The sequence below is a fragment of the Homarus americanus genome, unplaced genomic scaffold, assembly GCF_018991925.1.
Source record: "Homarus americanus isolate GMGI-L3 unplaced genomic scaffold, GMGI_Hamer_2.0 scaffold11150, whole genome shotgun sequence".
NCBI lineage: Eukaryota > Metazoa > Arthropoda > Malacostraca > Decapoda > Nephropidae > Homarus > Homarus americanus.
In genome coordinates, this window is record NW_024720555.1 from 2,183,801 (window position 1) to 2,327,979 (window position 144,179).

At 40.5% G+C, this 144,179-nt stretch overlaps 1 protein-coding gene across 18 annotated transcripts; it reads right to left on the minus strand.

Moving 5' to 3' along the window:
• Positions 1-3,081: 3,081 nt before the first annotated feature.
• On the minus strand, positions 3,082-64,033 carry LOC121860612 (transcriptional repressor p66-alpha-like). 18 transcript variants are annotated; one of them, XM_042357835.1, is made up of 13 exons: positions 63,894-64,021; positions 58,231-58,422; positions 55,753-55,818; positions 39,813-40,012; positions 32,837-33,195; positions 31,673-31,807; positions 27,605-27,749; positions 24,796-25,088; positions 18,950-19,078; positions 18,466-18,682; positions 16,856-17,028; positions 9,316-9,477; positions 3,082-5,513 (listed from the first exon to the last, which is right to left on the minus strand). In XM_042357835.1, the coding sequence occupies exons 4-13, from the start codon at positions 39,859-39,861 to the stop codon at positions 4,608-4,610; spliced, it is 2,568 nt and encodes an 855-aa protein (XP_042213769.1). In that variant the 5' UTR covers positions 39,862-40,012; positions 55,753-55,818; positions 58,231-58,422; positions 63,894-64,021; the 3' UTR covers positions 3,082-4,607. The 18 variants fall into 18 exon arrangements, with proteins under 18 accessions (XP_042213769.1, XP_042213758.1, XP_042213753.1 ...); XM_042357824.1 differs by lacking the exon at positions 55,753-55,818 and having other exon boundaries at positions 63,949-64,033; XM_042357819.1 differs by lacking the exon at positions 55,753-55,818 and having other exon boundaries at positions 63,926-64,022.
• Positions 64,034-144,179: the final 80,146 nt, after the last annotated feature.

Sequence of the window (144,179 nt, forward strand, 5' to 3'; positions counted from 1 at the left end):
GACCTGGATACGGACGTCGAAGATCAAAGGGTGGCTTATCAATATCCACCAGTAGACCTGGGATTTACCAAGACCTGAAGGGACCAGTCACCAGGTGCACCCCAGCATGATGAATAGAATTCAGTGTTTTGAGTCGAGCCTCAGTGGCTGAGGAGTAGCATGTGGTAAAGGTGTAGCAGAGTACCTAGGTCAGCACCTCAAGACTCTCAGTAAACTTGAGAGCATACTGGCAAGACTCCTTGAGGTAACGAATATGTGGCTTCCACTTCAGCCGGTTGTCAAATATAGTGCCCTGGAAATGGGTCTCCGTGACAATGATTGGGAATGCAGGTTTTGTTGTTTGTTTTGTTTTCAGGACTACATGTCACTTCACACCTCCTTTATATCACCGAAACAAAAAAGAACAAAGGTGGAATGCAGTGTGTGTGGTAATATGTTTGACAGCAACATTCATCTGAAACAAAACCAGAAGCTTCACTCAGATTTAATTAAATCACAGAACCCCAGTTTCTGTTTCCAGTGATAAGGATGGTACTGATGCCTTCCTAGAAAAAGAACCAAATTCATCAGTGTCAACTAGGGTACCTCTACCAACTGTAAAAGATAAGGAAATGCATATCCTAATAAAATAACCTGATGCCAGTCGTACTGTCCTGAGACAAATTAAAAGTAAATTAATATACTAGTGTAAATTTAAATTTTTTTATGTTCTGGGTGACATTCTAGTTGGAAACTAATACAATACCGGTAACCCTTGCCCCTGTACAAAGACCATGCTATGCCATTGCTACCCCTGGGTCTCCTCCCCTCATTTAGATTCATGCATCTCTTGACCCAATGGATCTCATCCACACCCTGCATGCCCAAACTATGTCAGCCTACCTCTTCCCAAAACTTTGCCAATATTTTCAATTGAAGCTGCTCCCTCATCTCTGAACAGGGTTTCCTATCTTTTAGTGTTACATTGCACATCCAACTCGCCATTCTCATTTCAGCTTGCTCAATCCTGCATATATCGTTACCTTTAACCGCCTGTGTCATGCATCACACTTCTCACTCTAGTAGTATACACCTTTCCTTTTATGTGGAGGGAAGGTCCTCTTGCCATCAATAAAGAAAGCAATTTCCCTTAACTTCTTCCAGCCACCTCTGGCTTCAGCACCCTATCCAGCATTAACCATGTCACCCAGCCAGGTAACAGAATTCATTGACATAGTCTAGGGATTTATCCCTTGTTAAGGCCACATGATTACTTATGCATACATAACTCTTTTTAAAGTTAGCAACATCCTGCAGTCTGCCATCCACTCCAATGCACCTAGTGTGCCCACCTTCTACAATCACTACATATAATTGTGTTGCTGCCAACACCTTTTTTAGACAGAAAATGGCCATTTTCCACTGCAATTTCCTCATCCACACCACTAATCAATACTTTTTTCACCAGATTCACCCTCAGGCCCTTTGACTCTTATTCCATTAGACACACCTGTATCATCTGATATGTTCTGCAATTACACCAGCTACCTCTCCATTCTTCATTTTATCAACCGCTTCATTCACCCATTCCCTTTCAATCTTTGAGCATGGTCCCTGTACTGATTCTGTTACTGTACTCCTAAGCTGCCCCCATCCCATTTGTTCTCATTTTTGTGAATGCAGAAACTGTCAAGGACTGATTCCCACTGCACTAAATGTAATCTTTGCATTCCTTACCTTGGTGATTCATCTGAAAAAGCATGAGTAAGTAATATTAAGGTTAATCTAATGTAAGCAGCATTACGCTCAAATATTAAGTCACAACTAATTTACATTACAAGCTACAAAACGATGGACAAGCGAACACCTCATTGTGACTCAATACAGTATAGTAATAGTAATTAATGTGAGCTGAACCACTATTGATCTCCTCGGGGATGTGTTGCTTTGGATGAAGTCGACAGTGGAGTTTAGGTGCTGTTTGTTTCAGGAGGCAACTAGGCTCAGCAGGAAACCAAAATATAAAATGACTTGACTGTTCACTGAACAACAGACCAGAGTTTGTCAGCTATCAGCTCCCCTTACTAGCTCCTTAATGTCTAAGCCTGGACACAAAGAAGGATGAAATAAATTAAAGAAGGACCATACTGTACTGTATTGTCTGTATAATTCATCAACTCTCCCAATTGACATTTGCCATGAAATTTTCCTTAAGTTGTTTTGAATCACACCAGTACTGTGTATATCTAAAATGACCAAGGACAGTCACCCTTAGCTGGATTTAAATTGCCATAAGATAGGCCAAGTTGCTGCGTCTAAGTATGATGCTGGGGTGAAAAGCTCAACTACCAACTGTAAACTGAGCCATTAAGTAATGTAAACCTATGTACTGTACATGTTAAACCCAACTAAATAAAACTATGTAAAGACTAGTGCTTACCTTCCAAGAGCACTGGCATAAAACAGGATTGTCCAACTAGTCAAGTCAGCCCAGTTAACATGTGTAGTCAAGAATAAGATGAGTCCGTGTGATATTTGAGACTCCTAGCCCTCAGTCCGTAGTACTAAATTCTGCCTCTGACTTTATTCAAGGGTTGAGGTGAAAATGTTTTGAGGATGAAGGAAGGATACCATCAAATCCTGGGGCTTTGTTTGAGTATAGGTAGGAAAGAAAAGAAGACAATGATTGAACATAAAATCTAGGTGGCGAATTAAAGTGGGGTGAAAGTAGAGCAAGGACAGGGTGAAATCTAAGCAGTACTAACGTCATTTTGGTTTGTGGTGGCAGTTGCAAGATCAGGAGGTAATAGGTGGGTCTGGGAATTGTTTTATGGGGAGTGGAAAATTGATTAAAATGAGCCAAATTAAAAGGGGGATGGTAGATGGAAAGACAAGCGATGGAGGCATTGGGTGCAGGATACAATACAATGGATGATACAAGGATGGTCAACCAGGAAGCAGCAATGTATGAATGGGGATCATGACATCAAATAGTTTTTACTTTCTTATACTGTAGTTACAATGAACAAAATATACTGTCTCCAGTTTGGGATTTTTGTGGGTTCAAGAAACATATGTAAAATGGGAAATTATACTAATACATTAGATTTTTCAGATCTTCTTTATTGAAAAAGGCCCTATTATCTTACTTATGAAGTGAAAACACTAGCCTACATGAATCTGAAACTCAGCCATGGCTATGAAAACGGGAGTGATGACAATTATAATAGAATTGAACAGATAACTGGAATCCCCTGGGTAATGGCGAGGCCAGAAACCAGGGCCCTCATACATCAACCAAACACCCCTAATATCATTCAATAAAAAAAAATATATAATATATATATATATTTTAAAAAATCCCATGTGATAGTTTCTCATAACCTTGCTCAAATTTTATATTACAAAGTAAATAAAACTTTTAACTGAAGCCTTACTTGAATACCATATTATGAAACATTTAACAGAAAATAGTTAAGATGCCATTACTTTGCATTAAAGTGCATCCAATGAAGACTTTATACATAACTCATCTCATAAAATATAATTTAATAAATGCTTACAGCTTCTGGTAAACTGTCTGTGACCTACTGGCATTTATCAGGCAAGTAGTATGGATGTTTTCAAGCCCACTGACAACTGAAACTTACTCTGGGAGGGGAGCCCGGTTCCTGGATAAGCCTCGCCGAAGTCACAGCAGACAACTGCCTGAATGAGATTACTTGATCCCAATCACATGGATGTTGGCTGCTCAACAATATGGAGACTGGTTCAGAACAGCACACTGGTCAGTTTGTGCGAATCTGCCCACCCTTGTGCTGAACAAAGGTTGAAACAAACACAACATATCACATGAAGAACAAATGATCAGTGCAGGGAAAGTACCTTGGTTTGTTGCATTACCATTGTGTCACTATTACTCTAATGAAACTAGACCATGCGAGACCCATAGATGCAGCCAAGAGACATGCAGAGCAAGAATTGTGCTGGGCACTTTGCTCAGTGTCTCATGACACCCTACAACTATGTAACAATACAGATTATTGGTGAAGAAAAGATATTCCCTTGCACCGTAATGGACAACAAATGACAACAGAAATAAATTAGGGATGTGGTCATGTAATACCATAACTGTCATTCACTATAGTTCACTGCGGAAGGTTGCCTATTGTTGCCAGTAGTCCAGGAGTCAGGCTACCTTCTTGCTGTCTCAGGTTTCTGTGAATGATGCGCTTTCATCCAGTGTCTGAAACTCTCCATACAACTCCTCTGGTCTGAGCGGCCAACTGGCACTGCTGGACATTGCTACGGGGCGACCAACATGGCTGGTTACGCTAGGGTCGAGGGTTAGCCATCAGACCAACAGTACCCCTCACTCACTGGTCACATCACAGAGAGCTTCCTTATCCTAATGTGACTAGGAACCCCAGGTGCAGCATGGCCCAGCTGCGGCCGAGGCACAACACTATAGCAGGTGGGCAGGCCATAGCTAGGCTGAACACACTTGAGTCACTGTCACTGAGGGTCCTTTTGTCCCACTGTACACCAGCAGCAGCATTGTCCCATCAGCAGTGCTGGCAGAGGCTGGTGAGGGCTGATGACAGGGAGGCTGGCCAGGCGCCTGCCCATCAGCTCTTCCATTTAGAGTGGGACTGCTGGCTGTGCAGGCCACCTGATGGTATCATATCCAATAGGTACTGACGATGAACCTCTGCTGCTTGGCGCATTATCTCTTGCTGCTGTTGTTGAGCTAAACTTTTGCTACTGTTACTGCTGCTGCTATTACTACTGCTGGAAGTTGAGGGAGCTGAGGAAGTGGGGACTCCTAGCTGAGCTGTTGCAGCCATCAATTGTTGCAGTTGACCAAGACCAAATGGATTGTATGGTCCAAGTAAATAGGGAGCTAGCATGTGAGCAGGTATTTGTTGAGAAGCAGCAGCAGCTGCTGCTGCAGCAGCTGCTGCACTACTTAATCCCTGCATTCTTAGCATTTGTTGTTGAGCTGCCTGTAACTGTTGCAGTGCAGCAGGGTTGGACATTGCAGCAGCCATTGCAGCAGCTGCAGTCATGCTTTGCAAGTACTGTTCCTTTTGCTGTTTTGTTAGACCCGGTGGCAAAAACATTTCCTTTTCCCTTTGTTCCCTCTCACGTTGCTCCCTCTCCCGCTGTTCCTTCTCTCGCTGATGCCTCTCCTTCTCACGTTGCTCCCTTTCACGTTCACGCTCGCGCTCCCTTTCCCGCTCTCGTTCTCTCTCCCTTTCCTTTTCACGTTCTCTCTCACGCATCTCCCTTTCTCTTTCTCTTTCCTTCTCTCTTTCCCTTTCTTTTTGTCTCTCACGTTCACGCTGCAACTGGAGTTGTGCTGCCACGGAGGGTGATGAGCGATGGCTAGAGCTTCGACAGCCATGTCCATAATCTGACTTCACTGCAGTCACCGACACACTAGCAGGTAGTCGTGCAGATGGTGATGGTATTGATGCTGTGACGGGAGTCATAGATACTGACGCACTGGACATATCTGGTTGTGGTGATGCCTGGAGGGAGAAAAGATTTTTTTTTTAAATAAATTTCATGACAAGATGAAATAAAAATATGTGAAATGGCGAAAAAGATCAAATTACTGAACATATATAACATATAAATTGCTTAAGCCATTCTAAAAGCAAAATCAACAGTAATATTGGAAAATAAATAAATATACTGTACTGAAATCATAAATAATTTCCATCTAACATCTAAACTAAGAAGCAGAAAGCATATTAGTTTTTTAACCTTTCAATGTGATAAACAAAGAAAAAGAAGAGGGTGAGAGGCATACAAGAACAAGAGGAAGGAACAATTCAAGAGAGAGAAGAGATAAGGATTAGGATGGGGATTAAAGATGTGAAATAAGAAAAAATTGTGGTAAGAAAGATTTAAAATAAAAGCAACAAGTGGCTGGAAAAAGTAAAAACGGTGATGAAAAATGGAAGGTGGAAAGAATTGGAGGTAGAAAAGGAATAAGACTATCATTGTATGGTGGGGAGAGAGAGAGAATAAAATGGACCAGGTTATGACTGTAGAATGAAAGGGGAAATGAGAAAAACTATGGAGAATAAAAAGGTTGGTAGAGACAGTGGGACAAGGATAATAGAAGAATGGGTTTATATAATTAATATGAAGACGAGGTATATCGTTACGGAAGTAAAGAGAACAGTGGATAATGTTTAGGAGGATGGCAAGAAAAGAGGGAAGACTCTAAATACGTCCATTAACATTGATGCCTCTACTAAACACTAGTGTGCTTAAGATGCAAAACTCTGACAAAAACACAAATTTTGTGTTATGAACTTTGATCAGTGATTGTAAATATTATCACTTTCATCAAATTATCTATATGGGAAGTTATGCCCTGGACATGCTTTTGACCTTCAACAGTGATCTTAATCTCCGAGACTATTACAGGTACAGCATCTGCATATTGTTTAGCGATGATACATCTTCGTGAGTTGCAATAAAAAAATCTTTTGATACAAATTATTCTCTATTCAGTGTTTTGACCACAGACCTTACCGTGACATTGACCTGTCTCAGAATCTTTATTTAGTTGACGGCACAAACTCATGTTAAGTTTCATCAAACTGCTTACTTTGACACACAAGTTATTAACTGGATTTTTTTCCCTTTAACTATAAGCATCAAACTCAGGACAAGGTTTTAACCTTCCTGCATCCTTCACCTTTGTCACTTGAATTATGTAATAAGCATTTAGTCCAGGGCTTTAATTTATCCTTGTGAAGTCTTAAGATAACTGTACTGATGCAAGAGTTATGCTTTTAGACAGTTTTAGACTAACCTTCAGTTGTGATCTGGATGTTCATCACATCCTCAACACACAGAGGATCTGCTTTATTTGAATATCACGGTCAAACTGTCTTTTAACTTTTAAGTTGACCCATTTGAAACTAGAGGACTGGCTATATTAAAAAAATATTTGAGGACAGACAGACAGATGGACAACACTTACAGCCCCCTCTAGCAAGGCATACAAAAAGGAAAGTAAAGATGAAATAAAGCTTAGGGAAGTATCATATTATGTATTGGCTTTATCCAAGTGGTTTAAACTCCTTTGAGGATATGATCTTCACTGCATCATTCATACTTGCACTTTCATTTAATGTGTATCAGTTGTCTTGTACCTGCAAGAATGACTTGTCTACATAATGGGATAAAATGCAGGAGTAGGGGAGGAATGAGAAAGTATGAGATAAGGAAAGGGTAATGCAGAATTGAAGGTAGGTTATAATTAATAAATATATTTCATTAGTAAGTGGACATACGCCATCCACTACAAAAAGTATTAATACCATGAAAAATCCAGTTCTAAACAGATTCGTTCTGAGTTAGCAGCATATCAAGAAAAGGCCAGTCAAAGGCCAGGTGTGAGGTGAATCTTCCCCAAAATATGGGATGTCATGTGCGCAGCAAACTTCACAGTACAGATACTTGATAAGGGAGACTGGATGTGAGGCAAACCTTAAAATGACATACCGAGTGTTAGTAAATGTGAGGTAGTTACACTCTTCTCGGATGTGGCTCATTCCTTTCTTATAAAAGGAGGAGGAACACAGTGTATGTCCAGGTAATACAGTCACAGTACACAAAGATACACTCCCTGGATTTGCTCTTCTCATTGTCTTTGGTTTCCAATTAACCGTACTCCAATAATTGGTGTGAAGGAAAGCACTGCAGAAACCCATTACTCTAGGTCTTAAGCAGTCCTCGGCAGATGAAATACGTATGTCCGAGAGACAAAACCAATCCATCATAAGGCCAGCAGCTTTTCTTTTCCAGGCAAACCAGCACCTCTTCACACTTGGGTCAGAGGGATATGTGTGGTTACTTTCCATTACCAATTAAGGCATCACACTGGCTAGGGCTCAAACCCCTACAATTGATATATGAAAGTGGCCCCTGAAAACTTGTCCAAAGTATCCGCAGGTACAAATTTTCAGCAAATACTCTGTTAGGCTTTGTGCACCCAATCTTTTCCACTTGTCCTTCTCAGTGCACCAGTTTTCCCAGTTCCTTATATCTTTACTTCACTCTAAACTAGATCATACCCAAACACAGTTCAGTACAATTGACTGCACTGAATTACCATAAAGCAAACCAAGACACTTCTCACAAGTAACCTGATCCATTCAATAATCCTTTAAGCAAATTAAAATGTATATTTTTATGTTCTATACACCTTTGTAGTAATTTCAATGTGGGAAAACGAGTGAATTAATTAGAATGGTAAAAATCAATCCCACCCTCCCTTCATTCAAAGAAGGGAAGTAAGTTTAAACACTATATTTGTTAACAATTATAAAAAAATTTAAATCCTATCTTTTCATAATAGCATTATATGTTGCCAATCTTTTAGTCAATAAATTTCTTGGCAAATCATTGACACCGCTGTGGATCTGTGATTTTCTTTCGGCAGTGAAACTCAATTTTTTATTATGCAAGAGCAATCCGGTTCACCTCATATTTGAAGGACGGACATGATTTTTTCAAAGCTTCAATAACTACGTCATCTCAACACTGATAAAAAGGCTTCTGTAATAACAACAACTATTTCAATAATCTTCATTCCATCAAGTGAATTATAAGAAGAGCTGCATTTCAAAAAAGCTAAATTAGAGCTCATATCCTTTTTTGCAGTTTCCCCTTGGTGAGAAGAGTTAGCTTTATCCTGGGTTCTGACACTTGTGATAGTCAACTAAGCGCACCCGACCAACTGTACATGATCGAAGGATTTTATCCATTTCACGGGTTAGGAGTCCAGACTCATCTCATTTAAAATTCAAGATAATTTATTCTGGGCATCACAACAGTATCCTATGGAAGACACAGCATAAGGCATTATTTTTTCTAAGTTCATGCTGTGCATATAATTGTTAAGAGTGATGAAATATGTTCCCTAAAATACTGAAACACCAAGCAAAGGAGTCCAGCACATTTAGCCTTTTTAAGATATTAACATATAATCGAGAATGAGGTTTGCCCTGTTGCCGTTTGTTTGTGATTGTCAAATATTATGATGTAACCTTTGTAGGAGCATTTCTATGCAATGGTATACCTTATTTAAAGTGATATAATTTGCCTAAACCCGTTTTTTAATCCCAGGCGCACTCTTAATAACAGGCTGACTACTGCTTTCCAACGACTGTGGAGCGCGACTTATCCCATTCTCACGTGTAAACCACCACCCCTCACCACGACCACGTGCAAATCCCTCTTTTGTTTGTTAATATTCGCCTGACAGCATGATGCCCTTGCAATGACCACCGCCGCCCCGCAGCTGACCTGACGTTGTAAGATGACCACTGAAGATGATGACCCCCTCCCTCCTACAGTCAAGAAGTCACTTGTATCAGCCATGCCACCCGATCTGCGGCGTTCCTCTCGGTCGTATACATTTGGGACCGTAGAACTTTTGTGGGTCTCTCTCCGGTAATGTCTCTGGGCCTGATGAATAAAGGAAATGGTTGCTGAAAAAAAGGCATTGCAGAAAACATTGCAAATGTGGACGAATGGAACATAATTCCACCTTTCTTGACGTCATAGAAAAGACCAAAGAGGGCGCATCAAGACTCTTCACCTCCACCTCCTGAACTGGGATTCCTTGCTATGCTTCTTCCAGCCAAGACTTCTAATACATTTCTTATACCGCACAAAGTCTCTCCAATAATTTAAGGATTGAATTAGAAACATAAACTGAAGATAGAAACGTTCCCAAAACATGATGACTACAAGAAAGAGAATACTTCAAAGTGCACACGCTGGATATCGTGGCTCGTCACCTGATAACAAGATATTGTCACAGTAATAACTGTCATTACCAATTGTAGACTGCTTGTGTACTTCACTTTCAATGTTTGATAAGACAATATATCTGTTAAAGTACAGATGCTTATAAATCGATATACATATTGTCTGCTTTGATGTGGAGATTTTTGTCTTGTAGTGAGATATTGCTAAACATGGAAGAAAGAAAGGAGGAAGGATGGCAAAGAGTGAATATATGTGAGTGTTTGAGAGAGGGGCTAATTAAGTGTACTAATGGAACCCTAGCTTTAACAAGTAAAAAAATATATATATATCAAATAAATAAAATAAAAAGCAAAGACAAAGAGGCCTATTGGTAGGGGACAGAGTGAACGGCAAGCACATGAGGTATTTACGTAAAGGTCAGCTGGGGAGGAGAGGGACTGTAAAGCAAGCATATGCATAATCTGAGGAAAGGTCAGCTGGGGGAACACGAGGGAGGAGGGGGCAGGAAGCATACAACAGCTTCATTCAACTGCTCTAATTCTCTAGTGTATTATTAGACCACACAATATTAGCAAAAGACAGCTTAATATTGTACACTCTTAACAACTTGAGATCACATCCATGTAACAGCAAATCTTATTAATTTCCACCCAAAATTATGATCACTACATACCTGCAACCATCCCTGTACACCAACAGTTCTCTCAGAAATGGTGCTTTGTACAAAATACAAATCCTCTCAATTCTATGATTTTGTACACCTAACACGTCACATCCAATACCTAGCTTCACTCTTACCCTTATTCCTCATTTTCTTCACATTCTGAACTCCCTATCCAAAGTCTAAGATTTTCAATATATTTTATTTTGTAAGATAACAAATCCAGTACAGAAATGAAAAGTTTGCTTCTTACTGTCCAAATTTCTTTCACCCTTTTCATCTTCCTTTGCCTTCTTTTCAATTACCTTTCTTCCTCCTTAACCTCTATGCAGGTATCTAAATTTAGTTACCATCCAGATATCCACAACACACTTCATGTACCTAAAATTCTATCTGTTTAACTACATTTCCTTTTTGACTCTTCCAGATATAATATCCATGCTCTTATATGCAACATAAAATTATTTAAATCCACTTTTTTTCACTACAGACTATAATTTTTTCTAATACTGTACTGTACCTCCTTACAAGTAGAGTTGTTGTTGTTGTTGTTATCACGAGTACAACTTTATCATCCATCAAAAACATTAGTCCTGGTTATAATATATAGCAACATTCTACAATCCTATTTCCCCATACCTTTAATCACAACTTTCCACAACATTCACTACAAAGGCACATCATCAAACTAGGGATTCACTTTCAGTATAGGCAAAATCAAACTCCTATAACGGGGAGGATACACACCTGCAACATTAACAAAACAATGAACGCAATTCTATTAAGAGTAATGCCCCATCAATTAAGAATAAGCTTGGTCTGCATATTTCAAGAAGTTCCATTCATTACCATGGCAAAAATTAAATGGGATGACCTAACACTGATTGGCTGTTTTGTTTTTTTCAACCACACTTGCACTTAACCTAAACATTGCCCCTAGATTTACTATACATTTCTCACTGGCATTCATTGTTCGTGTTTTACTGTCTATTCTTATGCTTTCCGAACCCTTGTGTATATTTTCTTAGTAACCGAGGTGACATAACCTTTCTATGTTCGTGTTTCTCGTGCAAACAACACGGTGAACGCTAATGAAACTATGTAAAAAATCTCTATAATAAGTGTTTTTATTTTATCTCTATCTTAAATTTCATAGGTGAAAAAAATAAAAAATAAATAAATAAATATGTTCCTGAAAGGTATGGGAAGATTATATATGCAAGCCTGTCTTCACTTCCATGTCCCTTGGGGAACAAGACACCAGGAATATAACTCACATCAAAGAAAATAAGAATACATATAGCACAAAGGAAACTTTTCCTTATTCAAAACAAATCAATAATAATAAAAGGCAAGGAAAGACATCATACCCTAATATGCCTCTTTCAGCAACTGTAATAATTCTCTCCCTTTATCATCAAAACAAACAACACTGGACCCTCACTGTACGAGCATTCATCATATGCGAAATCGTTTTTATGCGGTGACCCTATTCCTATCCATAATTAATTTTAAGCGGAAAAGATTCCCTATTATGTATTCTGTAGAATACTGTATATGGCGCAAAAGTTTTATATTGTATTATGTTTATTTCAAAGCCTCATAAGAGTATTTTAATGATTTTTCTAAAACTTTTATTGCATTAATGCTCCAGAAATGGTTGTGAAATGTGGCACAGTGTGCGTGTGTGCTGCGCTGTCTGTAATGTCACAGGACACGGCTGGAGTGGCGCGTCAGCCACTCTACACACTTTCACTTTCCACACAAACACTCATGCTTTTCACATGTCTTAGTTTATTGTTTTATATTATATTTTAAAGTTTTTTATTATATTATCTTTTTCTAACCCACATTAGAGTATTGTAATGATTTTTCCACAACTTTTATTGCATTATTATTGACTCTTAGTAGTTGTGAAACATATCCCAATTTTTCCCATAAGATTAAGTACTATTCACTATATGCAGCTTCCCATTATGCCGTGTTGTCGCAGAATGCAACCATAGCATAAAGCGAGGGTCAGGTATATTGCTCCAATAATACATTACTTGCATTCACACATATTACAATTATGAAAAGAAAAAAGAAAGTCTAGTCCTTTTGAACATAACCCACACTTAAATATACTCTGCAATAAAGTCTATACTGTACCTAACTTCTCCTTTAACATCTAAACATTTCCTAATTATACTACACAAGCTTACTGAATTCACTCTCCAGTACAAAATGTCTGTACCTCTATGCCCTCATCTGTATAAGACAGAACATTTTTTTTTAAATATCCACTTCCCTGCATCACCTTAAATCGGCACTATGTTATATTGATATCGGTTGGGATTTCAATCGCATGCACATCCTCATTCTCTCTCATTTATAAGGGTCAACTTTGCTTTCAGTGCATTTCTGATTTTTCTACTTTAATTGTTACTATCTTTTTTCAGTCTACAAACTCATTATTCCTCCATATCATAACAAACCTCAGTGTCATCATTACTTTACATCTGGTTTAAATCTGTGAGCCAGCAGCAACACATCCTTCCCTAAGTGTCACTATTGCTACCTGGATGTTTTTCCAACATGATAATCATACATCCTGCATCTCATCCTGTCATCTCCTTGGTCTTTCCCTCCCCCTCCAAACATCCATAAGTACATGCAAATTATAAGTTGGTTGCAGAGGGGGAATATGTTTTCTTCTTCAATTGTGAACTTGGGGACACAGTTCTCTGAGCCTTCTCCTCTTTCATTCCACTAACCAACTTCCAAATAAAAAATGGGCGATTGATCCTGAACAATTCCATATAGCCAGCAAGGTTAAGATGTTAAATTTACACGCCTCAGGGTCCTAACTTATCACTGAAATCTAAAAAACAAATAAACTTAAAAATTAAGATTATCCTTCACTTTAAAATGAGTGAAAGTTGAAGAATGTTTGCTCCACCCTGTGTAACCATGTAAGTGGTGATCCTTGTGACATCATATTATGGCCTTTGTCACAAATAAAAGTGGATCAGAGTAGCAAAATTCTCCCAGCTTCTTCCAAAACTTGGATAACTTCATGTCTCAGGTTATCCTTTCTCAACCCAATATGAAGGTGAAACAGGACCATCTCAATTTATTTGAATTTTAGACCCTAGTGTCATAAGACAAGTTAAAGCCTTGAGGCTGAGGGATTCATCTCTCAGATTTGATTGCTACTCCGAGTTACTTGATTCTGACACATATAAATATACAGTAATTAAGATATAAAACAAGGAGATTATCATAGCATTAAAAATTAGGAAAAAACAAACACTTTCTAAAAACTAAGAACACTAAATAAAAATATTAAAATACAGTAACTTTTACAACATCTTTGTTACATATAGAATTTCAACACCTAAAAAAAAAAAAACTTTAAAGTAAATATATGATTCTAGTTAAATTATTTTAAACTCAAGAAAAAATAAGAAAAGTACTTAAAACTTATGATGCATCACAGACTTAGTACTACTAACAAAATACAACATTAGAGAATATGTTTGTCTACAATAATAGTAACTAAAGTTATGTCATTTACTGTACACTGTTACTCGGAAATACTGTACCCAAAATAATTTACGGTTGATTAAGTGATTTGTAAAAGGCACAATGCCATTTTTTTAATCCTTCTTTGTGGCACGGGCACAAACTCACCCTTGATTACAGTTGCTTCAGGGCTTGCATTTATGATAGGTTCCAGACAAACCACACTTTAGGAAAATGGAAAGCAGGAGATGAAAAAACCATAAATTCCAGCAAAATATAAATTAAATCTGTTCCTTTTCTTTAGTTACCAATTACTCGCCCTGAGAAGAGTCGTGTGAGTCTGTTCTCTATGTACAGCCAACAAAAGAAATTTCTGCACCTTTATGGCGTTATACAATATGACACACCGAAACTAGAATTCTGAACAACGCTCATTTATGCGGGTAATTCCCGTTAATTTCTCTGTATTAACTATATGTGTTAAAAAAATACACCATACTGGTTATACAATACATCACACAACCAGAAATACCAACCTTCCCAAATTCACACGGCCTCAGTCAGTGATCGTTGCCGAGGCCATCAGACCAAGGGGTGCAGAACATTTTTGGCTGACTGTACCTCACAACCAATGTCTATAGCATAACTTAAGAAAGGCAAGACTGGCATTACCTATTCCTGGTATATACATAAACTGAGACAACAAACAAAGATTCATAGCTTTAAAAATATATCAGTACGCTTAAGTTAGCATCGTGCTCATTTTGGGAAGACTAATTTGTTCCAATAATTTGAGAATGAGAAAGTATTGTTATGGATACAATAAAATGAATGCTTGTGAGCGGATGTAACGGTAAACTTAATTTTTATCCAATAGTAGCACAAGTCTTGTGATTTAGTTCTCCAGGTTATCTTTTTCTATAAGGTGACAAATTAAGCACAGTTATGAATAATGAATTCCTTACTTACAGTGATTATGAGCTCAACTATTCACTAATTTCCTCATATTTTGTATGTACTGCATATAAATTACTAATGCAAACCATTTATAATTTTGGTAAACCCACAAACACTGTGGTTGTACAAAGACCCATTTTCATCAACTTCTACGCACATGGGACAGTAAATCACTTTACAAATACTGTAACAATACATATTTCAACCCTTTAAGTCCTAGGCTTTGTGGTATGATACAGTAGTCTGGGCCAAGTCTTCCTGACATCTTGTACTGACAGGTTGTTTATACAGTACACTGTCTAAAACTCTTCACCATCATTTTTATACTTTAGCTAAACCTCTTCTTCATCATCATATTCCTGTCTATCATTCCATCAATCGTGTTGCTACTGCACCTATTCCTACGTTGACTCTTATGCATGTAATTGGCTGTACTTGCAACTTTCTTTTCACCTTGGTGTTTCTAGAGTAACTGACCAGCTGTGAAAAAATTTGAGGGTGAATTATTACTATTGGTGACATGTGGCATCAGATTCAGGTCGTGACTGCTCCGGGATATATGAAACAGGGCGGGATACACCAACCCACATCACGTACATGAGTAGGACTCTGGTCCCAAGTGAGAGAGATCAGTGGGGTAATAATGAAAGGGTTAAAGTGAGCAGTCACAATAAAATAACAATTTTATTTCTGATTCAGCACCGAGAGCCAGCCACAAAATAATTGTTTAAGAACATTCAGCACAGTACTGTAAAGATATACCTTGATTTACAATAACTATTTATATTTCAATAATGAATAATTCACAAATTTTTTCGTTACAATATATTTTTTTTAATTTTATTATGATTTTTTTAAATGTTATTCGTGAAATAAATATTACATATGTTCCAAGCGGTATGAATGACTGCAACATTTGTACGAACATGATTCTTAACGGATGTTACCGTATATCAGTTTCACTCAACACTCCCCAACCTCCCAAGGCTGTTCAAGTGAATCAAACTTATGACTTCAACACAAACATTATCATCATTAACAATTTGTAGGAATACTATTAAAACTGTTTAACGCAATATTTTGTTGCGGATATATTACTGGATGAATGATGGATTTAGCCAAAAGCCTTAAACTTATTTCCCTTTTTATGCTTCTTTACATGGTAACTATTTAAATTTTTTTTTTAAATCTCACCACTGCATAAATTGATAGTCCACTATTTAAGGTGAACTGCAGTGTCATTTCATTACATGTTGCATTTTTTTCAAATGTATCTCCCAATTTATAATGGTGATCAATGAAGAAATACAAATCAATCAACAATAAGGTTTACAGTAAGGCATCCCTCTCCTACATCGAGACCTGTACCCGAATATCAAACATGTCAAGAACAAGCTGAGTCATGTTTATACTTAACCACTGTACAGTACTGTATTTCACACTTCTCTTTTCCTTGTTTAATTTTTACACCTTCTGAGTGTCACATACTGTATACATACTGCTTATGTATGCATTCTTCTATAGATAAGCTTGGTAAGGCTAATCTATCTTTCATATATATATAATGAGGGGAGGGGGAGTATTACAACTGCCATTTTTATAAAGCAGATTGATTAGTTCTATTTGAAACAATTATAAATTTAATCCAAGTAGTCTGAATAATCACACTTGTATCTTGCTAAGGAATTTATCACCTCTTGATACATAACACTATGGAAGCCCTGGGATACCTTATCTTTCTGTTGTGCATTAACACATTATTCATAAATCCATTGAGTATCCAGTAACAGTGCACTTGTCAGACATTGGTTAGTGGAAAAAAACATGGACTGGTAACTAAAATTAATACTGCAAGGAAGGGAGGTGGTGTAATGTAGTTTTATCAGTCACCAGTCCACTGTAAAACTAGTATTAGTAAAAACACAAAACGTCAAACACTTCTGGTACCTTATGAGCCCATACCTGCGCCATACGGGCCTCAATCTCTTGTTCCTGCTGTAATGCTTTCACGAATGCGGCTTTCAGGCGGTTTGTGTGCTCCTGCTTGAGTGCTTGTTTGATGTTGGTTGTAACACACAACTCACACACCACCTTCACATCCCTACCATTCTCACCCTTGACTGCAAATGGAAAAATTTTACTTAAAAATTGTGTCTAACTTTAAGTGAATCAAGTGAGTGACAAAACAGTGACTTTATAAACCAACTTCAAAAAATATTTAGTCTAACACAAAGGTTTATAAAAGTTTACAATATGAGCATTGCAAAAGTTAATTACAAAACATATTGGACTAACAGAGTAAAGACATTCAACATGTTTCAAATGATTCTATGTATCACTTTCTTAAATTATAACAAGTTTAAAGCATTTTAAATTTCATGTGCCAAAATAAGGCAAATCTGAATTATGAAAAATTTTGCACGATGCCTCCAACAAAGTTGATGCATGATTTACTGTAGTTGTATTTTATTGTGTTTGTATACTGTACAGTATACAGTATTTGTTTTTACCAACAATGTAATTATTTAGGTCAGCTCTCAAAGTTTTCAGGTTGTCCTGCAGTCTTTTTTTTTTCTCCAGTACATTGGTGTTATCAACATTAACACAGTTCAGCCAATAAAGCAGGTAAGGTGAGGTAAGGTAATGGTTTACCTTCCTTGTATAGTAATTAGTGCTTTATGTAGCAATAAATGTTGTTTGTTACCTTCTTGATACAGTGATACAAGTACAGCATACGTAAATGTGATTATATGCAAGGACCCCACTTCTATCAGAAATACATTATATGAAAGAGAACTTCAGCTTTACACGGGTGATGCATGAAAATACGTTCAACGCCACTTCCTGACTCTCAGTACAGCAGTTCTTTGTCAAATGGATGCCCGTGTAATGTGAATCTGCCCGTATGCGACACTAATCTGCCCATCATGAAGACAAACCCACTTACACAAACTATCAAGTGGCCCCCATTTCAAATTTGGTGCACATGAAGCCTCACTTGGCCATCTACAAGTCCAGCCCCTTCCCATAGAGCAATAACCTGGCTGGCTAAATATTCAGAGTACTTGTACCAATATCTAAATATCTGGTGGGTTTCTATTGAAAATTTTAATTAAAAAATAATACATCTTTAAAATAATCTCCAATGCAGCTGTACAGTGTGTAAAATACTTCAGTTACCAACATTGTAAAATTAACATTCCAGTTACCAACAGCGTAAATCTATATTTAACTATCTTGATAACTTCTTCACTCTCTGGCTTCCATGTAAATTTATAGGTTTACTTCTGTTTAACTCATGTATTCCCCAACATCAATCCTCTCTCGGCATACACCAAGGCAATCTCAAAATTAATAATTACATTATAGTTACACATACAGGTGCTGTACTGAGAAAATAAAAAGAAACATGGTAGTGAGACAATATACAGTATGCACACACACACAGTATGCCAGGGTCTCAGAATTTTTTTAAATTCCAACTTTTTTTCCCAAGTTATCGATTCATTGTCAAGATTTAGCAATACAGTACACTAAAATTTGAACAAATTACTTACCCTTAGACTTAAGTGAAGCCTTATCCCATTTCCATGCTGGGGTAAAGTCAGTGCCACACTGCGTACAGATGAAGGGTGTTGGGTGGGGATCTGACATTTTGCCGTTCAAGAGAATGTGTTCCACACACTGCTCAAGGCCCAACAAGTATATAAATTCTGTGTTGTTTGGATTTGGGATGAAGTGCATCTCTGGCGGTGGTGGTTTGGGTGGTGGAATCTTAAAGGAAAAAAATACTTCTGAATATATTACACTAACAGATCTTAGAATTAAGGTTAATAACTGTTACCAATTTTTAAAGATCCTAGTATTTGGGTTAATAACTGTTATAACTTCCAACAGAATTTTATTAGGAAGCTCGGCTTCATAACTTCACTCGACAAGGATTTTTTTCTTTTGAATGGGAAAATCCAGATATTTGATTCACATTCCAGGTGCCAGCTTTCAACCCAATCTACTTGGATAATTAATAAGTCTTACTCTTACCCTGAGCAGCGTCTTCTCTAACTGTTTCCGGAGAGCCAGACGGGCCGCTGCTTGCCGTTGGGCAGGTGTGTGAGTGTCCTCCATTCTGCTGTTGTTGCTGCTACTACTGCTGCCACTGCTGCTCACAGGCTGTTTACCATGAACAAAACAACATAGCAATAACCAAAAGTTTTAAATTAAAGTTATTTCTTTGTGAATAACCCAAAGAACTAAAAATAAGAACTGTAAATATCCTTAACAAAATTAAAAAGGGAAAAATATTTTTAATAACACAATTGAGAAGAATTACCTTGAAAGAAGAGACAAAATAAAAGTGTCCATAATAATTATGTGAAACAAACTGTGTATCAATAAGATCTGGATAATAATGCACAAATATTTTCAGCCTTGAAAAACATTGTAAGTTATAGTTAACTTACCTAAAAAAAAATATTAGTAATCATAAAGAGATGAAATTCAATTAGACCAACATGTAAACATCATATGTAGGAGTCAAAATAATCCCCATGTTACCTTGTACCTACAGTCATAAATCCCCTCCTATGAGCTTGAGAATGATACAGCACAGTACAGCAATATTGTATCATCTGCCACACATCATCAAACTCTTTAATTTTACTATTACTTTTTGCTTAGTGAGCCCAACTATAAAAGTAATACTGTACAGCAAAAACTACTAATATAAATTAAAGTTGTTCTAAATTATACTGTGAAAACCTTTATGCTACATTACCAAAGGTCACTCTAGGAGGAGATTCACATTACTGCTATAGTACACTTTGTGATACAGTACTCCAATGAAGTCAGTCTACTATCTTGCTGAATCTAAGAACACTATGTTGTGGATGGTGGTGCCTGTTTGCCCTACAACTGAAGAGCTGCAGGTTATACAAAAAGGGAAAGACGTACGTATGCACTGGAGTAGTTCTAGTCATGACGTTCAAGAAATAATATACTTTTACAATAAAATGCAGCTATTAATCACATACATCACCTGGACTCACTGGGATGACCATTTCCATCCGACTATACATTTAGTTATTCAATTTACGTGGTGGGGGGAAGGGGGTACATATTGCTAGTAACACTCGGTTGAATGTCATAGTGCCTTAGCAGCTATCCTGTGATTATTATCAAGTGATTAAAAAAAATGCAAATATACTTGACTTCAAAGGTGTCTTAAGTAATGAACATGTAAAGTCTAGATTAGTGAGACAGAGAAGAGAGAAAAGGGAAAAATGTATGAAAGTTGTATTTATTTTAAATTCTAACCATTTCATTAAATGTCCAGCTAACTTTTTTTTCTATAAATTTGGTGATGGTAATGCAAGAACATTTTAATTTGTATGCATATGAAATAATTTATAGTGTACAGGTTATTGTGTATTTTCTGTGTGCTTCCATGTGCGAGTTGTGTCACTGTAAGAAATGTTAAAAGCATCTGTGCATTGTACTCTGTGACCTGTCAAAATATATGTTCATGATTTATTGCAGAGATGGACAAATATAAAGAAATGTTACTGTAAGCCATGAGCAGTGTGCTCTGTATAAAGTATTTGGAAATGTGTTCATAAATTATTGCGAAGACCATCACTATACAGCCACTATATAGTACAGTATACAAATATTACCAAGACATCATCATAATATTTATCAACTAAACCAGTACACAACAGCTCAAGTCCCATCTAAAACAATTGCTCTTACATTAGTTTCCTTTATCTTATGCAAAACATTGCAAGACAAGCTTCTTAGTTCCACTTTTTTTTTACCTATTCTAACACTCCCTTCACATCAAAGTAAAGACAGATGAAAATCCCTGCGAAAAGATTTAAACATTAGGCGACATTATTCAAGCAGTGTGCAATAAGAGGCACAACAGTTGAGGCGCACTACTGTATGTGTTTGCGCCTGGGAGTGAAGCCGAGCTCCAGCTCTGGGTGATCATGGGGGGGGAGGGGAGGGGATGAGTGACGGTGGTAATGTCAGATCATGAAGCCAGCCAAGCACAACTAATAATAATAATAATAATAATAATAATAATAATAAAAAATAAAAAATATATAAAATATAAAATAAAAATGCAAGTGGTCAGCAAACTACATTATGTCCCATCATTAGCACATTTTTCACTAAAAATAATTCAAGGAAAATTGGCCTGATTGAGAATCATGTGAGTGAAACCGCAGTGTGATAAAAGCAGGTTAAAAACAAAAATAATAATAATCCATGCCCTCATCTGTCATAACTGTTTCTAGAGACTGTAAAAATATCTAGATGTATAAAAATGATAGAGATAGAGAGACAGTCTAAGTCTTTCCACTGCATCTTAGCATGTCCTTGTTTCTATTGAATAGTTTTCAAAGTTCACAAATACTGAACAAAGTCCTTTTTTGAGCCCACTGTATGTATACTATTTTACTTATTTATATAGCTTCTATTTCTTGCTAATTATTCCCAATTTAGATTTGTATTTATATGTCTGTTTTGCTCACATTCTCCTCAAGTTGTTCCTGCTACCCAAGAGGGTTAATAAAATAATAAATTACAATCAGCCAAAGTTTTGATGAACAAATCAAATGCTGCTATGGATCGCTACATTTACTTTGCACTTGGGAAGTCTTCAGTCACAAGATGTGATATAACATTCCCTTGTAATTAGTCTACAACAGCCACAGTGGCTCAGTGCTGGTGCTGTATATAAATCTGATCCACCCTCTGTTATTTTAATTTTATTGGCTACATTTTCCCAGATTACATGTGTCTGACCTTCCCTTTAAACTTAAAAGATCAATCTTTTGGACCTTACTCCAACAGTTATTCCTTTTCCCTTTAACTTAACTTTAGTTACTTTACAACAATTTGTATTTTGCCATTTAGTTTTGAACTATTAAATCTCAGCAAGAGTGGCTCACAAAAGTATAAATATACAAATGATGTGTAATTCAAATAATTATACTACATGTACAGTGTAACTTGATACAACTGCTTTTACTTCACACAAAAGCTGAACTGATACAGTATTACAAACAACATACACTGTAAATACCAGAAAAACTCATGGTATGGATAAGATCTCTGATGAAAATGACAAATATCAATGGACTATAAGATACTGGTACAGTATACTGTATACAAGGCACAAGAGGATGAGCCTGATTGATGAGAACATCATTGAAGGAACAAGCTACGGTCAGCCATAGTAAGGCACTTTTCATATTGGGGAAAAAATTCTAACTTCTTTATAACTTTACGGTATACAAGTCATATGGTCTTTATACTTTATGGAGAAATATCATTCACAATTTTCAACAACGAGTGAGGGCAAATCATAGAATTCTGAAATTCCACAGAAAAAGGTTCATCCCTGTGGAGTTGAAGTATCAATTCTTTTAACCGTACAGTATTTAGCATTGAAACCCACAAGCAGCTAAATACAAATCTGATGATTTTTATGCTCGGAGACAAAAGTTTGAACCAATCTTTATCCTGAGCTCTTTCCAATTCTAACACTGAGATGATAGAATCAAGAGCCCCACACACACACTGAAATTCACTCATTATTGGTGTTGTAACAGTACAGTATGTATTCTGTAATTTTCAAAAGCAAATAAAGTAGATCCTGAAACTAATTAATACTGAATAGCAGGAAAAACTTCATTATATGAGCAATATAGAAAAATGGCCAACGTGAAAACGACAAAAGTATTACAGTATATTATGCTTTGAGTGTCTTTGTTTCCAGAGCATGACTTTATGACAAACTGCTGGATGTTTATTGGCAATTAGTGATGCAGCACATGGAGGAAAAAAAATTAATAAGTGTTAAATACAACCATGAATAAATTTGCAGCCGAGAATTATTAAATCACCCAATCAAAACCAAATTTCTAATGGAAATCAAGTAAGTAAAGAAATTTGGGAACACACAGAACAATGATAAAATGCAATCACACAAAATGGAAGAAAAGCAAAAAGAATTGCTGATTCTTTGGCAACAAAATGAAAATGGGACATAGAATGGGGTATTACTAAAATAAGGAAATGATAATACTAAAAAAGCACAGATGAAAGAAAAGAGGAATAATGATAATAAAAAAAAATGAAGCTGGGAAAGTGTAAAATAAGGGAAACTGAAAAAGAATGCAAGAAAATGAGAAATAACAAGTGCAATATAAATCAAGTTGGTGATATTATTATTTGTAAGAAGCAAAGGTAATAATAACTAATAGCTAAATAAGTATGTTATCTTTCTCTGAAAAAGTATCAGGTATGGAAAAAGGAAACAATAAATGTTCTAACCACAACATTGTGTATGAATGTGTGTGACTAGCCATATAAGTCTGTGTGTGTGAACACTGTGCATGAATGGATCTTTGTTTGCACACATGTGACGGCATATGAACCTGTGTATAGGATTAGGTATCAGTGAGTGAATGTCTGTGAATATGTGTAATTTTACTTTATACTGTATGTGACTAAAACCTTTGAGTCAGCTGCAGCATACTGTATATCTCTTAAAAAATAATGTCAATAAATTAATAAACACCTGATAACCCATCTCTTTGTCTTTGCCGATGACTTGCTAATGGTTAGTCATTAATTCAATCAAGAAAGCACCTGTGTGTTTCCCTCTGTGAATTATCAATATACAAGAATTTACTAGCAGCACCATGTCAATACAAAACTCACATTATGTACTATCAATAATGCATCTACTATAAATAATTTGAGAGAAGTATATTAACCACTGAACAAAGGCTGTATCAGGGCTGTCTGACCAAAGAACAATTCTATTGTCTTTGCATGGTGGCAATCTGGTCTGCATTTACAAAGATAACAAATAACTATTATTACTGACAAACAAACCACACACTAAATGCCTCCAACAAAGCAACAGCATTTTAAGTCCTGTGAGAGTGTTCTGGCTCTTAATAGACAGCAGGCAGGTGACTCATACACAACATCTTACAAACTTTACAAAAAACATCTCATGTTCTTTGACAAGTGTCCACCCAAAAACTATTGTATCCACTTGTTGAAATGATATGAACCGCTGGACTGTTAATTTGTCACATATATTTTCTAAGTCTAAGTAATACTTAACCCTTATCCGACATATTCCGCAACAGATGCAGTTAGAATGACTGGAATTTGCGCCCTATCAACAGAGGGCTAAAGATTTAATCTAACATTTTATTATTTATTCTCATGTTCTGAGTAAGTTTAGAGCATAAGCAACTATCATTTTATGTTTACTGTATTTATTCTGATGTTCCAAGCCAATTCACCATAAGCATCCAACATTTTAACTGTCCTTATAAACTATTCTTAAGCACTTATCATTTTAAGTTTTATTTTAGTATACTTTAACTACTATGGGATGGTGCAAGAAAATTACAATGTTTTCATTTCAATGAAACTTGTGTCTCAGATATGCTGCAGCTAACAGGTTACAACCAAAAGAAGAAAATATGCAAAAATATCTTATATTGTCTATGTAAAGCATAGTAATAAAAAAGCAAATTATTGCATAAAAAGCATCAGCTACTACAGCTGATTTCATACATTTAAAAATAAACTTTCAAAATAAATCAACTATAATTTTACACTTAACAGAATATTCAAAGTTAACTAAACACCAGAACTAGATGTTGCAATAAGCAGTCTGCACTTTGGGTTCAACTCGCCTCTCATTTGGGAAAATACTACAAAATTTAGTATTTTCACAAATAAAATATTTTCCCCCAAATCAGAAAGCAAATTGGCAAAACACAATTGAAACTAAAGAGAGGTATTGCAAGATCAAGCCTGGCTGAGTTGCAGCATGAGGATGATGTGCGAACCTTTATGAGGGCACGGTCGGCTGATGGATGTGTGGGGTGAGGGGTAGACGTCCGCACCTTGGAGATGGACACCTGGGAGGGAGAGTCCAAAGGCCCTGGGCCGGGGGATGACGACGATGCTGGAGAATCTTTGCGAATGATCTCCACTTCACGGGACAGGTTGAATGGAAGATTTAGATTGGGTGGTAGCCCCGTCAACAAATTGCTGGAACTGCCACTGCTACCTCCATTACTGGACTTGCTACTACTGTTGCTGGAACCATTACCTCCACCAGTACTGGTTAAGGTGGTGCCTGAGGGAGAAATACATCTTAATGGAAAGCTAATGGTTTGTTTGTCTGTCTGTCTGTCTGTCTCCTGGTCTGCTCATTCATTTCCACACTTACTTGTTTGACTCTCTCTATCTCTTAGCCTTACTCATATCTGTTCTACATGGGCAAATTTTTGCAAACCAAAAAAAGAAAGAAAGAATTAAAATATTGAGATACAACAGACCCTTGATAAGTAAAATAAGTTGATAGCCAATAAAAATTTTGATCCACAAACCACGTTCCAAACTCAAATAGCTGGATTTATCCAGATGTTTGAGACTAGAAATATTATTATAGTACTGTATTACAGTACAGGTATATCATAAAAATAGTACATAAATGTACACAGGCTAATTTACTTTCATCTCATGTTGAACAGTGCTCAATATATCCATTCTTATCTACAAGTAACATATTTGGACAGGAAAAATTACTTCCTTGAGTACTCTGCTTGGACAAGTACAAATTTACTGTGTTGAGTAAAATACAAATTCATAAAAGCATTTTTGGAAAAAAATTCTTCACAAACTGTATTTTCATTAGGAATCCAATCATAATAAAAGGTACATAAATGATAAGTTTTATCTATATCTAAACATTTTATACCAACATCCAAGGAAAGTCCACCATGAAATCTGAAATTTTTATTACTACATTCCCAGAAGGACATGCAAATTTTCAAAATAATTTTAGCCCCACTGAGGAGGACAAAGTGAATTAATGGAAATTTTAACCAATAAATTATCAGTATGTAATGACAACTTTACATACAAATGATTTCTCTGTATTTTAGGCATAACTCTTCTCCCTCATATGTTTGTTACTACCTCCTTTAGTCTACTAACTCTTCAAACCTATACTCCTACTTGACTCAAAACTCCTATGAACTAATGAATCATCAACCAGTTACTCCCCTAATCAACTTCCTCTCACAATTATTCCATCGGCCTTACCAGTTACGACACATAAACCCCCTTCCAACATCAAGAATAACTTGCAATTTATTTTTCATTCACCTCCTTCCTTAAATGTTACTATTCCTCTCTTTCATTCACATTGCTCACAGAAAGCTAATCTGATATTCCAAGCTTAAAGGTAAAAATATTCAGTATTTAGGATATGCACACACAGATGGAATGACAGACAAACAGACAGACACGGAAATTAAAAGACTGTCCCTAGGACGATACTTGGTAATAAAATAAAATACAAAATAAAATAGTTATTCATCCAGGAGGAGTCCAGTTGCAGGCAGGAATCTTAATCTGAAAGTTTAAAGGTAACAGCTTAATGCAAAACAAATGACTCTTGACCCTCTGACCTTGACCGATTACCAATGTTTCCTAAACATTAAAAGCTTCAACAAACATAAGTGTTTGTCAAGTTGAAGACCATCAAGTGCCCCAAATATACCAGTTTAAAACAAGCTGAATGACACATTACCCCATCACCTTGAATAATTCTGATTAAATAAAATATTGTAAGTGGCCACGGATATCTAAACCGAGTGTTGTAACAAAGCTCTGATGCTCACCTGCAGTGGTCAATTGTTTTATCTCAAATATAAAATGAACTGGATATAGGGATATCGATTATGTGACCGATTATAAAACTTAAAACAAAAAAGTTGCCTTTCTCAACATAAGGAAGAACAACAATGGGAGGCACAGATCAAGTTCTTTTGCACTTTACAAGTGACTTATAAATTCAATATACAGTTGATCTCAACATTTATGGTTTATGTAATTGTGTATTTCACAATAAAATCCTTTACCTATTTGTTCCTTTATGTCTTTATTAATGCTGTTAATCCTAGTTAAGCATAACTCAAGTTTACATATCAACAATCAAAATTAATTTTCAACAAATAAGCGATATACTGTATTAAATAAATTACTGTACTGTGAAGGTATGAAACGATTTTACAGGTTACCCCTCTTGCACTAGTGATGAGAACAGGTTAGCAAACATCATTTAAGACAACAGTTTCGGCCTGTGCTAACCTGTGTGAAATCTTTGCTAATAATGTATTAAAAACAACGTTGTGATATCAAAGGTCAACAGTCATTTCTTACATTACTTTAATTTTAACAAAAGCAAATACAACCACACAAACACATGTAAACACATGCTAGCACACACACATTTACACAGTTAACGCAAGTGCTTTTAAGATAGTTTACTTGCTAAAAAGAAACTATCTATGAAAAAACCATGATAGTACTCCAAATTCATATTCTTACTTTGAATTCTGAAAAATTAATATTAGTGTCATTAATAACATAGAAATTATCAACATTATATATGACCCTAATATTACCACTGCAACTGCACAAAGAATGGCCCTGTCTAATAAACCACTTCTCTTGCAAGTGCATCATTTTCCATTAGTGGTAATGTGACAAACAAAAGTAAATATTTTGCTTAAAAGCAAAATAAAGATAAGACACCAAGAGTACTAGCATGGTTTGATTATTACGAAACGTATTTGTCCTTACACTGACCTCTGGCCAGGAGATGCTTTTGGGCCTGTAGTGCACTTGGAGATAAAGCATCTGCAGAGGCCGCAGACGTCATATTCTTTATCTGCTGTTTATATTCGCGTGATGCCTTAATATGTGCGGGTATAGCCGATGATGATGCCTGAAGTAGAAACACATACAATGTATTGCAATTTAATTCCCTTTTCTCATTATTTTCTTTTATCTGGAAATATCAACAAAACACAATATGCAAAATGTTCCTGGAAAATGAGAAGTACAGGTATTAGTAAAATAAATAATCACATAATATACAAAATACTCTGAAAATTTTTTCTGATTTTGAGTCTTGGGCACAAACAGCTACAAGGAGAGGGATATTTGGGGAGGATACTTCATGTATCATTCAACCACTTTTATTAAACAGTCACAGCAGCTGGATGATGAAGATGATAAAAACTCAAATAAAGTACAGTGGTCCCTCGGTTAACGAATACAATTCGTGCTACAGAGTCGTTCGTTAACCGAATCTATTATTTCAATGGGATATTGGGTAATTGGTTCCAACTCACAGAAAAAGTATACATATAAAGTACTGTATACCGGTAATAGATTTAACAAAACATTAAATATAAACTAAATACAGTACTGTACTGTACAGTATACTGTATAATAAATAAAAAACAATAGAACACGGTATTTTAACTTACAGTACTTTGAGGTGTGTATGTCGTATTCCCGGCGGCTTTGTTTACATATCAAACAGCTGATTGTAGAGGCAGTCGATGATGACATGCCATATTCTTTACAGAGTGCATTGGTTCTAATGCCTTCTTCATGTTTCATAATAATTTCTGTACTGTATATTATCAATATGTTAACTAAATTTTAGAATGACCAATAATTTTAATGTAAAAATGCAAAAATATTCAAGAGACCAACAAACTGAATGTTCACTCCACTGTAAACAAAGTTAAACTGTGAAGCGTTGTTGGGCGATTCAATCAGCAGATTGGCGCACAAAATCTGTTCCCTGCACTGTATATACAGTATTATAATTATCAATATGTTAACTTAATTTCAGAATGACCAATAATTTTAATATAAAAAATGCAGAAATATTCAAGAGACCAACTTTCTTGATAATTACTCCACTGGAAACGAATGTAAACATAGAACTGATTACAGTACTGTATTGGCGGACTGGCCAATCAGCTGATGCGCACAACAAAACGTGTTTGTTGTAAGGATTTCGTTAATCGAACTGAAAATCCTTATGGGAGCTAATTCGTTAACCGAAATTTCGTTAATTGAACCGTTCGTTAACCGAGGGACCACTGCACTCTACTTTTCTTTGAGAATATCTCATATGACCAGAAATAAACAGACAGATCCATATACTGTATATGAGGGGTAACCAAAAAGTATTGATTATAACTGTGGGTGAATGAACAATAATCAATAGAAGCAATACCTACTCCTCTGCAATAGTTCTATCTCTCATAATTCTTTATTGTTAGGCTAGTGTATTACTGTACTAGCCTTGTTACGAACTTAAAGACCTTCGTTGTTGAAGTGCAGTAGTCACATTACAACAACCACCTCTGCCGGTTTAAGGCTGGCTAAACTTGAGAGGCTTGTGATATATGGTGCACATATGACATCCACAGTGCCAAGCTCAAAGTGGCAACAAGCTTGGAACATGGACTTATAAGGTACTTTGAAGTATAAAGTATTATTTGTTCACCTGAGTACTTATAACAAAAACTATCCAGGTAGGCAGCTCAAGGAGTTGTAACCCTGCCTTGCCAATTAGAAGACCTTCTCAATACTTATTCCTCAATGAACATTCAGTTTACTTTAGTCCAGTATGCTTGCCTTGTGAGTGAACTTTATAAAGTGTCCCTCATCAAAACATCTTTGTCATATAAACCTAACAAAACTACTCGGTAATCAACACACTAATATTTATAGTTACTTCATGACAATAAATACAGGCACTTTACTATGGTCTCATATATCATATTTATTTCCCAAGACTTCGTCAAGACAAATTAATGAATTGTATGACTTGAATTCGAACCAGTACAATGAGAGCAGCCTGAAGATACAGACCTGCACAGAGCCTATACTGTAATAATGATCAATGTGATGGGAAGGTAACTGTTTCATCAGCCCATTCTTCCCCTACAGCCATCCAAACCACAATTGGTTCATCACAAAGGCAAACTGACTACACATACGCATTAAGTATCCTATAAACATACTAAAAGATGTAGGACAGGTTTAAAAGTCAATGAGAGATTCCCAAGTATAACGATCAACAATCTGTATGTATACCCAATGTAGGTTTATGTTAACTGAACTGTTAAAAGGTAACCAGAAACTTGGTCACGGGTTGTGGCTGCTAGAATCCATCACAGTGTAGTTGTCAGTCAGGAAAACATTAATGAAACAAAACAGGCCACCACCTGCTGATAGTTATAAAGTGTAAACATGAATATAATCAAAGCCACAGGAATTTTCCAGTTTTGTGCACTTGGCAGTATTAAAAATCCCTTCTCTACAAAACACCTTCAAACCAGTTAAAATCACCAGTTTTTAATTACCGTACTGTTTCTTTGATCCACTAGAGCACAACCAAATGTACTGAAATGCTCAATAAAAGCACATGGTATGCATAATAGCTGGGCAGTTTTACTCCACATTTTTCATCTTGTCTCAGAGATCCTGGACTTTCTTAGAGTGCCACACAAAACATTTACAGAGTACAGTACTTGAGGATTACCAAAGGAAACAGGTCAAAAATATGTACAAACAGATCCTGATTTACAGATTGCAACAAACTGGAAGGCAGTCATAACCCTGATCCTCATAATCTGTCATATAGCAGCTTAAGATGAAAAAAAAAGAGAGTAGATTTAAAACTGAAGAAATGGAAGGAAGCAATAGTTGTTTCAAAATTAGTCAATGAATGAAACAATAACAAAAAGTTTTGTCAAATACAATACCAATAAAATGAATACCAAATTAAGAGTAAGAAAGAATAAGGCCACTTTCCAAAGGTTATAATGTTATGAGCCCAAGCAGTATTTATTTATCTCATGCACATAAACATGTGACCATTTCACACACAGTATATTAAAAGCCCATTCAGCATAATGTACAGTACTTCAATGAATATCTTGGCACTGATAGCTTAGGCAAACAATTTGGTTTTAAATATTAATTAATTTAATTTAGAAACATTTAATCATGTATATTTAATAATTAATAAATATCATGCAAGGAATTAAATTATAGAGCACTTTTTTAAAAGCATCAGATGAGCATTAGCTATATGTATCCCCACACTTGAGATACTAAAACATTCTCTTGCGGCGTAACTTAAAACAGGAAAAAATACACACATAAAAGGATATAAAAAGAGAAAGCCATCCAATTATTGAGATTTTCTTTGTGCATATATATGTGCCAGTAAATAGGGGAGTCACACATGCATGTGTGTGTGTGTGTGTGTGTGTGTGTGTGTGTGTGTGTGTGTGTGTGTGTGTGTGTGTGTGTGTGTGTGTGTGTGTACAGTGTGTGTGTGTGTACAGTGTGTGTGTGTGTGTGTGTGTACAGTGTGTGTGTGTGTGTGTGTGTACAGTGTGTGTGTGTGTGTGTGTACAGTGTGTGTGTGTGTGTGTGTGTACACAGTGTGTGTGTGTGTGTGTACAGTGTGTGTGTGTGTACAGTGTGTGTGTGTGTGTGTGTGTGTACAGTGTGTGTGTGTGTGTGTGTGTGTGTGTGTGTGTACAGTGTGTGTGTGTGTGTGTGTGTGTACAGTGTGTGTGTGTGTGTGTGTGTGTACAGTGTGTGTGTGTGTGTACAGTGTGAGTGTGTGTACAGTGTGTGTGTACAGTGTGTGTGTACAGTGTGTGTGTGTGTACAGTGTGTGTGTGTACAGTGTGTGTGTGTACAGTGTGTACAGTGTGTGTGTGTGTACAGTGTGTGTGTGTACAGTGTGTGTGTTTGTGAAGTAACATGGGGCCAGCATGTGAGTACTGCCTTAACCAGCAGCAACAATAAGAGCAGGAGCCCCACCTTGGCACCCAAGTCATGTTTAATGAGAGGTGGAGGTTGTGAGGGAGGCAGCTTAGTGGCCGTAGTATTAGACGGAAGCTTCGTCAATGCAGTCTTGGCATCATTGGCAGTTGCACTCACATTCTCCTTCATCACCTGCAACACCGACACGCATGTAACAAAAGACAGTTATCGAGTTAGCGTAGAAAATAATTGAATTTTATGACCATTTATTTTTGACACAGTTTATGACACACAAGCACACTGATCTTTCATGCAATTTACTGGATTAATCGTCAAGTACTAATTCTCCAGTGAAACTAAAGAGTCAAGTGGGAAGGGGTAATTATATTGATGCTAAATGTAACTACAATACAGTACAATATTCTAAACAGAAATGTTGAAAACAAAATGCTGTTCAATTACAATTAAACACAGAGATAAAGATACTAAAGAAGTTAATAAGAACTACAAACACCAAGAAAAGTTAGAAGACCCAAGTATTGAACGGAAGAATTTTTGGCAGACACCAGATGTATAGTGTACAGTACTAAACTTTGAAAAATGAAACATCTGAAGTTAGTATTGAGAAAGATGCATTCATATCAACCATGGGACCCCCATTCCACTCTCAACCTTTACACTTTGACTAACTGCAAAAGTTATCTGGCTACAAGAACCATAATCAAGTCTAGCAGCTTCCTATGTGACCTGCGCCTCAACAAAATGGGTGACTCCCTTAAATACCTAAATATTCTAGGCATCTTATCAAAAATTACATTGGCCATATTTTAGAACTCAATTCTGTTCTAGTCTAAGATTGGTCTCTTGCTCAACTTCAGTTAGTGAATTTAGTAAACAGTACATCAATTGATCCTCACTCCAACTGCCACTCAAAACATTTTGATTGAAGCAGCTGGGAGGAAAATTGACATATGATACATTTCAACTTCCTTACAATGACTGAATCAACAGTGCTCCTTCCACAATACTTCACTGTAGTTAATACTCCCTTTGAAAGGAAATAGCCTTTAATGAAGCATTATCAAAGTCTCGACAAGCTGAATCAGTCACTTAGAGAGCCTGGCACCAATCTCAGAGTAAACTTGGGATGACTTGTGTTCTAAAGTCTTTGAAGTTGATTCCCCCAAAATCAACCCTACTAGCTGTGGCTGCAGGCCTCACCTGGGACTGCCTGACCTTCTTGAGGAGTACCAGCTTCATCTCCTCATTGCGAAGCTCTACCTGGAGTCGATGAACCAGCTTCATCTTCTCTGCCAGCTCCTCTGGGCTCAGCTCCTTGATGGGTGGCACCGGTGGCATTTTGTCGTCATCGTCGTTGACATCATTGATGCCGTTGCTGTCACTCTCGTACCCGTTGCTGATGCCATTCACCTTTGGGGTGTCATCGGTCAAGTCCGAAGATGATTGGTGGGTGTCATTGACATGATTGGCAGTGTTACTGGCTTCAGGGGTGGCAGTCAGCCGGGGTCGAGAAGTAGGTGGAGCATCACACTCACCAGGTACCTCAGAGTCATCTTCACCTTTGAAGAAAAAGACTTTCACTACTTAGATTCTCTTATCACCTTTATAAAGTACAAATGTGAATTTTGTTTACCACAAGCGTTGTTCCTTTGTCAGGTAACTGTCACAGCTGTTAGATGAAGATAGCCCATTGCTGTATGCAAGACAAAAATCCCTCCCCCAGTGTTAAAAAGTGACATTTATCAGAATAAGCTTCCCAGCACAGGGTGATCCCCCTAGATGACCCTGACCTCTGTCTCATGTTTGCCAAAAGAAAACTTTTAGTCTATACAGCAGACATTTGTCATTCGCAGTTTCAACTATTCACGGTTCACCCCCAAAAAATTTATTAGCCTATTTTAGGCCTAAGCTAGCCAATTGCATTTTTTTTTACAAAATTCAGATGAAAAATAGTCAAGTGTTGGAGAGTAAACTTTGACACCTCTGACCTTTTTCTATTGTTGACCAAAACAAAACAGTGTCAAGGTCAACTAGATATGAAAATTAGGTAAAAATCAGGTAATATGTGTTGATGTTACAGTATTCAAAGTCCTCATGACCTACTACTGATCTCAGGTGGTCGGTGCAGTAAGTTTATCAGGAACAAAGTTACAAGAGATTGTGATTTCTTTTGTAGTGATTGGGTAATAACTGTGGTCATGTCCCAAGAGTGGGGTGACCTCCAATAATTATATGTCATTTTGACCTTTTCTGGTGTCGACAGACATTTTGACCTAAAATCTGCCTGTCACCTTCTCCTCAGAAGAAATATATAGGCGAAACTTATATGCAAGGCTATCAGGGTACAGTACCTTATATAAACAATAGCAGAGCAGAGTTTTCATAATGTAAACAATATATGGAATATTATGATAAGTATTGTAAAGCTTAAGTTATAATGCCAAAGATTTTCTTTTTATCAATGGGTTGTGGTAACCTTGATCCTTAACAACAATGGTAATAACACATCTCATCACAGATAATAAACTCTTAAAAAGGCCATACAGTATGGCCTTAAATGAGGAAGTCCTGCCACCTCACACAATTTGAGGAATGTGGTAAATTCTGGTTGCAGTTTATTTTTTTCTTGACTATAATTTTACAATCTATTTAAGGAAAACTTCCTCAGAGGCCTAAGTCAAGTTTAAACAATTTCCAAAGAAATGAAGATTAATGCTCTCTTACAGAATTAAAATTTAAGGCAACCACTGAGACAATAAATACTACTAAAAGTTTCAACAATTCACCAATGAAATTGTTCTTCTAAAAACTAATATCTAATCTGTTAGTTTAATGGATATAACTTAAGCTAGTCATATAACCTTTGACAGGTGACCTGGGCTTTAAAGGGAGTTAGAATAAAACATAATATATGTATAATATGGACACGAAGTAGTACCTTAAGCTGTGTATTCTTATATTACTCTATTAATTATGTATAGTAAAGTATTACAGAACATGTATTAATCCTATGTAATATTTCCATTTATTATGCACCATGTTAAGTATGTGAATTATCATATTTACATTTTATGTATTCAGCTTGTGAATGCTGGCATCTGTACATGCCAGTGCAGAGTGATACAGAGAGTGGAGATCGCCAGTCCTTAAGGTGAGGAAGTGCTCTGTCTATTAGTTCCTCTGTATATCTCCCGTACGAGAATAAGAACCTATTTTCAAGATAACAAGTGTTTGTGTATACCCTCAGTAGTGTAGAACATTTTGGTGGGTACCAAAGACAAACAGAATATATAACCTATATATGACCCCCCATGAAGCCAAGATGAGTCACAAGCCATGAGCCCAGTGTTGTAGGGTTTCACCTCTTAAAATGAGACAATACAACTTACTACTGAACACACCTGGTGACTCTTGTCATACCCCAGTAATAATCCCATACAATGATTATTTTGGTAACAGTTTAAGAGAGCAGCCTGGGTTAACCGGCTACCTAATGAAAAACCTCCAGAAGAAAACTTATTTCTAACCTCAATACTGTACAATAATAACACAAATCAGGCGGAGTAATTGAATTTTTCATATACTATTTTCCCCGAGGTTTTCCTGTAAATAAAAAAATTCTGTGCCACCTGACAATGCCATGTTTATGTTTCAACTATTTACATAGGCAGGAATGCTTCATAGACATAATGCTTTCACTTTCATACTCAACACAAAAAAATAGCCTCTTTTATATATTTTCATAATATCAGTTTGGCAATACAAACATTTCCCAGATTCCCTTCCAATTCCATACACAAATTTTTGTTTGCAAATGTTATATTATATAATTTACAGTAGATAAGATGTACCAACCAAACCTACCTATCCTAGGATAAAAGTACAATATAGAAAGGTTGCTGAGAAGTGTTCCATCAATTAGCATTTGGTTAACAGCTCGAGAATTGTCAACAAATGCAAACACAGCATGTTGGGTTGATGTCTTAATGTACAAGAAAAACTGGAAAAAAACAATATAAAAAGAACAATTCCTCTACCTAATTTGGGTTATTATTGAGGTAAGAAATAAGTTTTCTTCTATAGAAACTTTTAGTTAGGTAGCTGGTTAGCCCAGACTTGTTTCAATCACCACTCTCCCTCCATAAAGAGCTGTTTCAAAGATGTTCAAACCAAACCATCACTCTATACACCTCCCTCTCTCTCATTATGGCATGGGATGAACAGTGTCAAGAGCATCACAGACTCCCTCATTTGCATAGACCCCCTCTGTCTAGCTGGATCACTATAACGCTCCCCTTCCACAAGATAGCTTAATCATCTCCCTTTGGCTTGCCCATCAATAATATTTACATTTTTTTTTTACATGTCTCAACAATACTTCAAAACACTATCAACTATTACAACATTAAGGAAATATACATAACACATCCCCATAGTAAAAATAATCTCCCCAGCTTTAAATTTAACTCTTAAGTTATAGCTTAAGGGCCACGTCGCCTTGTAAATATATAGATGTTTTATAAATTTGACCCAAGTATTCATAGTGTTTAACTGATAGCTACCAACCAAGATAAAACTGTGTGAGATGACTGAAGTGAATGATACAGTGCATCTTTTAATACAGAGCACTGACCAATAGTTGTAAATACTTTTGCTCAATCTACATTATCATAATCTCATCTACATCTTATCACACTTAGCATCTTATTCATTACTTGGATATTACTGCTGGAGTCATGCTATAGTGCACAGCAGAATCATCTCACTTCCAATGCATTTTATCCTAGGTTTTGTGGGTGGTGTGATTTCAGACATAACTACGACTGAACTTGTGAGTAATCTTAAGAATAATTTGAACAACTTTCTCATTTAGAAATAAAGTTGAATACTAGAAGTAATGACCAAGAGGTTGGGGTGAAAGGCATACTGTACAAGCACTATGACTGCAGAGTTCATAGCATGTAATGTATAACTACTTTACCACATAAGTACTGCTCTTTTTTTTTCTAACAAACAAAAAATTACCCCCAAAGTAATAAGTAGACGACAATTTAGATGCCAGCTGCTTAAAGATGAGAAGGTTGTTTGAATATTCGAATACTCTGTTACATTAAGTTAGTTCCATTAGCCTTTGGCTACATTAAAGCTGACTTACTCCTTGGGACACTGGGTTACATCAGCAACTACCAAACAATACTCAAGATTCAAGTTTCTACAGTGAACAAAGGTGCTGCTGAAGATGAATTTATTGACCATATTTACAAAGGACTGATAAGGGTCAAGGAAAGTGGTACAGTATAAGAAAAGTGGAGAAAGTGTTGCCTGTGTAAATGAATTTAGTTCCCAATCAATCTATTTCATCAGATATTTCTGAGGCAATGAATAAATTTCTCCTACTTTTATGTTTGTGTGAGTCTAATTTTCATGCCAAATTCTATAACTACACAGACTTCATTCAAGAATTTTATTCATTCCATATAAACATTTGCATGTTTTTCATTACATTTCACTTTGCATACCTGAAACCTCACAGAATTGATTTCCTAATTTCATTTACTGTATTATCAATAACCTGTCCATATGCGTTCTTCCTATGTTCTACTACCTCTACAAACCATTTCCCACTCTGGTACAAGAGTATAGAGCCAAACACCTCTTGCTCACTGTCATTCACTCATTCTAGATGCAGTAACTGATGTCATCTCATTGAACATTCATCTTTCCTAATATGAACTCTGGCTTAGCCTCGTTGCTTCACATAATCCTGCCTAATGCACCAACATGTCCATCCCTCCAAGACACATCATAGTATCCTCTACATCATGCACACACAGCAGATTCCTAAGTGTCTCCCTCGCACCCACAATATAACATTTTCATCCTCTATAAAACTTTGACAGAAAGGGTGTTACAAGGACAGACCTTTCTGTAAAGAACTGAAGAAAGAAAAGAGAGCAAGGAAACAAATTTGAACAGCTGTTGATAACACATTAGAGGCAGACCCACCCTTTTTGGGATGTGTAAGTAGCATCACTACAGAAATGTCAAGATTGGAAGGTGGAAAAAATGATAGAAAGGATAACATACATAGTTATAAGGAGCATGAGAGAGGCAAGAGTACTGTAATGTACCAAGAATGGATAACATGTTTATAAGTAAAGCATGAAAGGAAGATACAATACTGTAGGTATAAATAATTCCTTAATGAGAGGAGTATATGGTATCTGGCTAAGGTTAGAAACAGGGATTTCTTCCCTGTTACCTTGGAAAGGTGATAAGAATGGAGGCAAACAACACGGAAGAACAAATCTTTTAAACTATAAAATGGGAAGTGTACGTAAAAATTATTATTGACAAAAATACTGAAAAAACCGAGAGTACAATATTAAGGATGATGCAGTAAGTTAAAAAATATTAGGATCCAATTTGCTTCAAGGAACATGTGAGTTAAGTTTAGGAGAAAGGAAAGAATATCTGTGGCATTTCTGTCTTTGGAAAAGATATGTATATGATAAAAGAACTAATGGATAAACAATGTGTTAAGATCTTTAAGTGTTTTGGATAAACAGGAAACTGTATAAATCTGTACAGTGTGTAAATCATGAGATGGTCTGTTAAAGGATGAGGGACACTGGTTCCTATTGGAAGTTGAACTACAGTACACATAAAAGATGCATAATGTTGTCATGGTTAAATATTTCCATGGATGGTGCAGTAAGAGGTGAGAGCAAGAGTGATGGAGATGGGAGTATAAGATGTTTGGTGAAATCAGGATAGTAGAGGCACTGTAAATAGGATGCAAGACAACCGCTGTTTATATATGGCTACATATTAACACAAACTCTCACTCCATACAGTATTTGGGCATTCATTTATTCCCACTGCTACAATAGATGTGTTCTGCTATGGTACTCCCTCACAAAACTAGGCCACAAATATCCTTCTGATTTATCCATTGCTACATGTCTACAGCATTTCCTTTCATGTCTTTTTTAAAATAAGTGTACTATTGGGAGCTTCTTATCGGCACAACAAGTGCTTTTCATGAGTTAATATCAGCAGATGAGTCTAAAATAGCTATGTATTTTGGGAAAATCCAAAATGTTACTTCAGATGCCAGCAACTAATGCACAGGATCTGGCTTTCCCCAGAATGTTTACGTACGGTAACTAATATGTAACACACCTTAAGATAACAAGCGAGAGCACCTGCTGCTCTGTCTACTAAAATACAGTACAACAATAAGAAACCAATAAGATTAACTTTCCAGGTGTATGGAATGTAGTTAACTTGGCTGCTTTATGACTATACAATACAAAATGATGCATTGTATCTACAGTGTACAAATAAAATGTCTCAATAAAAGACCAAACTCTGAGTAAAGACTACAATTATGTTATTATCTAGTAAATTACTAACACACGGGACAGACCACGAACAACAAGAGTTAACACCCTCACCTATTTGACAACATGGATAATAAATAATCTATTCTAATTAACCTGATCGTCAAAGCTCCTGCAGCATTGTAATTGCTTAAAAAAATGTCCATCATTTGAACCTAAAGAGAAGTGAATCTGCTCTTAGACCAAATTTACTGATGAACAAATGTTATGTAAACCATGAATAATAAGCTACCTGAAGTTAAACTGTTTGACTGATAAGGAAAACAAATACAAATTTCCTTGTATTCACAGCCAGAGGGTATTCCATTTTCTTCGTATTCAAAACGTAAAAGTCATTAATGTAGTTATGGTACCGTAGTTATAAAAAAAATCAAACTTAAAGCAACAAACTCAGCCATTAGTCAAATATGTTGACAGAATGGTCAGTGTTGCAGAAACTTTACCAGGAAATATGTTGTATTGTAATTAGAAACCCAGTGCATATTATACGTACAAAAATACTGTAATCTTAAGCAATGCAGAGGAGGACCAGTCAAATCCAGACAACTGATAGTCAAAATTACCGAAGAAAAATATAAATACACATCCTGACAACAGCACAGGTGATAAGATTTTTAAGAAGGTTTCTGTTTAAAGAGTTAAACTAACACAGATACACGTGACATCACAATGCACGGAAGAGTACGGTAAATATACTCTAGCAACATTAAATGTCTTGATTTTCCGTCGCACATTCCACACCAAGACAAAAATATGAGAGATCCACTCACCTTCTCTGAGTCTCTTATTAGATGCTGGGACACTGGACGAGAGATCCATAACAGCAGTGGAGTTTTCTCCTCCACTTTCTCCCTCTATAGTCTCCTGAGCTACTCTATCCTCCTGCTCCTCCACAGCCTCCTCAGAGGTCAATGAACCATTGTTCACTGCACTCTGCTCACTTCCCTCTTCTTCCTCTTCATCACCTCGCCTGAAATTAAATAAAAACATGTTAGATATTTTCCATTCATATATTACTGATAATATCTATGAAAGCAAAAACACAATACAGTACCTATACTGTACTTAAAATTCTGAGATATCTAATTTTGTACACATTACAGATAAAGGTTTTTTTTAAATCCCAAGGGCTACAGTTCATGCAAACACTAACATTCTTGCCCAAGAGTAATTGCTTTAACTGAATTATTCTTATATAAATATTTAAGAAATTCATACAGCGTACTGTACCAATAAATATACATTGAACCTCGAACAGAACTCTACATACTGTACAAATAGATTACAATTTTCTGGAACACTGGTCTGACACCTGTGACCAAAATAATCATAAACAATACAAGTTATATTAAAAAATATTAGCAAGGTCTCACGAGATAATGCCCAAATGATGACTATGGGCAGTGAACAGTGGAGTTATTTCATATGATAATGGTGACATGAACAAAATTATAGTGACAACAACTCTACTCAACAATCACAGTAAAATGAGAAGAAATGAGAAAAAAGTGGAAGCTAAGATTCACTATACTGTACTGTATGTATAATGCAAATATAAACTGAGGATATACTGTAAGAGCAACAACAGTACAATATGTGTGGATACAGAACCTATGTCTTACACTGCTCTCCCTGAACCTGGCCTACCCCATACAACAGAGGCAGAGGATTAAAGATAACAGATGTACAGACAGATAAAAACCATAAAGTCTGAGAAAAAATAAAAAAATAAAAAATCTTTAACACACCACAATTACTGTCCTTTTCATTAGGAAATCAAACACACGAGCACCAAGTTTCCCAATACTGTACCAGTAAATGTTCCTTAATCAAACCAATACAATACAGTACATACTATTAAATTTATCTACAACTTCCAGTTCTTCCCCCTTTTAAACAATATAAAACAAATTCCTATCTACCTCCCTTATATATATATATATATATATATATATATATATATATATATATATATATATATATATATATATATATATATATATATATATATATATATATATATATATATATATATATACATATATATATATATATATATATATATATATATATATATATATATATATATATATATATATATATATATATATATATATATATATAAAAGCGTGGGGTGATCTGGTGAAATAGAGTCCTCAAGAAAGAGAGGAAAGGGTACCAGTAGGGGAGATAAGATACAAGAAATATATAGAGTAAGAGCAGGGGATTGAAAATACAGTACGTACAGTACAGTAGCTACACGCACAAATGTTTCAAGCACTATTCCCTTTACCCTCTACAGTACTTGCACACAACATGAATGATTTGCCTCCACAAGGATTATAAAACTTTACAGGTACTCCTCCACTTAGGACCACCACAGTCGTATAAAATGTTTTTTCAAATTACGTATTTTCGAGTCACGATTGCGCTGTGTACTGACAAAAAAAATTTTGTAGCTCCCTTTAAAATGGTTGGCAAGCATAAAAGTGAGAGTTCTCGTGGTGCTGAGAAGAAAAAGAGACCTTTTTTTTTTCTATGTATTAGTTTGGCATTTTCGACCGATTCGACTTACGACCTGGTCGTCGGTCCCTAACCCCGTCGAGGAATGACTGTATATCAAAATATTCAGTGCCGTCACTATGGCATACAAAACAACTTAAGTGTAAACAATTCAAAATCTAGTTCAGTTTAGTACTATACTCAGATTACCTAAATGTAAGGGGGGCAGACACCCAATATTTTCTTGTATTCGAGGGACAATAGGATAGTACGGTGGTGATAATTTCTACCCCCATGAAAAAATAAATTAAAACTGGTGTGCACAGCTATAGGGATGATCATACAATCTTCACACGAACTACAAAAGAATAGCATCTTTATAGACCTATTTAACAACACTGAACCAAATTTAGAGGAGTTATATTATGATAGTCCATTATCTCTTTAACGAGAGTGTACAGTACTTTATAACATGGAAAAAAATTGTTGCACTTAACACCTTCACTAAGGGAAGTCAATATTAACATTTTATTTAGCCAACACCAGATGATTTTATTCAACACAAGAGACTCTCAGTACTGTACACAAGTAGCTAATAATATCTCCATTAATCCATTCACTACAGGATGCCACTTTTAATATTCCATTTGGTTGTCACCAGACGATTTCATTCAGCACAGAGTATAATTGATTGTGGATGATGATAACATCCCCTCCTATACAACTGTACCTGCTCAACTAACAGCTCGAGGACAAGAAGTGGCCAAACTACAGCAAACTGTACTGTACTGTACCCCTCTTTTATTTTATTACAATGCAAAAGTTCAAAATGATCTTCAAGCAAACCAAAATGATAAGGAGATATAAACAGAATTACTCCTTAAGGATATTCACACACACACAAAAAAACATCCAGGTTCCCAAATGACTGTGGCAGACCCTATCTCGACCTGAACTTTTTTTCTAAACACGGCCTCAACTGGCCTTCACTCATTACTTCTCACTTATGTTTTGGTAATTATCATGACTATACAAAGATGATTCTGAGGTCTGAATATGGGCAGTTGGCTGGGGTCATCCATAAGCTCTCCCAACAACACCTATTTTTTAATATATTTACACTCTCAATTTTCCACTTGCATTACATTACTTATATAACTCAAATGCCTAGCCAAATTGACTTTCCATTCAACATACTTCATCACCCAATGACAACCATTATGTAATACTGTACTGTACCTACAGCACTCAAAAACCCCAAGCTTAAATCCTGTAGCTACAGTACCACCACCATTTGACCACAAACCCATAGTGTTCCTTCCATGTAATAACTTGTCCCATCCACAAACAAGAAACACACGACATGATCTACAGTACTGGAGCACAATCTTGTGCACCCTTGCATCCATTCCAAGTCATTCACTCACAGCATACTTTTTTCATATTCACAAAAAAAAAATAAATAAATAAAAATCTAAATACAGCACAGTACTGTTGTGTACTTTCTCTGGTATCATAAATATTCAGAATTACAGTTAAAGTATCTTCTCATCACTGTAAAATATGCCTTTCATCAGTCCAAATACACAAACACTGCTTTTTTCAAACTATATCACCATCCTCCTCCCATAAGTTCTATTGCATCCAATTATCCCCTGTTCTGTAAACCAATTCAGTATTGTATATAATGTAGTATACAGTAGTGTGTATGTGTTAGTCCTTATCATACTATCTCCATTACATTACCTCTTCATCCTACTTCAACAGACCTTACACTTTATTAAGCCTCCTTAGCCCTTTAACTCTCAAGTATTAAGGGGGGGGGGGGTGTATCATCTACAGTACAGGGACTCACCACATACTTTACAAGTATCGTTATCACTTTACATACAGTATACTGCACTGTACTTCCCCTCCAAGCTGGGGGGGGGGGACACACGGAGCAGCCATCCAAGGGTTTATAAGGTTAAATCATATAAAACTTAAATCTGTGTGAATATTTGTCTCTGAAATTAAGATAACAGCAATCGGTTCCAAAATAAATAATGTGATGTGCAACTGTCGAATTGCCAAAATCATATGACCAGTCATTCAGAAATAATTTTTTTAGTGTTAACAGGTTAGGATTAGAGCTTAGATTCATCAGGAACTGCATTGTTTATTATAACTTATTTTAGTTTAATGATCATTTTGGCTTTGTTAATACATACATACGGTACAGTACTAATAAATTATCATTAGATCCCAAAATACTGATAAATTTTATGTCATTTCTAACTCTCCTTCCTACTGTGAAAATAAGATATCTAACTCTCCTTCCTACTGTGAAAATAAGATATTTAATAATGATAGTTTAAGACAAAAGCTTTCCAATTCTTGTCTGTTTATGTCATGCCATTAGTTCATCAATAGAGGTACAGTACTTTAAAAAGCATATGTGCTGCCACCTGCTGAGATACAAACTACACTTACAGGAGGAGAAAATGAAGCTGCCGTATGATGACAGTGAATTTCAAAATAACTTATTTTTTGCTTAAATTAATTCAGAAAATATATTCAACCTGTTCAGATATAAAGTAACACTGAAAATACCCCCTGAGCAAAAGGTGGACCAGATAAGTAATGCTAAATTGATTTAAAACGATGGTTCACACATCTAATTTGAGCATTTTGCCCATAACTCACATATAGAGCAAACACTCACTAATTACTGTATACTGGTATTTTATTGCTACCTTTCATGGTTACAATCTACTCGACATTCGAATAGGAATTAATTTCCCTCCTTGCCTCTTTGTTTGCAACCACACACTACTGTACACTTCTTGCCAAGTTTCCTAGCTATGAATCACTTTTAAGAAGTTTTCTTTTTTACTACAGTATATTCTAAAATTATCTCACATACTTTCCTGGTTCAGTGGTTGAATAGCCAGATTACCCTACTCATCAAGTTATAAAGACCCCATAAGTAAAATAAACCATGAATATGAATCTGCATATATCTTTCAATTAATATAATAATCTCATTATGAAGCATAAATCACCAAATAGTAATACTTTGATAGAATTTCAAGTGAATTAAACAGAAGCATCAATGAACTGTATACAGTACATATAACATCTTTAAAAAATATTACAGATCGGTAGCTGGAATAATTGGAAAGTTGGTATTAATGGCACTTGCAGTAACCATCTCATTCATGGTGGATGTTTTGTTGAATACCAAGATTTCCAAGGAAAATCTGTACTGTACACATAAATACACATACAGTATTGCATCTATTTGTACAGTACATTCAACTTAAAAATGCCAATACAGCTTAGGACACACTTTATCACAATTTGTTTGGATGGTAATAAATGCATTCATTAGTATAGATAATAAGAGCCAAAGAACATGTGGTTTATCAGTTGTCTATAGTATTTTACTGGTACCTGTACTGTATTTCCACCTTTCTAATTCACTGCAAAACTGTCATAACTTTTAAAGGTTGCTACTGTACCATGAATCCTTGTAAGCATTGGTCAGGTTTTTATAAGGAGTTTAGCTTGGCTTGAGTTGATGTAAAACTGTAAGCTAGACAGAAAACAAGGAAGGGGAGGAGGTTTACTTTCCTTGTCATCAGAAAGGAGTGTGCATTGTCGGGGCTTCCCAACACTGATCCTGCCATGGCCAGTCTGATAGCCAACGTTGCACCCCACCACAAACCATCAGCTGACCAGTACCTATGGTAATTAAGCTGACTGCCTCACCTGATAACTACAGTAATTTTCTACACAAGGAACCTTTTCTCACCACATTTCTCTGCACCAGTGTGGTTTTGTAAAGGATCTATGTACCAGGTAACAATTATCTTCACCACTAAGTAGGATTATAAAGTGCACCCCGTCATAAGTACCAATTAATTCTCTACACCACATAATTATTACTGGTACTGTACCCTAAAAATGATGATGCTCTTCCAAGTGATAATTAAATCTATACATCAGTAAATGGATTCATAATAAAAATCCAAATACAGTACAGTAAATAGACAATAAAAGTCCAAACCTCATTACCCATAATGCCGATTGCCAAACTTAACGTGTCAAGGGAATTTTATGAACAACCATAAATTGATAAAGCCTTAAATAAAAAACATAGGATAACCTTAGTATTTACAGGTTTATTATATTACTGTATACAGTAGTAGTGTACTGTACTACTATAGAGCATTTGTACTTATAAAAACAAAAGATGGCAGCATTAGGGCAAGCCCTATAATGACTTGTATCACGAGCTGACGAGTATCATTCTCAATGCCATCTGCAGTACATCCAGCTGAAAACCTGACTCAAGAGCTGGATAAATGAAGGCAGCTGCATGTAGTGCCAGCCAAACTACCCCCAAAAGTTATGTATTCAGTACAGTGTTATGTACCAATACACAGCGACATATACTAAAGAATCCATCTACCAACATTACCAAAGCGCTAAAACTAATAAATATAGCATATTTCTGACAAGATATTCAATGGATCATCAAGGCTTCCTACATAATACAGTACAGTGTAAGAAAATGAAAATTGACAAAACAATCCTAACCGAATGAAGAACGTACAGTACATTACAGTAGCTACAGCCAATTAGCTACATTTTAAAGTTAGTTGTGCTTGGTTTAATAAATAAAGATGAGTCATTTCCTGTTATGTTTACTGTACTCTTCATATTAAGTAAAAACTAAATGTTAATTGTGTCCCTTTTTGTAATTAAGTGTCAATCCCATAGAAATTGTACAGTACTGTATATTATGTATGATTCTGTTGGTCTCCTTCATAACTACTGTACCACACTAAACTTAATATGCCACAGCAGACACTAAACAACTGCTACCCAGTAAATCATATTGCTCAATGAAAGTGTGGGGGAGCCAAGTTAAACAAAGAACTGAAAGGAAGTGGTGCAACTGAATACTTGAGAACACACTCCCTTATTAGTACTGTGTATACTTAAAATATAAGTACAGTACTACAAATAATCGATATGAAACCCAGAAGTTACAGTTCCATATTCATTAACTTCTGTCAATATACATGTACTACAAGAAACCAAACCAACTGAGTTTTTCATAAATACATAAACTTAACCTTTATCCCACAACCTGACATCATCCCCAAAACAAGTCACAAATTTCATTCTTTTCATTCACTCACCCAGTCACCCCCCCCCCTTCTTGCTCTCCTACTAACCACTTATGAATTTGGATGTTAAACCTTTAATCAACATTTCAATTCTATATGTCCACACAGCCTAGACAAACCTAACATTTTATTTGCTGATGACAGACAATTTTATTCAGTTCAGAGAGTTAAGCTATAGTTTGGCAACACTCTTATTCTTATTGATCTTAGTTTGGTGGTTGAAAAAACACCTGTTGCCAAGTTGAATTTAGAGAGTTTGACCTTCAGAATTAACAAAAATCGATTTCCTAATCTCCCATCATAACACAATAATCTGAGCCAAATTCCTCATCATATAGCTTTTTCTACATTTTTTTATACCAAAGAAAGCAATTACTGTACAATAGCACATATACTTTTTTATTATTTCTCTAAGGGTTTAACAACAAGGACAGTACCATTTACCTAATTTCTATACTAGTCTGGCTGTGCATGTCATAATTCATTGAAACTCAAATTAATACAGTACTATACTGTAATGTCTTATATTGTGTACTTAGCATTACAGGCAAGGCCAAACTAAATTTTAAACAAAGCAATCTGAAATGACATAGTACAGTACCTTGCCACAGCTGCAAAATTGCCACTGGAACAGGAAACACCGCACTTGTGACATCATTTCACTGTTTACTCACATTTTTATTTCATGAACTAATGAAGGATTACACAAGTGTCTTCATACCAATTATGACCTAACAAAGTCCATTTTTTGTATGTGGTACCCCCAAGGAGATCGCCACAGTTAATTCCTAAAGTAGGTTTAATTTGTGATATTTTGCCATTTTGATGTGTCATTTTTGTCAGAAAAATTTTCATCTTCAACATCAATGAAAATTTTGACGTTGCTCATCTAGAAATCTCATGCAAAAAGTCCCATTCCTCCTACAATGCTTTGTTCCATAGTTATCAAGAAAAACATGATTTTCTACACTCTAAGACATGACCTCGATAAAAATGTTCAGTCTTATTGCACATCCAACACTGTTCATCCATGATGTTTGATTAGATTTAGTGCTGATGAGGATGAGATATGCTTCATTATATTATTGATGGTGCAAAACAAACACACACACACAGAGGCCATTCCAACACAGTACAGTACTTCACAAAACCCCTCCAAAAAACGAGGTAAGTAAACTGAATAATAGCCTAATATTTTTCCTGTATAGTATAGAACATTAATGTACATGTATTCCGGAATATTTCTTCCAGGACCTGATACAAATTTCATCACACAAATATTTAATGTAAAATACTGTATGTACTTCAAAAAAATTTTTATTCATCACAGGTGTGTTACTACAGAACAGATGCAGCAGCACCCTATACATGCTTACAGCTGCAAATAACAAAATGTTGCCTGTCATGTGAATTATATGTGGAAGAAGTACAGTAAAATATATAAGGACCCAAAGATCGCAAAATCATGTTACCAAGAGACACAAGTTGATAAATATGAATAGTAGCTACTAGAAGAGATGGTATAGTTCAGTAGCATCACCTAAATGGTACACATCATACCATTAAAAAAGTTAACCATTCCATTTGCCTCAACCATGGGATGAGAACTAAAAGATGGCCAAGTGGCACTATTTCTTCTCTCCCATCCTACTGTGCCTTAGTTGTTTATGTACAGTACAACAGTTTGTCAGATGTGGTACACTTTGGTGCAGCTAAAGAAAATGTAAACTAACTGTGTTAATGATAATAAAAGCAGCTGATAATATTCTAAACCATGTTCATGGACTTATTCTTTACATTCTCATGGATTTACTCTGTACAGTACTGTAGAGTATTTACTTTGGTGTACCTGTACAGTAGGGTGGTCCAAAAATTAAAAGTTGGAATTTTAATTTAGACACATGTCGCCCCAAACATGTCTTCAGACAAAATTTCAGTTCCTTTTCTCAATAATTCAGGGGTCCTGCATTTCATGAGCAGTGAGGGTAAACTGCTCTCTGAAGAGGAAGATCTTAAGAGCATAAATGGCATTTGCCATCCATCTGGTTTGGTGGAAGACCCCAGGTGCCCTGGTCTTCACACCTCCCTCTGGAATTTCCCCCAAGAAGGTGTATGACAGGACAATGAGTTCCTTGTAATCGTCCCTGAGGTGAGCTAGAATTTTTATGACTAAAATAACTAAAAGTTTTGTGAGACCCCTAAACATCATCCAATTTTCTTAAAATTTTATACAAAGCGAGTGTACATGAAGTGCAACGAGGGCACCACGTGTTAGCTTGGTTCAGACAACATTCAAATTTTCACCCTATTATTTGGATCACCCTACTGTATCATACTACAAATAACTGAATTGTAGCACAAGTATCTGCTAATATTATAAAGAATGCTTATAGACTTAAATATTCAAATACTTTTACTTGTAATCTAAGGTTGCATCAGACAGCATATGAGCTTAATTGCAGTTATGGATTTCTATTATATACGTTTTTTTGGCCCTAGAACATTTCTCCTTAGATACAGCAAAGTCTCACTTAACCCGATGTCACGAATGACATAGAGCGAAGGGCAATATGATAGAGGTGTATAAATGGAAGTCAGGGCTAAGCAAAGGGGATATAACAAAGGTTCTCAAACTATCCAACCAGGAGCGAACTCATAACAATGGTTTTAAATTAGACAAATTTAGATTTTGGTGCGAAATAGGTAAACATTGGTTTGGAAATAGAGTAGTGGATGAATGGAACAAGTTACCAAACATCATTATTGACTCGAATATGATAGATAGCTTCAAACATAGGTTGGATGGATATATGAGCAATAGGGGTTGGGTGTAAATGGGACTGCCCAGTATGGGCCAATAGGCCTGCTGCAGTTTCCTCCATTCTTATGTTCTTAAGTTTGAGATACAATTCTGTATGTGTATTTTCCCCAGGTGTTCCCTTTTTATCTAGTGGGGGAGAGTTCATCATACTGATTTGCTTATATGTGACCCCAAAGCATGCTGTAAGTTGGTTCTCTACTGTGTTCTGTAGTGATACAGCATCGTACTGTGTGTAGGAAATAGAGTACTAAACCATACCAAAAATACTGTACCACCCAAGTCTTCAAGGAGGAAAATTCAGAAGAAAAGCATGTTGAGACTGAAAGAAAAGCTTGATACAGTATATTGGGTTAGGCATGAGTGTGATGACATGCATAAATGACTTCAAATGTAATTAGGGTGAACTACAACAGCTTCTCATGATGAGTATAGTATGTACAACCTTCTACTATACTGTACAGTACTCGACTAATCTTTCATTCCATCTTTACTGTATAAAAGATGTAATGTATTGTGTAACAATATACTGTACAAAAGAAAGTATTGTACTGTACAGTATAATAGGTTTATTATACTTTCTTTCTTCACTTTCTACTTTCTTTATCTAATGGCACAACTTTCTAAATATTATTAGCTACACCTCAACTAAGTTAACTTATATCCTGTACTGGTACAGTATATGATAACATTTGCTGTTTCACTTACTAAAATTATAAATACAAACTTAACCTAACTTGGCTTTACCTAAATTAGGTTGTGATAGATGCTCTTCATTTTGGGCTGGTATTATGATTATCTAGGCTACACAATAACTATTCTTAAACATAGATCAGTTTCAAGTGAAGTGAAAAATATATACAGTACTATACTGTACTGTATCTAGTATATCCCACTATAGGGTATAGAGTATAACACACACATATAGGTCTAATAAAATATTGTATACAATACTGTACTGTATACATAAAATATTTAGTGATCCAGCTCACCCAATTCCATAAAAAATGAGTTAGTTATGAATACAGTAACTGTTCATTCCAAGAGCATAGAGAGATGCTATACTATACATTGAGAGAATGAAGTATACTGTAAAGTATCTTCCCAGCTTTGGCCAAGTATAATGAAACCTGACTACCCAACACAGGATGGTGTCACTGACAAACCCCTTTCCAAGGTCCCACAGGCCTACTAACTGATTATGGCCTCCACACGTGTGTCAAATGGCCTAACTATTCTGTGATGTATTCCATCAAAACCCCGGGAAGATGATTCATTCTCACTGTACACTTTTTTTTACCTTATTCAGAATTTTTATACAATGAATCAAAACCAACCAATATTAATTTGTTAGTGAACATTTCATACACCTGTACAGTACCTGTAGTGTATAATACAGAGTTGTCCAGTGCAAATTAAAGGAGTGAAGAAAGGCATATTAGTGAGATGTGATGACAAGGGATAAGTATCCTATTGAGAAATTAGAAGGGAAATAAGGAAAAGGGGTAAAAGAATACAAATGGGGAGCAGATGGGAGAAAGGATGTCACAGGGTTTAAAGAATACAAGCAGCTGCTCTGGAGGGAACTGAATAGTGTGAGAAATTTTAAGAGAATAAATGGTAATGGCAGTTAAAAATGAAAAGGGGGATGCTTGTAAAGGAGGGAGATGAGGAGACTATTTTGAGCAGCTGCTGGATTTAACAGATCCAAGAGAGGTGGAGCTTTTCTGTATGGGATGTGGAGGTACAAAAAGTATTAAGAAGAAAGAAGCAATCATAAGTAGTGGAGGAGGGAGTGAGACTGACTGTAAATAAGCTTAAGAGTGATAAGGCTCCTAGAGTGGATGGAATCACTGGAAATGCTGAGTCCAGGAGAGAAAAGTGACAGAATGGATGATAAATGTGTAGCTACCCAAAACATCATGTGTAATGTAGTGCCCTAGCATAAGAAAAAGGTGATAATGATGGAATACAAAATTATAATACATACTGTATATAGTACAGCACAGTAAAAGCATCCTGTATATACCTGTACTCATTATTCATGTGTTCAGTATTCAGATTTTTTATATTATGTACAGGGTGTATTTGAAAAAAATTATCTGCATGGCCATTCACTGTTCATGGATTCTAATAAAAAAAAATTCAGGGCACCACACAGTACAGTACAAAAATACAGCATCATAAAATCCATACAGTACTGTATATATAAACAAAATAGTAACCAAGTTGAGCTAGCATGAGCCAAGACACTGATAAGGATAATACCGATACATACCAGTCTATTCCCAAACCAGTGTTTTCCCATTTCATGCCTAAACCTAAATTTGACCAATTTAAAACTATTGCTACATGTTCACTCCTGATTAGATACTGTATACAGTTTAAATACCATTATTATAGCACCTATGTTTGACAATGACTTCCATTTGTACACCGCAATCATATCACCCCTCAATCTACGGTACTGTGCAGATATTTCAATGTCACCATACTCAAGGCTCCTAATGCCCACTATTTGCTTTGGCATCCTCCTCTGAATGCTCTCTTAGGGATTCAATATTCATCTGTAGTACGGTGACCAGAACTGAGCTGCATAGTCCAATTGAGGTCTCGGATACACGAGATATATTTTTAGGATAACCTTGTTACTCTTATAACCAATATTCCTTGGCCTTGTTTCGAGCATAGAAAATAAATAAATAAATAAATAAATAAATAAATAAATAAATAAATAAATATATATATATATATATATATATATATATATATATATATATATATATATATATATATATATATATATATATATATATATATATATATATATATATATATATATATATATATATATATATATATATATATATATATATATATACACACACACATTATTGCCTTGGCGTAAGGTTCCCACTATCATTACCCCTAAATCTTTATCACAGTTGGATTTCTCAATTTCAAAGTTGTTCATCTGACAGTGAAGTACTTTACATTTTTCCACATTAAACTTCATCGGCCATTTTTCAGACCGCGAGAAAAGTTTGCTTAGACCTTCCTGCATTTTCCGGAGTCCTCATAAGATTTCATTACACGCCCTATTTTAGTGTCATCGGCAAATTTACTTATACTGCTGTCTATGCCTAAACTGTATGTATGTTGTTATTAATGTGTATAATAAATAGTAGTGGTTTAAGTACAAGGCCTTGGGGTACTCCACTCGTGACGTTACCCCAATTGGATCTAGGGCCATTAATGCTAACCCTCCAACTCTGTGAGCCTCCACATTACATAATAGTCTTTTCGTGGGGGACCCTGTTGAAGGCTTTGCTAAAGTCATGGTATATAAAATACATCATAATCTAGTCCATCATCAACTGACTCATAAACAGTTGAAAAGAATGTTAAAAGATTTGTCAGACATTATCGCCCACTGGTGAAGCCATACTGAGAATCATCAATAATTTTTTTCTCGAGGTGATTTCAAATTGAGTTTGTAGCTATTTCTTCAAGTTATTTTCCTACTGTAGATGTAAGACTGATTGATTGGACAATAGTTAGAGGATAGTGATCTATCTCCATTTGTGAAAATCGTTATCACATTTGCTATCTTCCAGGATCCTGGTACTGTACTACACCCGACTTAAATAACACGTTGAACTAGGGCAGTCGACTATTAATGGTGTTTAAAAGGAATCTGACCAGTGTCACTTTTTTGGTGAAAAGATGATGTTACACCAAACACATTCACTATATGAAGTGTTATTTCCTCTTCACATAAATGTATTGGTGAGCTATAGGTGAAAGTATATGTTGGGGTGGTTTCCAGGGGTCCTGGAACCTAACCTCATTTCCCCCCGTCTCTGTAGCTATTCATGGTATCGATACTCGTGACATTCTCCTTGAACATAACCTCCCTAATAGCAAGGTAAAGGTGTATACAGTATTGTATTTAAACCAGTAAATTGTATGTATGCAAAAGTAGTCATTTCCAAGGAACATTTTGGCAAAACAGAGCATATTAGGGAAAAGGTTAAGTAACCTTGGAAGAGGCAAAAGAAATGTAGATAATGTGCTTATATTAGGAAGCATGAGAAAAATTTGAGAGCTTGGAACTACTTTTGTTATTCACAGATTTAGAAAAAGAAAATGGTTAGTGTTGATATGAAAGGGACAAGGAAGGCAGACCATTAAAAATTTAAGATATAATTGGGAAAGTAAGAATGACATTCAAAGTTTCTGTAAGTGAGAAAAGCAATTTTAAGAGTAGGTCAAGAAAAGGGATACTGGTTTCCCAGTGAAAGTGAGTCTGCATCAAGGGTCTGTACCGTTGCCATGGATGTTCAATATATTCAAGGACAAATGATATGAGGTGAAAGCAAGAGGAATGGAAAGAGGAGCATATTTGGTCATAAGGAGGATGCAATGGGAGGAGTCTACTGTTCTTTACAGATGATACTGGCACAGTACAGCTTTTGACACAGTGAATCATCATCATCATCCGTTACTTCAGGATCTTTGGTCGTTTGGTGTCAGTGAGAATGGACTCTCACTGCTCGAGTCTTATCTGTCAGAGCAATCTCAATGTGTGATGGTTGGTGGAACCATTTCAGACCCAGTCCCTTTGCAGTTTTGAGTCCCACAGGGATCAGTTTTGAGACCACTTCTGTTTACAGTCTATGCATCTCTGCTGGATGCTCATGGTGTTGCCTACCATTTCTATGCAGATGATACACAGCTTTATTTGAAATTAATAAATTTCGAGGATACAGTACTGCTGAATGACGACAAAACCAAAATTATCGTCATCTAAGGAAATAGGAAGGGAGACAGCATAGATGGTTTTTGGGAAGCACAACTCAAGTTCTGTCGATTCTGTTTGTAATTTTGGAGTGTACCGTACTTCAACTCAAAACTGAATTTTAAAGACCACATATAAATTCACTTATTTTGTCTCAGGTTGATTTACTGTAACTCTTTATGGGTCTGCCTACCGAATTATCTACTGAAGAAAGTTCAGTGTTGAACAGAGTTGCCAGGCTAATTTTGCTCTTCCACCGAGGACTCCCACTACCCCATTCTTGATAAAATTACATTGGTTTCCAATTAAAGCTAGAGAAGAGTTCAAACTCTGTCTAATGACTAAGTTAGAAGAACTGGTGCTTTTTAAAAAGAACAGATCAGCGACCATTATTATAATTGAGAATGGAAGTGTGTGTAGTCTTCAAGAAGAACTTTATTACATATACGGTAGTTAGCAATTTTAAACAAGAGGGAAGAGATAAAAGTACAGAATGCAAACAGATAATAGATGTTAGCTTAAACAAAGAGAGGACAGAGAAAATGGGCATGTTCTGACACTCAGAAAAGAAGATAGAGTAGAGGAAGAAAAGAAAGTACTGTAATTGGTGCACTAACAAAGTAAGGAGAGGTAGACCGTGGTAAAGAATGCAGAGTGGAGATGCATGGAGGAATTATTGAGCCAATAAAGTGAACCGCAGCCTCAAATAGAGATAAACAGATTGAAGCCGAAGAAAGAAAAATAAGGCGCTTGAGAACAATGTCATGTGAATAGCATGTAAAGAACATGAAATACAAATCTCAAAACAGAAGTATATAAGAGAGCAAATATCATGGGTTTGTGATAGTAGTATGGATATCCTCAGAGAATGAAAAATGGAAAGTTAGTACGGTAGTAACACTGTAAAATTCTGGAGGTGTATGGTAGGAGGGGAAAAGGGAAAACCTAAAAGATGGAAGGGTTAGATGAATTTCAGGAAGTACTGAAAATGAGAGGGATGAACATTCAGGATGCAGCAGAATGTTTGAATGATATAAAAGCATAGTCTAGTGTTGAGTGGTTCATGGAGTTGCCGCAGGAGAGTGATTATACAGTATAGCAATGCTCTTATATCAAGCCACTCTGTACTATGGCAGGAAAAGTCTTACAAAAGGGGAAAATATCTGTCAGATCTGAATAACACTTGTGCCTTTTACATTCATCACCTGCTCACATACTGTAGTTTAGGTCTCCCACCCCCAACTATGACTTCCTCAATCACAGTTTCTAATTCTCATGGCACATTAATCTAATTCTTGCAGTTTCTCAGTGAAGGTGAGTTTATGGGTCCTAAATGTAAGTGGGACTAATACATCAATTATCCATAAAACATAAGTAGATACAGTACTAGAGATGCCTGGACAAAATACCTTCAGCGAGGTTAGGGACAGGGAGGAGTCGAGCGCATCTCCTTTGTCACGGTACCAAACACTTTGCTGTGTAGGGAATGTGAAGCTTGTAAGAATACAATGATGTCAATTCTTATAAGTTTGTAATTAATATTTTCATCACATTTTATTCGATAACAATACTCACAGTACCACCATAAATGTAGACACCTACAAAATGTACTTTACAGCTAGAGAGGACAAAACACTGATTGTTTACTACTTGCAATGAACACTGGTACTCATTTTGATGGAGGGTTTTTATTTATTGATAGGTTCTTATAATGCATTTATCTAGGGTATTTTACACTGATAACATCACTTTCACGTGGCTATAAAGAGGTCACATTGCTTTTAGGGCATTACTATGTCCAATTACATGTACAGTAGGCCTTCGAGGGTAAAGTTTGGATAGTCCAACGACATATCCACTATTCCACCTAGTTATGATGCGCTCCCTAATTGTGGTTTTCTCAATTATGGTCTTGTAGAGGAATATATCCCCTGTGATTAGGGAAGGCAACCTGTACTGCCACTTCTTGCCACAATGGCATATTAAAGGTCAAGGCAATTAAAAAAGCATGAAACAAGATAGTGTTCTTTGAGCAGGGAACACTGCTCTGCTTAATCGCTCTACCAAGGACACCCTTTCCATTGATAATTAATAAAAAATTTCATCTCGGACACATACCAGTAAGTACAGGTGTACTTCCTAAATTAACAAAATCTGCATCAGAGACTGGTAAAGCAAAGTTTAAAAAAAATGGAAGGGGGAGAGGGGGGGGGGTTCATGTGTGTAACATATGCTGATAAGTGAATGAAAAAGGGTCAGGTTGGAAAGCCAGTTAATATGATGATGTATGCATATCCGGCACATACGTGTGTACAAATTTAAAAATACATTTATACAATAAAACATTTAAATACAGAATAGTATTACCATTTTTCATTCATCAAATTTTGTATCCATGGGTCACTGTTTCAAAGATGGAGGCAGAGAGGAAACATTACTGACATAAGTTACAAAATGGGATATGACTCATTACATAGATAAATAATCTTAACACCCACGGCCTGAGCTTAAAGAGCTGACATGCATGGCATTTCTAGTGAATTATTTAATATTTATATATTGTGGTAATTAGCCAGTTACTTTCAAAATAATCCGTCAATCATGCTTTTGTGGGCTAAGCTGATTCCTGAATCTTACTGAAGCCAATTTATGGGTCTATCTCTACCCTGAAGCTCAATCTGTGAGTGACAAAATTAGCTGGGTAATGAACTGATTAATCAAACTGTCATTACTTGCAGCCCACATGATGTCACATTCTCAGGGGCTCGGTTATCAAGTATGTTCAAAAGAAAGTTGTTATTTATTTGAAAACATTCACTAGTCCATGGGGATGAAAGAAACAACAACAAATTCCAATATTAGGAAATCCCCATAAAGGAATAACACAATACCTGCATCAGCCTATGAACTAGCAAAAGTATATTGGGTACGGTATGCGTTCTCAGCGCATTCTGCATAGCTACAGGTATCCATAAAATATTGCTGTTACAAGATACTGTTGATACTGTACCTGCCATGAGCAGCCCATGAGATAATAAATGCATTGTTATACAATAATTTAGGAAACATCTTTACATACCACTACAGTACAGTATACTAAGTTTATATTTAACTTCATCATGCAGTGTTTTCAATGGTAATCAGTATACCTTAGTTCAAAACAAACTGATGACTATATTGAACCAACAGTTGCAATAAATGCTGAGCAACTAAACTATACAGTAGATATAGTACCACACACTACTGTAGCAATGTAAAGTTTGATGTCTGCTTGTAAACTTCAACAAGAGTAATGTATAAATACCAAGTACAGTACTATACAGCGATTCTGATCATGCCACATCCAACAATATACAGTGTATCATGCAATACACTTACTCTTATGTACAGTATAGTACGTATCTACACCATATAAATGCGTGTTACCGTATAATTCTTATGCAATGCATTTCAATCAAATACAATAGTAAAGTAAAACCTCTATTTACTTTTACTTGAAGACAGCTCCAAAATTTAATTAAACTAATAATAGAAGCACAATGATTATTACACTCAATTTAAAAATGAAACACCAAAAACCTCAAGCAAAATGCTGCATCTCTACACATTCACAAGAACACTGACTCCGTTTTCTTTGAATTCTATAAAACCATGAAAAAAAATCAATATTACAGTATTTCAAATGATTAGAATTATTACACCAAGCTCATATGATATTCCAGATAAACAGCACCAACTCTTCTACATGAATCACATCCAACCAAAGAGGTTATCCCTGGTTAGGCCTTCAGAAACAAAGAAATCGTAAAAAAGAATGAAAATTCTAACAGATATACCGGTAATAATCTCCAAACTACAAACACAAATAAAAGTGGTATCATTCTTACCTGACACTGAGATCCATTGCAGAACAGTTGAAAGGGCACTACACTATAAAAGTTCTCATTCCTGGTGACTCCCAGAAAACTTTTCTAAATCAATATATTTCAAATCATTGTTCTTTTCATCACTGATCAGGGAAACTCACTTTCTATTTCCATAGCATCAACTATTCACTTTTCCTAAACACAGTCTGTCAACTGTGTAAAATAATAATAATATGCTAGATATTTGTACAGTGGAAGGTGGAATCTGATTTTCAATCCAAGAAACACATGACCTTCAAAGCCAATCAACTTGTGGCAAACATTGTACAATATCCAGCTAATTACAACCAGTAGCTTGGGTATGTTCTAAGTTCATATGAATGACACGTTATGTGAAACATTGTTCTTCAGCAACCACAGAACACGCCTTACTTTATTATACGTACATAACTTTCATACACAAGAGTACATACTGTAAACTTCAGTGCCTGCATCAATATCCCATTCAATATACAGTTTATTAGTATGGAAAGATTTCCATAAACATAAAATTCATTACCTTCCTGAGAGAGCATAACGTTTCTCCCGTGTGATCAAACATGAATGAAATTACATATACAAAAATTTTTCTTACTGACCCCCAAATAAGGTGATATTTCCACAATTTGATATATTTCCCTATGTTGGTGAAAGGTTTAGAAATAATAAGCAATGAAGAGTGGGGAGAGTCACCAATGGGAAGGGAGACAGAATGAATGGAAACATTAAAGGAGCAAGAGTGAGCGCACAGAATGTTAAGATGAAGAAAGGAGATAGAAAGACATACAGCTAACTACACTAACTAACAACCCCATTTATATGTAGGTAAAGGTAAAACCGTTTCAGTGGAGTATGGTAGGTCTGCTGACTACAGATGGCTTATGCTATCAGTAATAAAACATTAACAATAACTTCTATTATAGTGATGAAGCTGGTGATGACAGTGTGAGAAAGAGATATACTGTATCTGTAGTAGTTTTAGTGGCGACAAATATAAATACAGTAATAATATGGTAAGACATGAACCTATTAAAATTCCATTAATGAAACATTGACTCAGGAATAATTACTACACACGGCAAACAATGCAAATTAACTCCACAATAATATATAATAATATGCTTATTAGTAATCAATAGAAAAAACAATACTCTTCCACCCACCCCAGCTAGACAAAACCATTCCTCCAGAGTCATGTGCTTAAAATTCCTTGGCAAGGAATTTAACAAATAGAAGTAGAACGGTCCAAATTATTTACTCGATAAAGAGACATTCGACAGCACTACATTACTTAATATATGCGTAATCAGGTTATAAATTGACCAACCTTTAAAGACAACTGATAGCCTATGGTAAAAGTGAAGAACTGGTTTGTTCGGGGACTCTTTTAGAAATGAATTGATCCAAAATCTAATCAAACAGAAAATAAAGCAGATTGTTAAGCACAGAGGACTCATTTGAGCTATCAGTGTATCAACAAATTTTATAACATCTTTTTGGTGGAAATACAGTACAGTGCATTAATAAAAACATACCTGTACCTAATTTTAAAGTTATTATCAAATCATTTACCGTGCTCTACTTTGTTCACAAATATAGTTATTTTACTGAATAGCTAAAGAAGATATAAATTAATTATATACTGTACAGTAAAGCATGGGAAAATTATAAATTCATATGGTATAAGTGAACGATTCATCATTTTTGTAATTAGACTGGATAATGATGTAGCATTCTACTTATACTGTATACTGTACTGGTTTTTTTTCTTCAGCTTATTAACTGAAGATGAAAAAACATTACAATAGTTTATGCATTTATCCATTTTCTGTTAAATACGATTTTACTGTACTTGGTATCTGATAAAAGTGTATATATTCAAAGTTACCAAATTACTCTTTAACACTGTATAAAAAAAACTTAGTGGTTCAAAATTTTGTTTCATCAGACTTGACAAACTGTACCATTAACATGTGCAAACTAAACTTCATACAAAACCAGCTTGATATTTAGAGTTTTCTCCTAAAAATTTTGCTCAAAAGACATGCCATCCAGAAACAACAACAACTCATGCTGCAGATGAGAGAAACCCCAGGAGCAATTGTCCGCGCTCCCACCGAGAGGAGTATTGATCCAGTCAGCTAGCCAATAAAAGTTTCCGGTACTGTTTTTTCATCTGCTGTATCTCAAACTACTGCATTCCATTTACTTGACTTACCAAATGAGTAAAGTAGTGCCTCCCAATCTACAAAACTGAAACTAATTAGGAAATAATTTATTTAAGGGTCTCCATCAACCATTCAGCACAAGTAAGATACCATAAGATCAATGGAAGGCTTCCCGACGGTGGGGACGGAATCTTTCAACTCTCAATATTATTTCCTAGAACCTGTAAACCTTCCTGTCATGCTGAAATTCTTTAAAAATGCAGCCAATACTTTAAGTGAGAACAGCATGAAATGTAATAGTGGGTACAACTAAATCCCCCAAGTAGCTCCACAACTTTAGACTAACAGTTTGTTCTCAAGCCAAGCAAATTGTCAACAGCACGACTTCAATTAATCTGCATATATAAACCCCTTGAAAAGGATACGGAAGTACTTTTAAGCAATTCCTTCCAAGACATGTAGAGGGCAAATAATCTTTAAAAAATTAACCGAACAAAATTAATGCCAGTTCTACAATGGACTGCAGTGCAATTAATAAGAGAGCAACATTTTTGCATACCTATTATGACTCATTAATTCAAGCTTTGATCAGAAATTTTGCTTTATTCTGTATTTCTCAAAGGGACTGTAATACTTTCTAGATTTTTAAGTTACTTAAAAAATTAACTTCAAAACCATCACTCCTATGGTCTTCAAGATATTGAGGCATATCATTTTGCAATTAATACAAAAATATTTCTAAAGTACAGTACATACTGTGTAAGTATGAAGTACTAGCCTCACTCTGATAGTCTACCAAACATGAATTTCATTACAAGTATGAATTATAAAGGCTTTACTATCTGACACCTGAAAAAATTTTCTGGTGATAAAGAATTAATAATCAGTTTCAGTCAATTAGAAATATTTAAGACAGCCACCACTTTACTACCATCTACTGTAATGTACTCATGTGTGCATTTTAAAGTAAGATAACAAATTTATTTAAATTAGATTATCATTTTGTTTCTCACATAATATATTCATGCAACCTTAGCTACAAACTTAAAAGACAGTTACAATAATATTCTGTAGTGGTTCAGTAACCTGTGACAAATAGGAACAAGAATCTAAACCTTTATCTGAAGGTAAGCATTTATCGTTCAAACCTAATCATTGTTAGGTATTGTTAAGTGTTTTTTTAATTGAGTTAGAACGATAAAGGCTTACCTTTAAAACTAACTTTGCATTCTTATTCCTCATTGAGTCGTTGGCTAAGAAGTCGCTGCCATAACTTTAATAAGAATGCCCATTTGATGAAAAAAGTTGTACTGGATATCTGTCAAATAAATGGATCAGTATCAGAAGTTATCAATACGAATATAAGTATTCACAGAAACCAACATTTTGCAAAAATTACTCATACCATGAAATATTTACTAATCATAAAAATTTGGTAATATATTTTAGCTTCGCTCCTCAACTTGTAAATAACCTTCATCAGCAGGTATCATTCAATACAATATTCAATGTAACAGCACAAACCCCAGTAAAATGCTATGACCAGGATGTAAATATATGACAAACCACAAACACTTTTGTAAAGTTATTACTTGACAACAGATGAAAACATATTCAAAACATTCACATGCTGTTTGACAACACTGAAAACATTCACTCAACAATGAAGAGTACTTCACACGGGGCACCATATTTCACTCAACAGCTGTTTCATCTGAATGACTAGAAAAGGCATTATAATACATCAAATTCAACTCGAAGTGTAGGTTTGTAAAGTACAATAATATGGAATTCCATAATGCACATGTTTGTTTTGGGAAACAAAGGTTACACATGCATAACAAAACTAAGAAATGTTCACCGCCAGTCACTTCAAAAATATTGTCTTTTCGACTATTCAATTCCTTGAGTAATCATAACACACTCACAAAGCTATACAGCATGCCAAATCCCTTGGCAAAGCCAAGACCCGTACACAACACACCGAATCCCTAGTTCACACAACGCAAACTTTCTCCACACACTAAAACAAAAAAAAACAAAAAAAACCTAAGCTGTACACGGCAACACTGTGTGCTCCAGATTTCTTTTCACGACTTCCTTTCTTATTTCAGGTCACCACTATAACACTTATCACCATTCGGTCACTGAATATATACTTGGCGGCGATAATAATAAAATAACTTCCATTATCGTCACTTTCCTTAATGAGAACCAAGTTGATAACGCTTCGGGAAAAAATACAAAAAAATAAACAAACAAATCACTGGCACTATAAACCCCTACAAGTATTGACCACCATCAGTTCATCATCCGACGTGGTTAAATATGTAAGGGTGTGGAGAGCATTACAGAAGCACAGGATAGCTTGGTGACAAAGCGGGTGTGTAAAAAGGGCGAGCGTCTTCCCCGGCATGTAGCTTCACCCGCGCGAGGTTGACTGACCAGAGCATCTCCCCCTTACCCCCCACCACTCACAGACACCTATTACCTATTCCTGGCTACCACGTTTTTCCTCACTACTCGCATTTACTTATCCCATCTCTCTATTTATTTAATGAATCCATAATATTCGAAGGTTGTAATGTGATGAAAAATAATAGATATAAATCAATAAGTCATTATATAAATGTCAAAAGAGGAAGCGGAAATATAGTGACCTCCCCGTGAGCAACACTCGGCCCCTCACCCCCGCCCCTCCTGCAAGCGTCACCCAAAATCACTTTTCAAGACAAACTCAGACTCCTCTCTCACCACTTCCTTCATTTCTTCACTTATTTCCGGCTCTAAAACACTTATCATTATTCACTATAACACTTTAGAACATCTACTTACGTGTTATTAGCTCAATATTTTCTTTTATTTCCACTTTAAGATCTTTGCCCCTCAAGTACACACAACAAACTCATTAACAGTATCATGACAGACTTCGTAATGGCGGAAAGACTCCCAGCGTTATCACATATATCTCTTCATATTCACTTCTCTACGCGTTCTATATATCCGTTATATTCTTAATAATCACAGTTATATTTTTCACATTAAAATTATTTGTTTATTTAAGTAAAAAAAGTTATTATTATGCACTTCCGGACCATTAAAAAATCTCTGGAACATCCATCAGCTGGCGTCCCATCAGGCCTTGCGTCCTTTGTCGGCCGGTAAACTCTTTCTAGACACCACCTCACTTTCCGTCGTTTTTCTCGTCTTCCGTCCACTTTCGTTATCTATTTTACTCACTACAGCAATATTCGACTCACAAGCTTTGCTACGACACCCCACATGATAGGGTTCACTTGAGATGGTGACACAGTGTGGGGGTCAATCGTTCAAGGACTGAATTTGTGCCAACAACCATATCGATTCTATTTCACAACAAACAGAAACGTAAACTGTTCCTTGGTAGGGTCACGGGAGATATTTCCACTTCACGCGCCACACACGACTCTAAAACTTCCACCACAACCTCCACCACACCTTCCACTGCACAAAATCCAACGGAGTAACACCTCACGCCAGCCAAGCAGCGTACATGTGGCAAAAATTAGGAGATAATCCGGAGCGCGCCCACGACCAACATGGCGCCTTGTCTCCGGTTAATGGCTACGGGGCCGCCCCGCTGGACGCACGGACTCCCGCGCACACCCGCCCCCACCATTCACACCCATTACATTCCCATTACTTACAATATATTTTTTGTATTTATCATATTTGTCCTTCCCTTGTTTTCGTATCATTCACTTCGGCATGTCATTTTCAAGCATGTTTATTTGTATCCCATTAACATTGACACATTGTCGCGGTGTCATATGCCTCTTAAGTGGTCAATTAATATTTGTCTTAACCCAATATTGAAAATGAATGAAAGTTCAATACCCTCTAGTTCCCCTGTGCTAACCCCAAGTTGGTCACAGCGTGGAACCCAACCATCGCTCCACGGAACATGTATTGCCTCACCGATGTGCTCCTATCATGTTGTCGGCCACGTACCGCGCTCAAGTGACATCACCTACTTATAAAACTAACATCATAAATTACCCTCACATCCACGTATATAAAAATGAACAGGTGTTAGTCAAATTAAAACTTCACAATTTTAACCTACCGTTTAGTAAGATTAAACTATGATATCGCTTCTCCATGAATAAAACAAAAAAATATCGAATGGCGGCGATGGACAAAACAAAATGCAGTGTTGAGAAATCCCGTATGTAGGTAGGGTAGGGAGCGGGCGGTAGTGGGGGTGTACATGTGTACGTGTGTTGCGGTGTGAGTGTCGGTGTGTGCGGGGGTCGCGTGAAGCATCTGCAGCGTGCCGCCCGCCTACACCACACACTCACGACCACCGCTACACCACTCCCGATACCATACTACCTCTTAACCATCACCTACCATACTTTAAACTTTATTATTAATCATTTAATTTATTTGTATTATTTTTTTTAATATTATCAATTCCTACTATATCGTCAATTAGGAGACAACAGGTACTTACACAATCATGACAAGGACTGGCAGTGTAGTCAGCAGTTTTCACCCGGAGTACAGCCGTCACCGCCACCATCACCACGCCACCCCCCTCCCCTACCCCACACCCTCCCAACCCACCAACCAGTACAAGAGGCCTCGGGGGTCAAGTCACTGCTATTACCCTACCACACAACACTAAACCCTTACACGAGATAAAAAAAAAAAAAAAACGCTGCCAAGTAAGTATATCTTGAGTCGATGGCGTGGAAGAATATATTTAAGGAAGAATAAATAACTCCACCGTGATAATGGCAACACAATCTGAAGAGGAAGCTCCGCCATGATAACAAGTGCCTAACCTACCCGGTGGAAGGTTGTACTTTGTTTAAGTATCCTGACGTTGGACGGCCGATATTGACGGTGTGGCCGTCTCATGTGTCCCTACAAGACCAGCGCCATGAAGGGCCTGGATACACCCCATGTGATATTGGTAGAGGGGGGGGGGGGAGAAGGTTGGGGGCAAAGTACTGATATTATCGACCAGGTATGGCAATTGAAGCTCTGTTGACAACATGCAGTTGACGGAGGGAAGGCGAGGTTAACACCCAGCTGGCTGCTCCAATACCTCATCTCCCTGATGAGAGGAACGAAACAGCGGCGTTCACAATAGTAACTGTAACCGGGAAGCAAGTCGGTGGTCTTCCTTGCACCAGCTGAGAGCATCGTTGTATTGTTATCCCTTGATGCGTGAGGGACAATGATATCACATGCATGCGTGACGTCACCAGCACGCTTATCACAGTCACCAGAGGTAGCGACTGAAAGAAACAGTCGTGTTATTACAATGTCTTATCTCAGTTGATACAGAATGGTGATGGGCCGACACACACACATGGTTTTATTCACCAGGATTATTATGCATCGTACACACTACCAACTGCGATTATAACAATACTGTACTGTTGTTTGTCGTACAGATGAGACTAAAGGCATTAGACAATTAAAATTAGTACACAACATTCATTTTGACTGTGACATTTCTTATTCTTTATAATTGCTAAGATTTAGACACGAAAACAGGCAATGTATTTTTTAAAACACTAAAACATTGTTATTATAAGTACGGAAAAAATGCTGTCGTTTAGTGGCCGTAGTTACATTACACATCCGTTGTGTGGCGTTGTCGGTAATTACGTCAGTGACAAACCGGAGACGGTAATCCGCTCTCTCAGGGACTACCCATAACTCTACACACAACATCTCCAGGTTATCGTCGTTGTTGTACACCGACTCCTATAAACAGTAAATATAACTCACTGTGAGAATTCATTATCCCTAAACAGCGGCAAAATAACCAAAGAACCTTTTCATTCACATGAAATATCATCCTCTTAGTTTATTGATGTGTACAAAAGTTTACATAAATATCATACGATTATTACTTGCATTCAAAAGTACCCTTAATGGTTTGCAATGGCCATACCGATGTGGTTAAGTTCTAGGAATGAGAGAGCGACTCACGGTGGGGGGGGGGGGATGACTAACCGAGAACAAGAGTCTGGATATGACGAGATCCTCAGTATAATGTTTCAGTATTAAAATTTCAGAGATTTTCATTATATCCATACATAAATTGAACGTTTCCTGGGATCTTTCGTTTATCAATTATAATTAACTTTTCAGGAATCCTCATATTACTGTATAGGCTCCTCCAAGACCTTTCGAATACCAAAAATGGAAAGTTCCGAATATAGCGTAAAATTATATACTTAGTACCTGATATGACGTGAACAGGACATAGCACAAGTAGTAGTAGTAGTAGTAGTAGGTTAGTAACAGAGACAACGGCAGAACGAATAGTCAATAATGTAACAGAGACCAACGGAGAACAATGTGAGCAACAGGCCAACAGTAAAGTAAGGAAAGTAACGGTAGCCATGTGAGCAACGGTGGATACGCAAGTACGCACCACCATTATCAATATACGCAACATCTTTATCATTATACGCAACACCATTATCATTATACATTACGCAACACCAGCAAATTACGCAACTCTATTATTATACGCATCTCTATCACCAAGACTATAACAGTGTCAGGTATACATGCGCATCAGTGTCAGCAACATACGCAACACTGACAGCAACCTCACCGCCAGTGTCAGCAACATACGCAATACTGACAGCTAACTAACCGCCAGTGTCAGCAACATACAGTACACGACGATGGTCAAAACCCAGACAACTTTGTTTATGCGTCAGTCAGCCTGCACACACACACACACACACACACGGATATCTAAAAAAAAGCCTATTAGTGTTTTACCGTAATCTCACCCAAGTCAGTAATTTTTGCCATGTTATACGAATTAAGGGATCACATGAAGATTAGCCACCCCAACTTATTTCACGTGACGAGTAAATACCTTAACGTCACCTGGGTTTTTAAGGTTACGTTAGGTTATGTCAATTTATATTAGATTAAGTTAGGTTAGGTTAGGTTAGGTTAGCATTAGAATGGTAAATTTCAACGTGAAACAAGCTGGGGGGGGGGGGGGGGGAGCTAATCTTCAGGTGACCCAAATCTTTGTAAAGATTAACGTTACAGTTTTCAAGTTTTGTTCCGGAAATGAAACTAGGACGGACATACAGTACAACTTCCTGACAGACAGACCAATCCTGTCCCTATGACGCCAACAAGGTCACTGAACCGCAGAATCATACCTCCATACACTTGATAGTCATGGTTAGGTTATAGGTTAGGTTAGGTTAGGTTAGGTTAGGTTAGGTTATAGGATAGGTTAGGTTAGGTTAGGTTATAGGTTAGGTTAGGTTAGGATAGGATAGGATAGGTTAGGTTAGGTTATAGGTTAGGTTAGGATACGCATTAGTTTATTGTAACTTAATATACACATTAAAGCAGCTTTGAGGCAACGGCTTGATAAGTATTAGTAAGTTTATCAGAAAAGTTAACATGACGTTTCTATGTATAGTAATGTATATAAATAGTGTAGGTATACATAAACCATACATAGCCAGCACGGGTATACATACACTATACACAGAGAGAACAATTATACATACATTAACATATAACCAGAACAGGTATACAAACAATATACAAAAACAATTGTAAATACTCCAGCCTCATCGATCACTTCGTAAACTCAGAAAGACGAAATACTTTACTGAGTTATGTAAGTAATGACCCTCGTATAGTGTACTACTGTAAGAGAGGATATAGAATTATTTTAGGATATAGAATTATTTAAGAGTGAATATAAACTTAGGCTCGCGTAGTCACTAAAGCTCTTAGGTTAATTTAGTCTCGTAGCTGGAGATACAAGAGTATGTATTTAAATCGTCTGATTTTAAGTTATAACTCAAATATAACTTCCCAATGTCATCAATGTTAACTGTGATTATACCTGTACTAGATTCGTTAACTTAACACCACTTAAACCATCTTCGTCAAAGGGTTAAATCACCGTCAAAGGGTTAAACCACCATCGCCCCGTTAACCCATCATTCTCAAAGGGTTAAAGGGAGCAATTAACTTACATAATCTTTATGAATATACATCTATAAATTTAACTCTATTGGTGATATGTATTAACTATAAGTAATTCTATCGAGAGAACACACTACCTATTTTGACTGACACAGCTACAGGTAGTCCACGCCTCTGATGGTCAGTGGACTACACTCAACACTTACTCAAGTCGCAAAAATTCCTAAGTTATTTTTTACTCCAGATGAGAATAAAGAGAACGAACCTAACCTAACCTAAACTAACCTAACCTAATCTAACCTAGCCTAACCTAACCTATCTACCTAATTTACTGTCCCGTAATGATGTCGTGGTGTGGTAGTGTTAGGTAGTAGTGTGGTAGTGTTAGGTAGTGGTGTGGTTGTGTCAGGGTGTGGCGTGGTAGTGTCAGCTGAGCCACACCATATAACATAACCCTGGTATATAACACGGGTGTCAGATGTCACCGCTGGAACCCTCTGCATTTATAACACGTAATTAATACGGCTTATGATATGGAGCATAAATTAATGATGATTTTAATTAAATAACTGTGATGCGGGCGATCCATCGTGTAAAATCATTATATTACAATTTCCTCTCATAATTAACGTAATAATGATGTTTGTTGTTACACATTTTAAGGGTCGACCTCTGAATACCACCAGTGTCAAGCGTTAGAAATATTGAGGCCTCGCTACTGGGTGCGTTCAACTACCACAAACTAAGCGCTGTTCCATAACCAATCAGAGTTTAGGGTCTAGATTTACAGTGATTCTGAATATTAATTTCATTCCCTAACTAGTACTGTTAAATCGAATTCCTGTAGAGTCTCAGTAAAAAGTTGAATAAAAACAGTCCTTCGTGGCGTGTTTCCTCTGATACCACCTGACCATTTGTTAAGTTAAGTTAGATTTTGTTTTGTTAGGTTAGGGTAGTCAATGATCAGGTGAAATAAGCTGGGGTGTCAATTCTTCAGGTGGTCTAATTAAAGTACTAATTGCATTACACCTGAGCACGACCCGCGTTGATAATGACCGAGAATGATCAATCCTACGGCTGCCTGAAGGATGATTAATGCTTCACGCTGGACAGGTCGGGGAAGCATCATCCTCTCACAGCGTTATGTCAACACAGGTTCATCATCCTAAACTGAGTGTGTGTGTGTGAACGATCATCCCACAGTGTGTATGTCGGTGAACAACCATCTCTCTCTCTCTCTCTCTCTCTCTCTCTCTCTCCCGCCGTGTTATTGCATCATGTGTACCGAGTGTCTGTCTCCTCCTCTTTACCACGTTCTTCACAACTAGACGAGGCTCCGATTTCTCAAAGATTCCTACGTTAAATAATAATCTTAGAGAAAAGGCACGAGAACTCACCCCAGGTAAGGTCCTCACCCCAGGTACCAGGGATAACACCATATTAATCTTTGAGACTCCAGGTGAGGGAAGGTGAGCGAGCTTGTGGATAAAAATGGACGAGAACTTTAGTACCATAACGCCGCTTCTACACCATTTAAGGGGTACGGCACTAAAATATCCCTTATGTAGAGACGTAAACACACACCTAAATGGTTGACCTAAACAGTAATGTAAGTACTCTTCTATTTCGCTAAAGACACAGTAGTTGGAGACACTGCCGTTAAGACCGTCTCAGACTAACGTAACCTCACTAAACTACACACCAGGAAGCTAGTTAATGTACGAACCTTAAGAGAATTCGAACGAAGCCAATGACTGAAACATCTAACACCCGAACATGCAGTATATGTCATGGTACACAAGCGTAATACACACGTCATGTAAGTGTAGATAAATAGGAAACACACACACACACAAACACACACACACACACACACACACACAGAAGCAGGCATGTGCGTCAGTGGGCCACGGACTGGTACCTCGACCGTGCCTGAGGGTGCACAGGTGGAACCCCAGACTCGAGGAGTTCACAGTGGAGGGTACACGACCGCTCCCCCCTCACCTCACCCCTCCCCTCCCAGCAACCCCTCCCTCCCACACCCTACGACACCCTGAGACACGCTATGAGACATACTAACACACCCTACGACACGCTGAGACACCCTAAGACATCCAGTATTAACGTCACTCATTAATTCCGTAACTCAGTATCACCGTTACACACTATCACCATCACTGATTATCACCGCCACTCACCGTCACTTACTGCCTATCACTGTCACTCACAATATTCGTCGGCTTTTTGCCAGAGGTGTGAAAAATGGCGACACCAGGTAACACAAATTTATATACACCTGTGGGAGTGTTACTGAGTGTCGACACCATCCATGTAACAAGGTGGCAGGGGGTGGGAGAGGTAAGGGGTGGGGAAGAGGGTGGATGGGAAGGGAAAGGAGGAAGGGAAGGGGTTAAAAAGGTTGATGGGAAGGTGATAAGGGTGGATGGAAGGGGGAGGGAGGAAGAGGGAGGGATCGTTAGACCTTGTTAAACATATTAGTTAAAAAAATCGTATTCAGCGTCTGACTCTGAACATAAAGACTAACTTAATATTTTTATTCCTTCACTTGATGATTAATTAAACACCCTAACACTACCTGTGGACTGGGTTAAGTTAGGCTTGGTTAGGTTAGGTTAGAATAGAATAGGTTAGGTTAAGTTAGGCTCGGCTTGGCTAGGTTATGTATGGTTAGATTAAGTTTCCGTTGGGTGTGTTAAACTGGGGGAGGGGCGGGCTAACATTCACGCCATAAGACAGACGAACACGAACAGTGACATGAAGACGCTAGAACAAGGGCCGGAAATAGCAACACATACTTGACCATATCCTTAACTTTCAATCATAATAAAGTGATTCCTACCGCCCGTCCTGATCCACAGCGCTTTAAAACACTTTATATATCATGTTACTGTGTTTAGTGACTTGAGTGAAGAGTAACATACATGCAGACAAAAGTGAAACGGCACTAAAGCGTTACGTTAATTCGTTTAGCATACTGAGTTGAGTCGTTGGTTATTCTACTATCCTGTTAACGTGATATAAACAATGACTGTATCCTGTTAACGTGATATAAACAATGACTGTATCCTGTTAACGTGATATAAACAATGACTGTATCCTGTTAACGTGATATAAATAATTAATCTATCCTGTTAAAGTGATATAAACAATGACTATCCTGTTAACGTGATATAAATAATGACTATGCTTTTAGCGTGATATAAACAATGAATCTATCCTGTTAGCGTAATATAAACAATGAATCTATCCTGTTAGCGTAATATAAACAATGAATCTATCCTGTTAGCGTAATATAAACAATGAATCTATCCTGTAACCATATAAACAAATAATGAATCTATCCTGTAACCATGATATAAACAATGACTATCTTTGTATTGTTATCACATATATAATCTTTGTATTTTTACTCGTCTCAGTATCTATACTTGTAAATACATTAACTATTATCTATATTATGTACTTGTATCTACAGGGGCTTATAACTGCCCTTGTACTTGTAATTGCACTAATAAATTCATTCTCATCTATACAGGTATCATAGGTATATCTTTATCCTGTACCTGTAAACGTAAAAATACCTGTAACTCTACCTGTAGTTATATTTGTAACTGTATATAACTGGACATTAACTCTATACTGTTGATTGTATCTATATGAAACAAGATCAAAACCAAACGTGTGTATTAAGTGGTTATCAAACGAGTACTTACCCCAGTTACTTCTATTAGGCACTGATTAATTATACTCTGTTATCAATTCTTCATTATTTATCTAACCTGTCTGCCTGTGTCTGTCTGCCTGCCTGTCTGTCTGTCTGTCTGCCTGTCTGTCTGTCTGTCTGTCTGTCTGTCTGTCTGTCTGTCTGCCTGCCTGCCTGCCTGTCTGTCTGTCTGCCTGTCTGCCTGTCTAAATTAACCTAACATACACGTGTAAGTAATAATGGTGATTGGATAAGCTGTATATGGTCTCAAAGTCAGGGTTGCCGGCTAAAATAAATTCACATTCCATTAAATTCCCAAGAGTGTAAAACTGTGTTGGGGCGAGAACCTCCGGAGGGCGGCTCTGCTCTGCTCTGCTCTGCTCGTCTGTTATTGCTGCTCTTGCTGTTGTTGTTGTTGCTGGGTTTAATGGTAAGTATATATTAATTTTGTCATGTGTATTGAGGGGATGGTCACACACACACACACACACACACACACACACACACACACACATTTGTGCATGTCAATAACTTTATCCAGAAATAAACCAAGTGTGTTTATTAATATAACTTACGAGCATAACCTAACCTATCGAACTTAAAGTAACCCAACATGACTTAAAATTAACCTCCCCCCCCCCTAGATAGCGTTAGGGTGTTTAATCATCAGGTGAAATAAACTAGGGTGTCTAATCTTCAGGTGATGCTTGTATAGTTAACTGGTAAAGGCGAGTTTGTGATGGACGGGAGTAGTTAACGAGGTCTGAGTGTTTAATGAGCCTGTCCACTTATCACAATTTGCCGCCGGTTTACATTCCAGATATGAACAACTGTAAATACTGTAGTTCAATATAACCCGTAAATAGTTTGTTTTCTCCATCAAGGTCACTAAAGATTAGCACCCCCAGTTTATTTCACCTGATGATTAAAACGCCCTAACGTTATACTTGTATGGTTAGGTTAGGTTAGCATTAAGTTAAGATGGTATAACTAATCTTCAGGTGATATCAATTACCTTTCCCTACAACACTAAATCACTCATTAATTAGTAAAGTAGCAAATTACCTCACCAGTAGCACTAAAGTTAACATTACATTGTTAAGTAACCTCATCTTCAGTACGTATTATAGATCATAATTATCTCCCAACATATTTCACATCCTAATTAACTCCCCACATACTTTAAATCTAATTATCTCCTCATGATGAATCATAATTAACTCCCCATATCCTAATTAACTCCCCACATATAAGCCTTAAATACCTCCCACATATTTCAAATAATAGTAAAATTGTATTAAAAATATAATTTCCTAATGCACTAACTCTCTAAAGCTTTCACAATAACTTCTATAAATATAAAACATATATACCTAACATTACTGATCCTCAAATTCACAAAACTAACATTAGTAAACGATATTTTTAACAATTGATTCGTAAACATTAACATATGATAAATTGTTTGAACAAAAATAAAAAACAAAAACATTATCTTAATTCTCAACTACACATTAACATCCGTACTATATTTATTATAAGAAATTAATATATATGTAATTATTAATCCCAAAACTCACATATTTAAGTAATTTATAAACTCGGGTTAAATATTGCATAAATAAAAACAATCACCAATGAACACAACATATTAACATTCATATTAAATCATAAATAAAAAACACTAAACACTCATTCCATTAACCATTCAAAAACTAAAATATACTCAATTAATTTATAAAAAAAAACTCAGGTTAAATACCACGAAAAGAAGAAAATCATATTAAGCTGTAGAAAAAAGTAATATTTCCCCCATAACTGACCTCTAAAACACAACAATAACTAACTCACCAGCAGTGTCTGATGTGCTGCTGCTGCGTGGATACAGTGGCCGCGTTTAATTGCGTATCTGAAAATTTGAATTAAAATGCAGTGGGTCTATTAATACGCGTCTAGGGATGTCCGGTTGCAACATTTTCCTCCCGTTTAGCTAAATGGTTTGAGCATGGAGTGGTTGCTCTCCTTTAAGCTTAATCCAATTATCTGTTTAATAATATTAACGAGCTGAGGCAGTAGTAGTGATAAGCTTTAATAATGAGGCCAGTCTGGTCAGCCAACCTTAATGGTGTCGCCTTGTTCACGGTCACCTTGTTAATGGCGTACGTCTGTCTATCAAGTACCATTATTAATATTTCACTTACTGATGCTGACAGTTGATATCACTCTGTCTACTGTAATTGACGGTAATCCCCTTCACCGTAATGACTTCTGGTTATTATCCTCCCATTATTTCCATTAATGGTAATCTTCTTTCACTTAATGGCGCTAACAGTTAATATCATACCAGCATTACCACCTTCCACTTAATGGTACAGACGCTGGATGTAACACCATAAACTTTAACAGTAATAATATTTTTCTTCAGTAATCCATAACAATAATCAACATCCTCTATCAATAATACAATTACTATTATTATTAACTATCCTATATCAATTACTACTATCTTACTAACTATTGCTAACAACTATTATTTCAGTGACGAGTGTATTATTGACCATTACGTGTGTGTGTGTGTGCGTGTGTGTGTGTGTGTGTGTGTGTGTGTGTGTGTGTGCGTGTGTGTGTCACCATTATGTCGTTAACTACATTGTTTCATACCCTTTAAACAGTGGCTTCTAACATTACCATACAGACTCCCCTTAGATAAGAACCCATTAACGTCTACCCCTAACTAACGCCTTCTTATTTTCACCCTTAGTCAAGAATGAATTAAAACACTCCCCCTTTACTTCCACCCCTTAACTAACACCTTATTAAAACACTCCCCCTTTATCCCCCACCCATTAACTAACACCCTCTCAGCTAACATATCAATAAAACACTCCCCCCTTTACTTCCACCCCTTAACTAACATCTTATTAAAACACTTCCCCTTTACCCCCACCACCCCTTAACTAACGCCCTTCCAATAATGGTCTTTTCCTTAGGTAGTGTCGCTGGTCTCTTGGAAGTCCTGATCGAAAAATAATGAGATTTATCCCGCATAATTAAGAAGCTCGGTGGGTATATTTTGAGTGGTATTTTGGTCCCTTGTATTATTATGATTTATTTTCTGCTCAAGATTGTGTATAATAGATTAAATTAAATTAGTTTAGATAGGTTAGGTTAGGTTAGGTTACTGTAGGTTGGGTGGATACATCACTGCTAAGTCCAGATGATGTAACGTGTCGTTCGTCAAGACCACCTCACGTAACGCTGTTTATGTAAGTTTATGGTTCATATGACTATAAACACCAAGACTATTAACTATCGGTATTACAAATGATAAGTTTATTAATTCGGACGAGAATGTTTTTGTCCAATAAGTTTATGAAGCTGAGGTGTGTCTACCACCAATTAAAAACACTACATAGGATAAATTCACCCTTTGTGGGCGAGAGGGTTAAACCATCGTCCTAAAAGGGTTAAACCATCGTCCTAAAAGGGTTAAACCATCGTCCTATAAGGGTTAAATCATCGTCCTATAAGGGTTAAACCATCGTCCTAAAAGGGTTAAACCATCGTCCTAAAAGGGTTAAACCATCGTCCTATAAGGGTTAAATCATCGTCCTATAAGGGTTAAACCATCGTCCTAAAAGGGTTAAACCATCGTCCTATAAGGGTTAAACCATCGTCCTATAAGGGTTAAATCATCGTCCTATAAGGGTTAAACCATCGTCCTAAAAGGGTTAAATCATCGTCCTATAAGGGTTAAACCATCGTCCTAAAAGGGTTAAACCATCGTCCTATAAGGGTTAAACCATCGTCCTATAAGGGTTAAACCATCGTCCTAAAAGGGTTAAACCATCGTCCTAAAAGGGTTAAACCATCGTCCTATAAGGGTTAAATCATCGTCCTATAAGGGTTAAACCATCGTCCTAAAAGGGTTAAACCATCGTCCTATAAGGGTTAAACCATCGTCCTATAAGGGTTAAATCATCGTCCTATAAGGGTTAAACCATCGTCCTAAAAGGGTTAAATCATCGTCCTATAAGGGTTAAACCATCGTCCTAAAAGGGTTAAACCATCGTCCTATAAGGGTTAAACCATCGTCCTATAAGGGTTAAACCATCGTCCTAAAAGGGTTAAACCATCGTCCTAAAAGGGTTAAACCATCGTCCTATAAGGGTTAAACCATCGTCCTATAAGGGTTAAATCATCGTCCTATAAGGGTTAAATCATCGTCCTAAAAGGGTTAAACCATCGTCCTATAAGGGTTAAATCATCGTCCTATAAGGGTTAAATCATCGTCCTATAAGGGTTAAACCATCGTCCTAAAAGGGTTAAACCATCGTCCTAAAAGGGTTAAACCATCGTCCTAAAAGGGTTAAACCATCGTCCTATAAGGGTTAAATCATCGTCCTATAAGGGTTAAACCATCGTCCTATAAGGGTTAAACCATCGTCCTAAAAGGGTTAAACCATCGTCCTATAAGGGTTAAACCATCGTCCTAAAAGGGTTAAATCATCGTCCTATAAGGGTTAAACCATCGTCCTATAAGGGTTAAATCATCGTCCTATAAGGGTTAAATCATCGTCCTATAAGGGTTAAACCATCGTCCTATAAGGGTTAAACCATCGTCCTAAAAGGGTTAAACCATCGTCCTATAAGGGTTAAACCATCGTCCTATAAGGGTTAAACCATCGTCCTAAAAGGGTTAAACCATCGTCCTAAAAGGGTTAAACTATCGTCCTATAAGGGTTAAACCATCGTCCTAAAAGGGTTAAACTATCGTCCTATAAGGGTTAAATCATCGTCCTATAAGGGTTAAATCACCGTCCTCAGAGGGTTAAGTCGTCATCCTTCTGGTTAATTGGGTAGGATCACCTTATATCACTTTGACAAAAGGGAAGACAGACAGATGTGGACAGGAACGCACAGAGAAAGACATATATAGACAGATGTGGACAGGAGGAGCCAGGCAGCAGGTGTGGGCCACAGGTATATACAGTACAGGTGTTCACTCTGCCACGTGGAAGTTTAATAATCATAATTTCACATTGACGCTTTCATTTGACAACAACAACAACAACAACAACAACAACAACAACAACAACTACTACTACTACTACTTTTATATATATATATATATATATATATATATATATATATATATATATATATATATATATATATATATATATATATATATATATATATATATATATAAATTTTGGCCTCCAGCCTCCCCCAATAGCCACACCTTCGCCACCATTTTATTACCTTAATATTAAATATCCTAATACATAAGTAGCTATCCTAGCTGTGTTGAGTTAGTTGAGCCGCAGATCTATGCAGCATTCAGTGACTGTAGCCTCATAGTCAATATCTACTATTACTACTACTACTACTATTACTGTTGATACTCCTATTACTTCTCCTACCACCTAAGTACCACATCTGTTGCAAGTAAACATACATAAAGTGTACATCTGCCAGGCTTTCAGTTACAAGTCCACACACGAGTATGCTTCTCCGTTGCGTTGTGTTCACCAGCACTCTTACCGCGGCTCCTGAAACACTTGTGATAACTCCCAGAGGTGCTGCTAACACTTGTGCATTATTGCTTCAGCAGCCGTGTGTAGGCACAGTGTGGCGCAATGTGTGTTTGTAGGTGCATATATAAACTCTTTTTCTATCCGACAACAACAAACATTCACGACATAGTTCAGACATTAGACAATTTTATTTTCCATCCAATAACAAGTAATTCCCCATTACTTTTGAAGGTAATGTACTGTATACTTATAATTCATATACGTTGATATATTTTCATTTCTCGTTCAATAACAACAAACATCTATGACAAATAAAAATAAATTATTTATTCGGTGGAAATGGTTTGTTTTATATATTTATGTAGACGAAAGTGAGGCAGAACGAATAAATGCACACCCAAGTATCAATATGCACGCACACACACACACACACACACACACACACACACACACATTCTCCTTCTCCAGTCAACACCAAACACCTGTGCATGTGTAGCGTGTGGTGGATGTTGGTACACACACACACGAACACACAACTCCTCCTCAGTTAAAAGCTCTTAGATAAAATTCACTTCCTGAGTCCGCATTTCCTCATAACTACAACTTAACAGTAACTTAAAAATCACGGTCCATTAGCCTGGGGGAAGGGGGGGGGGAGGTACCTGGAAGGAATTAGATTAAGTTAGGTTAGGTTAGGCATAGAGGGTCATCTCCAGGTGGTCCACGAAACACCTGCAGTTAGAACACAATGTAAAAATAATTATGTAAATGAAAACACAAAACGGACATAAAAAATAAAAGCAACAAGTAAATGAAACACTAAAACAAATAAATAAAAGTAAATACACAAATAAAAAAAACTAAATGAACAATCAAATAAATCAAATAAACAAACATACGAAAAAATAAAAAAAAATAAAAAAAATGCAAAGCGACAAGCACATCACATACAAATTCCCACATACATACAACTAACGCTAATGTGTGTGTGTATTATATCCTCACACATGAAGACTAACACGTGTGTGGGTGATGTGTAGATGAGCAAGTATCCCGTGGTTTATTGTTAAGATGATGAGGATAATTGCGTGGATCTTTTGTCTGTCTGTCTGTTTAAGTTACTCTCTCTCATTCAAAGCACAAAAAAGTTGCATCACAAAATCTTCCCAAGACTTTAAATAAATAAAAAAGATCAATACAATTAATTAATAGATTTTGTTCAAACTCTTCACTGTGATCTTGTTCTTAAATGTTCAGTCTACTTTTGTGTGAGAATCTGGATAAGTTTTAAGACCTTCAAAGTTTGTTTAATGAACGCCCAAGGTTACTTTTTTTTTTCAAACTTTAATTAAGGAATTTCAAGTTCAGAGAATGTATCACCTGAAGATTACACACCCTAGTTTATATCACCTGAAGATTACACACCCTAGTTTATATCACCTGAAGATTACACACCCTAGTTTATATCACCTGAAGATTACACACCCTAGTTTATATCACCTGAAGATTACACACCCTAGTTTATATCACCTGAAGATTACACACCCTAGTTTATATCACCTGAAGATTAGACAGATAAGGTGAAAGCACAGTTCAACGACTATAATAGGTGGTACAGTAAATGAAGGTGTAACAAGGAGAGACAGCAGGAAGAAGGGGAGGGGGAAGAGGAGGAAGAAGAGAAAGAGGAAGGGGAGGAAGAGGAGGAGGAGGAGGAGGAGGAGGAGGATGAAAAGGAAGAGGAAGAGGAGGAGAATGAGGAAGAGGAGGAGAATGAGGAAGAGAAGGAAAGAAGGATAAAAAATAAAAAATAATCCCCACTCAAGAAGCGAAGAAGGAGAAAACAAGAGATGATGATGAATGGGGTGATAAAGAGGAGAGAGAGAGAGAGAGAGAGAGAGAGAGAGAGAGAGAGAGAGAGAGAGAGAGAGAGAGAGAGAGAGAGAGAGAGAGAGGACCAAGATTTAATGAGAGGATAAACACGGGAGGGGAAAGAGAGAAAAGAGAGAAAGAGAAAGTGAGAAGTGAAGGAATGTGGAAGGAAGGTGAAGTAAGAAGGGTGAGAATGAGTGTGTGTGGTGAGAGAAAGTGAGAGAACGAGAGTGAGAGTGAGAAGGGGGAGAACAAGAGAGAGAATACGTTGAGCTAAGAAGAAGAAGAAGAAGAAGAAGAAGAAGAACAAGAACAAGAACAAGAAGAACAAGAAGAACAAGAAGAAGAACAAGAAGAAGGCTCCTCCCACACTGGACGGCAGGAGGCAGGTGTCGTGACGCATACAAACACACCTCTCAGGTAACATAAGGTTCCCACTACAGTATTTTCACCACTCATTTTTTTTCACCTCAATCATGGAGAAGGGCTGTCAGTTATCTTCTTCTCTACCTCCTCCTTCTGCCTTTCCTTCTCTTACTTCTTCCTGTTTCTTCTCCTACTATTCTTTCCTCCTTCCTCCTCCTCCTCCTACTCCCCTTACTACGTTTTCTACTCTCTCCTTCCTTTTACCCCTGCTACTCTCCCGTCTCTTCATCCTCCTCCTTTTATTCCACCTCTCTTCCACACTCATCTTCCAACCTTCTTCTCCTACCCTCCACCCCCTCCTCCTATCCGTCTACCCCCTACATTCCTGCTACTCTTCCTCCTTCTACTCCACACCCCTCTCCTTCTACACCTCCTCCCTCCCCTCCTGCTACTCTCCCTCCCCCTACACCTCCTCCCTCCCCTCCTGCTACTCTCCCTCCTCCTCCAACTCTATACTCCCCCTCCAGCAACAGCCCCTCCTCCTTCCCCACCTCCCTCCCCCACCCCCTCTCCTTCTACCTCTTCTTCACAACGCGATAGTGATTGATGTTTGTTTGACACGCGAGGGGCGGTGTTTGCACCTTGCCTGCACCACCAACCACACATGTTTTGACTAGTGTTTGCTTTGTGTTTTTGAGTCGCGTGGAGGGATGTAGGAGCAGCGTCTTACACGGCCGAGTTATGTTCCAGGCCGGTGTAACAACTTGGTATCCCGTGTTCATAGTTTTTCTCCAGTTATCTTGTACAAACCCCCCCCCCCCCACCACACACATAATGAGTAAGGGGCCTCACTTCACGAACACGTAGGTAGAGAAACGGGCTTACCTGGTGATTAGACATCCTAGTTTATTCCACCTGATGATTAAACACCTTGATGCTACCTGGGGATTGGGTTAGGTTAGGTTTAGAGTGGTTAATCAACAGGTGAACTAAGCTGTGGTGTCTAATTTTCAGGTGATCCAAATTGTATACCTATATTAATAACAACGATGACTGAGGTAAACTAGACTCATTATCACAGTTAGAAACAAGAGATTAAGCATAATACTTTATATAATATTTCGTTCTTTAATACAGCGAAATGAAAACTACTTGTACGACTCAAAGAGATGATTAAATATTATATAAGTGAGTCTGTTTCTGGCCGCAGCGAGAGTCAAGACCATTGTTAAGTCATTTTGGGATTTAAGAAGATGAGTTATGAAGGAAACTTGTTATTCGATTTACAGTCTAGGATTTGGATTCTATTTTGGCCGTCCTAACCTAACCTAACCTAACCTAACCTATCCTAACCTAACCTAACCTATCCTAACCTAACCTAACCTAACCTAACCTAACCTAATCTAAGCTAACCTAACCTAACCTAACCTAACCTAACCTAATCTAACCTAATATAACCTAACCTAACCTAACCTGACACGTAACTTATAATAAAAACAAATAAACACTACTACTACAACTACTACTACGACTACTACTACGACTACTACTACTCCCCTTGCAGACAATCTCCCCAAACACACTACACCCCTACCCCCCACACACACACAGCACCAGAAGCCTACAAACTTCAAGCAGCAGGACATTGGCTGGCTGTGATCAACTCCCTCAAACATCAAACACTTTTTAAGGATAATCTCAACTCTGCTCTGTTACTTACTTCACCCCTTTAATGTATTACTTTTTAATTAACCTCCCAAACTATCAAGGTAAAGTTTATTAAAGTATTATTACTTTCTATATTTCCACTTATACTTTCACATTTAAGGACAGTATTTCCTTCGTTTGACTTCCATCCATACAGACACATGAACATATAAATGTACATACACACATACATAATGGTTGATGGCCGGCCCAAGGGTCACCGAGGCGTAATTTGTGTAAGGTATAGAAGCTGTCGCCAACACAACAACCACACCCTGAGTTAACGAGTTGAATGACCCAGTGTTAAGGAATACTCCGAGAAGACCGGACAACTCGCCAACTGCACTGGCTCACCATTACCCCGGAACACGATCCGCAAATCGATTAACATTCAGGTGCCCATATACACACAAACACGCCCACACATAAACATATACACACATACATACACACAAGCATATACACACAAACACGCGCCCACACATAAACATATACACACATACATACACACAAGCACATACACACAAACACGCCCACACATAAACATATACACACATACATACACACAAGCACATACACACAAACACGCCCACACATAAACATATACACACAAACATATACACCCATACATACACACAAGCACATACACACAAACACGCACACACACAAACACGCCCACACACAAACATATACACTCTCCCTCTCCCTTCAGATTATCGCTGACTCACCACTCCTCACCTCTCACCCACTCAACTGTCACGTGTTTTCTAAGTCAATTATTCCAGTTATGTTCTTCATTACTCTGGTACCGTGTGCTTTACCTGTCTGTCTGTCTGTCTGTCTGTCTGTCTGTCTGTCTATCTATCTAACTATCTATCTTTAGGTCCGAGTGTGTTAAGTTAGGTCAGGGTTGCGTGTACATTCTCACAACTTCCATTCATTCATTCCGTTCTTCCATTTCATTCTTAATCTTCTCCAAACACTTCCTCCGTCTTCTCATATTTAAATTTACTCTCTGTGTCTCTTTCTCTTTCTTTCTCCTCTATCTCCCTCTTTCCTTCTCTCTCTTTATCTCCCCCACATCTGTTCCTCTCATTACCCTTCACTTCCTCAGCCCACCAACTTTAATGCCTCAAATCTCTCTCTCTCTCTCTCTCTCTCTCTCCTTCACACCCCTCTTCTACCTCCACCTTACCTGACTCTCACCTGTAATAACTCATTTTGTCTCTATAATCCTATTTCATAATTGGATAATGAAAATTGGGTGATTTACTGGCATAGTTGGTAGTTAGCTAATTAATGTGTATATTCCGTCTATCACACTTATATATGACGATTGACAAGTAGTTAATAGCTTACTAGTGTATCCAGAATGGCTATTATTAAGTATGCTAGTTAATAAGTGTGTTAATGCTCATATATCACACTTAAGAAACAACAGTAAATTAGTTCCTTTTCTGTCAAGTGTGTTTCCTATGTGAGACTCCAAGACCTTACATTATCACACTATATGTAGAACGAATGCCTAACTTCCTCCCAGCTAACACACGTACACACTTAAATAAAACACTTTCACCCTTTCCTCTATCTATCCATTATGTCTTCACCCTTCTGCTACTTCCTGCAACATTCCTGTCTCCTTTCCCCTCCTATTCCTCCTCCTCCTCCTCCTCCTCTTCCTCATATTAAAGGTGATACTTGGATTTACTTTACTTAAGATATACAGTGTTTTAGGTTAGGTTAGGTTAGGTTAGGTTAGTGGTAGGGTGGTTAATCTTTAGGTGAAATAAGCTGGGGTGGAAATTCTTCAGGTGATCCCAAAATTTAGGTATTAAACGTCAGAAAATTTGTACAGTATATCTCTACCATACAAATGTCGCTTTAAACTCTATATAATGAAAAATGCTTAAGATTCTACTGAAGTAATTTACATATAGAAATTGGTAATGTTTTTAGTATCACCTGTCAATCACCTGTCAGTCTGTCACACAATGTAAACAACAGGTAAGTTACTCTCTACAACAGGTTAATTGATCAGTGATAATAATACCTGTTTTAACTCGATTTAGCATATTGTCTCATCCCATACACCGGTCTATTATAATTTAATAGTCACAACACACACACACACACACACACACACACACACGTACACTATTCATCGGCACAAACGCACTATTCACCCCCACAGGCTTACACACACACACTATTCAACCTCCCCCCACACACACACACTATCCACCCAACGCCCACACACACTATTCACCACCACACACACACTATTCGACCTCCCCCCCACACACACACTATTCACCCCCCACACACACACACACTATTCACCCCCCCCACACACACACACTATTCACCCACCACACACACACACTATTCACCCCCCACACACCTCACCTCCACACACACACTATTCACCCCACACACACTCTTCACCCCCACACACACTATTCCGACCTCCCCCACACACACACTATTCACCCCCACACACACATATTCACCCCACACACATACACTATTCACCCCCACCCCACACACACACACTATTCAACCTCCCCACACACCCCCCACACACACACATATTCACCCCCACACACACTATTCACACACTATTCCACCCCCACACACACTATTCACCACCACACACACACACTATTCACCCCCACACACACACACATTCAACCCCCACACAACATATTCCCACTGTTCCCCCACACACACCTATTCACCCCCACACACACACACTATTTACCCACACTCTTCCTCCACAAACTTTAATTTCCATTCAATAATCAATTTGTTTTTTAAACCAATTAACTTCATGATCATAAATACGCGAACTTTTATAAATAACAATTATCTCTTTTGTTCATCATGTTCACTTTTTTGTTCCATCTATCAAATGTTGTGAACACCAACAATGAACATCTATTCAGACCAACATTCTCATTGGATATGTATCATTCTCACTGTTACATATATTCACTGACGTTCTATTGTAATATATGTATCTACCAATTATTCACCCCAGTTTATTTCACCTGATGGTTCTACACTCTAACTTCAACCTAACTAACCTGCCCCTAACCTAACGCTAACCTAATCTAACCTAACCTATACTAACCTAACGCTAACCCTAAACCTCCTATACTAACCTAACGCTAACCTATACTAACCTGCGCTAACCTGTACTCTAACCTAACCTAATCTAACCTCGCCACCTGCTAACATAGCTACCTGATCTAAACCTAGCCTATACTAACCTAACTCCAACCTTCTAACTGCTAACCTATACTAACATAACGCTAACCTAATCTAACCTAACGCTAACCTAATCCTAACCTAACGCTAACCTATACTAACACCAGCTAACCTGTACTAACCTAGCGCAACCCATACTACTAACGCTAACCTAATCTAACCTACGCTACCTATACTAACATAGCTAACCTAATCTAACCTAACCTACCAACCTAACGCAGCCTCATACTTCACTTTAACCTAATCTAACCTACTAATCTAACGCTAACCTATACTTAACCTATATACTAACCTAGCTTTAACCTATACTAACCTAACGCTAACCTAATCTAACCTACTAATCTAACGCTAACCTAATCTCTTGAGTTTGATTTGATTAATAATGCTACCACACACACGCACACACACACACACACACACACATACGCACACACACACACACACACACACACACACACACACACACACACACACACACACACACACCATCTCATATAAATAAATAAAACAAACATTCTTCCTAAAATATTTAATTTTAACCAATCAAAGTTCTCCAACTGATAACCTTTTTCCTCGTCCCTTCCTCCAATTACTCTTTCATCACACTCCTACACACTCCCACACACTCCTCACACACACACACTCTTAGTTTTGTGTCCATAATGTCTATTATTTGTATTAGGGGAATGTTACAGTACAGTGGTGTTTAAAATTACAGTTACAGGTTTCAGTATAACAGTGTTTAGAACTACTTAAAGTCGGATCACCTGAAGATTAACCACTCTAACATTATTGGGGTTAGGTGGATTGGGTTTGGGTGGGGTTGGGATTGGAAGTTGGGTTGAGTTTAGGGCTAGAGGTCAGAGTGAGGTAGAGCAGGGTTTGGTGGTTTGTTTAATTTGGTGGTTGGGTTGATTTGAGTGAAATTTGGTGAGAGGCCAAGTTGGTTGTGGTTGGTTTGTTGGTTGAGCTTTGATTTGGTGGGGCTAATTATTATAAACAATGCAGTTCTCTCGGGGTGTGAACTCACTAAAACACATATATAAAAATGGTGCAAATGCTTCCACTCACTGGCACCTCGCTCTACACACTGACACTGCTCACTGACACCACTCACTGGCACTACTCGCTGGCACTGACACTACGCACTGGCATTACTCACTGCACTACTTACTGGCACTGCTCTGCTGCTTTCTCACTGGCTCTACACACTACTCACACTACTCACTGTACACTACTCACTGACACTACTCACCACTCACACTGTACTACTCACTGACTCTCCTGCTGCACTACTCACTTATTTTCTCCTGCTCACTACTCACTGTACTCACGCACTACTCACTGTGCACTTTCTCAGTCTTTCTCCTCACTGCTTACACCTCACTTGTACACTACTCAGTGTGCACTCACTGCACTGTCATACTCCTATGGCTCTACTCACTTTTTCTCTGCTTTTCTCCTCTGTCTCTCCTGTACACCTCACTGGCTCTACACACTACACTCTCACTGTACACCTGCTCAACCACTATCTCACTGCTTTTCTCTGGCTCTACCTTCTCACTGACACTACTCACACCTCACTGGCTCTGCACTGCTCACTGCTACTCACTGGCTCTACACACTACTCACAGCCTTTCTCCTGCTTCTCTGTCACACACCTCTCCACTCTGACATTACTCACCCAGCCTACTCACTGCTCTGTACACCTCCTGCTTTCTCCTGGCTCCACTGGCCTCATCTCTCTGTACACTCTCACTGGCTCTACACACAGGCACTACTCACCATGCACTACTCTGTACACTGCTCCTGTACTTTCCACTTGCACACACTGGCCACTGCTCACTGCCACTCTCCTTTCTCACTGCTTTTCCTCACTGGCTCTACACACTGACCCTTTCACTGCACTACTCCTGGCTCTACACACAGCACTGCACTCTCACTGGCTCACACTGCACACTGTACACTCTCACTGGCCTCTCCTGCCTCTCTGTACACACTACTCACTGCACACCTCCTGTACCTCTCACTGTACACTACTCACACACTACTCCTGTACTCCTGTGCCTCTCAGTGCCTCTCCTGTACACTACTCATACCTCTCCTGTACACTACTCACTGCACTACCTCACCTCTCCTGCACACTACTCCTGTTCTCCTGTATACACTACTCACTGTACACTACTCACTGCACCTCTCACTGGCTCTACTGACACTACTCCTGTACACTACTCACTGTACACTACTCACTGGCACTACTCACTGGCTCTACACACTACTCTCCTGCTGTTTCCTCACTGACACTACTCACTGGCTCCTTACTCACTGCCTCTCCTGGCTCTACACACTGACCTGCTCCTGCCTCACTGCTTTACTCACTGCCTCTCACTGCACTACTCACTGGCACTCTTTACTCCTGTTACTACTCACTGTACACTACTCCTGTACACTACTCACTGTACTCACTGACTTTACTCACCTTTTACTCACACTCACCACGCTAAAACAGCTGTCAAGATCACTGACCATTATCTTGCTGCTGTACACGAGAGAGAGATAAAGGTTTAATTCTATGGTAATGTTGGCGCCTCTCTCACCCCTAATGTTCAACAGTTAAAAGTGAGGATTAATTTGGCATGCGACCCTCTACTGACTGAAGGGGTGCTCTCTCTGGTAACATAGAGAGAGAGACAGGGAGAGATGAGGGAGAGAGAGAGACAAGAGGGAGAGACAGAATGTGTTTGAACGTCAATGTTTGTTTGTCTACTTGTCTACTTAAATGCTCGTCTGTTTGTTTCTAATTGTGTACTTGTCTACTTATACAAACTAAACATTAGCTGATAATTAAAACCCACTCAAGCTTATTTTATCTGATTATTAAATACCCAAACATCAGGTGAAATAAGCTGTGGGTTGAGAAACAAACTTCAGGTCCCAAAATTAAAACACACACACACACACACACACACACACACACACACACACACACACACACACACACACACACACACACACACACACACTAAGTAAACAATTCAGAAGAGAAAGGAGAGACTTGTATGAGATTAATCTTGTCTCCATGTGAATAACTAACAACGAATGACCTTTGTATGTACTAAGTTCACCCCTAACCATCCTTCACCTCCCTACCACAACCTCAGATAAAAGGATTCACTTCAACTGATCCTTCAACGTTACTGTCATTTAGGGAATTTTTAATCATTACTTAAATACTTAATGGTAATGATCTTTCTCAGTGACAATGACATTTATAAGTTGTATTGACCTTTAGATATGAGCTTACCACTACGGAGAAAATTTAAACCAAGGAAGGAGAGAGGCACACACCACACTGTCTTCAAGTAGAGTTAATTTTTTGGGGTGTTATTAGAGAGATGGTTAATGGTCTTTATAATATACTTAGCCTCCCTATGGTTATTATTATTATTATTATTATTATTATTATTATTATTATTATTATTATTATTATTGGTTATTATTATTATTATTATTATTATTATTATTATTATTATTATTATTATTATTATTATTATTATTATTATTATCATTATCATTATTATTATTATTATTATTATTGGTTATTATTATTATTATTATTATTATTATTATTATTGGTTATTGTTGTTGTTAGTAGTAGTTGTAGTAGAGAATGAGGAAGGGGTGAGAGAAGATTAGAGGGAGGAGGAAGAAGAGGGGGATAATAGTAAATTGTAGATAAAGTTTTAGTAATAATAATACCTTTTCCCCCATGGGTGTGTCTGTCTGTCCGGGTGTAGTGCTCTAAGGCGGTGTGGGTGAGTCATTACGCCACGGCAGGATATATATAGTGGTGCCTGTCCGCTCACCACAGCCCACTCATGGCTGTACACCGATTGAACACTTTGCTATGACTCTCTTAACACATCCCTGACACAGCCCCCCCCCTCCCTCCCATCCTCCAACACACACAGGTGGATTAACACATCTCTGTCCCCACACTTTATCTCACTCACACCCAAAATAAATAAATACACTCGCTACACCTCTAGTTCACACTTGATATAAAGTTGCTCAAGGACGAATAACTGAATGTTTATTTGTTAATACCACCGCCAGCCTAACCTACCCTAACCTATGTTCTTTAATCACTCATATAATTTTTCTTTGTGTTACAAGTGATGTTTACCCCAAAAATCGATGTTTTTAGTGATTTTTTAATATTTTTTGTTGTATTTTATTATAATTATTTAGCAAGACGTATGAGGGAGCGCTTGTAAACTGAGGCCATGTTGTTTACTGTTCACCAACAACAAGTCATGGCGGCGATCTTGTTAATGATTACGCTTGTTGCTCTCACTTAATCTCTCTCTCTCACTCTGTCTCTCAGCTTCACTCTCACTCACTCAAATTCACTTTCATTTATTTAGTTTAACTCTCGCTCTCATTCACTCACTCTCAACTCTCACTCACTCAAATCCACTCTCAATTACTCTCACTCAGTTATACTCACTTGTCCCCTCTCAGCTACACCCTCTCATTCTCATTACCTCTCAGTTGCACTATCACCAATATCTCAACTTGTTACACCATCATACTCTCTCACCACCACCACCTTGCCACACCATTATCACCACCACTACCACCCAGCCACACCATCATATACTCGTAATCCATCACCATCACCACTACTCTACCACCCCACAATAACCACCCCCACCCCTCCCCCTCACCTAAAAGCTCTCTAAATGTTACCTTCTCCTTTACGACATACACCATTGTTACTACCACACCCTCTTACCTCCCTCCCTTCCTCCCTCAGTCTCCCTTTACCCCCACCCCTCCCCCTCAGCCCCTCACCACCACCATCTTCCTATCGATTTTTTTATTTTATTTATTATATTTCACGATTAATTCAGGAACAGTTTATAAGAATTTTTCAACGATTACTGAAGCTGAATATAATACGTCTTGCCTCACCCAGTAGGAACGGGGGAGAGACAGCGTCCTTGATGTGGGTGTCAGCTGATCTGCGGTTACTTCATAATGTCAATATTTTCTCTCAATTCCAGTTTATATTAATAACAATGAAGGTATTATGTAGTTCATTATTCTCATGTAAAATAAGATATTAAATGAATGAGTATAATGTTTGATTAAAAGCCTTAGTGTGTGTCTTAAGTACTTTGTATGAACTTCATGAAATTCACGACACGTCAAGACTGTCTGAACCCTGAGATTCAACTCCCGCCCTCCCGCCCTCCCTCGTCACTACCACTACCCCATCCCTCCCCCCTCATACTCTGTCACTCCACCCCTCCTCCACCCTCACCCCCCTACCCTACCACACCACCTCTTCCTCATCCTACCAAATCACTCCTCCTCCACCACATTACCACCCCTCCCCTCTCACGCTACCACACCAACTCCCCCGTACCCCCACCCTGCCACACTTCGACACCACAGCATTCACTCTCTCTCACCCTCACCCCAACCACTACCACACCTACACCCCTAGCCTACCACAGCACCAACACACTCTCTCTTTCTTCAGCCACCACTAACACCTACACCCCTAACCTACCACTGCACCAACTGCCTCTCACCCTCACCCCAGCCACCACTACACTTACACCCTCTCACCTACACCCCCAGCCTACCACAACACTCCCCCTCGTCACAACGCCCGCAGCCCGGTAGTTGAGCATCACACAGTAAGGTTGGCCCCAAGGAACAAGAATGGCTTCCTCGCTCCTCCCACCCTTCCTCTCACCCTTCGCTTCGTTCACTCGTTTAGTTTTTTCCTCATGGTTGAATTTTACCAATTTTCAAGTCTTCCTTTTTGGAGGGAAGGAATTATCGTGTGTGTGTGTGTGTGTATGTGTATGTGTGTGTGTGTGTGTGTGTGTGTGTGTGTGTGTGTGTGTGTAAACTATGTATCTTTATTGTTTGTAGTACACTGTTTACGTACAAGGTATACCTAAACTGTCTACATACACACCGAATCATACTAACCTTGTATAACAATTGTAATTGAATAAATATCTAATAAATATCTCAAGTGATAAAAATAACATTGGATATAAAGCAGCACAAATATATCAGTTTTTTTTAGCCTGAATAGTTCAAAAGTTAACCTTCGGGAACACGTCTGTCACCATGGCGACACCTCGTCATCACTACTTAACAATATATTCTTAACACAAGTATACATTATTATTAACACAAGTATACATTATTATTAACACCAGTATACATTATTATTAACACAAGTATACATTATTATTAACACCAGTATACATTATTCATAACACCAGTATACATTATTCTTAACACAAGTATACATTATTCATAACACCAGTATACATTATTATTAACACAAGTATACATTATTATTAACACCAGTATACATTATTCATAACACAAGTATACATTATTATTAACACCAGTATACATTATTCATAACACCAGTATACATTATTCATAACACCAGTATACATTATTCATAACACCAGTATACATTATTCATAACACCAGTATACATTATTCATAACACCAGTATACATTATTCAAGTATACTTGATATGCAGTGTCAAAGTGAGTACTGTAGAGACGTGTATAGATTTTCACTCGATAAATGTCATAGGTCAAGTTATGTAAAGGTCAAAGCCACACTGTTTTTTTTTTTTGCCACACTTAGTTGAGAACAGAGACTTGGGTAGGGAGGGGCGTTAAAATGTTCTTTGTTGAGTGAATACGGCATAGTCTTCCACAACTCTTCATTTCACATTATTTTCTTCATTTTTATTTATTTATTTATTTATCTGCTTATCCATTTATCTAATTACATATTTATTCATTCCTTTATCCATTTTTTTTCATGGAGGGATTTTTTTTTTAAATATTGTTTAGGTTCGTTTTCTTCGTCTTATTATTTATTATCATATTCTCTCTCTGTTTCCCTTCTCTTCGCTCACATTCTCCACTTCTCTTTTTTTTTCTGTCTCGCACCATCTCCTCTCCTCGTCTCTTACCTCTCGCACCATCTCCTCGTCTCCTCTTATCTCTCTCTCTTTCTCTCTCACACCCTCTTGAGAGACCTACCCCGCCGGTCTCGCTTTATTTATTCTCTTAATCTTCTCAGTGATGACGGGTATTAGTGACCGCTGAGGAGAGACACGGCCAGTAGTTTGGGGCCGTTTGGGTCCCTAAATAACACGGTAGTTGGGGCCCAGTGTAATGGTGTTTTGTGGCGGAGGAGAGAGAGAGGGTTGTGAAGGGTGGGGAGGTGAGGAGGAGAGGAGGATGGTTTGTGAAGGGTGAGGTGAGGGAGGAGGAGGGTTTGTGAAGGGTGAGGAGGTGAGGAGGAGGAGGTTGTGGTGGGGAGGTGAGAATCAGTTTGTGGTGAGGTGGGAGGAGGGTTGTGGGTGAGGAGGGTGAGGAGGAGGGGTTTGTGAAGGGTGAGGGAGGGTGAGGGAGGATGGTTTGTGAGGGTGAGGGAGGTGAGGAGGGATGGTTTGGCCAGATGGCAGAGTGAGAAACTTGCCATCTTGTGACGAAATGAGAGGTGGGGCTGTTTCCCGTGCTGCTCTCTCACACACACTCTCACTCATCTCCCTCTTTCTCTCTCCCCCACTCATCTCTTCCTATATTTATCTCTCTCACAATCCTTCTCTCTCCACCTCTTCCTCTCTCCACCACTCATCTTCTCTCCCACCTCTTCTCTCTCACACCACTCATCTCCCTCTTCCACCTCTTCCTCTCCACCCTCATCTTCCTCTCCGCCTCACTTCCTCTCTCCACTGTCTTCCTCCTCCACCTCTTCCTCTCTCCACCTCTTCCTCTCACACCACTCATCTCCCTCTCCCACCTCTTGCCCTCTCTCCACCTCATCTTCCTCTCCACACTCCTCCTCTATCCCACACCACTCATCTCCCCTCTCCACCTCTTCCTCTCTCACACCACTCATCTCCCTCTCCACCCCTTCCTCTCTCACACCACTCATCTCCCTCTCCACCGCTTCCTCTCTCACACCACTCATCTCCCTCTCCACCCCTTCCTCTCTCACACCACTCATCTCCCTCTCCACCCCTTCCTCTCTCACACCACTCATCTCCCTCTCCACCTCTTCCTCTCTCACACCACTCATCTCCCTCTCCACCCCTTCCTCTCTCACACCACTCATCTCCCTCTCCACCTCTTCTCTCTCACCACTCATCTCCCTCCACCCTTCCTCTCACTCATCTTCCTCTCCCACCTCTTCCTCTCTCACACCATCATCTTCTCTCACACACTTCTCTCTCACCTCTTCCTCTCACACCATATCTCTCTCCCTTCCTCTCTCTCATACCACTCATCTCCCTCTCCACACCACTCATCTCCCTCTCCCTCTTCCTCTCTGCACTCTTCCACTCTCACCACTCATCTCCCTCTCCACCCCTTCCTCTCTCCTCTCATCTCCCTCTCACACTTCCTCTCTCACACACCACTCATCTCCCTCTCCACCCCTTCCTCTCACACTCATCTCCTCTCCACCTCTTCCTCTCTCACCCTCATCTCTCTCTCTCTCTCTCTCTCTCTCTCCACGGGCCACTTGTAATCACTGGCTACTGCTGGTTAATGGTTACAGGTGACTAATGGTCGATGTGTTTAGGTTAGGTGGTTGTTGTGGTGATGGTAATGGTTGTGGGTGACATACCATGGTTGATGTGTCCTCTTAATATGGTGCTAGGATTACCATGATTCGTGGTATCTGTGATCAAGGATTACCATGATTCGTGTTATCTACGATCTAGGATTACCATGATTCGTGTTATCTACGATCTAGGATTACCATGATTCGTGTTATCTACCATCTAGGATTACCATGATTCGTATTATATGTGATCTAGGATTACCATGATTCGTGTTATCTACGATCTAGGATTACCATGATTCGTGTTATCTACCATCTAGGATTACCATGATTCGTGTTATCTGTGATCTAGGATTACCATGATTCGTGTTATCTGTGATCTAGGATTACCATGATTCCTGTTATCTGTGATCTAGGATTACCATGATTCGTGTTATCTATGATCTAGGATTACCATGATTCGTGTTATCTACGATCTAGGATTACCATGATTCGTGTTATCTGTGATCTAGGATTACCATGATTCCTGTTATCTGTGATCTAGGATTACCATGATTCGTGTTATATACGATCTAGGATTACCATGATTCGTATTATATGTGATCTAGGATTACCATGATTCGTGTTATCTGTGATCTAGGATTACCATGATTCGTGTTATCTGTGATCTATGATTACCATGATTCGTGTTATCTGTGATCTAGGATTACCATGATTCGTGTTATCTGTGATCTAGGATTACCATGATTCGTGTTATCTGTGATCTAGGATTACCATGATTCGTGTTATCTACGATCTAGGATTACCATGATTCGTGTTATATGTGATCTAGGATTACCATGATTCGTGTTATATGTGATCTATGATTACCATGATTCATGTTATCTGTGATCTAGGATTACCATGATTCGTGTTATCTACGATCTAGGATTACCATGATTCGTGTTATCTGTGATCTAGGATTACAATGATTCGTGTTATCTACGATCTAGGATTACCATGATTCGTGTTATCTGTGATCTAGGATTACCATGATTCGTGTTATCTGTGATCTAGGATTACCATGATTCGTGTTATATATCGATCTAGGATTACCATGATTCGTGTTATATGTGATCTATGATTACCATGATTCGTGTTATATGTGATCTAGGATTACCATGATTCGTGTTATCTACGCTCTAGGATTACCATGATTCGTGTTATCTGTGATCTAGGATTACCATGATTCGTGTTATCTGTGATCTAGGATTACCATGATTCGTGTTATATGTGATCTAGGATTACCATGATTCGTGTTATCTATGATCTAGGATTACCATGATTCGTGTTATATGTGATCTATGATTACCATGATTCGTATTATATGTGATCTAGGATTACCATGATTCGTGTTATCTGTGATCTAGGATTACCATGATTCGTATTATATGTGATCTAGGATTACCATGATTCGTGTTATATGTGATCTAGGATTACCATGATTCGTGTTATCTATGATCTAGGATTACCATGATTCGTGTTATCTATGATCTAGGATTACCATGATTCGCGTTATCTATGATCTAGGATTACCATGATTCGTGTTATCTGTGATCTATGATTACCATGATTCGTGTTATCTGTGATCTAGGATTACCATGATTCGTGTTATCTATGATCTAGGATTACCATGATTCGTGTTATCTGTGATCTAGGATTACCATGATTCGTGTTATCTATGATCTAGGATTACCATGATTCGTGTTATATGATCATTCTAATCCATAGTTAATAGTGTAGGAATATTCATGGTAACCATTATCCAAAGTCACCATGATGTTATATGGTGCCGTGGAAGGTCTATGGTAAGTATGGTTGCCATGATTCCTAGGCACCATGACCGCCTGACACAGTCCAGGTTCACACAGTACTTGGGCTTAAATCTTAGAGAGAGAGAGAGAGAGAGAGAGAGAGAGAGAGAGAGAGATCACCCCCACAGAATTCCTCCCCCCCTCCCCCAGCGTCTCTCCACGTCAGTACTCCTCCTCCTTCTCCTCACCCCAGCATCATCTTCCTCGACAGATTTACCTCCTCCCCCTCCTCTTCCCCACCATCTCTTCCACTCCAATTCCTCTTCTTCCTCCTCTACAACTCCTCCTCCACCTCCCCTTCTCCTCCACTGTCACTTACAGTCTCACGGGTGAGTAGCTTACGACCAACTTCACAGTGTTATATAATTATATTTTGACAATAAAGATCCCGTTAATGTTGTAGTCAAGCATCACATCCGTCTGAGCGAGAGAGAAATAGCTCTAACTAACGAAGGAATAAATTACATAAGAATACACAGCGGTCGAGAAAGCCGTTAAAATTATGTATATCAACACCGCCTGCAACCTTTTTCAGCCATCTTTAATCTAGAAATTGTGTGCATCTCGGCGCACGTAATCCCCGCCGCGCGAGCAGTGAGTGCCTGTCCTTGGGGCCCATTTGATAAAGGACCAGCCAAGGGGTTGAGTTGATCAAGGAAACACACGCCAAAATGCTTCCCCCTTTGAGGATAAAACTTCATTAACAAGTTGAAGGAGGCGGAGGAGAAGGACGGGGGGTGGACAGGGCGAGGCAGTGAGGGACGCGGGCGACGGGTGACGGCACGACACGGGACAGTATTAATAGCCCACCACGCTCAGACAAGCCTCGGCCGCTTGATGCTCTCCGGCTAACAATTTTTTTTTATCGACCCTACTTTTATTTATTTGTTTTATATAAATAATATAAATATAATTACTAAAAATCACGATTATCATATATATTGATTTATTATATAGCAGAAATATAGGCGCAATGTTACATGATTAGGTATAGGTCCGTTACCTCAAGTGTAAATAATGAGAGGTGTGGAGTAGGCGGGCGGGCGGGCGCGCCACCACTCCCCAGCCCAGAGTATCGGCTGGGGGGACACACACTGCCTAGTCATTAAGGTGTGAGTTATTTATAACTCGCATGGCCCCCCCACACCTCGCTCAAGTGTACCGTCAAACGGCTGCATAGTGTAGACCCCTGTAGCTAATGGTATCTGCACCGTAACCCGTTAAACACCACCACCACCATGACTCAGGCACAGTGACATCACAGACCTGACTCACTTGGTAGACTGGTTGTGGGTGGAGGAACTTACTTAGTAATAGTCCTCGACATTCTCTCATCTTTCCTTTAACACCTAAGCCAGTAAATACAAGCCAGAGGCCAGCTACTTTTACCAAGGAAACGATAATCACTCGAGGAGGTGACAACAGCTCCCTCAGTACACAAGATCATGTTTTGTTGGAGCCATTAACCGCAGCGGCTGACTCCGGCATGACCTTGAGGTTTCTCCCGGCGCTATGGCAGACAGTCCACTTTAGTTTCTAATACCGCTCTTCATTTTCCTTTATCTCGCCATATCTATTCCCTTACTCTTATAAAAATAATCCCATTGGTAATTTTTTCATTGCATAATATAGAAGATATTTATAGAAAGAATAAATTCCCCTGTAAGCAGAAACCTGGTGAGAATACCATGAATCAGAGTGTAATGCAAGCCAGACAATGGCGTGTACAACTTGTTGCAGCAGCCACTCACTACCTGGCGTTGCCTCCACTGCTCCTCTGAATACTACATCTGCTACAACAGGTTCCCGGCCTCATTATGACCTCAGGTGAGGCTGTGGATAATGATAATGCTAACGTCCTTGTTTCTCCCGTTACCGTCCACAACGCTGGACTCCACATACTTAAAGGTTAATAAGACAAAGATTCCACGTAACGGACGACGTAGGAGTAAACCAAACTAGTTGACTCAGACGAAAAGCGCGAAATTAACATCACGTAAATAGGATTAGAATTGCAAGGTCACCTGATGATTAGTACCCCAGCTTATTTAACCTAAAGATTAGTACCCCAGCTTATATCACTAAGATTAACCTTCAGCTTATTTCACCTGAAGATTAACCTAACCCCACCAGGTAGCGTTAGGGTGTTGTTTAATCATCAGGGGAAATAAATTCATGTCTAATCTTCAGGTAAAATAAGCTGGGGTGGCTAATCCTCAGGTGATCATCATTATACTTCACCATAACGAGATACACCCACGCTCACTCAGCACCATTTGGGAGACAACATTGCTGGGTTTTTCTTCTCCTAACTGTTGTTCCTTCATGGCTGTCAATCCCTGTGTTATTGTTACTGTCACTTGATGTTTTCATGTTACTGCCTGTCTCTAAGGGAGTATTCTTATTGCACGTGTTACTAACTTCATTACATGTTGCTATTCTCACTGCCTCTGTCACGACCACCACTTTATCCGTTACGATTGGTGATATCAGCCATATTGTTACTGCAGCCAAACGTCGTAACACCTGTGATTGTTACAAGTGTTACCCGTGTCTCTGTTACACCTGTGATTGTTACAAGTCTTACCTGTGTCTGTTACACCTGTGATTGTTACAAGTGTTACCTGTGTGTCTATTACATCTGTGATTGTTTCAAGTGTTACCTGTGTCTCTGTTACACCTGTGATTGTTACAAGTGTTACCTGTCTCTGTTACACCTGTGATTGTTACAAGTGTTACCAGTGTCTCTCTTACACCTGTGATTGTTACAAGTGTTACCTGTGTCTCTGTTACACCTGTGATTGTTACAAGTGTTACCTGTGTCTCAATTACACCTGTGATTGTTACAAGTGTTACCTGTGTCTGTTACACCTGTGATTGTTACAAGTGTTACCTGTGTCTGTTACACCTGTGATTGTTACAAGTGTTACCTGTGTCTCTGTTACACCTGTGATTGTTACAAGTGTTACCAGTGTCTCTGTTACACCTGTGATTGTTACAAGTGTTACCTGTCTCTGTTACACCTGTGATTGTTACAAGTGTTACCTGTCTCTGTTACACCTGTGATTGTTACAAGTGTTACCAGTGTCTCTGTTACACCTGTGATTGTTACAAGTGTTACCTGTGTCTGTTACACCTGTGATTGTTACAAGTGTTACCTGTGTCTCTGTTACACCTGTGATTGTTACAAGTGTTACCTGTCTCTGTTACACCTGTGATTGTTACAGGTGTTGTTACCTGTGTCTGTTACACTCTGGATTGTTGTTACAGGTGTTACCTTGTCTCACATAACCTGTGATTGTTACAAGTGTTACCTGTGTCTGTTACACTCAGATTGTTACAGGTGTTACCCGTGTCTGTTACACCTGTGATTGTTACAGGTGTTACCTGTGTCTGTTACACCTGTGATTGTTACAGGTGTTACCTGTGTCTGTTACACCTGTGATTGTTACAAGTGTTACCTGTCTCTGTTACACTCGAGATTGTTACAGGTGTTACCTGTGTCTGTTACACTCAGGATTGTTACAGGTGTTACCTGTGTCTGTTACACCTGGATTGTTACAGGTGTTACCTGTGTCTGTTACACCTGTGATTGTTACAAGTGTTACCTGTCTGTTACACTCCAGATTGTTACAGGTGTTACCTGTGTCTGTTACACCTGTGATTGTTATGTTACCTGTGTCTGTTACACTCAGGATTGTTACAGGTGTTACCTGTGTCTGTTACACCTGTGATTGTTACAGGTGTTACCTGTGTCTCTGTTACACCTGTGATTGTTACAGGTGTTACCTGTGTTGTTACACCTGGATTGTTACAGTGTTACCTGTGTCTGTTACACTCTGTGATTGTTACAGGTGTTACCTGTGTCTGTTACACCTGTGATTGTTACAGGTGTTACCTGTCTCTGTTACACCTTGTGATTGTTACAGGTGTTACCTGTGTCTGTTACACCTGTGATTGTTACAGTGTTACCTGTGTCTGTTACACCTGTGATTGTTACAGTTACCTGTGTCTGTTACACCTGTGATTGTTACAGGTGTTACCGTGTCTCCTGCCATAATCTGTGTTTGTTGCTATAAGCCCATCTGTGTTGGCAACCTGTTGTAATCCAGTATCATAACTGCTTGTCGTGATGTTAGCAGTCGTCAAGCAGATACCGGTTCTGTTGTTGCTACCGAGGCGGATGATGATGCAGTGTTTGGTCACCACCTCACTGTGTTGTTTGGCGGTTTAATTAGTGATGATGTTGTAAGAACTGTAGTTGTTGTTGTTGTTGTAAGTGGTGGTGGTGGTTTTGTTGTTGTTGCAAGTGGTGGTGGTGATGACAAACAGACAGGACAGAGGCAGACAGAAAGCGACATATTGACAGATAGAAGCAGACAGAAAAATAAACATAAAAAGAGAACGCGACAGAAAAAATATAAACACACATAAACACAGACAGAGAGCCACACAAATAAACAGACAGACAGAAAGCCACAGGAGAACAGACAGATGAAATCAAAGATGTATCAGAGCCCAGAGGAGGTCACCCCACTCCCCAGGCCAATGGTAGCCTGAGACACCTCAGAGCACACCTGCCTTGTCCTTCCTCTAGGATATCTATACTAACGCATTGGAGAGGCAAGGGGGGTTAAGGTAGGCAGTGTGTTGGATTATAATTAATCTATGTTAGATTAGATGTTATCGTATATTTATGCTACCATTGATTAGGTTAAATGATTATTGTGTTTAGGTGTTATTATCAAGTGAATAAAGCTGGGGTTTCTAATCCTGTGGGACCAGCGGGTAAGGTAGTAGAGCCACACCTGGGTACAGGTGTCCCACTACGCCAAGCTGTTTGTGTTGTTCCCCACTGTCACACCTAGAGCTGGTGTGTGTGCACAGTGTACAGGTGGAGGGAATGGTGTGGACTGATGCTGTTAGGTAGGTTGTTGTTGTTGTTGGTGTTGTATAGGTGATAATTGTTTATTAGTGTTGTAAGGTATGTTGACTGGGTTGTTGTGTTATTGTGTTGGTATTATTATTTTGTTGTTGTGGTTTTATTATGTAATGCAGCACCAATGAATGTATTTAAATTTCACAACCAGTAACTTCTGTGTAGCTAGATTGATTAACCTAACCTAACATATTCTATCCTACCCAACCCACCCTATCCTATCGAATTCATCCTAACCTAACCCATCTTCATCTAATCGAAGCTATTCTAAACCTAACCTACAACCAAGTAAATGATTCAGGTTGTTACTCAACTAGTAAAGCACAGAGGATGGGGGTGAGCTATTATGGAGGTGAACCCAAACGCTTCACCTTCCAATGAGCACCACTCAAATATAAAATACAGGTGGTCCAAATGAAGCCCTAGATTCGTCACAGGTGATACCCTTCACCAGAACCAAAAGCCGAGATACAAAGAGACCTGAGAATGAAACCCATCAACCAGCAGCTGCACCTGGCCAGCAGAATCTGTGAAGATAGAACGATCAGAGCGAATCCCTTCAAAGATCACCAGATAGTGCTAAACAACTACAATATGGTTCGTCCACTAAATTTCAAAAAGTCCATTACGACCCCATTCTACTGATGCCACAGCAACAGACAACCTCTGAACCAGCATCCGCCAGTAGGGTCGGCGAATATGAAATAAGGTCCTTAAACACCCATATATGACAGGGTAGATGTCTAGTGCCTGTACCGACAGACAATAACTAATCCATGATCACAACCCTAACACACTATTGAAGCAGCTAGAGGTCAGCCCGCCCTCTACCTCTAATCTTTCTACTTCATCACACTGAGACGTACTGTTCACTTGTCCTGTAAACAACAACGTTTGACGGTAGTAGACGCAATATTCTTAAATGGTAGGGGTCATTGGCCCCTGTCTCCCTGCCTCCTCCTCCTGTTCCTCACCCTGTCTTTCTCTCCTGTGTTCCTGTCATTCTCCCCACTTCTTCTTCTCCCCTGTCTCACCTCCCCTGCACCTCCTACCCAACAAGACATAACAACAACAATACAACTACTATTACCACTGTTAAATAATAATAATAATAATAAAATATTAATAACAAAACAATCATAACTTTCCAACAGTAAACAATAAACAAAATTAAAGCCAAATGATCCAAATACGTAAATAAACATGACAGTAGATATGATGACTCCACAAGCAGTTTTGGCAGCACACGCAATATATGCAACACCCGCCCAGCAGACACGGCAAGCACCCGGCAACACCAGGCAATGCGCATACGAACAGCGCGGCAACACCCCGGCAGTACGCGGCAACACATGGCCGCCCGGCAGCACGGTCGGCAACACCTTGGCAGCACAAAAACACGCAGCCCGGCAACACCCGGCAGGCACCGCAACACCCGGCAACACGCGGCAACATGGCGGCAACACCCGGCAACACCTGGCAACACGCGGCAAACACATGGCAACACCTGGCAGCACGCGCGGCAACATTACGGCAACACCCGGCAGCACGCGGCAACACACATGGCAACACCGGCAGCACACGGCAACACCTGGCAGCACGCGGCACACACGGCAGCACACGGCAACACGCGGCAAAACCCGGCAACACGCGGTACACATGGCACATCGGCAGCAGCGGCAACACACGGCAGAACGGAACACATGGCAACACCCGGCAACACCCGGCAGCACACGGCAGCACGCGGCAACACACGGCAGCACACGGCAGTCGCGGCAACACCGGCAGCACACGGCAACACGCGGCAACATATGGCAACACGCGGCACACACGGCAACAACACCGGCAACACGCGGCACACGGCAGGTGCACACGCAACACGCGGCAACACGCGGCAACACCCGGCAAGCGTAAACACACGGCAGCACCCGGCAACACGCGGCAACACCCGGCAGCACGCGGCAACACACGGCAGCACGCGGCAACACACGGCAGCACACGGCAACGGCGGCAACACATGGCAACACACGCGCAACACACGGCAACACCCGGCAACACGCGGCAACACACGGCAACACGCGGCAACACACGGCAACACACGGCAACACCCGGCAGCACACGGCAACACCCGGCAGCACGGCAACACCCGGCAACATACGGCAACACACGGCAACACCCGGCAGCACGGCAACACACGGCAACACCGGCAGCACACGGCAACACCGGCAGCAGCACACGGCAGCACCCGGCAACACACGGCAACGCGGCAACTACACGGCAACGCGCGGTGTAAGACACGGCAACACGCGGCAACACACGGCAGACCCGGCAACACCCGGCAACACGCGCAATACTGGCAACACGCGGCAACACACGGCAACACCCGGCACACGGCAAACACACGGCAACACACGACAACACCCGGCAACACGCGGCAACTACACGGCAACACGCGGCAACACACGGCAACACCTGGCAGCACTACGGCAACACCCGGCAGCACACGGCAACACCCGGCAACACACGACAACACCAGCAACACGTGCAACACACGGCAACACACGGCAGCACCGGCAACACACGGCAGCATTATCGGCACCGGCAACACACGGCAACACCCGGCAACACCGGCAACACACGGCAACACGACAACACCCGGCAACACGCGGCAACATCCCCAACACACGGCGCCACCCGGCAACACGCGGCAACACACGGCAACACGCGGGATGGCACACACGGCAGCGCACTCTGGCAACACCCGGCAACACGCGGCAACACGCGGTAAGATGGCAGCACGGCAACATTACGGCAACACAGATAACGGCAACACCTGGCAACATACGGCAACATTACGGCATTTACACCTGGCAGCACACGGCAACACACGCAAACACGACAACACCCGGCACACGCGGAACACGCGGCAACACGCGGCAACACACGGCAACACCCGGCAGCACACGGCAACACCCGCAGCACACGGCAACACCCGGCACACACGACAACACCCGGCAACACGCGGTAACACACGGCAACACGGCAGCACACGGCAACACACGGCAGCACACGGCAACACCCAGCAACACCCGGCAACACACGGCAACACCCGGCAACACACGGCAACGCACGGCAACGCGCGACATTACCCGGCAACACGCGGCAACACCCGGTGCCGGCAACACCCGGCAACACGCGGCAACACACGGCAACACGCGGTAAGACACGGCGAAACACGGGCAGCGACCGTGGTGGCGGCAACACCCGGCAACACGCGGCAAATACCCGGCAACACGCGGCAACACGCGGGTAACACCCGGCAACACGCGGCAACGCAGGCAACACACGGCAGCACACGGCAGTACACGGCAAATACCCGGCAACACGGTAACACCTTGCAACACCCGGCAACACACGGCGCACACGGGTAACGTTGGCACCCGGCAACACACGGCAACATACGGCAACATGGCTGCAACACACGGCAACACACGGGCAACGATACGGCAACGCGGCAACACGCGGCAACACGCGGCAACACATTTGGCAACACATCGGCAGCAATCGGCAACACGCGGCAACACAGGCGGCAGCATACGGCAACACCCGGGCAGCACACGGCAACATTTCACGGCAATATGGGACACTCGCAACACACGGCAGATACACGGCAAATACAGGCACCTGGCAGCTACGCAACACACGGCAATATACGGACGGCAACACACGGCAACACACGGCAACATCACGGCAACACACGGCAACATATGGCAACACGGCATTCACGCGGTAAGACACGGCACTATGGATCACTATCTTATCTTTTCATTGATTAGCTGCTGTCACCTCGGCTATTAATTTTAAGAAGATTAGGCTAGCAATCTTCGTGGTGACTTTATGCAACACAAATTCTCAGCCGGTTAACAAGAATTTAAACACAATTAACACTATTTAAATTATAAAAGAGACAACCAAACATACAACCAAACATAAAATCAAAACATACAACCAAACATACAACCAAACATACAACCAAATATACAAATCAAACATACAACCAAACATAAACCAAACATACAACCAAATACAACCAAACATACAACCAAACATATATAACTTAAAATATACAACCAAACATACAACCAAACATACAACGCAACCAATGATACAACCAAAACATACTAGACTATCGTGAGTATGATAATTAAATATCCATGACATGTTATATATTTAGTTTTTATTTTTTCTTAGTGTTATTGTCGATCTAATTCACCTTATTGGTGTTTGTAAATAATGCTTGTTGTGTTTAGTATTATTTATAGAGAGTTATCAAAGGAAGAAGAGGTATTTTTTTTGATTTCCTGTCTGTCTGTCTGTCTGTCTGTCTGTCTCTATTACACCTAGGCACACACACTCTCCCCCCACTTCTGTCTCTCACATTCAGTACACAACACTCTCCTTATCTCTACCTCTCTACATCTATCTCTCACTTTATCTCTTTTTTCTCTCTACACCTACCTCACTCTCTTCACTACTCTCACATACAGCACATTTATTCTTAACTCTCTCTCTCTCTATCTCCTTATCTCTCACTATCTTTATCTCCTTATCTCTCTCTCTCTCTCTATCTCCTTATCTCTCTATCTCCATCTCTCCATGAAGAAGTTTACACAGAGGGAAACATCTCATCAGGCCTTCATTACCACCTGGTTCACTTATCTCAGTATTAGTAACAGGAGGTGTGAGAAGTGTAGAGGCAGTAGATCTTTACCTGTGCGCATGTTTTTTAATCTATACCTAACCAGAGGCCACACACACACACACACACACACACACACACACACACATATTCTGCTTTCACTCATCGTAGTTCATTCTCACTGTTGCAATATATGGGTTCTGTCATGAGTCACCCCTTCTGGGGTTTTGGTTTTTTGGTTTTTTGGGTTTTTTTTGGGTTTTTTTGGTTTTTTTTTTGGTTTTTTTTGTTTTTTGTGTTTTATAACACCCATACCCACTGGCTCTTCCATAACACCCCATCACCCATTGTTGTTGTGGGTTTTTTTGTTTTTGGTTTTTTTTTTGGTTTTTTTTGGGTTTTTGTTTGTTTGGTTTGTTTTTTGTTGTTTTTGGGGTTTTTTTGGGTTTTTGGTTTTTGTTTTGGTTTTGTGTTTTTTGGTTTTGGTTTTTTCCACTGGCCCTTCCATAACACCCATCACCCACTGGCCCTTCCATAACACCCCATCATCACCCACTGGCCCTTCCATAACACCCCATCACCCACTGGCCCTTCCAAGCCCCCCAACAGCCATCACTGTACATATAAAGATTCCATAATGTTCACTGCCTTGGTATAGCCCTGAGCTGATCTATATGTGCTTCTGTTGTTGCTTGTTATCTTCCCGATGTCTGAGTTCTTGTTTTTCCTCGTTATTAACTACAATTATCACTACTAAATCACCACCTACACTACCATTACAACACCACCACCACCACCACACTACCACAACACCACTACCACCACAATACCATCACACTACCAATGTATCACTACCATCACAGTATGACACCATCACACCACAACACCACCACCACAGTACCACACCACCTCATCACACTACCATCACAACACCACCACCACAGTACCACACCACCACAATCAGAGCGGCATAAGCGACCATTCCGTGAGCGGGAGGGTCGTTCACCTGCCTCCTCCTAGTCACATTACCTGTAATTTGGTGACGGGGTGGTGCTCTTCTCCCTACCCTACCACCGCATTCAACCATTCTCCTCCACGCACCCACTCAACCACCTCTGCCACATACTCAACTACCTCTGTAACGCACGCAACTACCTCTGTCACACACTCAACTACCTGGCACGCACTCAACTACCCTGCCACCCATACCTCTACAATACACACACTCAACTATCCTGCCCACACTCAACTACCTGCCACACTGCACCTACTCTGCCACACGACTCAACTACCTCTGCCACATTAACTCATCTACCTCTGCCAGCGCTACTTAATTCAACCACCTTATCAATCAATACCAAGCACCAATCAACTTACCACGCACCAACCATTTCCAAGTACTCTTCCTCCCTTTGGCCACGCGATCTCTTCCTCATTCAACCAGCTCTGCCACGCACTCTCCTCGGCTAACGTATTCAACTAGCTCTATCACGCACTCAACCTGCTTCCAAGTACTCATTCTCCACGCCACATACTCAAACCTCTCTAATGTTGCACTCAACACATTCATATAGCTCCACCATGCACTCAAACACACTCATATAGCTCCACCATGCACTCAAACACACTTATATAAAATTTCTCATGAAAAAAAAAATCAAGGCACTATACCATTTTGGTAGACACTTAACACACTCACCAAACACCCACACCTCTATCTCAACAAACACTCACACCTCACCAACGCACCCTACAATCTACACCTCAGAAGCATTCACGCCTCATCACCAACACACCTCACCACCACCACCACCAACAAGCACTCAACATTCTCTCACAACCTCGAAGCACTTAAGGTATATAGCTACAGTAGATTGCCCCATTACCGAAAGCTAGATACAATGTTGACGAATCACCCGCCGTAAACAACGTCGTTTCTGGCAATGTTCAGACTGAGAGGGTTTTTTGTACGGTATAAAAATACAATTGTACTTGGGGTATTATTTTTCCTTTGTATATAATTGTATACAGTACTGTATAGCCAATTATGATATTATTCTGTAGTAAAACTACTATTATTGTTTTTCTTAGACCAGGACCAAATACAGGTAAAAGCAATATTTCGGTTTTTGTCATGTAAAAGTCATTGTTCATATTATTATTATTGTTATTATTTTAACACCATTAAAGGTTTAGTTACATACCAACACCTTCATGTTTTGATAATGAGCAATAGAAGACATAAACTGACACTGCATAGTTGATTAAGTTTCGTGTCACGTGTCAATATTTGTAAACACGCTGAGGTTTCACTCCCAATTATGGCGGGGAAATCGTTGGGTTTTTGTAATCTTTTTTCTCAAAATTTTAACCACAGGATTATATATCCGAGTATCATGCATTATATACTATTTACACGAGCGAATGAAACTACTAACCAAGATGATGCTAAGAGGAAAATTAAATAAAAGAATGAAAACATACGAGACATACCAAGACCAAAGTTGACAGCGCTCGCCATTTGAGAGAAATTTACAACGTTTAGAATATTCAACTATAACGAGAATTACAGTCATTTCAGTTCAGTAACGTATTCACTTTACGAACTTAAGATAAAAAAAAATAATAAGAACGTTCAAATCCTGCCAGAGAAAGTAATTTGAGAGTTAATGTAGCGGAGTGTCTATTGGCGGTGTCAGCGAGGGAGTCCGGCAAACACTGGTAACTTGGTAAATTTGTGCGGTAACCAACTGACGTCCGACGTGCGAAGTATGATAATAGGGATAAAAGGAAGTAATATTTAACATAATATTTTAGGACAAGGTCTCTCTCACTCTCTCTCTCTCTCTCCTTCAACATGACCAGAGTATGAAATCATTACATAACTGTCCTTCCTAAGTCCGTAACAGAACCACCTCTCCGAATAAAACCAAATACTAACACTCAGAGCCTCAGAAACACCCGTACAAGAAATGGCAGAAAACGTAATACACTAAACAAGTAAAGAATGCAGTGTCCTGTATTCTGTCAACCATCCAGTGTCCATCATTATATTTAGCCGAGAGATCATCAGTTCCAGTCACCGATTAACACTACAGCCTAACCCTCCATAAATCTGTGATGTTGAATGGTAAAAAAAAATGAATTGGACATTTCGTGTACGCTAGGCAGTAGGGGTGAATATACCTTGTGTCACGCGATTCATTGTTCTCAACACCTGCATCACACTCTCTCTATTTACATATACCGAACGATGATAACTAGAAAAAATAATAATAACAATAATAATACCAATAAAAAATAATAACAAATAATAACAATAATAATAATAATAATAATAATAATAATAATAATAATAATAATAATAATAACCAATAATAATAATTAATAATAACAATAATAATAATAATAATAATAATAATAATAATAATAATAATAATAATAATAATAATAATAATAATAATAATAATAACAACAATAATAAAACAACAGGTGGGAATCACTATACCTGAGATGTTGTTTCTGAGTTAATGATGATTTTAACCTGAAAAATAAATAACAATAACTATCAAGATAAAAAATTACATGAAATTCTCAATAAGCATAAAGGTAATATTTAAATAAAATATCAAAGGAAATAAACGGTAGAAAAATACAATGAAAATCACAATAACACAAAGTAAAGCAAAATAAGGAAAAAATCACAATAAATAACTATCAAAACAAACCCCAAAATAAACCAAGACAATTAAAACACAGTTACAAGAGATATGTTCAAAAATGGGAAGAAATTTCATCAACGTGGCGTCCGAGTTTCATTTTTGTCGCAATTTTTCCAAGACTATGAGAAAATCCATAGAAAATAAGGCTAGTATTAGTGCATTGCGTCATAAACCATTACGACGAAAAACTCCATAAATTGAAACAGACTCGTCCATACTGTAGGCTGTGTTTACCTCAGTTTACCTGGATACTAAGTTTGGCTCAGTTTACCTGGATACTAAGTTTGGCTCAGTTTACCTGGATACTAAGTTGGCTCAGTTTATCTGGATACGAAGTTGGGCTGAGTTTAAAATGACCCTTTCTCTAAACATCCTGGAGGACACGTACAATATATTATAAAATAAATTAATACAAAATGAATGATTGTATAAAGGTTCAGTATAATATTAATAGTTAGATTAGGTTAGGTCACAGTTGGATTAGTTTGCGTTAGGCTAATTTAGTTTGGGTTGAGTTAGGCTAAATTAGGTTAAGTTAAAGTTAGAAATTAATTATGATTGTGAAAAGTCAGCGCAGGTTAGGTCAGTTTAACACTCAACTCTGCCTGTATAATAGGGCCGTACAGGTGAGGTTAAAGTTATGTTACCGTAAGGGAGGAGACTTGATCTGGTTCAGGCCAATTGTTGTCATTATTTTTTTCCTTAACAACATAACAGGAAATGATTCTTGACCTGTAGTAGTAGTAGTAGTAGTAGTAGTAGTAGTAGTAGTAGTAGTAGTAGTATTAGTAGTAGTAGTAGTAGTAGTAGTAGTAGTGGTAGTAGTAGTATGTATGTGTGTGTGTGTGTGTGTGTGTGTGTGTGTGTGTGTGTGTGTGTGTTTCTAGGTAATATTTTTTTTGCATTATTGTCCTCTATAAGTTGATGTTCTTATATTTTAAAGTACAGTATCTGCTACACAATTCTATCAGTTCTTAATACAAACACCTAAGTCAACTCCCTGGGAAGTGTGGCTCTATATTTATTTAGTATTTTATATAGATCCTGCCGTCAGTTGTGTTGGTGAAAAAAATCTACCTTTTTTTTTTTTGGCACTTCCGCTGATATACCTGACAGCTGTGATACTCCCTCCCTCTCTCTCTCTCTCTCTCGCACACACACACACACACACACACACACAGTTGGTTACGCTGACGTTTATTATTATACTGATAGGACATGATAACACCTGTTTGTCCTCTCCCTTAATAGTACAATACCTGGGCTCACATCACACCTGTCTGTACTGTCTCCCTCGTATTACTTCTGTCCTAACATCACACCTGTCTACTCCCCTACACCTGTCTGCCGTCCACCTGTCACCACACCACCACACTTAAAAACCCAAATGGCTCGGGTCCAGCTCCTCGGGGCTGGACTGACCCACACACACACACACTTTGGGTGAACAGGAATTTGGTCCCCACATAAAAAACACATTCCAATTCCCTGCAAGATCGGTTCCTAATCTCATTGTGTAAAACGACTTCTCGGCCCAAGGAATTAAGAGATTAAGAGAACTTCTTTGGCTGGAGGAGTCAAGGAGGAGCTGAGGGGTATACCAGGGAGGGGGTGGGGTGGGGCAGTGGTGGTGGGGTGATGGTGGGGTGGGGTCAGGCAGGTGATGGTGGGGTGATGTTGAGGTGCGGTGGGGTGGGGTGATGGTGAGGTAGGGTGGGAGTGGTGGGGTGGGGGGTGGGGTGATGGTGGGGTGGTGGTGGGGTGATGGTGGGGTGGGGTAGGGGTGATGGTGGGGTGGTGGTGGGGTGGGGTGATGGTGGGGTGGGGTGCCGAGTGGTCACATTAATCTCAGTTTAATGGGCCCTAACCTAACCTAACCTAACCTAACCCAATCATCAACACTGAAGCCGCGTAGTAATGGGCCCCAGTTCTAATGATGAGGTTAGGTTGGGGCCAGCTAAGACTGGGGCCCGTATGTCCTAGTACCGTGACGATCTGTGGGGAGAGTAAAGAGGATTTCTCGTATCTGCAGGAGGCTAACCTGACGACGACTGAGTGAGGCCCTCGTGCCTCCTGTGACCAAGTGTGAACCTGTTTAACCAGAGTTACTTACTGAAGGAACTGGTCACTTGGTCAGGTTCTCTGCATCACCTCAAGATTACTATCCCCCAGTCTAGCTTATTTCACCTTAAGACTGACCAGTGACCATCCTAACGTTAACCTAACCTAACCTAACCACCCCAGGGCTAACCCAACCTAACTGTACATACGGGACCTGTACTTCTTAATGATGTACTGTTAGTCATTATAAGCCAAACCTTTTAATGTTTTGTAAATGTAAACAACAATAATAGTTTGGCATCAATGGTCCAGGTAGTGCAGTGTGTTGCCTGAGGTTAATGAGGTGTTCGACTCACTGTAATCAGCAGGTATTAGTACGTTTTCTAATTCAGAGATGTCACCGGCTTTATAACGTGAGGTGGGAGCATAGCGAGTGTGTCAGGGATGATGTTGCAAGTGTGAGGTGTGGTGGGTGGGTTGTGGCTAGTGAGAACACTAGCCAGCTTTACTAGGAACCTCCGTGGTAGTGATGGGTGTCGTGCACGGAGGCTGTGTTGCAAGAGTTGTGATGCATCGTGATCTAAATGTGAGATATGTATACATTTTGCCTTTATTCATACCCACTAGCATGGATAAATACAAGGAATATACACACATTATACATATATATTTACACAGACAAGCACATAAACAAACACGAATGAACACACACACACACACACACACACAAGAGATCAGATATCGACCACGCCTTAAAGCGTTCACTGACGCCCGCACCCCCCTCCCCCTTCCCTCCCTCATCTCCCTCTCCCTCAAAAATCGATTGAGCGTTAAGTTCCTTCCTCATTAAAAGTACCTCAGCCTGTGTTAAACTCTACGGGTTCTCTTGTACGTCTTCCCCCTCACTCCTCGCTAACTTCTCTAATAAGAAATATAATCTGTTTTCTGGTTTTCTCATTATGAAGAAGAATAAACCGATATTATACCAAATTTGAAGCCTTGGTGTGTGTGTGTGTGTGTGTGTGTGTGTGTGTGTGTGTGTGTGTGTGTGTTTATACATAAAATGGGTAGACAGAGGCAAATGGCGTAAACAAACTTGCCCATACCCAGCAGTAATTGGGCACCTGGATGTTAATCGATTTGCGGATCGTGTTACGGGGTAATGGTTAGCCAGTGCAGTTGGCGAGTTGTCCGGTCTTCTCGGAGTATTCCTTAACACTGGGTCATTCAACTCGTTAACTCAGGGTGTGGTTGTTGTGTTGGCGACAGCTTCTATACCTTACACAAATTCACGCCTCGGTGGCCCTTGGGCCGGCCATCAACCATTACATATACTGTACATAAAACACCGAACATTAGGGAAGAGAAAACATTAACTATGGTCACCACCCAAATGGTCTCATAAATTATGTACAAGGATTATATTATTATTATTATTATTATTATTATTATTATTATTATTATTATTATTATTATTATTATTGTTATTATTATTATTATTATTATTATTATTATTATTATTATTATTATTGTTGTTGTTGTTATTATTATTATTATTAAGTATTATTATTATTGTTATTATTATTATTATTATTATTATTATTATTATTATTATTATTGCTATTATTATTATTATTGTTGTTATTATTATTATTATTATTATTATTATTATTGTTATTATTATTATTATTATTATTATTATTATTATTGTTATTATTATTAATATTATTATTATTATTATTATTATTATTATTATTATTATTGTTATTATTATTATTATTATTATTATTATTATTATTATTATTATTGTTATTATTGTATTATTATTATTATTATTATTATTATTATTATTATTATTATTATTATTATTGTTATTATTAGTTTATTATTATTATTATTATTATTATTATTATTATTATTATTATTATTATTGTTATTATTATTATTATTATTATTATTATTATTATTATTATTATTATTATTATTGTTATTATTATTATTATTATTATTATTATTATTATTATTATTGTTATTATTATTATTACCGTTATTATTATTATTGTTTTTATTCTTATTCTTTGTTATTATTATTATTATTATTATTATTATTATTATTATTATTATTATTATTATTGTTTAATTTGGTATTAATGTTGTTACTGTTATTCTTATTCTTGTTATTATTATTGTTATTATTATTATTATTATTATTATTATTATTATTATTATTATTATTATTATTATTATTATTATTGTTGTTGTTATTAATGTTGTTACTGTTATTCTTATTCTTGTTATTATTATTATTATATTATTATTATTATTATTATTATTATTATTATTATTATTATTATTGTTGTTGTTATTAATGTTGTTACTGTTATTCTTATTCTTGTTATTATTATTATTATATTATTATTATTATTATTATTATTATTATTATTATTATTATTATTATTAGTGTTGTTACTGTTATTCTTATTCTTGTTATTATTATTATTATTATTATTATCATTATTGTTGTTATTATTGTTATTATTATTATTACCGTTATTATTATCATTATTGTTTTTATTGTTATTATTATTATTATTACCGTTATTATTACTATTATTCTTCTTATTATTATTATTACCGTTATTATTACTATTATTCTTCTTCTTATTATTATTACCGTTATTATTATTAATATTATTATTATCATTAGTATTAGTAGTGATACTGTTAGTCAGTTTCTTAATATTAATGTTGATTCTGACAGACAAGTTACACCTTTTATTATTCTCGTGGTGAAGGTAACGGGTTAGTGGGAGGAGTGAAGAAGCGGAAGTGAAAACTAGTCCTTGAAACTGTCTCAACTTTCACGGGGGTCCAAGAGCATCAAACACACACATCTGGAGGAAGTACTGTAGCACCTGAAGATTAGCACCCCAGCTTATTTCAACTTGAGATTAACTGCCCTAACGATAACCTAACACAACCATATACAATACTAAAATTAACCTGGCGTGACCTAACCTGCCTGACATAACCTGGCCTGATTTAACCTAACCTGACCTAACCTGGCCTGATCTAACCTAGCCTGACATAACCTGGCCTGATCTAACCTAGCCTGACCTAACTTAATAATAATTTAATCTAATATAACGTTAACCTAATATAAGTTAATCTAACCAAACGCTAATTTAACCTAACCTCACCTAACCTAACCTAACCTAACTCCCCCAGGTAGCGTTAGGGTGTTTAATCATCAGGTGAAAAAAACAAATAGGTGTGATTAATCTTCAGGTGATATAAGCTGGAGCTAATCTTCAGGTGATATAAGCTGGGGCTAATCTTCAGGTGATATAAGCTGGGGCTAATCTTCAGGTGATATAAGCTGGGGATAATCTTCAGGTGAAATAAGCTGGAGCTAATCTTCAGGTGAAATAAGCTGGGGGATAATCTCCAGGTGAAATAAGCTGGGGAGGGCTGATCTTCGGGTGAAATAAGCTGGTGGGGGCTAATCTCCAGGCGAAATAAGCTGGCGGGGCTAATCTTCAGGTAAAATATGCTGGTGGGGGCTAATCTCCAGGTGAAATAAGCTGGTGGGGGCTAATCTTCAGGTGAAATAAGCTGGTGAGGGGCTAATCTCCAGGTGAAATAAGCTGGTGGCTAATCTTCAGCTGGTGAATCTTCAGGTGAAATAAGCTGGTGGGGGCTAATCTTCAGGTGAAATAAGCTGGTGGGGCTAATCTCCATGTGAAATAAGCTGGTGGGGCTAATCTTCAGGTGAGTCCCAAATGACCAAATAACCAACTAGAAGAGATGTCAAGAAACTGGTCACAGTAACCGAACAGAGCCACTGGCGAGCTGCAAGACCCAACACTCACCAGGAAACGAACACAGCCCCACACAGTCCCCGCGGCCCCACACAGCCCCCGCGGCCAAACACAGTCCCGGCCCCACACAGCCCCCTGACCAAACACAGTCCCCGCGGCCCCACACAGCTGACCCTACACAGTCCCCGCGACCCCACAATAAACACAGTCCCCACGGCCCCACACAGCCAAACACAGTCCCCGCAGCCCCACACAGCCAAACACAGTCCCCGCGGCCCCACACAGTCCCCGCGACCCTACACAGTCCCGCGGCCCCACACAGCCAAACACAGTCCCTGACCCCACACAGCCAAACACAGTCCCACTTATTTACAATAAACACAGTCCCGCCCCCACATAGCCAAACACAGTCCCCGCGGCCCCACACAGCCAAACACAGTCCCCGCGCCCCACACAGCCAAACACAGTCCCGCGCCCCACACAGTCCCCGCCCCACACAACCAAACACAGTCCCGCGGCCCCACATGCAAACCACAGTCCCACTGGCCCCACCACACCCATTTACACAATAAACACAGTCCCCGCGGCCCCCACACACAGTCCCCGCGGCCCCACACACCAAACACAGTCCCCGCGGCCCCACATAGCCAAACACACAGTCCCCGCGGCCCCACACAGCCAAACACAGTCCACATTTACACAACCAAACACAGTCCCCGCGGCCCCACATAGCCAAACACAGTCCCCGTGGCCCCACAGCCAACACAGTCCCCTTATACACACAGTCCCCGCCCCCACACAACCAAACACAGTTCCCCGCGGCCCCACACCTGTAGCAAGATTCTCAAAACCTAAGTTAATTTTTCCATCCAATTAGAAATACCAAAACACATCTAGTTAGGTTAGGTTAGGTTAGGTTAGGTTAGGTTAGGTTACCAACATAATGTGGATCTCTTGGTGCGCCAGTTTGTGTGTGAGCCAGAAGATGTTTACTCATATGCTTAATTAGGGAAACAAAATTAATTACCAACTTAAAAAAGAAAAGAAATACGAGACCTGGGAGAGTACTGTTGTCTTGTCCTCATCTGAGACTAATTCCAAATTCCCTCTGTAACGCTGAAGGAAAAGTCTAGACCTGAAATTTTCACTTTTCAGATGTATAATTTGGCGACTATAGCACGATGATTACAGAAGTATGTCATGTAACTACTGTAGCTGTACCCTGAGGATGTATACGACATTACAGGCAGTCAGTTCATAGAGAAATTGACTTAGTGCGGTTTGTTGTGTACACTGGCTGCCATGATGTTATTTTAGTATGTACACACACACACACACACACACACACACACACACACACACACACGAAAAACTCCCTCACTCCGAAAAGGCAGTGAGTCAGTTTAGTCAGAAAAGGCGGGACCCAACAATAACTTATAGTCAAGCCGTGTAAAAATCACTTCACATCCACGCTCTGCCCCCCATAGCCAGTGTCTCTTTAGTGAAGCCATATAATAGGTATTTTTAACAATGTTTTTTAAATATTTTTCTTGTATTTTATAAACGTTTATAAAATACAGTACAGTATGTAATTGCTCTTCCCCTATGTGTATTTTTTGTACTTAAACGATGGTAACTTTTATTATTTTCTGGAGGCTATTATTAATATTGTTGTTATTATTGTTGATGTTACTACTACTACTATACTACTACAACAGCTACTACTATTACTACTACTACTACTACTACTACTACTACTACTACTAGTAATAATAATAATAATAATAATAATAATAATAATAATAATAAACCTAACAAAACCGTGAGAAAAATTAGGTTAGACTTCTGAAATATTTATACCCATTCAAATGTCCCCTTAATTAGCCATACAAGAACAGACCTCATTAGTCATTAGAGAAGCCATATAACTATGTACTTAGGTCTTAATGTTCTTCATGTGTCTATTTTATGATCCTATACAGAATATTTAGAATTTAGAATTTGACCCACGAGGGGGCTAGTTTATTGGGCACCCCCTTACATCCTGTGCAAGGTGAAACTCAAAAGGGTTCACAGCGCCCAATTTCTAGATTTATCTATTGTTACTGTATATTTCATGTCTCAATATACTAGGCTCCTCTGTATTTTGTCTCAATGTACTGAATTTATTTTAGGTTTCAGTGCACTTTGTCTTAAATAACTTCATTTATTCCTCCATATATTTAACGTCTCCTCCGTATCATGACCAGAGCTACAGTAGGAAGGAAGACTCTAGCAGTATACATGAACACAATTCCTCATAAATAAACAGGAGGCGCGGGGGGCAGCAGCAAAGACAACCAACCTCCCAGTATTGATTACATTGGTGGTATCAACTCCGTGGCGGATACAACAACCCTCTCTCTCTCTCTCTCTCTCTCTCCCTCCCTTCGTCACCCCTCCTCCTCCACCATGCCTAGAACGGGAGGGGGCGAGATCTGTTCTAAGCGTGACTATGATTTGTTAAGTAGATGTTTTAAGCTGTATATGATTGAAGGAAATAATTATCATGTGAAAAATACATACATCTGTTAGGTCAGGAGAGGATGGTATTAGATTGCTTAAGTGTAGACAAAAATGGGATTTTAGTTTTTTGTGGTAATGGTTTTGAAACAGTACCGTTTTATTAATATATAGCCGCCTTATAAACGATAGTATACAATTTTTAAATTATATTACACCGTCTTATAAAGAGACTCGTTTGTTGGTCTTATGGTATAATTATTTCTTGTTAACCCAAGTCTTCTAGAATGTTCTCAGGAGATGTGGCGATGGAGGGCCCATAACGTAACCTCTTATAAACCCTGGACCAGCCCGCTGAGTCACTGTCACCACGAGAAAATGTAACTAAGTTTTAGTAATACATTGAATACCAAAGAGTATCCATTAATTACAAGGAGTTTATGGCGAACTTCATTATTACATTAATATTATTCACATCTTAGGTTATATTAGCAACGCGTCTTCAAGGTTACACGCACCGCCGTACAAACACAAGTGAACTCTGCGGTCACAGAAGCGGCAAAATTTGGTGGACGGTAAAAATATGAACGAACTACAGTATTGACGAAACTACATCAGTAAACAGTAGGATATGAACGGTCTACTCTATACCCCGACTGGTATACATTACTTACTTACGTCTACAGATGTTGTGTTGGCTCCCGTGTTGAAGATATGGTTGAGGCGTGGCAGTTATTGAACAGTGTGGAGGTCCTCCTACCAACCGCGTCACCTGCAACGGTAACGAAAAAAAAATTCAGTTATATTTTCTTAATCAAATAAATATTAATATGATATTTTTATTTAATACAGTGATGGAATAAATATTGTGAAGGTAACTGTGCTTAATGCAGACTTGGAAACAATATTATTTAGTTGTTTTGCGGGAGTGAGTTTCAACGACACTGAGGAAGAAAAAGAATGAAGTAGGTTTTGATTCGTAAATGTTTTACGTTGAAGAGCTTGATTGGGCAGATGATGCAGCAATAACCAGTTCTTTTATGGACACAAAATAAAAATGACTAACCCACTTACTTTGGCAGCCAGTGATGTTATACTGTAGTGATAGATAACGATTTGAATATATATATATATATATATATATATATATATATATATATATATATATATATATATATATATATATATATATATATATATATATATATATATATATATATATGAACCTGTTGTTATCGTCCAGAATGATATAAACCAAGTATGCAGACGATAGGATTTACTTCAGGATATTGAAGGAACTACTACACTGGGCGGGTTTGGTGAGGTACAATCGTCAAGCATAACAGAGATAAACACGTATAGTCAAGTTCAATGGTGGCTGTCATGCGAAGTTTGTTTTTATATGATTTACTCACACGAAACAAGAGAAATTTCCGTCACACTGGGGTCACTCATGGACTAAGAACCCCCCCTCCCATCCCCCTTCCGTCTCATCCCCCTCAGCCCGCTGGTAGTTCCTGGAGCCGCTCGTGCACAAGCCTATAAAAATTACTAATGTAAAGGCGCTTGGGAAGCCGACATCGACGCGCCATACCAGAGCTGGAGGGGGGAGAACATTCAACACAACTACTCTAGCTTTGTACACCCCAATATTTTCCTGTATTTAAAATTTCAGTTATTCTATATCATTTTTATCTGAATTTCGTTTCCTTAGAGAGAATAATTTATATGAAGTAAGACAAGTGGTGTGACTGGTCGCGGGTGTGAGATCACAGTAGCGAGTGTTATAGCCTAGCCAGCGGCCCCCACCGACGATCAATATCCCGAGGTAGGGGTCGCGTTTCTCATGTTGTGTCCAGCCTTGACTCTCACAAAGATGGGCGTCTTTTTTTTTAAATTCTGGTTTCCCTGATATTTTGGTCTACTTGGTAATCTATAGGAACTTAAATTTCTACAGTCAGTTTACATGTAGCTGTGACCAAACGGCTGATATAACCTAACACCATGAAAACATTGTCTTTGTCTCTGGCTTCAAGTGTGTCTAAGGAGGAAACTTACTCAACTCTCATTATTTTATAAGTAATCTTCATAAATGTAATACAAGCTATAGGAAATAAACAATAAATAAACACTCCCATATTCTCCAAATCCATTTCAAGCTCCTCACCGCTCTCAATTTAGGTTAGGTTAGGTTAGGTTAGGTTAGGTTAGGTTAGGTTAGGTTAGGTTAGGTTAAGTTAGGTTGGGTTAAGTTAGGTTAGATTAGGCACATTTATTCCACTAACTTTCTCTCTACATATAATATTCTTCATGCATCAATAACCCGTGTAATAAAAGAGCCAGACAACTCGACATGTTCCACTGTAAGAAACTCATATTTAAGTGAGAAGAATTTGTATTTATTATCTAGAAGAAATTCCATAAACAGTCGTGCATGAAAACACCATTACAGACAATTTATAACGAATAGAATCAGAATGGAAGTTGACATTGCATTTTTTTTTTATATCAGTCAAGCTCATCCACACTAGTTGACTCTGTGTGTGTTAGAAGCACAGATAGTAATTCCTTATTCGCGTCTCACCATCATCTAGATACTGAGGGAGGAAATATTGTAAACATCTCTCACATCCCAACATAGTGAAGGTAGGGGGAGGAGGGGAGAGGAGGGGAAGTGTTACCTGTCCCCCCCCCCCCAACTAAATTCAGGTATCATGTAGTGGAAGATGAATGTCTATTGTAAGAAATATATTTGTCTTTGGTTAAACTTTATATATAAAACATATCTCGAGGCAAAAAAAGCAGATAGGGAAACCATCAAAAGTAAAAGCAGGAAAATTAGTGAAAAATTAAGAAAAAAAATTCCCTAAACTTTTATCAAATTAGAATTTCCTCACAACTTATGTAGAAAACTTATAGTCCTGGTAGAGTCTTATAAAACACTGGTATAAAAAAAAGAGAGATTAATCCAGGGTACAGCAGGAGCCACTTAGGATTCAATCAGATGGGTTACGAACCCCTTGTTCACTTGGGGAAAGGAATTTGTATCATATAAATCTCAATCTAACCCTCGACTCCTCTCACGACACAGTGTTCAGAGTACCCAGACACACACAGCTGGGATGGTCTCTGTCGGTCGTGACGGAGGATTGCCGCAGCATCAAGTTCTAGGCCAGGAATCCGAGAGAATCCAATTGGTTGTGTGAACGGTGCAATTTCCTTCTCGGATTCCTGGGATTTCAACCAATACTTTGAGAGTGAAACAGTGAGAGAGAGAGAGAGAGAGAGAGAGAGAGAGAGAGAGAGAGAGAGAGAGAGAGAGAGAGAGAGAGAGAGAGAGAGAGTAAATAATCAGATAATAGGCTTACCGTTAAGCCAGCATAATGATGACACAACCGACCCATCTACCTCACCACTAGTTAACTCATTACATCAACTGGTGACCACATCAGCCAGAGGTAACAGCATCAGCCAACCATAACATCACCAGATAAACATCACCACCTCATCATATCAGCTGATCGCGCCCCAACTAATATACAACACCAGCTGATAACGTCAACAAACTACTCCACGTTGTTAACATCACCTAATAACCCCAGTCAATTTAACAACATCAATAAGTAACATCAGGTGACCGAGGGAGGACCACCAGCTGATCAAAACATCGCACGGGTCACTCAGCTGATCCCACGAAGCAGGTTATCAACTTTTTGTATGACCAGCGCCGCGCCACCACCAGAACTGGTTTATACTGTCTTTTAAAGATCTTCAGAACGCGAGAGTATGTTGTTTGGGTTCTGAGGGTGAGGGTAGGAGACCGCCCGTGTAGTGTAGTGTAGGAGACCGTTTGTGTAGTGTAGTGTGAGGGTAGGAGACCGCCCGTGTAGTGTAGTGTAGTGTAGTGTTGGGGTGACCATGTCGTATGTCTTGGTGATAGTGTGTGTCAGTATGTCGTATGTCTTGGTGATAGTGTGTGTCAGTATTTACATCACTCTGAGGTACTGTGTGTGTGTGTGTGTGTGTGTGTGTGTGTGTGTGTGTGTGTGTGTGAGGTGTGTGTGTGTGTGTGTGTGTGTGTGTGTGTGTGTGTGTGTGTGTTAAAGCACTGGGCACGAGAGCATCACATACCACCAATACCCAGCTGCTGTTCTCGTGGGTATAAAGCACTACACTACATCGTTTTGTACCAACTCAGCTGCGGCCCTCGACCCAAGGCTCGGCCACCTCTCGCTTTGTGTATTTACACAATAAGATGTCGTGTGGTGAAGTGAAGTCAAAGTTGATTACGGAATGGGAGGAGGTGGGGGAAGGGTGGGGTTGAAGGTGGGGAGGTGCGGAGGTGGGGGAAGGTGGGGAGGTGGGGAAGAGGGGTTACTTGAGTCCTTGTGTGGGTGGAGGGGCGGAGGATGGTCAAGCTCCCTGTTGGTCAAGCTCCCTATTGGTCAAGCTCCCTGTTGGTCAAGCTCCCTTGGCAAGCTCCCTGTTGGTCAAGCTCCCTGGTGGTTAAGCTCCTATTGGTCAAGCTCCCTGGTGGTCAAGCTCCTGTTGGTCAAGCTCCTGTTGGTCAAGCTCCCTATTGGTCAGCTCCCTGTTGGTCAAGCTCTCTGTTGGTCAAGCTCTGGTGGTCAAGCTCTATTGGTCAAGCTCTGGTGGTCAAGCTCATTGGTCAAGCTCCTGTTGGTCAAGCTCCCTGGTGGTCAAGCTCCTGGTGGTCAAGCTCCCTGGTGGTCAAGCTCCCTGGTGTGGTCAAGCTCCCTAGTGGTCAAGCTCCTGGTGGTCAAGCTCCCTATTGGTCAAGCTCCTGTTGGTCAAGCTCCTGGTGGTCAAGCTCTAGTGGTCAAGCTCCTGGTGGTCAAGCTCTATTGGTCAAGCTCCCTGTTGGTCAAGCTCCCTATTGGTCAAGCTCCGTGGTGTCAAGCTCCCTAGTGGTCAAGCTCCTGGTGGTCAAGCTCCCTATTGGTCAAGCTCCCTGTTGGTCAAGCTCCCTGGTGGTCAAGCTCTGGTGGTCAAGCTCCTAGTGGTCAAGCTCCCTGGTGGTCAAGCTCTTTGGTCAAGCTTGTTGGTCAAGCTCCCTAGTGGTCAAGCTCCCTGGTGGTCAAGCTCCCTGGTGGTCAAGCTCCCTGGTGGTCAAGCTCCCTGGTGGTCAAGCTCCCTGGTGGTCAAGCTCCCTGGTGGTCAAGCTCCCTGGTGGTCAAGCTCCCTGGTGGTCAAGCTCCTGGTGGTCAAGCTCCCTGGTGGTCAAGCTCCCTGGTGGTCAAGCTCCTGGTGGTCAAGCTCCCTGGTGGTCAAGCTCCCTGGTGGTCAAGCTCCCTGGTGGTCAAGCTCCCTGGTGGTCAAGCTCCCTGGTGGTCAAGCTCCCTGGTGGTCAAGCTCCCTGGTGGTCAAGCTCCCTGGTGGTCAAGCTCCCTGGTGGTCAAGCTCCCTGATCAATACTAACGTTAACCAGTCTTATCGCCTTTATCCGAATGTCAAATCTGTTTATCCGGATTTATGCTGATACTAAACCCAAGCCTTCGTCCACGGCAATGCCTTTATCCGGAGCCTAAACCACCGCTCACTAGTATGTATATAATCAAGTTCATTTACTAATTATCTAACTATTTTTTTCACGTACCTTTATCATGTTCTTTATTCTTTGCACTTATTCAATTTTACTTTATTCGGTTTTTATTGATCTTTTAATCTATTTTTTACAGTTTATTAATTTTATTCTCGTTTGTCATTTATTTTTCTAACCTTTTATTTTTATTTTTGTTAACTTAATCATAATAACTATTTTTTTTTCAATTTCAATTGTTTATTCCTTGATAGAGGAAGCAGGATCCTAGTGCTGTCACTAGGTACCCCTGTACAATGACACCAGAAGCATCTGGCAAGTGTCACAAGTATATATAAATATTATAAAGGCTTACTAAAGCCTAAGGAAGGAAGGATATTCCTTTAACACATTATCAATGTTATTTACATAATATCTGGCCAGTATGGGAGATGATCGTGTCTCCGTCAGGGGGTCGAGGAGTGGTGGTCCAGCAGGCGTCACGGAAGCGTTGTGGATAAGGGTGCGGCTGTCGGGTCTTCTGCATAATGCACGAGAGCGTTGCTCAGGGGATGCGGGGATACCAATCTCAATTACTTATATATTTATTCACTTACATTATCAAAGTCAAATCTATTCATTAGTTACAAATATTTAATTATCTAAGTCCAGTTATTCATACTAATTTACCTATCAATATGTATTTAATTATCAAAGCTTATTTAATTATTCATATCACTTAGATTAATTGTATTGTTTACCTGTACTCTTCCGTATTTATATAACAATTTATATTTGTTTTTATATATAAATTATTAATCAACATTTAGAGTTTAAAGTTTTAATTAATTTCCCTGAATCAAAATCAAAATAAGTCGAACTCGCCTCTTGACGCCCTAAACCAGCCCTGACCAGCTAGGTGAGGGCAGGACTCAGGGCTGCCCTTGAGGGTCTTAAACCACTTATTCCTAGAACTTGAGGGCCTTGTTTAGTTCTCATCCAGGGTGGGGGGGGCCAGAGTGTGTGTGTGTGTGTGTGTGTGTGTGTGTGTGTGTGTGTGTGTGTAGGGGCGCAGAGTGTGTGTGTGTGTGTGTGTGTGTGTGTGTGTGTGTGTGGGGGTTGTCTGTGTGTGTGGAGAAGGGCTGAGTGTGGAGGAGCGATTGAGATGATTGGTCTTCACCCTCTCTATGTTCTTCTTTCCCCTAAATGTTTCCCTTCCGTTCAGCACTTTAGGTTCTCTGTCTGCCTGTCTATCTATCTGTTCTGTCCGTCTGTCTGTCTGTTCATCTATCTATCTATCTATCTGTCTGTCTCGTCTATCTATCTATCTATCTTATCTATCTCTTATGTTTTATACCACCAGTAGATAAGAGCAGCTCTCTCGGTTTAAATTAGGGGTGATGTGCTGGGTGTAGGTCGGGGTGGGTAAAGGTGTAGTGGTGGATTTAGTGTAGTTTGGGTGTAGCGTGTAGTGCTGTAGGTTGTGTGTGTGTAGGGTGGTGGTGTAGTGGGCTTAGTGGTGTGGGTATGGGTGTAGGGGTGTAGGGTGTAGGTGTTGAAGGGTGTGGTGTAGTGCGGTGTAGGTGTAGTGTAGGCGGTGTAGTGTAGGTGGGTGGTGTAGGGTGCTGCGTAGGGGCAGGTCTGGGCAAGGGTGCAGGTCTAGTGGGTAGGTGGTGGGTGTCATGTGGGTGAGGTCGGGGTGGTCGGGGTAGTGGTCGGGGTGTGGGTAGGTAGGTCGGGGTGTAGGTTGGGTGTAGGGTAGTGGGGTAGGTGGTGTGGGGTGTAGGGGGTGCAGTGTAGGTCGGGGGTGTATGGTAGGTCGGGTTGTGGTATCGTGTGTAGGGTGGGTCGGGGTGTAGGTAGGGGTAGGTCGGGTGTGGGTAGGTAGGTCGGGGTAGGGGGTGGGGTGTAGGTGGTGTAGTGGGGTGTGGGTGGTGTTGGTGGTGTGGTGGTGTTGGGTGTAGGTGTGGTGGTCGGGTGGGTGGGGTGTAGTGGCATTGTTACGTGTCACAGCTTACAGCACCGACTCATCTGGTTGGACACCGCAACTCCGCCCTCTCCCTCCCTCACCTTCTCCCTCACCTCTCATCTTCCTATCCTTTACTTCTTATTGTTCTCTCCCTTCCTTCTCACTTTCCTCTCCCTCACCTGTCACTTTCACTCTCCCTTCCTCTCACCTTCACTTCCCCTACCTTCTTTCTCCCTCTTCCTTCCTCTCACTTTCCTTCACTCTTCCTTACCATCTGTTCCTCTCTCTCTCCCTGGCCTTCCTTTCCTCGTGTCTGCCACAACTTCTTCGTCTCCTCCAGCCTCCCTCACCCCTCCCTCCCTCACCTCACCTCCTCTCCCAACTTTACCCACTCTCCTCTCCCTGTCACTCTCCTTCCTCCCTCCCTCTCACTCTCCCACCCTCTTCCCTGCTACCTCTCCCTGCCCTCTCTATCGCTTTCTTCTTCTTCATTATATTATCCACGTTTCAATGTTTTTACTCTTATCGTTTTATGCTGTATGTAGCATTTCTTTATCTTGCCAACACTCTCTCTGTCAATGCCCCTACCTCTCTCTTCTGTCAATGCCCCTACTCTCTCTCTCTGTCAATGCCCCTTACCTCTCTCCTCCTGTCAATGCCCCACTCTCTCTCTCTCTGTCAGTGCCCCTTACCTCCTCCTCTCTCTCTCTCTCTCTGTCAGTGCCCCTTACTCCTCCTCTCTCTCTCTGTCAGTGCCCTTACCTCCCTCCTCCCCCCTCTCTCTCTCTTCTGTCAGTGCGCCCCTTACATCTCCTCCCTCCCTCTCTCTCTCTTTCTCTCTGTCAGTGCCTTACCTCTCCCTCCTCTCTCTCTCTCTCTCTCTCTCTCTCTCTCTGTCAGTGCCCCCTTACTCCTCCTCCTCTCTCTCTCTCTTTCTCTGTCAGTGCCCTTACATCTCCTCTCTCTCTCTCTCTCTCTCTTCTCTTCTCTCTCTCTCTCTCTTCTCTGTCATTGCCCCTTCCCTCCTCCTCTCCCTCTCTCTCTGTCAGTGCCCCCTTATGATCTCCTCCTCTCTCTCTCTCTCTTTTTCTGCCCCTTACCTCTCCTCCTCCCTCTCCTCTCTCTCTCTCTCTCTCTCTCTCTCTCTCTGTCAGTGCCCCCTTTACTCTCCTCCTCTCTCTCTCTCTCTTCTCTGTCAGTGCCCTTACTCCTCCTCCCTCTCTCTCTCTCTCTCTCTCTTCCTCTCTCTTGCTCTCCACCTCTCCCTCTCTCGCCCTACCTCTCCTCTCTCTCTCTCTCTCTGTCAGTGCCCCTTACCTCTCCCCCCTCTCTCTCTCTCCCCTCTCTCTCTCTCTCTCTCTCTCTCTCTGCCCCTTACATCCCTCCTCCTCCCTCTCTCTCTCTCTCTCTCTCTCTCTCAGTGCCCCTTACCTCTCTCCTCCTCCCTCCCTCTCTCTTCTCTCTCGTTGCCTCTTACCTCTCCTCCTCTCCTCTCTCTCTGCCCCTTACCTCTCCTCCTCTCTCTCTGTCAGTGCCCCTTTACCTCCTCTCTCTCTCTCTCTCTCTCTCTCCCTCTCTCTGCCCCTTACATCTCCTCCTCTCTCTCTCTCTGCCCCTTACATCTCCTCCTCTCTCTCTCTGTCTCTGCCCTTTACTTTCCTCCTCCCTCTCTCTCTTCTCTCTCTCTCTGTGTGCCTTCTCTCCTCTCTCTTTCTCCCCTTACATCTCTCTCTCTCTCTCTCTCTCTCTCTCTGCCCCCTTACCTCCTTCCCCCTCTTTCTCTCTCTATCGTGCGTGCCCCTTACTCCTCCTCTCCCTCTCTGCCTCTTCACTCTCTCCTCTCTCTCTCTGCCCCTTCTTCCTCCCTCTCTCTCTCTCTCTCTCTGCTCCCCTTACCTCTCCTCCTCTCTCTCTGCCCTTTACCTCTCTCCTCCTCCCTCTCCCTCTCTCACTCTCTCTCTCCTCTCTGCCCCTTACATCTCCCTCTCCCTCCCTCTCTCTCTCTCTGTTTTTTTTTTTTTGTTTTTTTTTTTTTTTTGCCCCTACTCTCCTCCTCTCTCTCTCTCTCTGCCCCTTAACTCTCCTCCTCTCTTGCCCCTTTCCTCCTCCTCCCTCTCTCTCCTCTCCCTCTCTCTCTCTCTCTCTGCCCCTTACATCTCCTCCCTCTCTCTCTCTCTGCCCCACCTCTCTCCTCTCTCTCTGCCCCTTTACCTCTCCTCCTCCTCTCTCACCCCTTCACGTCGCCCCCAATTCCACTCTTCTTCATCCTGTTTTCATTTTTATTTTATTCTTCACAACTTCCTCTTCGATACATTATTTTGTCTGTCTGTCTGTCTCTCTGTCTTGTTTATCTTTTAGTCTGTCTGTTTCTGTCTGACTGTCACCTTTTTATTTTGTCTCTTTCCGTAGTTGTTTTTCTTGTTCCTATACTTCGTGTATGTATATATATATATATATATATATATATATATATATATATATATATATATATATATATATATATATATATATATATATATATATATCGTGTCATCTCCCACCCTCTCACTGTCGCTGCCTCACCTTACCCATTTTCTCCTCCTTTTCTCCCACACCGCCATTCACAAGCGACTGAAGGAGATATCGACGTTCTGTGCACTATAATTATTGTGGCACCATAGTTGATGGCGCTATAATTATTGTGGCGCTTATAATTATTAGCACTATAATTATTGTGGCACTATAATTATTGTGGCACTATAGTTGATGGCACTATAATTATTAGGCACCATAATTATTGTGGCACTATAGTTGATGTGGCACTATAATTATTGTGGCACCATAGCTGATGGGACTATAGTTGTGGCACCATAATTATTGTGGCACTATAGCTTCGATGTGGCATCATAATTATTGTGCACCATAGTTGATGTGGCACTATAATTATTGTGGCGCTATAATTATTGGCACTGGCACTATAATATTGTGGCACCATAGTTGATGTGGGACTATAGTTGTTGTGGCATCTATAATTATTGTGGCACTTATAGTTGATGTGGCACTATAATTATTGTGGCACTATAGTTGATGCGGGACTATAGCTGATGCGGCACCATAATTGTCGTGCACTATATTACGTGGCACTATAATTCATTGGTGGCGCCATAATTATTGTGGCACCATGTTGATGTGGCACCCACCATTGTGGCACTATAGTTGATGTGGACTATATTGTTGTGGCACTATAATTGTTGTGGTTTTTTGATGTGGGCACTATGGTGTTTGTGGCTACATAGTTGATGTGGCACTATAATTTTGTGGAGCTATATTATTGTGGCACTATAGTTGATGTGGACTATAATTATTGTGGCACTATAGTTGATGTGGGGACTATGTTGTTGTGGCACTATAGTTTTGTGGCACTATAGTTGATGTGGCACTATTATTGTGGCACTATAGTTGATGTGGGACTATAGTTGATGTGGTACTATAATTATTGTGGCACTATGGTTGATGTTGGACTATAGTTGATGTGGCATATAATTATTGTGGCACTATAGTTGATGTGGGACTATAGTTGTTGTGGCACTGTTTATTGTGGCATGTGGTTGATGTGGCATTAGTTTTGTGGCACTATAGTTGATGTGGCACTATAATTTTGTGGGCTTATAATTATTGTGGCACTATAGTTGATGTGGCACTAATTATTGTGGCACTATAGTGTTGATGTTGGACTATAGTTGTGTGTGGCACTATAATTGTTGTGGATATAGTTGATGTGGCACTATATTATTGTTGCACTATAGTTGATGTGGGACTATAGTTGTTTGTGGCACTATAATTTTGTGGCACTATAGTTGATGTGGCATATAGTTTTGCACTATAGTTGATGTGGGACTACAATTATTATTAATGGCACTATAATTGATGTGGCACTACAATTATTGTGGCACTAATTATTAATGACGCTATAATTATTGTAGCGCTATAGTATTATGGCACTATAATTGTGTGGCACTATAGTTGATGTGTACTACAGTGTGCTAACACTATAATTAACAACTATAAGCATATAGTATTAGCACTATAATTGTATTAATAATTATTATTAACTATAGTTGGTGTGGCACTGTAATTGTGTGTACTATAATTATAGTTGATCAATATAATTATTGTACTATAGTTGTTGTGGGACTATAGTTGTTGTGGCACTATAATTATTGTGGCATATGGTTGATAATGGTTTTTTGTGGTTGTGTGGTTTGTGTGGGTTTTGTTGTGGTTTTGTGTGTTGTTTTGTGGTTGTTGTTGGTTTTGTGTGGTTTTGTGTGGGATATAGTTGATGTGGCACTATAATTATGGCACTATAGTTGATGTGGCACTATAATTGTTGTGGCTATAATTATTGTGGCACTATAGTTGATGGCACTATAATTGTGGCACTATAGTTGTATGGGTTGTTGTGGCACTATAATTGTGTGGCATATAGTTGATGGGCACTATAATTTGTGGCACTATAGTTGATGTGGGACTATAGTTGGACTATAATTGTTGTCAACTATAGTTGATGTGGCACTATAATTGTGTGGCACTATAATTGATAATGGGACTATAGTTGTTGTGGCACTATAATTATTGTGGCACTATAGTTGATGTGGCCTTATGTGGCACTATAGGATTGCTATATTTGTGTACTATAATTATTGGCACTATATTGATGTGGCACTACAATTATTGTGGATATAGTTGATGTGGCACTACAATTATTGTGGCACTATAATTATTGTTGGCGCTATAATTATTGTGGCGCTATAATTTGGCACTATAATTATTGTGGCACTATAGTTGATGGTGCTGTGCACTTAATTTTGTGGCCTATAATTATTGTGGCGCTATAATTTGTGTGGCACTATAATTATTGTGGCACTATAATTATTGTGGCACTATAGTTGATGTGGCACTATAATTATTGTGGCACTATAATTATTGTGGCACTATAGTTGATGTGGCACTATAATTATTGTGGCACTATAGTTGATGTGGGACTATAGTTGTTGTGGCACTATAATTATTGTGGCACTATAGTTGATGTGGCACATAATTATTGTGCACTATAGTTGATGGGCACTATAATTATTGTGGCACTATAGTTGATGGGACTATAGTTGTTGTGGCACTATAATTATTGTGGCACTATAGTTGTTGTGGCACTATAATTATTGTGGCACTATAGTTGATGTGGCACTATAATTATTGTGGCACTATAGTTGATGTGGGACTACAATTGTGGCACTATAGTTGATGTGGCACTACAATTATTGTGGCACTATAATTATTGTGGCGCTATAATTATTGTGGCGCTATAATTATTGTGGCACTATAGCTACAGCGGCACTACAGTTACAATGGCACTATATAATTACACTGGACACACTGGACACCGTCTGACCACACAGTTACCACCATCACCTCACCAACTTATCCAACCGCCTCTCCTGACCTGACAGATAATGTATTCGTCGCTTGAGGAGTGTTTACTGTCTACAGGCTTAACACAAGGACCAATTTCCAATCACCTGTTTGATTATAATTTGAGATTTGAGGATGAGGTGAATTAGCCCCCCAGCTTATTTTACCTGATGATTAACCAAACACCTTGACGTTACTACCTTGCAGGGTTAGGTTAGGTTAAGTGATCATCTCCCAGGTGTTCTGTGATCTCCTCCCAGGTGTTCCGTGATCTCCTCCCAGGTGTTCCGTGATCTCCTCCCAGGTGTTCTGTGATCTCCTCCCAGGTGTTCCGTGATCTCCTCCCAGGTGTTCTGTGATCTCCTCCCAGGTGATTCGTGATCTCCCAGGTGTTCCGTGATCTCCTCCCAGGTGATTCGTGATCTCCTCCCAGGTGTTCCGTGATCTCCTCCCAGGTGTTCTGTGATCTCCTCCCAGGTGTTCTGTGATCTCCTACCAGGTGTTCCGTGATCTCCTCCCAGGTGTTCTGTGATCTCCTCCCAGGTGTTCCGTGATCTCCTCCCAGGTGTTCCGTGATCTCTCCCAGGTGTTTCGTGATCTCCTCCCAGGTGTTCTGTGATCTCCTCCCAGGTGTTCCGTGATCTCCTCCAGGTGTTCTGGTGATCTCCTCCCAGGTGATTCGTGATCTCCTCCCAGGTTTCCGTGATCTCCTCCCAGGTGTTCTGTGATCTCCTCCCAGGTGATTCGTGATCTCCCAGGTGTTCCGTGATCTCCTCCCAGGTGTTTCGTGATCTCCTCCCAGGTGTTCGTGATCTCCTCCCAGGTGTTCTGTGATCTCCTCCCAGGTGTTCTGTGATCTCCTCCCAGGTGTTCCGTGATCTCCTCCCAGGTGTTCTGTGATCTCCTCCCAGGTGTTCGTGATCTCCCCAGGTGTTCGTGATCTCCTCCCAGGTGTTTCGTGATCTCCTCCCAGGTGTTCTGTGATCTCCTCCCAGGTGTTCCGTGATCTCCTCAGGTGTTCTGTGATCTCCTCCCAGGTGTTCCGTGATCTCCTCCCAGGTGTTCCGTGATCTCCTCCCAGGTGTTCCGTGATCTCCCAGGTCGTGATCTCCCAGGTGTTCCTGATTCTCCCAGGTGTTCTGTGATCTCCTCCCAGGTGTTCCTGTGATCTCCCAGGTGTTCCGTGATCTCCCAGGTGTTTCGTGATCTCCTCCCAGGTGTTCCGATCTCCCCCAGGTGTTCCGTGATCTCCCAGGTGTTTCGTGATCTCCCAGGTGTTTCGTGATCTCCTCCCAGGTGTTCCGTGATCTCCCAGGTGTTTCGTGATCTCCTCCCAGGTGTTTCGTGATCTCCTCCCAGGTGTTCCGTGATCTCCTCCCAGGTGTTCCGTGATCTCCCAGGTGTTCCGTGATCTCCTCCAGGTGTTCCGTGATCTCCTCCCAGGTGTTCCGTGATCTCCTCCCAGGTGTTTCGTGATCTCCTCCCAGGTGTTCGTGATCTCCTCCCAGGTGTTCCGTGATCTCCCAGGTGTTTCGTGATCTCCTCCCAGGTGTTCGTGATCTCCTCAGGTGTTCGTGATCTCCTCCCAGGTGTTCTGTGATCTCTCCCAGGTGTTTCGTGATTTCCTCCCAGGTGTTCCGTGATCTCCTCCCAGGTGTTCTGTGATCTCCTCCCAGGTGTTCCGTGATCTCCTCCCAGGTGTTCCGTGATCTCCTCCCAGGTGTTCCGTGATCTCCCAGGTGTTCCGTGATCTCCTCCCAGGTGTTCCGTGATCTCCTCCCAGGTGTTCCGTGATCTCCTCCCAGGTGTTCCGTGATCTCCTCCCAGGTGTTCCGTGATCTCCTCCCAGGTGTTCCGTGATCTCCAGGACTATAAAACGTTGGCCGACCTTTTTGCAGCATCATTGGTCAGCAAGCTCTAGGTATACCACTCCTGATTGGCTGACTCTTTGGCTGACTGATTAGGTTAGCGTTACGGTGGTTAAGTTAGGTTAGGTTGTTGTATTAGGATAGGTTAGGTTAGGTTAAGTTGGTTAGGCTAGATTGGGTTAGGTTAGGCTAGATTGGGTTAGGTTAGTTTTTAAAATAAGGTGAAATAAACAGGGGTGTCTAATCTTCAGGTGGTCCGGGCCGATGAAGAGGAGGACAGAGACGAGACAGGGGCGGGTTAAGGACCTCCCACGTACACAATGGTCACGCCACGTCTGTCTCCGCGGCAGTTAAAGCAGGACGGGTGGTGAGGGTGAGGGGTGTGAGGATGAGTGGGAGAGGAGGTGGGTGTAAGGGATGAGTGGAGGAAGGAGGTGTGAGGATGAGGAGGTGTGAGGATGAATGGGGGGGGGTTGTGGTGGCACTCTGCAGGAGGTCACCTTGGGAACGGCACCGTATCTGTCGCACCTCGTGTGTGGCTGAGCGTCTGTCCACCCATCGTCTTCTGGAGTCCCTTACCCTCTGTCTGTCCTAGAAGTGCATCCCTTATACTCAAGTCCCTGTTGATGAAGTCCCTTACCCGCAACGCTGAAGTGAATCCCTCACATTCAAGTCAGTGTATGTCAAGTCCCTCACTTTTAACCTTGAAGTACACTCTCCCAAGACCCTTTAATTCAGGTTAGTCACCGCCAGCATCCCTCGTTGCTGAAGTCTCTTACCCTCAACGCCGAAGTGCATCCCAGTAGTTCCTCAACCTGGAGTCCCTTCCCTCGACTCTTAAGTGCTTCTCACACACCTAAAAGAGTGTAAACGTATTAGAAGATCAGACAGTCGGAAGTCCTGGCTCTCTTTACGGTATCATTAGTTACGAAATTATCCCCTGAACCCTTCCGGAGGCCTCGAGTCTCTGATCTTCACCCTCACGAGACCCTTAAGGAGTTAGGACAAGGATTTAGAGATTCGTCCGCTATTTCTTTCACTAACTGGGGTAAAAGAGATCGCGTCTAGTTACGGTAGAGTTTCAATGCAATTTCGAAGCCATTTTCTTCAGCAGTGTCGAGTATTAGCCTTAAGGAGTCAGCTAGAGTGGTTCTCACATCACCAGTTTCGGGGAAAATATTTAACGTTTGAAACTGCGAGAACCAGATTGGAGGGAGACTTGAACCAGAGCAGGTGTGAGGCTACGATGGTGGGTGGTGGTGGTGGGTGGTGGTGTGTGTAGTGGTGGTGTTGTAGAGGTGATAGTGGTGTAGAGGTGGTGATGTAGAAGAGATGGTGGTGTAGTGGTGGTGTTGTAGAGGTAATAGTGGTGTAGAGGTGATGGTGATGTAGAAGAGATGGTGGTTTAGTGGTGGTGGTGTAGAGGTGATGGTGGTGTAGAGGTAATGGTCGGGTGAGGTTCGTCATCACCTGGGGGGGGAGGTTGGTTGGTCGCTCAAGAGTGGTGCTCGTCGAAAGGCAGTGGCCGTCTCAGGTTAGTGGCCATCTAATAGTAGTGGCCGTGTAAGGGTAGTGGCCGTCCGGGGGAGTGGCCTTTATGACGGTAGCTGCTGTCTAGGGGGTACGGGCCGTTTGAGGGTAATGGCCGAGTACGGACAGAGGCTGTCTAACGGTAATAGGTGTCTAGGGGCTGTGGGCGTCCTGGAACAGTGGCCGAGCATAAGTGCTGTAGGTAAAGTAGCCAAGGAGTAGTGGGCGTGTATGGTGAGTGGCCATCACGGGGCAGAGGGCCGCCTAGGGAGTAAGGAACGGGTATGAGGGCCACAGTTATCCCGGGTGTGGGAGGGTGAGTGAGTGATGTACCCAGGGCGGTGCTTCACGCTGGCCGTCGGCACCGCCCTTACTGCTGCAAGTGAAAGTCTCGGAGGAATGGTTCAGTAAACACCCTGGCGGAGACACAACTCACCATACATGGAGGTGAACAAGAGAAATTATGACTCAATTTTTTTCTCTCTCTCCATCTGAGTGGTTGTGTCGGAGGGGAGGAGGAAGTAGCATGCAGTAGCAGGGAGGGTGAAGGCAAGAGGCACCTGTTAGGGTGGACGTTAAGGGTGAGTTACAGGTGGCGGGCGGCGCGGGGACACCGCTGCTACCCCCGCCATCACCGTCAGGTGATCACCTGTATGACATGCAAGTCTTGCTTCCCACCACACTACCAACGCCCTAGATGAATCTGTGGGCGGGAGGGAGTGAGGGGGATGGAGGGAGGTATGAGGGGGGGAGGGAGGGGTGGCGCGGCCCACGGAACACAAGAACATCGTGTATACCAAGCCCTCTTATATGCCATACATTACTACCAACAAATAAACATCGTTTCCTAATTTTAACACAACCGCTACACCACCACGTGCTGTACGGTGATCTACACTCAATATCAGGGTAAAACAGGAGGCGGGTGGCGGGAGCGGGCGACAGTTGGTAGTAAGAGAGTCGAGGTGGTGTCATAGAGGTTGCGACGCCCGGTGTGGAAAACTCGGTGAAGAAGCGGTGTGCGGGTCGCGGCGTGCCGGCCCACACAGCCCCGGACGGATTAGACAATCAATACACCCGGCCAGTTAACGAGGCTCAGGACCACAACATACAAGTATTATCCTTGAGGGGCGGGCAAGACCGCCTCCAGCATAGCAGCCTCCTGCACCACCGCCGTCTTCCCGCACTAAAACATCAACATACCAACATAATCATATGATGGATCTGCCTCCAGATTCTCTAATTGAAGAAAAATGCATTGCGGCTACTGGATGTGGGGGGCTGAGGGGGGTAGGGAGGGGGGGAGGAGGGTGGCGGAGGATCAGAAGGGGATGACTCGTGCCTTGGCGAGGGTGGGAACGGGCCGACCTCCGGCCATCACAGCAACAAACATGTGGCAACTGTGCCCCGCCACCGCCCGCTACCCCACCGCTTCTCGCCCCACGCCGATACCTCATAACAGCTGATGAATACTCCCTCTCTACCATATACTGTACACCACCTCCTGGTATGACCCCTCCACCACACCAGGTACACCGGGGTGTGGCGTGGCGGCGCAGATGTACAGAGACAGCGACACAATGGTCCGCTATGAGGGTGATGCCTTGGAATGCCTGATACGCAAAAAAATGGCCAAAATCAATACGGTCAGGACAACACAGGTTATGGTGTGAGGCTCCTGAGGGGAGGACCGTGCTTGAGGGAGCCGCCACACACACCTGCTGCTGGGACCACGCTCTCAACACTCCGGGGGGAGGGTGGTGATGGGATGCAGGGAGAGGAGGGGATGGTGGTGGTGGTGGTGATGGGATACGAAGGAGGTAAGTCATGGAGATGGGGAGAAGAGTGAGACGATGGGGAAAGAAAGTACAGAGCTACGAGACGGATGGGTAAAGAGGTGATGGGGAGGGATGGGAAGATAGATTTAAGGAGGTGATGGGAAGGAAGTGATTAAAACAGGTGAATGATGGGACGGAATGATGGGACGGAAGGGGGGGATGAAGAGTTAAGAAGAGGCAAGAAATGGAAAGGCGTCTTATGAGGGGAAAGAAATGTGAGGATCACGGGAAGGGAAGTGATGGGAAGGAAATATGGAATAACCTAAAAATTTCTGAGATAATGGGAAAGGAGTAAAAAGATGGGAAAGATATCACAAAGCTCTGGGACGGGTGTGATGGGCGATGGGAAAGAAATACGTAGACCTTAAGTATAGGAAGAGAGAATGAGTGATGGAAGAGATGGGAAGGGCAGGAGAAGATGGGAAAGGAGTTAAATTATAGTGGGAGGGGAATTCAGGGTGATTGGAAGAGCACGGTCTGATGGAAAGGAAACCTAAGGCAATAAAAATGATGGGGCAGGAAGGGTGAGGTGATGGGAAGGAAGCAAAGGAAGTAAACATATAAAAAGATTGAGGAAGAGGAGGAGAAAGAGGAAGAAGAGGAAGAGGAAGAGGAGGAGAAAGAGGAATAAGAGGAAGAGGAGGAGAAAGAGGAAGAAGAGGAAGACCAATAAGATAACAAATCAGAGAAAAGTAAACCAATTTAAAAGATAATGGAAAGGGAAGAAGAAGAAGGATAAGAAGAAGTAACAGATGAGAGGAGGAAGAATAAAGTGGGGAAGAGAGGAGAAGTGAGAAGGAAGATGGCAGGAGAGAAGAAGAAGAAGAAAATAAATACGGAAAAATAGAAGAAGAAATAAACTATAATATATAAATGGAGGCCAAGTGAAGAAGGGAACAAGAGAATAAAAAAGAGGATAGAGGGGAAGAGGGAGAAGGAAGAGGTGAGAGAACGAGGGGAGAATGAAAGAGAAGAGGTAAACAGAGGGGGAGGGGTAGGTAGGGACTGGGAGGAGGGAGGGAGGAGGAGGGAGGGAGACAAAGGGGGAGTGGAGGAGGGGGAGAGGGAGGAATGAGTGACGGATGGAAGAGGGAGGAGTTGGAGCTGAGGTACGGAGGTTGAGCTGAGGTACGGAGTGGAGCTGGAGTGGAGTGAGGCTGAGGGACGGAGGGTGGGGTGAGGACGGAGGTGGGGTGAGGTGCGGAGGTGGGGTGAGGGACGGAGGTGGGGGTGGGGACGGAGGTGGGGACGGAGGTGGGAGGGGACGGAGGTGGGGGTGAGGGACGGAGGTAGAGGTGAGGACAGGAGGTAGAGGTGAGGACGGAGGAGGTAGAGGTGAGGACGGAGGTGGGGGTGAGGGACGGAGGTAGAGGTGAGGGACGGAGGTGGGGTGAGGGCAGGAGGTGGGGTGAGGGACAGGAGGTGGGGTAGGTGCAGGTGGGGTGAGGGACGGAGGTGGGGTGAGGGCAGGAGGTGGGGTGGGGACGGAGGTAGGGGTGAGGGACGGAGGGTAGGGGTGAGGGACGGAGGAGTGGGGTGAGGGACGGAGGTGGGGTGAGGACGGAGGTGAGGGTGGGGACGGGGAGGTAGGGGTGAGGGACGGAGGTGGGGTGAGGGACGGAGGTGGGGTGGGGGACGGAGTGGGGTGGAGGTAGAGGTGAGGACGGAGGTAGAGGTGAGGGAGAGGTAGAGGTGAGGGACGGAGGTAGAGGAGGGGACGGAGGTAGAGGTGAGGGGACGGAGGGTGAGGGGACGGAGGAGGTGAGGGGGGACGGAGGTGAGAGGGACGGAGGTAGAGGGTGAGGGGACGGAGGTAGAGAGGTGAGGGGACTGAGGTAGAGGTGAGGGGACGGAGGTAGAGGTGGGGAGGTGATGGGAGGTGAGGGAAGGGGTAGAGGTGAGACGGAGGTAGAGGTGAGGGGACGAGGTAGAGGTGAGGGACGGGGGTAGAGGTGGGGACGAGGTAGAGGTGAGGACGGAGGTGAGGTGGAGGGACGGAGGTAGAGGTGAGGGACGGAGTAGAGGTGAGGACGGAGGTGAGGGGACGGGGGTGAGGAGACGGAGGAGAGGGGTGAGGGGATGGAGGTAGAGGTGAGGGACGGAGGTAGAGGTGAGGGGACGGAGGTAGGAGGGAGGGACGGAGAGGGATGGGGGTAGAGGTGAGGGACGGAGGTAGAGGAGGGACGGAGGTAGAGGTGAGGGACGGAGGTGAGGGGACGGGGGTAGAGGTGAGGGACGGGGTAGAGGTGAGGGACGAGGTAGAGGTGAGGGACGGAGGTAGAGGTGAGGGGACGGAGGTAGAGGTGAGGGGACGGGAGGTAGAGGTGAGGGACGGAGGTAGAGGTGAGGGACGAGGTAGAGGTGAGGGGACGGAGGTGGAGGAGGGACGGAGGTAGAGGTGGGGACGGAGGAGGGAGGGGACGGAGGTAGGAGGTGAGGGACGGGGTAGAGGTGAGGGGACGGAGGTAGAGGTGAGGGACGGAGGTAGAGGTGAGGACGGAGGTAGGGAGGTGGGAGGGGACGGGGTAGAGGTGAGGACGGAGGTAGAGGGTGAGGGACGGAGGTAGAGGTGAGGGACGGAGGTAGAGGTGAGGGGACGGGGTAGAGGTGAGGGACGGAGGTAGAGGTGAGGGACGGAGGTAGAGGTGAGGGACGGGGTAGAGGTGAGGGACGGAGGTAGAGGGTGGGAGGGGACGGAGGTGAGGGACGGGGGTAGAGGTGAGGGGCGGAGGCAGGGAGGTGGGAGGGACGGAGGTGAGGGACGGGGGCAGAGGTGAGGGACGGAGGTAGAGGTGAGGGGACGGAGGTAGAGGTGAGGACGGAGGGTGAGGGACGGAGGTGAGAGGTGAGGGGACGGAGGTAGAGGTGAGGGGACGGAGGTAGAGGTGAGGGGACGGGAGGTAGAGGTGAGGAGGGACGGGGGGTAGAGGTGAGGGACGGGAGGAGGTGAGGACGGAGGTAGAGGTGAGGGGACGGAGGTGGGAGAGGGAGGGGACGAGGTAGAGGTGAGGACGGGGTAGAGGTGAGGGGACGGGGGGTAGAGGTGAGGACGGGGGTAGAGGTGAGGGACGGGGTAGAGGGAGGGGACGGGGGTAGGTGAGGACGGGGGAGGTGAGAGGGGGTGAGGGAGACGGGGTAGAGGTGAGGACGGGGGTAGAGGTGAGACGGGGTGAGGTGAGGGGGAGGGGTAGAGGTGAGGGACGGGGGTAGAGGTGGGAGGGGACAGGGGTAGAGGAGACGGGGGTAGAGGTGGAGGACGGGGGTAGAGGTGAGGGACAGGGTAGAGGTGAGGGACGGAGGTAGAGGTGAGGGACGGGGGTAGAGGTGAGGGGACGGGGGGTAGAGGTGAGGGGACAGGGGTAGAGGTGAGGGGACGGGGTAGAGGTGAGGGACGGGGGTAGAGGTGAGGGACGGAGGTAGAGGTGGGAGGGACGGAGGTGAGGAGGTGAGGGACGGAGGTAGAGGTGAGGGGACGGAGGTAGAGGTGAGGGGACGGAGGTAGAGGTGAGGGACGGAGGTAGAGGGGTGAGGGGACGGGAGGTAGAGGTGAGGGACGGAGGTAGAGGTGAGGACGGGGTAGAGGTGAGGGACGGAGGTAGAGGTGAGGGGACGGAGGTAGAGGTGAGGACGGGGTAGAGGTGAGGACGGAGGTAGAGGGGAGGACGGGGTAGAGGAGGGACGGAGGTAGAGGTGAGGGACGGAGGTAGAGGTGAGGACGGAGGTAGAGGTGAGGGACGGAGGTAGAGGTGAGGGACGAGGTAGAGGTGAGGACGGAGGTAGAGGTGAGGGACGGAGGTAGAGGTGAGGGGACGGGGGTAGAGGTGAGGACGGGGTAGAGGTGAGGGACGGGAGGTAGAGGTGAGGGACGGAGGTAGAGGAGGACGGGGGTAGAGGTGGAGGGTACGGAGGGTAGAGGTGAGGGACGGAGGAGAGGTGAGGGGACGGAGGTAGAGGAGGGACGGAGGTAGAGAGGTGAGGGTAGGGGAGGTGAGGGCGGAGGTAGAGGTGAGGGACGGAGGTAGAGAGGTGAGGACGGAGGTAGAGGTGAGGGACGGAGGTAGAGGTGAGGGACGGAGGAGGTGAGGGACGGAGGTAGAGGTGAGGGACGGAGGTAGAGGTGAGGTACGGGGAGGACAGTGGCCATGAGAGAGTTACCATACAAGCCCAGAGGAACTAGTTAATAACCCAATGGTGCCACGGGCGCTGCTGGCCTGCTGCTGTCTACTACTGTCTGCTGCTGCTGTCTATCTGTTCTGTCTGCTGCTGTCTGTTCTGTCTGCTGGTGTCTACTACTTCTGTCTGTTGGTGTCTGCTACTGTTTGTTCTGTCTGCTGCTGCTGGTGTCTGCTTCTGTCTGTTCTGCCTGCTGGTGTCTTCTGTCTGCTGCTGTCTACTTCTGTCTGCTGGTGTCTATTCTGTCTGTTGCTATTCGGGCTGCTGCTGGATGGTTCTGCCTGCTTTGTTGTTCTATTGTTGTCTGCTTTTGGCTGCTTCTTTTCCTACCGCTGTCTGCTTTTGACACACTGCTTTTATTATTGCTGTCTGCTGAATGTTCCTGACACTGCTTTTATTGTTCCTGCAGGTGACTACTTCTGACCCCAGCATTGTTCCTACCGTCATTATTACTGTTGTTCCTACCGTCATTACTACTGTTGTCCTACCATTATTGTTGTTCCACCGTCATTTACTGTTGTTCCTACCGTCACTATTACTGTTGTTCCTACCGTCATTATTACTGTTGTTCCTACCGTCACTACTACTGTTGTTCCTCCCGTCATTACTACTGTTGTTCCTACCGTCACTATTACTGTTGTTCCTACCGTCACTATTATCGTTTTTCCTACCATCACATTATCGTTGTTCCTACTGTCAATACTGTTGTTCCTACCGTCACTACTACTGTTGTTCCTACCGTCACTATTACTGTTGTTCCTACCGTCACTATTATCGTTGTTCCTACCGTCATTATTACTGTTCCTACCGTCACTACTACATTGTCCTACCGTCACTATCGTTGTTCCTACCGTCACTACTACTGTTGTTCCTACCGTCACTATTATTGTTCCTACCGTCACTACTACTGTTGTTCCTACTGTCACTACTACTGTTGTTCCTACTGTCATTATTACTGTTGTTCCTACCGTCACTATTACTGTTGTTCCTACCGTCATTATTACTGTTGTTCCTATCAATTACTGATGTTCCACCGTCACCACTACTGTTGTTCCTACCGTCACTACTACTGTCCCCACTCACTCAACACCGAGTAATAACAGACAGACAGACAGACAGACAGACACCAACGATATCAATAAGCCTCACCCCCACGGCAGTATTTCACCCCACGGCAGTACTTCACCCACGGCAGTATTTCACCCCCCACGGCAGTATTTAACCCCCACGGCAGTATTTCACCCCACGGCAGTACCCCCACGACAGTATCATCCACCCACGGCAGTACTACCCCACGGCAGTACTTCACCCCCCACGACAGTACTTCACCCCATATTTCACCCCCACGGCAGTACTTCACCCCACGACAGTATTTCACCCCACGGCAGTACTTCCACCCCACGGCAGTATTTCACCCCCACGACAGCATTTCACCCCACGGTGCATTTCACCCCCACGGCAGTACTTCACCCCACGACAGTATTTCCACCCTCATGGCAGTATTTCACCCCCACGGTATTTCACCCCACGACAGTACTACCCCACGGCAGTATTTCACCCCCACGGCAGTATTTCACCCCCACGACAGCATTCACCCCCACGGCAGTATTTCACCCCCACGGCAGTACTTCACCCCCACGACAGTACTTTCACCACCCACGGCAGTACTTCACCCCCCACGGCAGTATCACCCCCACGACAGTACTTCACCACCCACGCAGTACTTCACCCCCACGGCAGCATTTCAATCCCCACGACAGTATTTCACCCCCACGGCAGTATTTCACCCCACGGTATTTCACCCCCACGGCATTTCACCCCACGGCAGTATTTCACTCTGCAGCATTTCACCCCCACGGCAGTATTTCACCACGACAGTATTTCACCCCACGGCAGTACTACCCCACGGCAGCATTTCCACCCCACGGCAGTATTTCACCCACGACAGTACTTCACCCCACGGCAGCATTTCACCCCCACGACAGTACTTCAACCCCCACGGCAGTACTTCCACCCCCACGGCAGTACTTCACCCCCACGGCAGTACTTCTCACCCCCACGACAGTACTTCCACCCCCACGGCAGTATCACCCCCTAACGACAGTATCACCCCCACGGCAGTACTTCACCCCCACGACAGTATTTCACCCCCCACGATATAATAACCCCACGGCAGTACTTCACCCCCCACGGCAGTATTTCACCCCCACGACAGTATTTCCAACCCCACGGCATTTCACCCCACGCATTTCACCCCCACGGCAGTACCCCCCACGACAGCATACCCCCCACGGCATTTCACCCCCACGACAGCTTCTCACCCCACGGCAGTATTTCACCCCCACGACAGTACTTTCACCCCCACGGCAGTATCACCCCACGACAGCATTTCACCCCCACGCAGTACTTCACCACCCACGGCAGTATTTCACCCCCACGCAGTACTTCACCCCCACGACAGACTTATCCCACGACAGTATCTTTACCCCCACGACAGTATCATCCCTACAGTATTTCCACCCCACGACAGTACTACCCCTACGACAGTATTTCATCCCTACGACAGTATTTCACCCCATTGCAGTATTTCACCCCCACGGCATTTCACCCCCACGGCAGTATTTCCACCCCTCACTGTAGTATTTCACCCCCATTTGCAGTATTTCACCCCAGTATTTCACCCCCACGGCAGTATTTCACCCCCACGACAGTATTTTACCCTTACGACAGTACTTCATCCCTACGACAGTATTTCACCCCACGAGAGTATTTCCACCCCACGACAGTATCATCACCTTCAACCCCCACGGCAGTATTTCACCCACGGCAGTATCAATCCCCCACGGCAGTATTTCACCCCACGGCAGTATTTCACTCCCCACGGCAGTATTTCACTCCCCACGGCAGTATTTCTACCCCCCACGACAGTACTTCATCCCCACGACAGTATTTCACCCCCACGACAGTACTTCACCCCATTTCTTCATCCTCACGATATTTCACCCCCTATGACAGTACTTCACCCCAACGACAGTATTTCAACCTACGATAGCATTTACCTCCACGACAGTACTCACCCCTACGACAGTATCAACTCCACGACAGTACTTCACCCCCATGACAGTATTTCCAACCCACGACAGTACTTCACCTAACGACAGTACTTCACCTCACGACAGTATTTCAACCCACGACAGTACTTCACCCCTACGACAGTACTCCACCCCATGACAGTACTTCACCCACGACAGTATTTCACCCCCACGACAGCCACCCCATGACAGTACTTCAACCCACGACAGTATTCTTACCCCTACGACAGTATTTCATCTCCACGACAGTACTTCACCCCATGACAGTACTTCAACCACGACAGTACTTCACCTCCATGACAGTACTTCACCTCCACAACAGTACTTCACCCCATGACAGTATTTCACCCACTGACAGTACTTCACCCCTATGACAGTATCAACCTCACGACAGCATTTCACCCCACGGCAGTCCTGAACAATATCACCATAATCTACCCCAGTACACACACACACACACACACACAGCACACACACACACACACACACACACACACACACACACACACACACACACAGACACACACACACACACACACACACACACACACACACACACACACACACACAGACACACACACACACACACACACACACACACACACAACACACACACACACACACACACACACACACACACACACACACACACACACACACACACACACACAGACACACACACACACACACACACACACACACACACACACACACACCCAGGCTGTAGATCCCACTAAGCCTCGGCGTCACCATAGACAACAAACTAAATCGGAAACCACACGCAAGGAAGGTCAACCTCCAGTTTCCGTTCCACCTCCGCTGACCAAGTCCCTGGAGTTCCTGCACCTGAGCCCTCAGTGTTTACACAACATTCATACTTCCCAAGCTCACCTATGCCTCCACCCTGGTCTTCTCCCTAAATGCCACACAACGTAAACACTCTAAAAAAGTGCAAAAGAGGGCATGCAAGATTATTCTCCCCTTCCTACTCCACATATCAAGAAGCGCCCAACACTGACCCTTTTGACTCTCACTGACCATCACCACGACCTCATCTGCAAATTTGGTAAGAAGCTTCTGCACCATCCTCGACACCGGCTCCTACTACCACCTGAGATCCCTTAGCCCGAGAATTGCTGTTCGACACCACAACCGCATCCAGCCCATACGTGCACGAACTGATCGCTATAAGAACAGCCCAGTCCCAACCATTGTAAAATTATCAATAACTTGTAATAAATCAGTGTATTCACTCCCAGTAAACACTACTTCTTGCACTGTCACTATGTTGAAATGAACTGTAGTTTGAGCTTTTCCCCATCTAGTTATTATATATCTTATTTGTCTCACTTATGTTACTTGTATATTATTTGTAATTCGAAACCCATTCTCAAATATGCAACTGTATATTTTCAGCCTTCTGGCTGCCAAGCTCTTTCAATAAACCGTTAATTATTATTATTATTATTATTATAATTATTATTATTACACACACACACACACACACACAATACACGGTGAAAGTTTGAGAGCAACATCACACAGGAAGTGACCTTTTGACCTCTGTGAACCGTCCCTTTGTTTACTTCTGAGCCAACAGTAAGGGTTTAAGGTA

Bases quoted from the DNA above. Each gene is read 5' to 3' on its own strand.
- LOC121860612 (XM_042357824.1), bottom strand. The intron at 27,750-31,672 runs GTGGGGCTCCTG...TTTCTACTTCAG, and splicing joins AACATGACTTGGGTGCCAAG to GCATCATCATCGGCTATACC. The intron at 19,079-24,795 runs GTTCGCACATCA...CATGGTAAACAG, and splicing joins CCGACCGTGCCCTCATAAAG to CCTGTGAGCAGCAGTGGCAG.